At 46.7% G+C, this 143557-nt stretch overlaps 3 protein-coding genes across 8 annotated transcripts; 1 reads left to right on the top strand and 2 right to left on the bottom strand.

The window, feature by feature from the left end:
- Nucleotides 1-28005: 28005 nt before the first annotated feature.
- ACKR5 (atypical chemokine receptor 5) lies at nucleotides 28006-36751 on the top strand. Of its 2 annotated transcripts, none has more exons than XM_077328879.1 (2): nucleotides 28006-28299; nucleotides 35344-36751. In XM_077328879.1, exon 2 carries the CDS (start codon nucleotides 35363-35365, stop codon nucleotides 36437-36439), a length of 1077 nt encoding a protein of 358 aa, XP_077184994.1. In that variant the 5' UTR covers nucleotides 28006-28299; nucleotides 35344-35362; the 3' UTR covers nucleotides 36440-36751. The 2 variants fall into 2 exon arrangements, with proteins under 2 accessions (XP_077184994.1, XP_077184992.1); XM_077328877.1 differs by having other exon boundaries at nucleotides 28010-28299; nucleotides 35256-36751.
- A 3815-nt stretch (nucleotides 36752-40566) lies between these two features.
- ZBTB39 (zinc finger and BTB domain containing 39) lies at nucleotides 40567-51489 on the bottom strand. Of its 3 annotated transcripts, none has more exons than XR_013229578.1 (3): nucleotides 51401-51489; nucleotides 41776-49784; nucleotides 40567-41658 (listed from the first exon to the last, which is right to left on the bottom strand). XR_013229578.1 is itself a non-coding variant. In XM_077328876.1 (2 exons), the coding sequence occupies exon 2, from the start codon at nucleotides 49672-49674 to the stop codon at nucleotides 47593-47595; it is 2082 nt and encodes a 693-aa protein (XP_077184991.1). In that variant the 5' UTR covers nucleotides 49675-49784; nucleotides 51401-51489; the 3' UTR covers nucleotides 40567-47592. The 3 variants fall into 3 exon arrangements, 1 of the variants encoding a protein (XP_077184991.1); XR_013229577.1 differs by having other exon boundaries at nucleotides 41793-49784; XM_077328876.1 differs by having other exon boundaries at nucleotides 40567-49784.
- Nucleotides 51490-62424: 10935 nt separating this feature from the next.
- TAC3 (tachykinin precursor 3) lies at nucleotides 62425-98967 on the bottom strand. Of its 3 annotated transcripts, none has more exons than XM_077328873.1 (7): nucleotides 98766-98967; nucleotides 87088-87279; nucleotides 74000-74111; nucleotides 71533-71562; nucleotides 70508-70561; nucleotides 66163-66237; nucleotides 62425-62924 (listed from the first exon to the last, which is right to left on the bottom strand). In XM_077328873.1, exons 2-6 carry the CDS (start codon nucleotides 87235-87237, stop codon nucleotides 66164-66166), a joined length of 420 nt encoding a protein of 139 aa, XP_077184988.1. In that variant the 5' UTR covers nucleotides 87238-87279; nucleotides 98766-98967; the 3' UTR covers nucleotides 62425-62924; nucleotide 66163. The 3 variants fall into 3 exon arrangements, with proteins under 3 accessions (XP_077184988.1, XP_077184989.1, XP_077184990.1); XM_077328874.1 differs by having other exon boundaries at nucleotides 87124-87279; nucleotides 98766-98964; XM_077328875.1 differs by having other exon boundaries at nucleotides 74000-74108; nucleotides 87124-87279; nucleotides 98766-98964.
- Nucleotides 98968-143557: the final 44590 nt, after the last annotated feature.

Genomic DNA, 143557 nt, shown 5'->3' with positions numbered 1-143557 from the left:
CAGAGATTTACTACTGGGCGTGGGCCCAGCAGCTGCCAAGTGAGCATCTCCTCACATCAGGTGAGTGGGAACCAGAGAGCTGGGTTCACACCACACCCAGACGCTTCCCCTGCTCCCACAACAGGCCTGGCGGCTTGGCCACTGTCCCTACCAATCACCTGGCTCTCCCCACAGTGTCTTCCTTATTTGGGTGTGATCTAGAGGAAAGCTCCCTTGGCTCTGAATGACGGGATATTGGAAGGTCTTTTCTGCAGAAGGAAAAGTAAGGGGCTATTCCCTGTGGTGTAAGTCTGGGGACAAACAGTGCTCTCTGGGTAAGAATGTCTCCCAGCATGTCCCAGTGGGATATAAAGTCAGCCTTGCAAAATCCCAAGATTTGTCATCCCCACACCACCATGGAAACGCAAATAAACAACCCCAGAGGTCAAAGACCTACCCAACTGTATTTTGTGCTGTGAATATGCAGTCTTTAGCAACATGGTGTCCCGAACTGGGTAGCTCAGGTTAGCCTGATCTCATCAGATCTTGGAAGCCAAACAGAGTTGGCATTGGTCAGTATTTGGATGGACCCCCACCAAGAAACACCAGGGTCATGACACTGAAGAAGGCAATGGCAAACCACCTCTGATGCCTTTTGCCTTGAAAACCTCACAGGGCTGTTGTAAGTCAGCTGGGACTTGAAGGTGACAGGAGACCCTCAACATTCCTTGATTTATGATCCATGATGTCCCTTATTCATGGGTATGGCCCAGTCACTTGATGCAATCTCCAGTCTGTTTTGAGTTCCCCTGCACCGTCACCACTACTATCGCCTGGTTAAATCAGGAGAATAATTTGATTGTTTAGCTATCAGGAGGCAGCAGAACCCTGACTCTGTGGATTTCATCATTTGCTGTGATCCTAAGTAGACACCCTGTGAGGTGGGTGAGGCTGAGAGACCCTGATATCACTGCGTGGTCAGAACAGCTTTATCAGTGCTATGGCGAGCCCAAGTTCACCTAACTGTCTGCATGCAGGGGAATGCAGACTCGAACCCGGCTCACCAGATTAGAAGTCCACACTCCTAACCACTACACCAAGGTGGGCTCTCTACACCAAACTGGAAAAGATCCTCCAGTGACTGCTGAGGGTCTATTGTACTTTCCCTTAGCTAGTGAGACCAGACCTATTCCACTTTCCTTAAATAAGGCACTTTCAATGCACTTTAGAAGTAGATCTTCCTGTTCCACGCAGGAAAAGTCAGCTGCAAAAGCACACCAAAAGTGCATTATCCAATATGTGTGGAATGGGTCCAGGTGCACCTTGTGCACAAACTAATAGCTATGCTCTGGGGTTACTTATTTGTGTTTCCATGGTGATGTGGGGAAAAATGTCATCACCTTGCAATGACAACTCCTGCTGTCATATTACATTTGGGACAGCCAGATGTTGACACCAGGATGGTGTCTCTGGTGTAACTGCAACAGACCCAGCCTTCATACCAGCATCACTTTGTGACCAGACTTCATTTTCTTGCATTTCTGTATTTTTGAAGGTTGTGTTTAATCTCTGATTAATAATAATTATTAGTAATTAATAATAAGGGTCAAGAGCAAGCTATCAGTGGTACTGTGTAAGGCTAAATACAACTCTTAGTGGTCTTTCCATCTGCTTGTGGCCTGCTGTGATGTGGATTGTGCAGGCTGATCTCCAGGTACCCTTGTCTTGAGATGGTGTGGTTGGGTTCCGTTGCCCATCCAACTACCTATTGTGGAAGTCCACAATACAAACTGTCCTATGGATCAGCTACTCCATGACATCACTTGGGAACAGTCAGCTACCCTTACTCAGCAGGTGCTTTTCACAGTGATTAAAGAGCTGAATAGTCATGGGTCAGATATGTGACTCCACGGACTTACTGCACCACAGCAGGGTGATTTAGACATTAAAAAGTATTCAGGTTGGGTCTATTGCATTCCCACCTTGTGTAACAGTCGGATGTGCATTGAGAGTTCTCAGCATCTGCTCCTGCAGCTAGCTCATTCTCATCAGGACTGTGATATGCATGGAAAGGGGCTTTCAGCCTCCCAACAACACCATTTTCCTTACTAGAAAAAATTCAGGGGGTCCTGAGTGCACCCCAGAGAACTTGCAGGCTTCCCCAACCTTCTCCTGGACCATTTCAAGTTGGGAATAAGGTACAGGAGGGAGACAGAGGCTCCTTTTCCATGCAAGTCATGGTCCCAATCTGAATTAGGTTGTGTGCATGCAGGAAGTGAGGAGAACTCACAAGTCATCTCTGTTCTACAGGCTGGAGTTCCCAGGCCCAGCCTATTTACTCCATGATGTTTAACTATGAGAAGACTAGCTCAAATGTACTAGCCACAGCACAGAAAAATAGCAGCTATCAATCAAAACTAATGGTTTCTCTTTTTCCCCTTGGATCAGCTCCTTTTTGGTCAAGAGGTCTTCTTGTTTGTGTTTTAGGGTTTGGGGACCTAGCTGGAGCAGAGGACATTTGGCAGTGCCTTACACACCTGGAAGCAGGTATGGCAGAGACCAGACTGCATTCCATGAATTCAGTGAGTGGGACATTTCAGGCGGTGGTTTATGAATGGGTTTAAAATGCCGAAAGAAGACCTTGAATTAGGACAGTGGCACTCAACTGTAACAACAGCTCACAGTCCCCGGCCTGAGAAACTTCTCCGAACCAGAAACGACTTGGCACAAGCGGATTGGTTCATTCAGCCGCAGCCTCACAAATGAACGATCTAGGCCACTGCCTCTGGGATTAGCACCCAGCCTTGCTCGGTCGGGTTCTAAAGCAACCATCTGCCCTGCCCTGGACAGCATTGTACGGAATCTCACTGTGACTCAGAGGACCTGGAGGCAAGCCATCACCCCTCCCCTTCTCCCTGCCCACCCAAGCGCTTCTCAACCAGGACAAGCTGAGTCAGGAGCTTTGCTCTGACTCAGGGGCCCCCGCCCTGCTTGTACAGCCAGAACAAACCAGCTCTGTTGCCCGCTGTCAGCAAGATAGGGAAAGCAAGGATTAAAACCCTGCCGTGGGCCAACAGATGCAGAAGGCGGCCTAGCAAAGAGGGCCAAAAGTAGCAGGCGGCGTCCAGGTATTTGCTCCTTAGAATGGGGGACTTCTTCATGCAGATATTTTAGCATTGCTTTCAAAGGAAATGGTATACTTCCCCCTCTTCCCCTTCAAAAAGTTCACAAATCAAAGCTGCAAAAGCATGTCCAAAACGAAAAATGAAATTATACCCCGGTGGTAGAGTAAGTATGTGGCTTATTTAGCTTCTCAAAGTAGCTAATATCATTCACCCTTTTTCTATTTTATCCTAATAACAATTCTGTGAGGTAAGTTAAGCGGATAGGACATCTCTGGCCCATGGTCACCAAGGAAATCTTCCATGACAAGAGTGAGCATTCAAACCTTCCCTCGCTCAGGAAACGTTTACCTGATTTTTCTGGAGATGGGCCTATTTTGCATCATCATCCTGGTCAAGTGGGCCATGGCCTTGCTCCAAGCCACTTTAGAATGACCCAACTCCCCTCTGTAAGATTAGCAAAAGCAAGGAGGGATCCTGCAAAAAATCTGCACCGTTATTAATTTCATCTTGTTGACAAAATATCCGGGCTAGAAACCTACAGACGGACTGGTTCCTCTATCTCTGGCATCCCTTCTATCAAGTCTTCCTCCAACAGAAAAAGACTTTTCTTCATCGGAGGAAACCTTTCTCCATCTTAACAAAAAAAGTCATTCTCCACTGGGATGTGTTTCTCCACTGAAGAAAGACTTAGGGTCAGACTAGATGATACATGAGTTAGGCCCAAGATCCCGCAACCCAACTTGTAGATACATCTAACATTGGAGAACTGATCACTTAGGGTTCCTGTTTGGTTTGGGAGGGGAGTGCAGGGCAAGGACCAGCCTCCTGCTATCCTTCCCATGCCCTTTTTTCAAGCTGCAGTGGCTATGGGGATAAGGAAGGGACAAACAGGGGCAAAGAGGGCCCACCATGGCCATTTTGGCTTGGGAAATCAATACAGGGAGGGCCATCTTCCCCTGCAACATGTTCTCAAGCTGAATCAGACCACCAAATGCTTGGGAGCTTTAATTCCCCAGTTACGTGTAACAGCAAGTTGCCAATGAGTGGAGCTGTGATAGGATTCAACTTAATGGAGTCAAAAGATCCAGTCCACAGTTTGAAAATTACCCGCATGGGTAATTGGAGTGTTACTACTGGATGACAATTCTGTGTTAATCCAAAAATATATCTCCTGTCACACCATCTAATGTAAATTTTGCATGCTATTAAGGCCAACAGGAATTGTCCCCCATGTAACTATTTTAGATCTCTCAAGACACTGTGGCTGCAACTGTCTGTAAAATGAACTGCTATAAGAGTTACAGATTGAATTCTGGCTGGTATGTAAGACGGATCACATTTGCAGGGGTGGAAAAAATACTGAGATCATGTGGTCTAAGGAAGAATCCTTTAAAGCAGGGGTGGCCAAACTGTGGCTCTCAAAGATGTCCATGGATTACAATTACCATGAGCCTCTGCAAGTACATACATACATACATACATACATACATACCGTATATACTCGCATATAAGCCGAGTTTTCCTGCACACTTTTTAGCACTAAAAAGACCTCCACGGCAGCCTGCTCCTAGCCAGCCAATTGTAGCATTGCACTTGCAAGCTGAGCTCTTTGCAAGTGAGCTAGTTGCTCCCAGTTAACCTTTGCCTTCTGCAAAGATCTTAAAAACTAAGCTTTTTGCAAGTGAGCTAATTGCTCCCAGGCAACCATTGCCTTCTGCAAAGATTTTGAAAGCTCCCCTCTTCCCCTCTGGCAGTTTGTAGGACATCAATGGTTTAACTGAGGGATTCTGATATTTTTGCCCCTTCTTTAACTAATCACTTCTTCCAAACTATTCTTTTGGTTTCTGTAGGAGTGGTGGGTTTTTTGGGGTGCTTTGGGATCTACTGTTTCTTCTACTGTTTCTTTCTTTTATCTGAGGGGCAGTATTGTTTGCCTTTTCTTCTTGGGGTTGTGTTTCTTTTAAAAGTTGATTTTCACAGTTCTTTCTTTCAGTTTTCAGTTTTACAGTTCTTTAATTCAGGCCCATTCCGCACACGGACCAATGTTGCCAATTGGTTCCTGAAAGCGGAAACGCTATTTTTAATGCTGGCAGGGGCTCATGGGAATTGTAGTCCATGGACATCTGGAGGGCCGCAGTTTGACTACCCCTGATTGCGGGGGAGGCTAGATGGGAAAGCCTGTGATGGCTGAGCTTGGATTAAGTTCTTAGGCCACCTTGTAAATTTACCAGTAGCCTGCTGCATTTGCCACCCTCAGTTTATATGCGAGTCAATAAATTTGCCCAGATTTCGTGGTAAAATTAGGTGCCTCAGTTTATATGCGGGTCGGCTTATATGCGAGTATATATGATACATACTTTCTGGATCCTTACATAGCAATCAGGCATGGTTTACCCATTAACTGATTTGCCAAGCCATTTGGACATTTGTATTGTTCTGCAACCATACTCCTTGTATGTAAGCAGGCTGGGCCCATGTTTACACCTGGGAGCTTGGTAGTAGCTTAGGCCTGAAAACCCTAGTTTGGGAAAGTGAGGGCAGTTTGTCATAGTGGTATAGTGGTTGGACTAGGGATGCCGGCCTCTAGGTGGGAATTACAGTTCATCTCCAGACTAGAGATCAGTTCCTCTGAAGAAAATGGAGTATTGCACCCCCGTTGTCCTTCCCAAACCCAGCCCCAAATATCCAGGAGTTTCCAAACCAGGATCTGACAGCCCTATCCTCCCATCCGCCACCGATAGCCAAGGGAGGCCTGGCAAATCCGACTAGGCCTCACTTCATACAGCTTTTGGCTCAGCTGTTCTTTCCCAGCCTTTTGCTGGGACAGGAGGGAAAGAGAAGAGAAATACCAGTGACCAAGGGAAGCCTGGCAAATCCGACTAGGCCTCGCTTCATGCAGCTTTTGGCTCAGCTGTTCTTTCCCTGCCTGTTGTAGGGACAGGAGGGAAAGAGAAGAGAAATACCAGTTGTTTCTTGAAAGAGAAGGCTACAAAAGCCTCATTAATGAATACACCTGTCATGAGGACTGAAAAACAACACCTCCCTTTGGAGTAGCATTGAGCCCCTAGGCATCACAATTCCTATAGATCCTAGCTGTTGTCACTTCAGCCATGGTCGCCATTAGGGCTGCCAGCTCTGGGTTCGGAAATACCTGGAGACTTTGGGGACAGAGCCAGGCCTGGGCGGGATTTAGAGCGGGACCTCAATAGAATATAATGCTATGGAGTCCACCCTCCAAAGCTGCCATTTTCTCCAGGGGAACTCATCTCTGTTGCCTGGAATGAGCTGCAAAACCAGGGGATCCCCGGTTCCCACCTGGAGACTGGCATCCCTGGAACCAGCTGTCTCTTGATATCCCCTCCCTCGCAGCTGAAGCAGCCACCACCCAGTTCTGACAACAAAGCCTTATTCTTATTTCAAAAACTAATAATCACCCGCTGGATTCCCTGCTCTCTCTCTCTCTCTGTTCAGGCCTGTTTAGGCAAAGCTGCCTCGCCCCATGGCTCAGATGCCTGGAAGCCAGCCAAATATGCGGCATTACACTGCAAAGGCAGCACGTTTTTAGAAAGCTCAGCAAGAAAGGCCCGTCTCCCTGGGGTTTCCTGGGCTCAGCTGGGAGCCCACAGGCCGCCTCCCTTTGCACCTCTAAAGTTTTAACCCCTGTGTGTTTGTTGACTAATCCGTTCCTTCCTGAATTCCATGAATTCAGGGCTTAGTTGGAGTTAGGGAATCTCATGCAACGGAGTGGCCACCCAACACCTGCAGGACTGGCATTAATAGGTCACAGGAGAGACAGACTCTGGCTTTGCTGATAGCCAGCGAGGGACAGGGGACTCCTTGTTGACTCTCACGTGGCTGAGCACGTCTACCCTACTGATAGAAACTGGGTTAACAGCCATCCTTGCCGACCACTGTGAGAATTCACAACCAAACTCCAATTCCCAGGATCCTCTGCAGGCAGCCATGACTGAAAACCTCGTATAAAAATGATATGTTAGTAGTGTTGCTTGGACCTTTATCTGCCTGGCTTCTGCTTCATTTTGCTGCTGCCCAATGAAGAAGGTGGCTGTATCTGGCCTGAAGAATACTGTCCTGCCCCTTTCAGAGAAGATGAATGTGTGAAAATGTGGCATGGAGGTAAAGAACATCACCTGGTAAATAACATTCCAGGATGTTTTCTCCCCTCCGGCCTGCTGGCAACTCTACCAATGAATCCCACACATAAATTTGTACTTCAAACCAAAGAAAGGGCGGTGAGGTCTTCATCTCTGGCTCGTTGATTCTCTAACATTCTTCAATGTCATAACTGGCAATAAAGACAAGCAAGATATGCCCCGGAATATAATTTATGGCTTCTTTGGCATGCACCACACAGCACTGATTTACACATGCAGGGGAGAATGAGGGGAAGGGGTGGCATGGACTGCACCAATGCAGAACAATGTGGGGGATTCCTGTTTTTAATGTTCTTTTGCGTCAAGGGGAAAAATTCAGGAAAAGTAGCACAGCGAAGAAAAGGGTTGTGCTCGCTCTCTCTCTCTCTCTCTCTCTCTCTCTCTCGGCTTCCTTTGCTTGCTTGTTTTGGTATTTATAGAGATTTAATTTGGTATTTCACCTAAGGAGCATGCTAAACAGTAACTTTTTGTTTGCATTCTGATAGGGCACAACCCTACCTCAGTCCCACTGCAAACTGGGGACCTCCCATTCTCCCCGCAGGCCCACAGAAGGCTAGTGGGAGGGGAAATTTTGAATGGATTCACTATACAGTTTTGCTCAAATCCTAGAGTGTCACACCAGCAATGTGATGTGATGTCACTTCCAATATTTGTCAGAAGTGATGCTGAGGCGCCAGTGCTGTGCCATTACCCCCTTTTCCTGCCTCTCATTTGTCTTGTTGGTTCCCAACTCCATCTTGTGTAACCCGCCATGAGACAGCTTTGCAGATAGTGGCGGGCAGCAGATCTAATAACAACAACAACAACAATAATAAAGTTAGGACATTTCTGGAAATCTGTGGGATGGGTTGCAGGGATATTATGCCATTGAGCCCACCCTCCAAAGCAGTCATTTTCTCCAGGGCAACTGATCTCTGTTGCCTGGAGGTTAGTTGTAATTCCAGGAGACCTTCAGGTCTCACCTGGAGGGTGACATCCCTAGTGGCCAGCCTTTGGCTGCCAGCCCTATTCCCAGCACATTCTTCCATCTGAGTCAATCAAGCCACGTCCCTAAGTGAATTCAGACTGGATTAGGTTTCATATGCTTCAAAATCTTTTGCCTCACCGTCAGTATGGCTTAAAGTGTCTTGAGTTACCCCTGCTCTTCAAGAAGGACGCACTGGTCCATTGTGAGACCAAACATTCTATTCATCATTTGAAGCACTTAAAAAGAGAGAGAGAACTGTGCTTCACAGAGCCAGCCTTTGCAAAGTTGAGGAGTGCAATACACATCCAACTGCAGAAGTCACTTGAATAACGTATCCTAATCTATGATTGGTTCGAGGCTATGGCCATGTGCTCCTTTCTTAGCTCTGGAGCTAGACAGGCTCCAAGGTCTTTGCCCTCAGTTTTTCAGGTCCTGAATGGGGATCCCCAGCAGTCGTGCCTTCCAAACCTCCATCCTGGCATGGGCAAATTTACATGCCAATCAGTTGGCATCGCAAATGATTACTTTCTGGCTTTCTCCCTCCGCTGGCAAAATAAAGCCATGGGGCACATCTGCAAGGGCATCGGGGATGCCCAATTCCTTGGCACCTTTCCACACACAGGCCTGGGGCAGGCGCCTGAACAAAAGTCCCAGGCAGAGGATAGATGGGCAGGGCGACCTTTGGGGCAAGCGTCAGGAAACAGCGGCCTGACCTCAGTGACAATCGTGTGCATACCTTCAGCCTTGCCTCCGCCCAGACGTCCCATTTAATTGGAGGCTGCTGGAATACTTTATCACTCCTTTAATTAAATGAAATTACAAGCTCTGGCAAAGCTCGGAGCCTTTTAGATCCTAGAGGCAGGGACAGAACATTCAGCTCTGGTTTGCAACATGTGTGTGTGTGAGAGAGAGAGAGAGAGAGAGGGAGAAGTGGGGTAGTCAGTCTACCTGTGCTAACAAGAAATGTGCTGCTTAGTTTCCTGATAGAAATGGGAGAAAGACACACATTTAGAGCCTATGCACATTCTAATCTATTATACTATTGAACTATTTTAATCGTCACCCCCTGGACATTCTTGCCTAGATCAGGGGTCCTACTCCCCAACATGCTGCCTGAAGGAGCCACAATGCCCAGCAACACCTTTTCTGCCACCCGATAAGTGTTTTCAGAAAGTGGGCAGGGACTCAGCAAAGCTTCTGGCTGGCTAGCAGATATCTGACTGGCCGTGGAGATTTTTTTTTTTAACGTTGCTTTGGCAGTAGCTCCTGCCGTAGCCTAAGGATCTTCACTATGGGGCTGAAGGGAAGCTGTGGCGGCCATTTTGTGGTTGCGGCCTCCACTCGGTTTCAGAATTCCACAGGTGCCCAGAGGCTCAGAAAGCTCGCAGGCCTCCGGACTAGATTGATGGATTTCAGATTTTGACATCACCGGAGGGGACGGGGAGGGGTGAACCGCATTGCAGCAAAAGAGTTCCAGTGCGCTACCCACTGAAGTAATCACTCGACACTGACAAATCCGCAGAAGCGGTGGCATTCTTTGCAACAGAAACCGCGCATAAAAGCTTTCTTGACAGCCAGGAGCTGAAAAGCTCTGCGGTTGCTGGCTCTCTACAGGGTGACAAGGTGACTTGTAGAATCCCAATCGGATGAGATTTTTGCAATTAAATCAAGGCCCCCGCCCCATCCTTGCCCTGCTAGTCACGTCTCAGTCTGTGGGACTTCTGAAGAACAGCCCAACCAATTTCGCTGTTGGTTTGCTTTTTGACCCCTCTTTGTAGCCTGTGTCCTCAGAGACCAGGGACTCTGCAGCCTTTTCCCAAACCAAAACCGCCAAAGTTATTTACCCCACTTTGGAGCTTTAGTGCATAAACCGGTTGTTATAAAAGACTCATGGTGTCTGCCCCTAAGGAAACATCTCTGGGGGCCACAGGGGAGCACGCTCGTGCCCTCTTGCAATGTAGGGCTTTGGATCCATCAGAGCAACCTGAATAGCCTGAGCTCATCAGGACTAGGGTCAGTATTTGGATGGGAAACCACCAAGGAAAACACAAAGGAAGGCAATGGCAAACCACCTCTACTGGCCTCTTTCCTGAGAAGTCCCAAGGACAAGGTTGGCCGTGATTCAACAATGAGTTGTGGCTCTGGGCAGAAGGATTCCAGACGCTCTCGCTTCCTCTCTCCCACGGCAGCCAGAAATGCCACCGGAAACGCTTCCGAGGGATTGGGCCCAAGCTGCCCACCTCAAAAAAAAAAAAAAAAGGAGAGGGATCAAATGTATGGAAATCAATTTACTCCTAGTGATGTAATTGGGCATGAGGGCGGCAAAGAAAAAAACAGTTGTAGGGTTGAGCGGTTCGGCTCAGCTCAGTTCGGCCGACTCGGCGATCACCGAAGACCAAGGTGGCATGTAGGAAGCCAGCTCCATGGCACAGAAAGGAGGGGCAGAGGAAGAGGAGGAGGCACACCAGCCAGCAGCCACATGCAGGCGCAGAACCCTGCGCCTGCGTGCGGCTGCCGGCTGGTGCATCACCACCCCTCCTCTCCACGCTGTGGCACTGGGCACCTCGGGCTTCGGAGATCACTGAGGTGGCCAAACCGAACCACTCATTTTCCCACTCATTGTTATTTTCCCAAAAGGGGGAAAGTTCAGGACCACAGCTATCAGTCCTGCAGGAAACACAATGAACCCTCATAAATGCTTGTTTCCTTTCCCATGTGTACCATGTGCAGCCCAGCGATGTACCATCCAGCGTTTCAGAGGCAGGAAAGCGCAATATTGTTCGCCACCTGGGCTGCAAGACAGCATCTGGTGCAAGTAGGTCACTCCGCAGGCTGGCTCCAGTGCGAGATGTGCAATAGATTGGCGGTGGCGGTTGATCCTGGCAGCGAGGTGCCGCGTGCATAATGCGCCGTCAGCCTTCCGCCCCATGGCCTACTTTCCCTCCCGACGAGGGGCGCTATCTCAGGGCGATGCCTACGTCTACTGCAGCCGCTTCCCTTTCCCACTTTAACACCCGTGCTGGCTCTCCGCGTTAGCAGCTGTCTCCCCACCTCCACCCCCAGCCGTCCAAAACCCTCTGCAGGGCTGGGACAACGCACCTGGTGTGCCAGAACAGGTTGTGGCAGGCCCCTGGCAGCGGTGCCCGTAAGAACCCGTCATTTCCCTTCAGGTACTAACTGTGAATCCCATGAAGACCAGGAAGGGAGGGGACTCCAGCCCAGTAGGCTGGCCAGCGATTCGATGCTAGCATAAGCGGGACCCATGCTCAGCTCATCTTCCTTTATCCCCTTTCCCATCTGCTCAGTTCCCCATCATGGCTGGGACCAGATGCTGCTCCCCTTTGTATGTGAAGAACCATCATAAGCCACAAGGACACGGCTGGAAGGTCACTTCAGCTGTTGATACTGTCTCCAGGCCCTGTCCTTTGTCCCCCTGGGGGAGAGCAAAGACCAGCAAGGAAGCACACACCAGCCACTTAAGAAGAAGAAGAAGGGGCAGCTGCATTCCTAGCAAACCGACTATGCTTGCATGTGCAATCAGCCAGCTCGATTTCTGGCTCCATACGCCCAATCCACTGACAGGCCAAGTATGGCAGCCTGCCAGGGACTCGGAAAAGCTTCTCCTTTTCACGTTTACCTGAAAGTTCTCTCTAACAAAAGCTTTCACTGTCTAGTCTTGGTAGGCTTGGACGGCTTCACAAGAGAGCAAACCAAGATTAAAGGAATGTGTGGAGTAGCCTTTAGGGCAGGGGTAGTCAAACTGCGGCTCTCCAGATGTCCATGGACTACAATTCCCATGAGCCCCTGCCACCGAATGCTGGTAGGGGCTCATGGGACGTAGTCCATGGACATCTGGAGGGCCACAGTTTGACTACCCCTGGTTTAGGGTATCAGCCACAGTCTCTCCAGCTTGGGGTAATGGTTAAGAGTGGAAGAAGAAGAAGAGTTGGTTCTTATATGCCGCTTTTCTCTACCCGAAGGCGTCTCAAAGCGGCTTACAGTCGCCTTCCCTTTCCTCTCCCCACAACAGTCACCATGTGAGGGAGGGGAGGCTGAGAGAGCCCTGATATTACTTCCTTCCTTTTCCTCTCCACACAACAGACATCCTGTGAGGTGGGTGAGGCTGAGAGAGCCCTGAGATTACTGCCTTTCCTTTCCTCTCCCCACAACAGACACCCTGTGGGGTGGGTGAGGCTGAAAGAGCCCTGATATTACTGTTTGGTCAGAACAGCTTGATCAGTGTTGTGGCAAGCCCAAGGTCACCCAGCTGGCTGCATGTGCGGAAGCACAGAATAAAACCCGTCTCTCCAGATTAGAAGTCTGCACTCCTAACCATTACACCAAGGTGGCAGCCTCTAATCTGATTCCCGGCTCCTCCATGTGCAGCCAGCTGGGTGACCTTAGGCCAGTCACAGTTCTCTCAGAGTTCTCTCGGTCTCACCTGTCTCACAGGGTGCCTGTTGTAGGGAGAGGAAGAGAAAGCAATTGTATGCTGCTTTGAAAATCCTTCAGGCAGTGAAAAACGGGGTACTGCCTCCCTCAGAGGCTTGCTGTGGTGAGAATACACTGGAGCAAGAATAACATACTGTGCCCAAAGCAGGAACCCTGAGATCCCAGAGAGATCATCTCCCTCTTCCAATGCTTGGACTCTGTGTGTAGGCCGGCTGTAGGCACGATGACTCTGAAAGGTCAAAATGGCTCCCAGTACACAGACGGGGGGACTCAGGCAGAAATATAGGGGGCAGGTTCTCTAACACCCACCTCTGAGCCACTGAACTATACTGGCTCCCTCAACCTCTAGAACAGGGGTGGGCAAACTGTGGCCCTCCAGATGTCCATGGACTACAATTCCCATGAGCCCCTGCCAGCATTTGCTGGCAGGGGCTCATGGGAATTGTAGTCCATGAATATCTGGAGGGCCACAGTTTGCCCACCCCTGCTCTAGAACAAAAGAACCATGATGCTTGGGCAGAGTGGAGACTGCATTTCAAAACATGGTGGCCTCCGGTGTTCTTTTACGTTCTATGTTCAGTCAGAAGGTGAAATTCTTGCGTCACTGAAGATGTGTTTTTTAATAGGAGGCTTCGGATTAGAATGTCTGTTTGTAATAAAGTGACTGCTGAGAAATCCCTGAAACATTCTTCAGGCTTCAAGGAACCCCAGAAGTTGCACGATCATCATGCAGAACATGTTTGGGAGGCAGAGCTGTGGACACGCCCACCCGGGGCCCCTCCCCTTCCCACCCCCTCCAGGCCCATCACTGGGCCATCACTTTGCCATTGGGGGGGGGAGGGTTGGTCAGTATGACCATGTATGGGGATATCACCCAATAAAAAGCTTAAATATTTTTTTAAAAGCCTTGGTGAAGCAAAGGTGATTTGCTGTTGCTTGCAGCTGCAAAGTTTTCCTCGGCCGTCTCCCTTGAAGTCCGGACCCAGCTTCGCTTCTGAGATCTTATGAGACTGAGCTGTATATTCTGCCATTGGATCCATGTAATAAAGTGGAAATTAGTGTCGTTCAAAGCAAGGCAGAGCTGAAGTTGATAGACTTGAGAATGTAACTCAAAGCGGTTTCTCAGTGGAACAGGCTTCCTCGGGAGGTGGTGGGTTCTCCATCTTTGGAAATTTTTAAACAGAGGCTGGATAGGCATCTGACAGAAAGGCTTATTCTGTGAAAGCTTAAGGGGGTGGCAGGTTAGAGTGGATGAGCGATAGGGTTGTGAGTGTCCTGCATAGTGCAGGGGGTTGGACTAGATGACCCATGAGGTCCCTTCCAACTCTATTATTCAATGATTCTAATTCTGTCTAGAATCATGTTGTTGGAGTATGGGGGGGAGGGGGAACCAATGTGACAGGAACTGCAGAACCCTGGTGACTGGTAGCCAGCATGGTGTCATGGGTAAGAGCAGTGACATCTAATCTGGAGAACTGGGTTTGATTCCCCACTCCTCCCCATGCAGCCATCTGGGTGACCTTGGTCCAGTTCTCTCAGAGTTGTTCTTGTACAGCAGTTCTTATAGATCTCTTTCCACCCCACTTACCTCACAGGGTGTCTGTTGTAGGGAGAGGGAAGGAAAAGTGTTTGTAAACCTCTTTGGGACTCCTTCGGGTTGTGAAAAGTGGGGTATAAAAAGCCCAGCTCTGCTTGTTCTTTTGGCTGCTAAATATAAAACCTTCATCAATGTTGATAAACTATGTGGGGATTCTAAAGAGCTTTATTCCCGATGCATTAAAACGTTTTTAGCAAGCTCAGCAAATTAAAGATGCCATTTCATCACCTTGCCACTAGGGGGCAGTGGTAAGCAGCTCACTGCACACCTTGTCCTCTAGTAAAGACTCTCTCTGTCATTTAGCAGCTGGATTCTGGAGGGGGATCCAGGGCTGCCATTGTGTTTTCCCAGTGACACAGGTACTTTGGTCTGATGGCTGACCATTCCTGGAAGTAGGCACTGTCTCTGCTGGGACACAGGAAAATACTCTGTTTCTCCACCCCCACCCCTCCCCCTCTTTCCCAGGGCACCTGCCTACTGCAAAGATTCCATTATCTATTTTAGAACAAAAAGGTGCCTTGATTGGCATCAAGAGACTTAACACACCTGTTGTGGCAGCAGCTTTCACTGCTATAACTCTATTAGCTTTTAATGGTGCCATTAGCTTTTAAAGGCGCCGCAAACTTAATCTAGCCGATTTAACATGGACTCTCTGGGAATTATAACTGGTTGGATTTCTGTTCCTCTGCTGCCCTCCAGTGCCCAGTTGGACTCTTGCAAGCTTTCATTCACAGCAAACTTCGACTCTAGGAGATAAAAGGCTTGCCAACTGACCTAGAGAAAAACATCCCATTTGGAAGTAATGTTCCATTATGTCCTATAGTGAGAATTCAAGATCAGAACAAAGGGTTCATTTTTTTTTCTTATCATAGGATATAATGGCGGTAGGATGGGGGCACCCTCTTTGGGAGCCCCAAGAATTGGACCCCTTGGTCCAATCTATTTGAAACTTGGGAGGAGTCAGAGAAGAAGTTCCTGAAGCAACCCTGAAAATCTGGAGCCTCTAATTCAACCCCCCGCCCCAGGCCACAGAGATGGCAGAAACTGGAAAATTCCCGTTAAAGTCATTGATATTAATGGCCAAATCATTTCAGAGACTTCTGAAGCAATTTGGCCGAAGGTGGATCCAAATCAGCTGATTCAGACACCCCATCAACAGTTCAAATTGGGTTCTTCCAAACCTGAAATTGTCTTAATTTTTTTGGGGGGTGCACATGCCTATCCTTTTAATATAGGTATAATGTGGCTGAGTCCAGGGCAGAATTGTTTGGTTTGTTAACATTCAGATTACACAAACGTCGTTTTTGCTCCTGCAGTTCAGGCAAGCCCACCATGTAAGTATCTTACTGTGATTAAAAGTCAAAAAAGGGCCTGGTTTTCAGGGGGGAGGAGATTTTTTCATTTGATCTGTCATCTAAATTACGGTTGTTCCATTAATGATAGAAAGCAAGACAACAAAGAGAAAATAAGCAAGCTCGCCTCCAGGGGTAAGACACGGTGGTAGGCTAGCGCCACCTACTGGCTTGTCCACTGCATTTGTAGGTCGGCTCTAGTCTGTCAAAGTTTAATTGCCAGAATAAAATGTTTTTAGTTTCGGAGGTTCCGCTGAACCCGTTGTATCCAAAGAAAATCCCTGTCATTCTGAAATGTTTCAAGAGGAGTTGTGTTCTCTTTAGGACTATTGCAGCATAAAAATAGGTAATCTATTGAAATACTGCCTTTTAATTCTAGATAGATAGATAGATAGATAGATAGATAGATAGATAGATAGATAGATAGATAGATAGATAGATAGATAGATAGATAGATAGATAGATAGATAGATAGATAGATAGATAGATAGATAGATAGATAGATAGATAGATAGATAGATAGATAGATAGATGGTAGGCAGGCAGGCAGGCAGGCAGGCAGGCAGGCAGGTAGGTAGGTAGGTAGGACGGACAATATTTATTTACTTACACGGTGCAGGAAATAATTTAAAATGGTTTCAACTTTTTCAACCTCCCCCCCCCCCTTTCATTTTTTTTTTTTAAGACACACTGCATTGAAACCTTGGCTGCCTACATCCTGGCCTTCGCAGGAAGTTCAACCATCTGGCAGTTTTCCAGTCACCCTGCTGAAATGCAAGAGCCCTGGCATGCTGGGAAGACAATAGTAGGAAGACCAGCAGGCCGTGGCAGGCCAGGGGTTTTTATCGGCGGAGGGAAGGTGCAGGAAGCCCACCGCGATCCAGAGGAAACCGACCCACAGGAGGCTGAGGCATTTTAGTGGCACCAGGGGTATTGGCAGGAATCACACAAAGCGAGGACCACAAAGGTTAGGGATAAAACCCAATATAGAGAAATAGAAACAATGTATTATTAGAGCTCCACAATGTTTAAAAACCATAGAAGAATATCACAGCTATTGGGCACACATAAAGCATCTCAGGATGTACACCACCAATGCCAGCAAACATCTCAGTGCATACTGGGAAATTCCTGCTGTGTGTTTCTTATTTTCTGACCTTTTTGCAGAGAAGCATACAGCAGGACTTTCCAGGACCTGGGGGAGGAATAGGAAATATTTGCTGGCTGAGGATTCTGCCAATGCGAGGACTTTGCAGGACCCAAACCAGTCATATCAGATGAGAGAAGACATTTCCCCCCTGTTGTAAATTGGGGGGAAATGTTATATACAACTGTGTGTACCTATATATTGATCTCTGATGAAGATCAGTAGGATTGAAACGCGTTAGGTCTGAACTTGTTGGCATTTGTGGTACACACACTGAGATGTTTTATGTGTTCCCAGTAGATATATTTTTATGGCTTTTAAACATTTTGGGGCTCTAATAAGAAATTATTTCTATTTTTCTATAATTGGTTTTATCCCTAACCTTTGTGGGTCTCGCCGATTCTCCAGGTTGGGTTTTTATTTCCCTTTATAGGTCATTTATTATCACATAGAGAGAGCCTTTCCTGAAAAGACTCCCCATAAGTGAAGAGAGCAAGAGGGCACACGGACTGGAAAGACACAGCGTTCTTCCCATGGGAGTTATGGAGTATTGCAGAGGAACTGAGAGCATTTCCATACATCACAAAAAATAGCGTTACGCCAGATGAGTGGCATAGCACTAAATATTATTGCACATCCAGCCATTCCGCACCTTCTTATCATCTCACTGTAGTCTAACACCTTTTTGTGCATTTTACACTCCACAAGCGCTGTTGGAAATGGTGGAAGAGAGCAATATGGTTTATACGCGACTCTTCCGCTTGTCAATCAAGCCAGACAGCCAATCCCCTTTCTCCTTTTTTAAAGGTCCCACAATGCCCACCATTGAAACGCCTATGCATCTAATTATAGATGCATATAATTATAAGATTCATAGTGCTTTTTATAACGCCACCCCTTATGGAATCACAAGTCCTGAATCATTTAAAAAGTAATCTCGTTCCTGATTTGGGGGGAGGGAGGCTGTAGAAAGTCATGCTTTGTGTGACAACTTTGGGAAAAAATTATTTTTGGTTTTGCCTGCACACTTGTACGCCTATTCATTGCTCCAGGCTGTTCACTTTATTTAAAAAAGTCCTGTCACAGGGGCTCGTGGGAATTGTAGTTTGTACATCTGGAGACCCACAGTTTGGCCACTCCTGCACTATAACAACGTTCAGCCGCTGACAGCTTTGCCATTAACTACAAACAAGAAGAGCCGAAACAACAAACTGTTTTGTGCAAATGTTTTTGAAAGTGCTGAAAAAGACCTCTTTTTTGACAGTGTTTTGGCAGTCCTTAAAGACCAACCAGATTTTCTGGGTATAATCTTTCCAGAGTCAAAGCTGCCTTTGTCAGATAGCTTTCTGAATGAAGGTCTCTTTTCTTTGTATCTCGAGCAAGAGGTGGGAGGGGTGTCGCCAAGAAGGCACTCGGGAAGCCGAGGCATAACGTGCACAGCAATTACCTTGATTAGAAGAAAGGGGAAATGCCGGGGAGAGGAAATCAGTATCTCCTGGAGTGAGATAAGAATCCTAAGTCCCTATTCAGCCCAGGGGGTCCAAGGGTCTGAACTTGCGAATGAATTCAAGTACAGCCATTATGTGTTGTAATCTCCCTTTAAAGCTAAACTATAAGGGTCACTTTAAAAGCTGGCATCCTTAATTCCCATATTTTACACCCACATTGTAGAAAAAGAAAAAAAGAAAAAAGGAGAGTAAAATTCAAATGTGCTTTGGGTGTCCACGTGTGAAAATGTTCATTGAAGATAGCGCCAAAGCATGATTGGTTGAGTGAAATGATTTCATGCATGCTGTTCACAAGGTGGCTTACCAAGTAACAGCAAAGCCAAGACCCCCCCCACACACACACACACACATACGCACACACAGAAACACACACACACACACACACACACACACACACACATGGGGCGGGAGGAGAGGCTGAAAAGCCAAAAGAGGATGCGCATAAAATGAAACTGAAGCCAACATTCCCATCCAGGACTCGAAGTCAATCTCCTGGTGGCCCAAAGGAGCTGGATGCCATTCGGTTGCAGAAACCAAGCAAGCCCAAACCCAGCTAGGGTCTGGATGTCTGGTTGCCAACCTCCAGGTGGGGGATGGAGTTTCCCCAGAATTATAACTGATCTCCAAATTACAGAGATCAGTTCACCAGGAGAAAATGGCATTCTCAGACAGTGGGATCTATAATCTAGCAGCCCTGCCTGGATTTATTACTGAATTTATTCACTTGATTTATACCCCACTTTCCTCCCCAATGAAGACCTAAAGCAGTTTACATCATTCCCCTGTCTCCCATTTTATCCTCACAACACCCCTGTATGGTAGGCAAAGTGGAAAGGATGTGCCTGGCCCAAGGACATGCAGTAAGCTCCCAAGGCAGAGCAGGGGATCTGAACCTGGGTCTCTCAGACACTCCAAGCAGCACCCTCCCATTCCACCCCTCCCAGGCAGCCCCCACAAGCCTCCGGCTGAAGGGGACAACATCATCCGATGGGAAGACTGCCTGGACATCCCAGATGTAGCAAGCTGATAATCGGGTTTGTACATCATTCTGCTTGTGTTGCATTCAGACCATGTGAATCAGTTATCATGCGGGGGCCAGCTTTTTATGGATGTTTCCTTTTTGTTGTTTTTTGTTCTAAAAATAAGTACCTGGCGAAGAAGAAGAAGAAGAAGAAGAAGAAGAAGAAGAAGAAGCTGTTTTTGTACCCTGCTTTTTACTATCCGGAGGCATTTCAAAGCATCTTACAATCACCTTCCCTTCCTCTCCCCACACCCTGAGAGAGCTCTAAGAGAACTGTGACTGTTTGAATGTCATCCAGCTGGCTTCAAGTGAAAGAGTGGGTCATCAAATCCAGTTCTGCCACTCTTAACCGCCACACCAAGCTGGCTCTCGCGGACAGCTGCCTAAAATTACCCAACAATAACGGTTGGGTTTTTTTTAGGAGGGGGGACAAATCTAGCCTGTTAATGTAATCTGCACCCTTTGTTTAAAAAACCCAAACACCTTTCAAGTAACGAGATCAGCAAAAGAAACCGCCAGCCAAAAGTGACCAAAGAAAACCTTTCTTCATTGGAGGAGATTGAGAGGAAAAAAAAGAATAAACCTTCCATTCCTTTGCAGGATTTCACATGGCGTAAAAAACGCTGAATTGTTTCTGGAAGGCATGGGTGCTCCCTCTCCTTAACCTTTTTTATCTGCACGTCTTTATCTTTTCCTGAAGGGAGCGTCTATAACCTGCTATCTGTCAAGGCCTTACAAAAGGACAGTCCTCGAAGTAGGCTTTTCATAACGGAAAAAGCTTTTCATGAATCTGCTCCAGACAAAGAGAAAAATGATCCCTCTACACACACACACACACACACACACACACACACACACACACAGACTGCCTGAGGAGGAAGCTCTGAATACCGATGGCAGAGTTAATGTAAATGGGCCAGAAATATCCCGTTTGAATCATAGAATCATAGAGTTGGAAGGGGCCATACAGGCCATCTAGTCCAACCCCCTGCTCAACGTAGGATCAGCCCTAAGCATCCTAAAGCAACTAAAGACTCAGACCTCAATTACCAAACTCCATGGGGATTCTGGTGTCTTCCTGCCATGATCCCTCCAGGCTGAAAAGATCCATTTCCCTGGGCAAAATGGCAGCCTCTTGGGATGGAATCGGTGGGATCATATCCCCACTGAGCTCCCTCCCTCCCCCAAAACTTTACCCTTGGCTGCCAGCACTGCCCCCAAATTTCCAGGAATTGACCAAGCCAAAATTTGGCCACTGGATGTATTACCTCTCCAGGAACACCTGTTCACCCCACCTAAAATTTTTATTTGTAGAAGCATTTGGGACATAATTGCTTCCAGTTCTCAAAGAACAAGAAGCGGTGTGTTTTTAAAAGGATCCTGGTTGAAAATAATCAGTGAAAGTTGGTATCCTTAGGGGCGGCCAAATTGTGGCTCTCCAGATGTCCATGGACTACAATGGCAAGGTCTCATGGGAACTGTAGTCCATAGATATCTGGAGGGGGCACAGTTTGGCCATCCCTGCCCTATTACTTTTGACATATGCCCCACCCTAGAAGGTCTCACTTGGTACAGGGTCAATTTGGAGTTGCCACTATAGACCTCCCATTTAACTGTTAGCTCCCCTTTTCCATTTCCTATTCCATGAATTTCCTCCCATGAGAGAGGAAAAAATAACCTCTATATAATGATTCTCTAGAAATGTCTCCTAGTCTCTGTGATAAATGTTGGAATATACAAGATCTGTAGGGTGCATGATTTGACAGCACACAAATCATGCAAATAATTCCTGCAGGGGGGCATCAAAGGAGATATATAGTTAGCATATTTAGATTAGTAACTGCCTGATATGTTCAAATATTCTCATTCTGTGTCTTGATTGACTCAGTTTGGAGACTTCCTGCTCCTTTGAGTACACTTCCTCTCTGCGTTCATTCCAGAACGTTAGTCAGTTAAACAGTTAGGACAATTTCTCTACTCTTTTACTCACAAAATTTATTTATTTTTATTTAGAGTCTAGTTTATATGGCACCCTTCCCCGAGGACCCAGGGAGGCTTACAACAGTGCATAAAACAGAGTCAAACCAGTTTGACATTAAAACATTAAACTATATATTTTTAAAACCTAGGAGCACATATTTTCCTTCCTATATTCAATACCGGTCTGCGTAGATCCAGTTTTCTCCGGAGACTGTCCCTTCAAAAAAAAAAACTATTTTACTCTTTTAAGTAGCTGGTGCTCAGCTCTCTTGTGTATTTAAGCTCGGCCAACAGTAAAGGCTACAGGAAGCAGTAAAAACGTGTCCCTTGGAAGTGGCATCACATTTTCCTCCAAACTCTGCCTCCCCCTCAGAACCACATCTGGGATCTCCTGGCATTTGCCAAAACAGGACTGGGGACCCTAGATCAGGGGTAGTCAAACTGTAGTCCTCCAGATGTTCATAGACTACAATTCCCATGAGCCCCTGCCAACAAATGCTGGCAGGGGCTCATGGGAATTGTAGTCCATGGACATCTGGACGAACACAGGTTGACTACCCCTGCCCTAGATCACAACCAACCTCAATGAGTATGTAAAAATAGATTCAAGTGGGTTGAATCCGTGTTGGTCTGAAGCAGCACAACAAAACAAAATCAGAGTCCAGAGTCCAGTCCTTTAAGACCAACAAAGATTTAATCAAGGTGTGAGCTTTTGAGTGCAAGAGTGCTTGCACTCGAAAGCTCACTCCTTGAATAAATCTTTGTTGGTCTTAAAGGTGCCACTGGACTCTGATTTTGTTTTGAGTGTGTAAAAAATAATCAGGGTGCAGGCTCTGCACTGCCTGACAGCTGTGATTCGGCTCATGTGCTTCGGATAAAGTCTAGAAACCCTGGCCCACAGGTTTACAGAAGATTGTGAGGATACTGCAGAAGTCTAGACATGGAAATACGGCCACCCCAATGGGCACAAAAGGCTGGCTACTGCTCTGGACCTGTCTTAATCCTGTTGTTTAAAAGGCATGACTTATCTACACTATTGCATTTCCCTGTTCCAGCCAGGCCTTCCTTCCGATCCGATTGTTTACCGGGCCTGAAATGGAGATTTCCAGCAATTGTTTCCACATAAAGGCCTTTTGCCCCCCAACTGGAGCGATGCCAAGTTCCCTCCCCCCCCCTTCCCTTTCAGAAAGTGCAAAGCCATCATCTTTGACTGGCAAGCTGCGACAAAATCCAAGAGGACTTCGTCTTCTGCCTCCCATTGACGTTTGTCTTTTGCTGCCCTACATATTTTCCACACATGCCCTCCAATGACCACAATCACTGTAGACGCCCACAAAAAGACTATTCACTTCAGTCATAACTACCCTGCACGATATTACATTGTGAGAAACTAACAGATGAACAGTTCGATTTGAGCCCTGTGGCACCTAAGAGAGCAGCATGTTTTAGGAGACATAAACGTAAGTGAGGTGAGAGATCTCAGCAAGGGGACCTGGACCTAGTCTGCACACAATAGATAATGCACTTTCAATGCACTTTTGAAGTAGATTTTTCTGTTCCGCACAGGAAAATCCAGCTGCCAAAGCACATTGAAAGTGCATTATCCTGTGTGTGCAGACTAGGCCCTTGACTCTCAAAAGCTCACATCCTGAAACTCCTGTTTGTTTCCACGGTGCTACTGGACTTTAATCGAGCAGGCATTCCGCACACGTTGGACAATGCACTTTCAATGCACTTTAGAAGCAGATTTTCCGGTTTCACGAGAAAATCAAACTGCAAAAGTACATAGAAAGTGAATTATCCAATGTGTGCAGCTGTTCTACTGCAGGCCACCACTTTCTGAAACTAGCTTAATGAATGAACTAATCAGAGCCTCCCAGCAACCCAAGTACTTACTTGCTGTGATGGATCCCTGGCCAGCCTTCATTCCAAATCATCTCTAGTAGGGGACGGGTGTTTTCTGTCATGTCTCCATATCAGGTGTAACTGCAGCACACACACACACTACAGCTCTACTAACTGCCAGAGGCAATTGGCTGGTGCCTCTCTGCATGCTGCTATTTTTCCAATCGGGATCTGTATTCAAATTGTGCAGCAGTACCAGGGGGGGAGAAGAGCCTCTTGTGGCGCAGAGTGGTAAGGGAGCAGACATGCAGTATGAAAGCTCCGCCCATGAGGCTGGAGTTCAATCCCGGCAGCCGGCTCAAGGTTGACTCAGCCTTCCATCCTTCCGAGGTGGGTAAAATGAGTACCCAGCTTGCTGCTGGGGAAGGCACTGGCAAACCACCCCGTATTGAGTCTGCCATGAAAACGCTAGCGGGTGTCACCCCAAGGGTCAGGCATGACTCGGTGCTTGCACAGGGGATACCTTTACCTTTACCTTTTTACCAGGGGGGGTTCCTCGGAGAACAAGCAATTATTTCATTTAACATGATAAATAGAAAGAGTAAGAGAACAGTGTGCCTCCCCTCCCGTTTTAATTCAGAAAAAGGTGTGCTTCGGCTATCAAGAAAACATGGACTGGAATCTCTGAGACTGCCAGATACTGTCAGGCCATTGCTCCACCTAGGCCTGTGTGGTCGAGCATCAGCTGTCAGTCCCAGCCAGTGACCTTGTCCAGCCCTTCCATCGGAAAAGTGTAAGAAGGGACTCTAGGGGCTGAATCTGGAACGTCCATTGGCAAAGAATATGTTGCATGACTCCGCTCTTCTCATACTCCATCCTTTACAGAAGGGCTTTAGCTCAGGTAGAGTATCTGCTTTGTATGCAAAAAGTTCCAAGTTCAGTCCTCAACCTTCCCCATCAAAATAGAAGAACTGTCTATTTATACCGCACTTCGCTACCCAAAGGAATCCCAAAGCAGCATGCAAACACCTTTCCCTTCCTCTCCCTACAACAGACATCTTATGAGGTAGATGGGACTGAGAGAGCTCTGACAGACATTGCTCTGTGAGAACAGCCCTAACAGGACTGTGATTAGCCCAAGGTCACCCAGCTGACTGCATGTGGAGGAGTGGGGAATCAAAGCAGTTCTCCGGATTAGAGGCTGTCAGTCTTAACCGCTACACTGTACTGACTTCTTAGTGTGATGTGGCGGTGATGTGAAAGACCATGACTTGAAAATCTGCTGCTAGTCAGAGGGGGCAATCCTGACCTCCATAGACCAATGGTATTCCATAAGGCAGTTTAATGCGTTCATGTGGTTACCATGAAGGCATGACACCATACAGTCCAATCATTTAATGAGCAGGTGCTCCAATACATACATGCCACCCTTGGTGGTGTGTCTGGAGGACGAGGGAGCATCCTGGCACTCTTTTTCTAGCTTCCAAGGTTTGATGCCTTCCATCTCAACCCTCCAGACCAGAGCTCCGGAGCTGCCAGACTGGGAGCACATAAGAACACAGGCTAAGCTCTGCTGTAGTGGACTGAAGGGTCGTCTATTCTAATAGCCTGTTCTTTATCGTGGTCAACCAGATTCCCCCCAGCACCTGGCTGGCAGGGCTTGAATGTAGCAGCTGTTCAAGGCAATTGGCCCCCACTGCCTCTGAGCATGGAGGTTCCTTAAACCAGTGGTCCCCAACCTTTTAATCACCGGGGACCGGTCAACGCTTGACAATTTTAGTGAGGCCCGGGGGGGTGGTAGTCTTTTGCTGAGGGATGTCACTGCCGCCATCTGAGCCCCTGCTCCGCTTGCTTTCCTGCTGGCGCTCTTGACTTCCTGCCGCCTGCTGGGGGGCGCTGCCAGCAGCAACTGTGCAGTGCCACGGCATGGCAGCCGCCAGAGAGCACCAAAGGTGAGCCGGCAGCAGAGTGGCACGGCAGCCCCCGAGGCAGCAGCTGGGGCGGAGGCCGAGGAGGAGCCGCAGCCCAGTACCGACTGATCCACGGACCGGTACCAGTCCCCGGACCAGGGGTTGAGGACCACTGCCTTAAACCATCATAGTAGGAGGAAGAGGAAGACAGCTGGTTTTTATACCCTGCTTTTCACTACCTGAAGGAATCTCCACTGTACAATCACCTTCCCTTCTTCTCCCCTCCACCCAGTGAGGCAAGTGGGGCTGGGAGAGCTTCAAGAAAACTGTGACTGGCCCAAGGTCATTCAGATGGCTGCATGTGGAGGAAGAGTGGGGAATCCAACTCACTTCTCCAGATTAGAGGCCGCTGCCCTTAACCACTTCCCCACGCTGGCTCTCAGTCGAACAATCCTTCAAGGGATGATAACGATAACCGATAGAATCACAGAATCATAGAATCACAGAATCATAGAATCATAGAGTTGGAAGGGGCCATACAGGCCATCTAGTCCAACCCCCTGCTCAACGCAGGATCAGCCCAGAGCATCCTAAAGCATCCAAGAAAAGTGTGTATCCAACCTTTGCTTGAAGACTGCCAGTGAGGGGGAGCTCACCACCTCCTTAGGCAACCTATTCCACTGCTGAACTACTCTGACTGTGAAAAAAAAAATTATGTTAATGCACCTCAAGTCTTACACAGCATTAAAGGTAAAGGTAAAGGTATCCCCTGTGCAAGCACTGAGTCATGTCTGACCCTTGGGGTGACGCCCTCCAGCGTTTTCATGGCAGACTCAATACGGGGTGGTTTGCCAGTGCCTTCCCCAGTCATTACCGTTTACCCCCCAGCAAGCTGGGTACTCATTTTACCGACCTCGGAAGGATGGAAGGCTGAGTCAACCTTGAGCCGGCTGCTGGGATTGAACTCCCAGCCTCATGGGCAAAGCTTTCAGACAACATTTCTGCTGCCTTACCACTCTGCGCCACAAGAGGCTCTACACAGCATTACATTTTTTTTAAACTCTTCTGAATGAATCTGCTCCAGACAAAGAGAAAAATGAAGCAAACTTGAAACAAACTGCAGAATTTCAACCTGAGAATCTTTAAATTTCTTTTTTTTAAGACTGTGTTTGATAAGGTTTGAGAAGGAGGAGGAGGAGGAAGAGAAAGAGGAAAAGGAAGAGGGTTTTCAAGGGAGTGGCAGGTTACAGTGGATGAGCGATAGGGTTGTGAGTGCCCTGCATAGTGCAGGGGGTTGGACTAGATAACCCAGGAGGTCCCTTCCAAGTCTATGATTCTAAGAGGAAGAGGAGGAAGAGTTGATTTTTATACTCTGCTTTTCACAGACAGGACTGCCTGGTCAGAACCGCACTACCAGTGCTATGACGAACCCAAGGTCACCCAGCTGGCTGCATGTGGAGGAGCGGGGAATCAAAGCAGATTAGAAGTCAGTCCTCCTAACCACTACACCACTCAGGTAGATTGTGTTTCTTAGATTAACACAGGTGTGTCTAGTCCTGGCCCTGTCAAGCTTTCATAGCAGTCTACTGTTACAAATTTAGCACAACTCTTCCTCGGCTTCTACCTATAGGCCTCTCTTCTCTCTGCGATGCACCAGTGGCCTCATTTGGATCCATGGGTAGAACAATCCTGAGAAATCACAACTGACACAGGATTTGCAACCATAGTGCTGAATCTGTCCCCATACCTACGGTCCTGTGACAATATCAACCATGCCATTAACATCTGGTCCATTTGCACATCTTCTAAAGCGATGGTTCTTAACCTTTCATTTCATACCACTCACCAAGAAAACGAGAATGGCAATGCTTCCCCTGGTTGATACCGCGTGTACTTCCCAACCTCAGGACTGTTGTGTCCTTGTTCTACCACAGGGAAGTTATCACAGCTTCCCCATGGATCCACCTCACACAAATGCAGACACTTCAAAGGAAGGGCCAGGTCCAATGGAAAGACCTCAAGAACTGGTGCTGCTAGGGATTCTCCCCATCACGGGTGTGTGCCTGGGTTCAGCCACAAACCACAAACTGAACTGAACCACCAAAATGTGGCTCATGTTCATCCCCAGGTTCCATACCAGACTCAGACCCATCAGTTTCGCTATAAAGTGGAATGCAGACACGTCAAAGGAAGGGCCAGGTCCAATGGAAAGATCTCAAGGAATGGAACTAGGGATGGGCACGAACCACATTTTGGTGGTTCAGTTCAGGTTGTGGTGTGTGGCTGAACCACAAAACGATAGACCGGTGTGCAAGCCAAACTGGTTTGTATCAGCTCGTGAGCCATTTAAAGCTTAAACCACTGCTTTCTGCTCACCGTGAAAAGCGTCGGGGAGCAGAAAGCAGGGGGCTAAATGGCTCCAAGACATTCCACCCATAGCTTGCCGCTTGCCACAGCTTTTGGCAGTGAACAAAAAGCAGGGAGTGAAATGCTCCCCGGCTGTTTCTCTCCCTGCTTTCTACTTGTGGTCAAAATCCATGAGGGACAGAAAGCTGGGGGTGAAATGAATGCGACTGAGGAATGACATTTAATTGCTCTATCAATGTAGCCTGGACATGATCCATGGTGAGAGACCAAAGACTACATAAAATGTACAATGATTCTTTATTTACGCCTATTTTACAGAGAAAAAATGATCACAAGAGATGATGTTTAAAATAGATCCTGGAGTCCCAGGAAATGCCTTTGGATGCATCAAAATTTAAAGTTCCTAGAAAACTCCCCCCCTCCCCCTCCCGGCAACTCTTTGGGTACCTTGTCGGTACACTCTATCACTGTGGGCTGCCTTTCTAAGTTGCTGGTTGCTCGACCAAGAGAGGAAATGGGTCTCAGAAAAGCTGTATCCTCTTTTGTTCTTGGAGAGTTTTTGCTGGCCTGGCTTCCTTCCCTGGTGACCGGCCATCTGAGCTAAACTGGGACGCCCCCTACCAAAGAGACAGAACTGGGTTAAACAGATCCCGTTACACCCAGGCTGTGTTTTCAGGGTAATAAGCTATGATGCTCATTTCCTGTATGGAGGGAGGCAGGGAGAAGAAAAGGCATCAGGCAAGCTAGCCCGTGGTGAACACACGTTCCTGAAAGGACGGCACCATAGGCCCCGCAGAGCTACTGAACTGGAGGGGCTGAGGACAAGAAGCGCTTCTGTGCCGCTCACCTGGGATCGCCTTTGGTTTCTCGCCAGGTAAGCCCAGACTTCACTTGTTTCCTCTAAACCCGACAGTCTCACTTTCAGTTCAACTGGTTCCTGAAGAGGTGCTGGTATGAAGGATGCCTGGTTTCCTTCTACTTAAGAAGCGGGACTTTCTCTTCCTTCCTCCAGATGCCCTGGAGAAACGATACGGTTTCTCTCTCATCAGATGACACATGCTTTTTGTTGCAACAGCCTGCCACATCAGTGATGTGCTTCCATGCAGGTCTGCCCAAAGGCGATTTTTCTGAAGCTAAAGTCAGTCGGATCACAGCTCCGGGCAAATTTTCCTCCGGTAACCAGGTACAGAACGTTTGGATATGGCTTTGAAAACTTGGCAAGCCAGCTCGACCACGGATGGCAGGGAGACTGGTTTTTAAAAATGCACACCGTAGGTTTGCAGTGTTTCCCAACCTTGGGTCGGGATCTTCGGCCAGCCTTTTGGCCTGCTGTTTTTTTTGTACATTGGCAACCAGGATCTAACCCTGGAAAGCAGCATCCGAGCCAACCGGGAGGAGAGAGCAGTCAAAGACAGGAGAGGAACCCCCATGTTGAAAGGTTGCATATGTCGGAATGCCACTTGCTTGGGGCTCGTCCTGGGGGCAGCTGTGCCCTTCGTATGATATTTATTGGTTTCTTAAAACATCTGGATAGCCACTGTAGAAAATGGAATGATGAACTAGTGGAAGGCGATTGTAAGCCACTTTGAGACTCCTTTGGGTAGTGAAAAGTGGGGTATAAAGACCAATTCTTCTTCTTCTTCTTCTTCTTCTTCTTCTTCTTCTTCTTCTTCTTCTTCTTCTTCTTCTTCTTCTTCTTCTTCTTCTTCTTCTTCTTCTTCTTCTTCTTCTTCTTCTTCTTGATGGGTGCCAAGGTCATAGTTTGCCTAGGGTGCCAAAGGTCACCATGCCAAGTATATTTGGACTTGTGGGTCACCATACCAAAAATATTGCTCTAGTGGGAAGCAAATTTTCATCTACCGTTCACTTGCAGCCTGCATTGACAATACCTTCTCTTTGATAGGGCAGGATTCCGCTTTTGTTGTGTAGAATCCTAGCCACAACTCCAGGGGAGGTTTTTGATTCCTGCTTGGAGGAAGAGATCCAAGCTACTCAAAAGCCTCCACATTTCAAGGGACAGGACAACATCTCTATATATGCATTCTCCGGCAAGTCACAACCGACTTACTGCAACCTCATAAGAGCTTTCAAGGCAATTAAGAAGCAGAGGTGATTTGCTATGGCCTTGCCCTGCAGGTGGTCTCCCACACAAGTAGCGACCCTGCTTAGATTTCAGGTTGGGCTACAACACACTACTAACACTAATACTAATATTAATACTGTTACCTTGTCAATTCATACCAGTTGGGAGCTTTTCAAACAACAACAACAGCAATAATAATAATTTTTATGTATTTAATTTATCTCCCACTGCTCCCTGTAACCTGTCTCACAGCAGGTTACGGATAAAAAACCCCATAAAACATATAATTGATTGCCCCGTTAAATTAAAAAACAACAACATGGCAGCGACAATTCCAACCAGCTGTTATCCAGAGCTGAGGGGACTCAGAGTGCCAGGTAATCACACACAGCGATGGCTGGCTGGTGGAGACTCTATTGGTCTCTAGTTCTGTCTACTCATCTGCCCAGCTGCCCAACTACCAGGTCCAGCCTCAACCATAGAGTCTCAGCTTGGAGGAAATGTCACAGGGAACAATAGCTCAATAGGAAAGCATGGACTTTGCAACTCAAAAATCTCTACTTCATAACGAAGTGGCATCCCTCGTTAAAGGATCTTGGCAGGAGGGGAGGACAGTGGGAGATAAATTTACATGTAGTACAAACGCTACCTTTGGTCTTCATTTGAGGCATTTGAATGAATGCTGTTAATGCACAGTAGAAAGCTAAAGCTCAACAAATTGAGCTTTTTGTATACAGGATGTCCTTGGCAGGACAGGAAATGCCCTTGCCACCAGTCAGAGTATAAATGCCTGGGTTTGTAAAACTAACACATAAACCTGACATCAGTACTGTTTAAATCTGCAAACTTGCTCAGCATTTCACACAGTTCAAGGCCTGAAGGTCCAAACAGAGGCATCTCCCTTCCCTTTAAAAAAGAATCCAGCCGGGTGAAAAGCTCTGCAGAACTCAAAAGCTTGCATCCTGTTCAGGTCATTTTGGCTGGCCCTAATAAAATTCAGCATGTCAGTGTGTCTTAGGCTCACTTCTCTGCCCTAATTATTGCATTCCAGGGGGGTCCCTATTTGTGATCCACAGAAGATTATTTGTTCTTTGCGATCCACAGAATGCTTAAGCACTAACCATTTAGTCTAGGCTAGACCACATTCACACACTCCGTGCTTACGGGGAATCCAGATGACATTATGGCCTGCCCAGCACATCCAGCAGCAGCACCCCCCTGTTGTTCTCCTCTCTTTTCTCAAATTTTCCCCTCTCATTTCTCAAATGTTATTGGTAGTGACTTTTAATAAAATACTCTTGAGGCAATTTCAGCCCCAGCCTCTCCCATCCGAATGGGCAAGGTACTGTAGAGATTTCTCAGAGTTGAGGCTGCTGTTGCATTCCAAGTGCTCTTTATCCCTTTTTAAATTATTATTAATAAGCTAATAAGCTAATTTGATTAAAGGTTATAGCATCACACATTAACAGTGTGGCCCTAAGAACATCTTCCTGGGAAAGTTGTTGGCAGGTGCCCCCAAATCCCAGCCACGATTTATGTTCTCAGCCTCTCAGCAGCTATTATCATCAATCATTAAACTAAGACAGGCCCTAAGAACACGCCAGAGACGTAAAAACACCATGGGATGGCGTTCAGTAGTCGAAAATAACATGTGTTCAAAAAATAAATTTGAAAAATGCCCCATCCAGTCAGAGGCTGAAATAGACAAAGAGGTCAGGTTACATTAGATGGACGGTTTAAGCTTGATACGTCTGCCCAGAAGACTTTAGTATTTAAATAGTTCTAAAGCAACTATTCTTGTAATCCCTTGAAGGCTTTTTTAAATGGTCCAGGATGCTATCAATACCTAATAAAGTATTCTGTGAAGGAACCCTTACAGCAGGGCAGCACTGCTGGGGTTTTTAAAAAATGTGTCATAGTGGCAAAAGTACATGTTTTAATATTTATGTATTTTACTAAACTGTTCGCTATATGTTGTTTATTTTTAAATAATCTTTGATTAGGGTTTGCACTTTGATTAAGGGCTGCACTAAGATCCTTGGGTGGGGATAAACACATAATATTTCTCTCGCCTAAGGACCTTAGCACAGTCTATTTGTTCCTAACAACAACCTTGTAAGGCAGGCGAGGCTAAAAGATAAACAGGGAAGTGACTGAGGCCAGTCACTAACCATGCAATCCTTAAGACGCTACCCGGGGATGGTGTGCCCAAGGCCACCAAGAGATGTTCTGCTACTTGTACCTGTGAGTTCTCACAGGGGAAATCCTCTAAACAGCACTACAGAAGTTCAACTCTGGTCAGGACCACTGTGCCATGGGCTTTGCCTCCCATTGTGTCATTTTTCCAACCCCAGATGGCACCTGGTGGCCAGAGAAACAGTGCAGGGGGGAGGCAGGAACCCCTCCCCGCATCACAGGAGTCCGGACCAGAATCACTGTTAAAAGTAGTTGCCCAGGAGGAACTCAGCGAATCCCAGAAAATAGGACCTCGCCTAGAATCAGAATCATAGAATAACAGAGTTGGGATCTCATGGGTCATCTAGTCCAACCCCCTGCACTATGCAGGACACTCCCATGGCCTTATGAGAGGTCTCAGCCAACTGGTCTGTTCTGGATTTACCTAAACGTGTCCAACACCACAAGGCCACGCGCATACATGTCCACACACCTGCTCATTGAAGGCGACAGGGCTAAACACAATGGCTAACAAAAAGTTAACACTGATCTCGGAGCTAACATTGGGGGCTTAACAGCTTCCGAATCACGTTCTGGTTTGTTGCTTTATTGACTGAACTCCGCCAGGAGGAGCCCCGTGCAGGTAAATGGCAAAATCAGAAGCAGCAGCTGCAGTAGCCCAACAGAGACAGCAGGGGGGGCTCAGACACCGGAGACTGGTTTCTTTGTGGTACGTCCCTTCAAAGAGATTTTTTGGTTCCTGACCCAGTTTCATGCACAACTTCTACCGTACAGGTGGGTGCTGGGAAATGAAACTTACCTGAGAAGAGAGCTATCCGTTTTTCTTTTTTACCAGCAGGATTTCTGCAACTCCAGTTTAATTGTCTAGTACATCTTTACCCTACTCTCCTTCCAAGGAGATCAGGGCAGTGTATGTATTGGTTTCTCTTTTTATCTTCACAACAGCCCTGTGATGCAGGAAAGGCTCAGAGGCTGACTCTACAATACATGGGCCTTGTGTCCTTCCAGTGTCTTCCAGGGGTCCTGTCAATGAGACGATCTCCAGGAGATCCGTGCCCAGAGCTTAATTCCCAGGTGATGTGGGGACCTGATTCATCCTGGGCCACAACAAGAGGGGGCTTAAGACTTCCTCACTGTGCTTTCCCCCCAACCTGTTTCCCAGCTGGAGAAATGTTTGCATTCCCGGCCCATCAGTATGCGTGTAGATGGTAGGTTTCCCCGGTGGAACAAATCAACAGCAGCTTCCTGAGTCATTCAAGGTCAGGAAAGTGGTGCAGGGGGATAGTTTAAGCCCCCTTTCTCCACTCACTCTGATCCAAACCAGGATCCACGTCCTTGGTAATTCATTTCAAAGCAAGTAACGCCTACCGCACAACTGCGTGATGGGACCCAGGCATGCGAAGATAGCACACTGCATGGTTAGTCCCCGAGAAACAGCACTTTGAGCAATGTCACCCCATTAGCTTCTTAGCAGAACAGGAGTGAGAAGCTTGGTCTCCACAGATCCTAGTCCCACTAGGCACACATCTGTGTACATTGCATATGTCGGATAATGTTTTCAGAGCTGGATTTTCATGTGCAAAACCAGAAAAGCTACCTTTCATAGAATCATAGAATCATAGAGTTGGAAGGGACCTCATGGGTCATCTAGTCGAACCCTCTGCACTATGCAGGACACTCACATCCCAATCGCTCATCCACGGTAACCTGCCAAGCGCATTATCCAATGTGTGCGGAAGAAGCCACTCTATCTGCAACTCTATAATGGCTCATGTAAGAGATGCGTTGCGGGATAAGCTTTTGGGATGCAATGGAGCAAACGAAGGGGTCCAGGAAAGCAGATCCCATCATAAATAGGCTCCTCTATAAATTGGCACTGGATTCTTTATCATTTGTGCTGCAACAAGGCTAATATAACTCTGCCGCTGTGATTTTTCTTGGTTTCAGGGAGATATTTAGCAGGCGTGGGCACCAGTAGGGAGACACAGTGCATTTCTGTCTATCGTGCAAATGTAAAACTGAAAAAAGGATGGTAACCTTATTTGACCCCTTATTTGCTAAAGAGCCACCCTTAGCTTTATAGGGAACCACCAAACAGACAGGGGGCAGGGAGCACAGGGACCATGGCAGAAAGGTGGCTCAAGGAGCCATTCCACTACCTTCCTACTGGTACCCACAATGCAACCGTCCAGCCTTGCCCCCAAAGCACCTCATGCCCCATGCCTTGTGGGGGCAGGGGCAAATATGCCCTCTGCTCTGACAGGGTAGGGAGCAAACTTCACCTTTAATAGACATCCGTGGCTGTGGGGGCCAGGTTAACGACACGCTAAGGAAGGCCTTAAGCTATGTCAAGGTTAAGAAGCCCCATAATGTTACCTTAAAAGGATAGTTTGGTACGGGGGTTGGGAGCAAACTGCAGCTCTCCAGATGTCCATGAACTACAATTCCAAGCGTGTGCTGGCAGGGGCTCATGGGAATTGTAGTCCATGGACCTCTGCGGGGGCGCAGTTTTGACTACCCCTGCTCTAGAGGGAGGAGGGAGGAGAGACATAATCAAAATTGCAGCTTGACACCAGGGGGGCCCCATCGATCTTCCCCCACTGCCCCAGCCTCAACCGTAGACCTGGTGGAAGAGCTCCATTTTGCAGGCCCTGCGGAATGCTGAAAGCTCTCGCAGGGCCCGCAGATCACCTGGATGCTCATTCCACCAGATTGGGGCCAGGACCGAAAAGGCTCTGGCCCTGGTTGAGGCTAGGCATGCTTCTTTGGGGCCGGGAACTTAAACTGACTATTCCCAATCTGACATTCACAAATGAAAAGACATTCACAAATGTTGTCATTCTTCTTGTCATTTTGCAGGAAAGTTGAAACCTTTCGCTGCATTTTTGGGAACCTTTCCGGCATTGTGAGATTTGAGTCCAGGAACAACTTAGAGGGAGCTTTCATTCTCAGAAGCTCAAACCTCCAGAGTCCCGTGGGTGTCTAAAGTCCTACTGGACTCAGATCTAGCCGTTCTACTGCAAACCAACGCGGCTACCGTCTGAAACATGCTCCGCACCCTTGTTTCAGTTTGGGCTTACTTGTTATTTATATACTTTGGTTATTTATATACTTTGGTTGCTTTAAACCAGGCTTTCTCAACCTGGGGTTTCTTGACAGCCCTGGAAGGGTTTCCTGAATCAGTGGGAGTTAATTAATTTTTAATATTTTTTCCAATTTGTTAAGCACTAATAGATTGATAAAAACCATATATGGTCATGTCAACCTGCGCTTCCCCTCCCCAAATGGCCAGTGATGAGTCTGGAGAGGTGGGAAGGGGAGAGGCCCCAGGTGGGCGTGTCCACAGCTCTGCTTCCCAACTATATTCTACATGAGTGTGCCACTTCTGGGGTTTCTTGAAGCCTGAAGAATGTTTCAAGTGTTTCTCGATTGTTAAAAGGCTGAGAAAGGCTGCTTTAGACACTGTTTGGAAAATCACATTGAAATCTATCAAAAAATTTTCCCATAATATCTGCTGTGCTAACAAGTTATGCAACTCACGTTTTTTCCAGGGCTGAACATTTATCCTTCTTCCGGAACAAAGGGAAAACTCCGCCCTTGGTCCACTAGCATTCAACTCTGCTTCCCTTCTTCTCGCAGCTGAACTACCCGGCCCAAAATGAGCACTCCAGATTTCCCCTCGCTTCTCAGCACGCAGGGCGAGCTCCACAACATGACCGAGCTGACCCACCTCCTCAACGAAACGTTCTTCTATTGCGACTTGGGGTTGGATTTCAACGTGAAGCGGGTCTTCCTCTTTGTCCTGTACCTCGCCATCTTTGTGGTTGGGCTGGTGGAGAATCTCTTGGTCATCTGGGTCAACTGGCAGACCCGAGGTCACAGGAACCTGGTCAACGTCTACATCTTGAACATGGCCATCGCTGACCTCGGAGTCATCCTCTCCTTACCTGTCTGGATGCTCGAAGTTATGCTTGATTACACCTGGCTCTGGGGAGGTTTCCTTTGCCGCTTCACCTACTACTTTTACTTCGCCAACATGTACAGCAGCATCTTCTTCCTCACTTGCCTCAGCGTCGACCGCTACGTGTCCTTGACGACTTCTTCTCACTTCTGGCACCAAAACCAGCACTGGGTGAGACGGGTGGCCTGTTGCTGCATATGGGCCTTGGCCGCCATCATCCCTTTGCCTGAGGTGGCACACATGGAGGTCTTGGACTCTATCGAACCACTTTGCATCTTCATGGCCCCCTTTGAGATTTATGATAACTGGGCCATAGCAATCACCCTCGTGACCATCATTCTGGGTTTCGTCATCCCCTTTGCCATCATCGCCGTGTTCAACGTCCTGACCGCCAGACACATCAAGCGTAGCAACAAGCCGGAGAGCAGAAAGCACTGCACCCTCATCTACACCTACATCCTTGTCTTCTTGATCTGCTGGTTGCCTTTCCACTTGGTTTTGATCCTGACCTCTTTGGATGGCATCTTGCTCGAATGCTACTTGGCCGATTTCATCTACTTCTTCTACGATGTCATAGACTGCTTCACCCTGCTCCATTGTGTGGTCAACCCCATCTTGTACAATTTCCTGAGCAAGAACTTCCGAAGAAAGCTGATCTCTGCTGTGGTCAAGTACATCCCCAAAGACCAAGCGGGTCAGAAGGGGGGAGATGGATCTTCCTCAGACACCCAACACTCCATTGTCATTGCGAAAGAAAATATCTCACCGAGTTAAGCTACACTTCTGGCAGCTCTCCTTCCACTTTGTTCCTCTTGTTTGATAACAAGACTCTGCATATCTGGAATTGTCCCTTTCCAATAATGGGCAGACAATATATTTTGCTTCCTGCAGATGCTGATCTCCTTATTATCACCAAATGCTTCCTGGAGAGAGCAGGTTCACGCCGGGTGACATGTGGAGGAGAATATATGCTTGAAGGAGAACATATGCTGCTTAGTCAAGCCTATTTAACTTAGCAAACAGAGGGAAAGGTTTTTATTAACCCCAGAAATAATGGTGATAATAAACTGTTTTCTGCTGCTCTGACATTTTATGGTTGTTATTCAGAGGAGGCACATTTCTGCAAATTGTTCGCTTAGCCGTACAACATTTTGAATGGAGACTGCACTTTGAAAGCAGGGAGCTGATCCACTCATTAAACAAACACTTCATGCGCATGCATGCCCACGCACATTTTAGCCGTGCAACAATCGTCCACATAGGTAGGGCAGGCCGAGAGGGACTGGCCCAAGGTCACGCAGCAAGCTTCACGATCGAGTCAGCATTTGACTCTGAGTCTCCCAGCACCCTAACTGCTGCACTACACCGGTTCTTTTGGTTAATTCAGGCCAAGACTAGATAAGGCCGGGGGTAGCCATCCTCTTGTGGCGCAGAGTGCTAAGGCAGCAGACATGCAGGACATGAGCTATAATTCCAGGGGAACCCCAGATCCCACCTGGGGACCGCCCTCCCTACACCTGTCTCATCTCCCACTCCCTCTGGAAGGTCTGTTCATAGAATCATAGAGTTGGAATCATAAAATCATAGAATCATAGAGTTGGAAGGGGCCATACAGGCCATCTAGTCCAACCCCCTGCTCAATGCAGGATCAGACCAAAGCATCCTAAAGCATCCAAGAAAAGTGTGTATCCACCACTGGCTGGTTGGGAAAACTCACAAGCAAAGCATGAAGGCTCCCAACCTTCACTGTAGTTCATCCCTGGCAGCTGGCATTCCTACAACGACATTATACACTACTAGATTGAGCGAAATCTTTTGGGCCTACTGTAAATGGAATGATGAACTACTGCTCACCTGGGATCGTCTTTGGTTTCTCGCCAGGTAAGCCCAGACCCTACTACCAAAACTCAACCAAAGGTCTAATCTTCCCTCGGATCTTCCTTTTGCACTCCTGTTAAACTAATTCGTCTCCCTCCGCCTTAAAAACATAACTTCTGACTCTCAACCTCTGATCTGAGGGCTGGTCTTGACTTTTTCCAGGCCACAGCTCCTACTGGCTAACCAGAGTGCTGTTCAGCTTGATTCCGTTCCTGGGGTATGTTTGTCAGACTAAAGGCATCTTTCCTAAGCCCCCTTTCAACCACCACCTCAAAATAAATGAATAAATGGAGCTGACCGATGGCTGGCAGCAAGTTTCCCTTTATTGCTGCAATCCCTTAGGCGTTCGCTGGCAGGGGCTCGTGGGAATTGTAGTCCATGGACATCTGGAGGGCCGCAGTTTGGCTACCCTTGCCTTAGGCAACTGACCTTCGCAACAGGGAGAAAGGAAGAAAGCTCTCCTGCCACTGTCCCTTCTTCAGCTGATGCCTGGAGCTGCAGCTATCTTATTATTAAACTGTCATGCGTATACAGCTTCCTTGAACATCTCTAGTGGTTTCTGCTCTCCTCCCTGATAGTACAGGACTCCGTTTCCAATCTGAATAGGGTTAATATCGCAGTTCCTCTTCTTGAATCAAGCAGAAGGCTTTGTTAAACTTCCCCCTCTCGAGATGTTCTCTCTGCACTTCACTAAGCCCTGCAAGTTCAGCTCAACATGTGTAGCAAGCCCCTTCGGCAAGGATACCGATTACAAGAAGGAACCTGCATGCCTGGTGTACAGATAGCTGCTTGCTGCAGATGCTACAAAGGAAAGGCAGACATTGTGGGGACAGGGCCAGCTGGCCTCGATGCGCATTCTCTTCTATGGAGGGCTAAGGTTGATCAGGTTCAATCCTGGGGCTGCCTAATGAAACTAACCCTGAGAAGATAGAAGTCTGGAAATCTTGAGGCTCTGTTCAAGGAACCCAGGATTCCCTCCAAAGCTTAGAACGCTTTTTTCATCGGGATGCTGAAAAGTGTTTTCTTGTACCCAGCTTGCTGTGAGTGACCATACGGAGACTCTTTCATGGTGCCTACATGTCCAAATTGTCTTGTGAAGCAGTCTCAAGGCCTATAAATCCTTCCATGGAAATGTGGAATCATTTGGAACAAGATCTTCTGGCATGAGTTCCAACATGGCGTGGGGAGAGGAGAGAACCCTGTGTATAGAGCATGTTCCTAGAGGTCAAAGTTCCTAGAGGTTACAGCAGGAAGTGCTGAGCTGTCACCAGCACTTCCCCTGCTGCCCCATTTTTATTTCTAGGAACTGCAAGAACCGGGATAGGCCATAGATCCGGGCCAAGTTTCACCTCAGAATAATATAAACAGGAGGCTAAAGGAGAGAAGGTTAGTACAACCGATGTGGAATTAATAAATCATTGTAGGAAACTAACAGCACACATCCTGGCACCGAATGAAGATACATAGAAATAAGCCTAAAATAACAACTACTATTGGATCATATCTGAGGAAGGAAATGTCAAACCCAGAAGGCAGATTTCCTGATTCATGGAATTAACTTCAGCATTCATTCCCATTCACCCCCGCCCCCGAATCTACATCTTGTTTATAGAGAGGTGGGTCAGAGGTTTTTCCAAAAGTTGTCATATGTATCTAACGTTTGCCAAAATAGGACAAATTCCTTGCAAAAATAAAAAACAAAAGTTGGCTCCTGAGACAGAAAACCCAAATCGCACATTCACCTCCACAATTTAAGGTGCTTTAATAGTTAACCATTATTCAGACCAGGCTTTCTGGGTTCGAGTTAATAAATTTTAAAATATTTTTAATTAAAACATTTATCACTGATATGACCATATATGGTCATGTTGACCCACCTATCCCCACCCCTCCCAAAATGGCCCATGATGGGCCTGGAGGGGGTGAGGAGGGGCCCCGGATGGGCATGTCCACACCTCTGCTTCTCAACCATATCCTGGACGATCGCGCCACTTCTGGGGTTTCTCGAAGCCTGAAGGTTTCAGGGGTTACTCAACAGTAAAAAAGTGGAGAAAGGCTGATTTAGATTCTTCCACTTTCCTGGGTCTTGCGGCAACCAGAACTGAAGGTCAAGGTCAGTGGTGAACTGTGTGTTTCTTATGTCTTCCCCAAATCTCTGTATAAAGTAAGAAAAGAACGCACCTTTACCTCAAGCCTCCGTCATATGCATAGGACAAAATTGCATTTTCTTATCACTTCAAACTCTGAAGGCAGCAGGGAGCATCTCACAGCTTCTTCAGTGGGACTTGCATGACAACAATCTCTGGACAGAGTCAAAAGTAGTAACTTTCGACTTTCATAGGCCAATGATCATCTCACTCAATATAAATCAGCATTGTGAGATCTGGCGTCCTACAGAAATGCACGTAGAAGGATCCTGACATGTAGAAGGATCCAGAGGCAAGTTAAAACCTTCTGCTTCCAGAACTGGAAGAGCATAATTCAGTGGCAGGCCTCATCCTTTGCATGCAGAATCTTCAAGTTCAGCCCATTCTCTTCACTTAGCACAGACTTCTGCTGCAGACCCTAGAGAGCTGCTGCTAGTCAACACTGCATATATTGTTGGTATCAGGCAGCTTCAGGTGCTCAGATCTTTTCAACCACAATCTCAGAGCTTCAATAAAGCTGTTTTTAATTGGTTGGTATTTAACTCTGAAGCTTAAATGCGGTCGGCAGCTTAAATAGATACAATATTGATCTCTATGGTTCTACAAGTAAAAAGTTTTCACCTTATCCATATGGGAAAGTAGGATCAAAAGTGTCATGTGCTGTCTCGAAAAGAATTGCTCATATTCTATAGCAGGGGTAGTCAAACTGCAGCCCTCCAGATGTCCATGGACTACAATTCCCATGAGCCCCTGCCAGCGCTGGCAGGGGCTCATGGGAATTTTAGTCCATGGACATCTGGAGGGCCGCAGTTTGACTACCCCTGTTCTACAGGATCACCTTAACCTGTGAATAAGGAATCAAGGACACATCACACGTTCATGTTTTTCATTTTATTATTCTAAATAAAAAACACACTTTTGTGCCAAATGATGGGAGTATAAAAGAATCCGATGTACAACGATTTTAGACATCTACTTTCTTTTTCTTTGAGGAAGGAGGAGAGTTTTACAAAATATACAAACTTTACAGCAAATAGATAGTCAACACTTAAATAACCAGGAGGTCAGTACCTAACAATTAATTTAACCAAAGGATTAAACAGCAATCACAATTCTCTGCTTGTGTTGTTTGTTTCGGTTGACGTCATCTGCATCTTTGGAGGAAAAGGACGGGGAGGGCGTGGTTCTGACTTTACGAAAAATAATGCTGAAGCATTGGTCTTCAGAACTTTTTCTTTTAACATCCAAAATGTTCGGTTGTAGAGGGCAATACCTGTTCCATGCCTTGAAAGCCTCCCCTGTTGCGGTGGTACAGGTAGGGAGAGATTCTTCTGAAATGGCAGCATGTCAAACAGAGTGTAGCTACTCAATTACAATACTGTGTTTTTCTACAAGTCTAAGGGTTCCAAAGCACTTTACATTTAGTAAAAGGTAAAGGTATCCCCTGTGCAAGCACCGAGTCATGTCTGACCCTTGGGGTGACGCCCTCTAGGGTTTTCATTTCGTACACCTCACCATTTTCCCGTGAGGTAGGTATTTTTAAATATCACACACACACATACACCCTGCCCCATTCTCAAGAGGTTTGGGGTGAGTGGGTGGGCGTGTTTGAGGCAGAAAGGTGTTATTTGGCCAAGGTTACACTCAGCAGCAGGAACAGAAATGGGATCCTGACTTCTTGGCTCCCAACTCTCTTATTGTAACTACTCAGGCCAACATTTTACAACTGTGTAGCTGCAGAATGCTTTTAGAAGCTTAATACGCTGGCTGTGTTTGCCTTGGATATCAGCAGGACAGGTTTGATATGGCACTGGAGAACTAGAAGGAAAACAGCTCTTAAGAGCTCTGCTTTGCAGAGGAGGAAAACAGCTCCTGTAGAAATCCAACCTAGCTGGTCTTCCATTGTTCCCAATGAAAACTTCAACTTGTTAAAAGAAATGAGGGTTGTGTACAGCAGGGGTAGTCAACCTGTGGTCCTCTGGATGTCCATGGACTATAATTCCCATGAGCCCCTGCCAGCAAACGCTGGCAGGGGCTCATGGGAATTGTAGTCCATGAACATCTGGAGGACCACAGGTTAACTACCCCTGGTATACAGCAACCGGAAAGGGAAAAAAACAAAAGAAAACCCTGAACCAGACGCCTCAAAGGCTGAGGCAGAAACCTAGCTAGTATGGATTGTGTGATATCCAGCCATCAGAGCCCATTTAGGGCACAGAGTTGAGTAAGATCAGCTCTTGGAATGGCGGGTTTGCTGAGTTAGAAGCCTAGACTTCCGTCAGCAAAGTGCGCTGCCCCCACAGACTCTTAAACACCCTGTTCGTGCCTCCAGATAGACACTCTTGACCCCCAGGCTGGACTCCAGACGTTAACTGCAGGAGTAGAAATGGCTAAGCCCCAAGGCACACACTTAGACACAAATACAGAACTCTGCCAGCAGGAGTCACAGCGCTGGGGCAGTCTTGCCTACAGTATGCTCGAGTCTGGCCCTCGTTGTATCTCATTTGCTGCTTGCCGCCCTCTCGCCATCACGAGGAACAGAACACAGAGATAAGCAAGACAACAAGTACTGTATTAGCCTGGGGGTGTGAAAACAAGAAGATACGTAAAAGAGCTTTGACAAATAAACAGCTTATCTTCACAACACTCCTTAGAGGTAGGTACTATAAGAAGAGAGGCAAAGCGACCTGCCTGAAACTGCCCTTCTGGAACTGGTATCGAAGCGGATCGTAGAAGCCAGGGATCGGGGGGACGGGGGAGCTGTTCAGCTTTTCCGTCTCCCTGTTCCTAAGACAGGACTAGATGGCGTTCAGTCGATTACTGCTTTCCCTTTAAGGTTAGTGTTTTGACACATGGAAACCCAGGAGCCTCTGTGTACGCAGCGATGGCTTTGAGGACTCCAGGGCTTTCTCTTTGTGAGGTAGTTTGCGTTACGCCCAAGGGGCAGTTCACAAGCCAGCGGCTACATAGATCTCTACATAGATCGGCATTCCCCTCTCTCATCCCTCCTTCCCTTCCCCTAGCTGGCTTCATCACACACAGCTGCACTCTGAGAGAACTTAGTTTGCACCACGGTGCCACGGTCTTGCGGCATCCCTCCAGCAAGCACCAATTTTTTAAAAGAAGCCTCAAGAGGGTCGTGCTATGAATAAAGACCGAAAAGCTCCAACCTGGCCCCGAGGGCACAGCAGAGCCCCCACAGAAAACAGACCACCTGGGTCTTGATCAAAAGCCTTTTGTGCTTCCTGCTTCCTGGGACAATTCCCAGCACTTGTCACGTGCTCCTGCTGGACAGGGGAAAGCCTTGCTAGAGTAGTGGTTCTCAACCTGGGGGTCGGGACGTCTTTGTGGGTCGAATGACCCTTTCACAGGGGTTGCGGCAGGGCAAGCAGTTTGGCACAACAGCCTTGCGGGGTAGATCGAGATAGAGCGTTCAACTGTCTGAAGCAGAGGAAAAAAGCTTGGTGGGATAAGAGGCAGAACTGAACTGAGAAACCCCGGGGGAAAAAACCAAATTATATACAATCATGAACAATGGATCTTCACACCATTGGTCAGTTTCTGTTTAATTTCTGTGAAAGAACACTTTCATAATTTTATGGTTGGGGGTCACCACAACATGAGGAACTGTATTAAAGGGTTGCGGCATTAGGAAGGTTGAGAACCACTGTGCTAGCGAAACATCTATACTCATTTCCTTTAAGAAGGCGGGAAGGGGGGCAAGGCAGAGCCCTGTATTAGACTGAAGCAGGTAGCCATGTTGGTCTGAAGCAACAGAACCAATTTGGAGTTCAGTGGCACCTTTAAGACCAACAAAGTTTTATTCAAGGTATATTATACCGTGCATCTGCAGAAATGTGCATACCCACGAAAGCTCATACCTTGAATGAAAGTTTGCTGGTCTTAAAGGTGCTACAGGAGTCCAAATTGGTTCTGCTGCATTAGACTAGACTTTGGCAGCAAGTCACAGCTGACTTATGGCATCCCCAGAGTTTTCAAGGCAAGGGGCATTCAGAGGTTGGCTGCCTGCACATCACAACCCTGGTATTCCTCAAAGGTCTCCCTTCCAAATATTAGCCAGAGTCGACCCTTATTAACTTCTGAGCTATGATGGGATCGGGCTAGCCTGGCCTATCCGGGTCAGGGCTGAATGAACTAGCAGGAAGAAAGTGGCAGACAAAATGACAAGCACGGCTGCTTAAGCAGGGTTAGGAGGGGGGAATCGGTTTTGCTGGTGATTTCCAATTCTTTCTGCCTGCTAAATGAGCACGACAGCAGAGGAGCGCTCAGCCTCCAAAAATACTTAACTAAAATGTATAATAAAACATTTCAATTCACAAAATTGCTCTGAGATGGAGAGAGGTACGTTGCTCAACAGCTGTGACACTCTGTCAAGTATTCTTCAAGGCAGATATAAACTACAGAACTAAATTTGAATCCAGTCACACCGTAAAGACCAATATTATTACCAGAGTGTAAGCTTTCAAGAGTCAAAACTTCCTTTGTCAGATACTGAATGGATATCTGACACCTGGCAAAGGGTGCTTTGACTCTTGAAAGCTTATGCTCCAGAAATTTTGTTGGTCATTAAGCGTCCTACTGGAGGTGAACCTCACCTGTATACAGTAAACCAACACCTGAAATACATAAAGCTGTCAGAGAGGGTCCTCCATCTGGCTGTAATGACCGAGGCTCATCTCTGCTTCTCAAGGATCAAATCTAACACTGGATTGACCATTGCCTTTCCTTTTCTTCTTAAGCTTGTATCAAGCTATTTGCCACCCCATCCACCAATTTCAACAGCATAAGCATATATCATTTGCTTTTAGGGGGGCATGTTAAAAGTCACAGCTTAAAAATTTGGGGAATTGGGAGGGCATGTCTTGGCAGCATCCCACATGCTAGCCAGTTGTCATTCGCGGCCATTCGCTGCTAAAAAGTTAGGGTTTTATTAGATCATCTTTAATTCCCTTTAAAAGAAGGCACAATGGCCCTTGATTTAAACTGATGCTATGGTCCAGGTTTTCCCATTTCCTGTTATGCTTTCTCCTAGTTAACAATCCAGTCACTTTGCACAGACATTATTTTATTTGGAACATTGTTATGTTGCTTTCCACCCAAATAGGGACTTCAGGGAAGAAGCTCAATATAGCTCGTCTTCCACCGTTATCTGGTATATTAGCCCTGGGCCCAATCTGCACACATGGGATAATGCACTTTCAATGTGCTTTGGCAGCTGGATTTTCCTGTGCGGAACAGGAAAATCTACTTCTAAAGTGCATTGAAAGTGCATTATCTATTGTGTGCAGAATAGGCCCTGGTATGGAAAAAGCTGCCTGCTGTTTTATCCTCCTACAGGGACAGGGAGGGGCATTTAGTTTGGCTCCAAATGGCTCCCCACTCTGCTTTTAAATTAAATTAAAGAGACAGGGAGATCTGGTTACGGATCTCTGATATCTTGTCTAGCGAGGATCTTACAAAACATCTCAGAGCTTTCTACTGAATTTGTGAGGGTACATTCAAAGCAGTCCCAAAAGTTATGTCTGCCTTCAGCACAACGTGTACTTCCGACACATTCCATGCTACAAGATCGGGGGGGTACAAGCTGGAGGGGACGAACCCATTTTCCCTGGGATAAAATTCTACTCCCGGACACTGGGAATGCAGCACCTCACACAAAAGTGCTATTTTGAGAAAAGGCAACTGAATGTGCCTCTATACAACAAATGAGTACGATGTGTGTATTTATTGCATGGGGGTGGGGGATAATACCTGGAAAGACTGTAAACTTTCCATTCCGCCTTCCAGCGATATGTTCCTTAAGGCAACCAATTCTGTCCAATGATCCTTCAAGGAAAGTTGCTGGCACTCTCTGCAAAGCCATATCCAACTCCCTCAAGAATATGAGGGTATAGCTTAGGAGGTCCCAAAGTGGGTGGTATGCCTCCCCTCTCAGAATGGTGGAAGGATCCAGGGGGGTGGGGAGGAAATTTGGGGCAGTGAGAAATTATGAGAAGTGGAGGGGCAGTAGTCTGACTCTTCCTGCTGTGGGAGACGTTCCAAGGTCGCTTGCCATTGCCCACCTCTGGGTGGTAGCAACCCTGGACATCCCTGGTGGTCTCCCACTCCAGTGCTGACCAGGACCAATTCTGCTTAGCTTCCTAAGGAAAAGGACAGCTTCAGAAGGTGGGGTAGATGGGACCATTCTCCTGCTGAGCTCCTTCCCCTCCTCTGACTCTGTCCTTCCCAGGCTCCCCCTCAGATCTCCAGGAATATCTTAACCAAGGGTTGGCAACCCTTCCCCAAAAGTCTCCATCTTTGAGAGGGTGGAAAAGCCTTCTCCTGCTTGCTCCTGGCCACGGGATCTTCCATTGCTTGCTTCTCTCTCTTTCCCAATCTGTCTTTCCAGCCAATGAGGACCCAAAGGGGCTTTTATGAATGACTTCTACTAAGAACTGAGATATTTCCAGACTAAAATATGACTGCTGCACAACAACCCAAAAAGAAGTGTAGGTAATATAGGGTGTTTTGAATTTGCAGAAGACCTAACACCATGAAAGAGGTGTGTGGGGGGAACACTAGGGATGTGGCCTGGGAGCCAAGGGGGCGGCAGCCCAAAAACGTTTGGGAACCACTGGTTTAGACACTCACTTTATCCAGAAGACACACTGGTTTAGAGGCTCACCTCCCCAGCAGACACCCATAAGCAGACACCCATAAGGTGGCATGAGGTACCACTGAAGGAGGGGAAGTACTCATGGATTTAGTACCCTAAGAACATTTCTTTCTGGAAACAGTCTACTGCAGTGGAGTGTAAACACCATGGACAAAAACAAGGACATTATTCTCCTCTCCCCATGTCTGACCAATTGTTCCTCTTCCACGCCCCTCCCTTCTCTCTCTCTCTCTCTCTCTCTCTCTCTCTCTCTCTCACTCACACACACACGAGTCCCCTTTCTTGTTTTGTTTCCCTTGCTCTAAACTGAGACCTTGCAAATGCACTTACACCATGGGAATGGGCAAAAGGCAAATTGAGGGTGGCCACTGTCAAACAAACCAAAACCCCCGAATCAAGCCCAAGCCTACTATTGTACCTTTAAGGGCAACTTGGTCAACAGAAACCAGCGAACGAAGCTTTTCATACGCTCATGTCTGCAGACCACATGTCCATTAAACGCATACCAATAAGCACTGGCTTTCAAAAGATGGCAGCAAGAGTGCAAGGGAAACGCAAAATTCTCTAGCAAAAAACTAAGGCTAAGCGGTGCTCTCTTACGCATGTTCACTCTGAAGTCCCCTTTCCTTCAATAGTGCTTACTCCCGGGTAAAAATACTTAGCACTGCCGCCTAAGTACCCTCAACACGCCTACTGGATTAAGAGTAAATGCCACTTGATTTACTTCCGAGTTAATTCGCTTAGGGCTACCTGGTACGTTTTTGTACTGTCTTATCCTCCTGCAAGCAGCAATCACGCACCTCCCTTCTCATCCCATTTCCTCCCCAGCGATCCCTGTCTATTGATGTGTAGCATCAATATTCCTTAGCAGCATCAATCTTTTAGTGATCTCAAATGAGAGACGGGAGGAGAGGGGCAGGAGGGGCGGGGAACCAACCAATGAAAAAAAATAGGCTATTTCCTAGATTACAGACGACAAGCACCGGAGTCAGCGGGAGGTAAACGCGACGGGTTTCTCGAGAGCCGTTAAGACGTCTAGCGTGCTGCTGTTTTCACAGGACAGCGATTTAAGACTCCCCCGCCCCCCCAGCAAGGGAAGGGAAATAAAAGTACGGTGCTAATGATGCCTGACCATTAAAAGGAATGAACTGAAGCAGGCTACAGCTTCACCGCAAGCAGAGCTTGCTCCCTGCGCACTCCCTCCCCCCCCTCCCGATTCTGCTGCATCAGCTGTCCGTGTTTTTCTCCGTATCTTTGGAATGGATGATATACATGAAAGTTTGTTCAATGGTGAAGTCAGGGGGGAGGCTGCCTTTGTGGACACCTATGTGTTTGCTCATGAGGTTAAGGGTAGAGCTGTAGTGGCCGCAGACCGTGCACCGGTACATGAGGGCCCCGGAATGCGTCTTCAGGTGGCACTTAATGGTGGAACGCCCTCGGAAGTACTTGTGGCACACTTTGCACTGGTAGGGCTTCTCCCCTGTATGGATCCGCCGGTGGTAGTTGAATTCGCTCGTGTGGGCGAACCTTTTCCCGCATACCTTGCAGCTGTATTTACTGTTCCCAGGCTGGCTCTGGAGAGCCACGTCCTCGCTTAGGAACTCCTCGGGCAGCTTCCTCTTCTGCAGGGCCTGCTGGTGGAGACGGTCTCCAAAACTGGGCCGGACGAGGTCCAAGCTGCTGCTGCACTTGTGCTGGCTCACATGGTAGCGGTAAGCGGCTTCCAACTTGAAAGCCTGTCCGCAGAAGTGACACCGGAACAGGGCTTCCTCCATGCTTTGGTGTACCGCCATGTGCTTCTCCAGGAGGTGCCTGTCCACAAAACTGTTGGCACAGATAGAGCAAGAAAAAACAGAGATGCCCAGGTGAGAGAGCGTATGCCACATCAGGCTGCAAAGGTTTAGATGCCGCTGGTCGCACAAGTCGCAGACGTGGCCTTTCAAGTTCACGTGGTCCAAGAGGTGGCCGCGGACCATGTGGAAATCTTTGGCCAACCCCTTGCCACAGGCAGCACAGGCCAAGTCCCCGCTAAACAAGTTGGCCTTTCCTAGCAAGGGGTCACTGGGGTGGACAATGATGTTGTTATCAAACACTCCCTCTCGGCGGTGGAGGTTAAGCTGCCACTGAGTGAAAAACTTTGTCTCACACATGTCGCAAGAGAAGAGGAAGATCCCGATGTGTGAGAGGACGTGGGTGACTCTTGAGTTCCTGTCCTGGAAATGGGTCTCGCAGACTTTACAGTTGCCAGTCAGGAGGTCCACGTGGTCCCTAGCATGCTGGCGGATCAGCTGTATGTTCGGCTCTAAAACCTTCTTGCACACCTGACAGGGCATGGCTTTACTTTCCCGGGTATCGTTTTCAAAAGATAACTCCTCCTCACTGTCATCGCTCAGCTCAATGACTTCTTCTGTGGCCCCTAGGTCCTCCGTGGGATCTTCAAAAGCTAGATCATCTTCCCCCAGGTCTTCCAGCTGCAGCTCATCCATGTGCCCAAAGCCCTGGTCCTTGGAGTGGTCACTATTGCTGGGGCAGGAGTTACTGCCTGTGGATATATCCAGCGAGGCATCAGAGGCAAAGAAACTGCCTTTGCTGTAATCCCCATTGCTGTGGATCTTGTAGGGCTGGCAAGAGCTCACAGTGTTTTGTACCGCCATGCTGAGACCAGCCTGGGTCACCACGCTCATGGCGCCAGCGAACTGTGCTGGTGATTCCTGTTCTTCGGTTTTGGGAGTCTGCGGACACATTAAATGATGACTGGTTTCATTCACAGGATCGTCTTTGTAGCCACCGGCTGCTTCGCCGTGCGTGTTAGAATTCCGTTCTGGTCCAAGGTGCTCCCCACTGCTCCGGATTTCGTGGTTTGTCTCGGCCAAAGCACCACTCGGCCGGCTTTCACCTGAGATGGAGGGCTGCTTGGTCACAGCTGAGTTTTCCAGGTCTGGGAAGGTCGAATGGCAGGCCTTGAGCAAATCCTCCATGCCCAATTTTTCCGCAACCTCATAAATGACCCCCACATTGATCAGGTCTGTGAACAGCTCTGAGGTATAGACAAAGCTCAGAATCTTCTCGAAGTTGGCCGGAGTGATGAAATCCACCACGTAGGTACGGGCAGCATCCAGGCCGGAATTGAGGAAGAGGTTCTGGAAATAGTCAGCGGCACACGCCAGCACTGCCTTGTGAGCAGGGAAGGAACGGCTCCCCACCACGATGGTAACATCGCACATGGTTTCCGTCAACCGGCATTTGTTCAGTTCCTTGAGCAGGTTGTTGGGGTGATCCGTGCTGTGCAGTTTAATCCTCATGCCCATCTTGGCAGCTGCTGATAAGCTCCTTCCCCTGACCCCTTCCGGTCACAGGTCCTTCAGTTGCAAGAGGTATTGGGGAGCACGAGGGCCTGAGTCAGGCTGGGCGACGGACTCTAGAGAGAAGGGTAAAATATGCAAGGCCAGGGTGAGTCCTTAGGGTTTTTTAAAATTTGAAAGTATAACTTTTATTACTTAGATTCAAGTGGGTAGCTGTGTTGGTCTGAAGTAGCACAACAAAAAGTCCAGTGACACCTTTAAGACCAACAAAGATTGATTCAAGGTGGGAGCTGTCTGAGGAAGAGTGCTTGCACTTGAAAGCTCACGCCTTGAATAAATTTTTGTTGGTTTTAAAAGTGCTACTGGACTCTGATTTTGTTGTTTTATTACTTAGATAACAAGAACACAGCGACTTTACAATAAATGCTCTTTCCAGGAAAAGGGGAATAGCACACACTACAACCACAAATTAGAATATCATCATGAAGCACAAACTCGTGGGTTTAATTGATGCACTTAGCCCAATCTTCCAGACCATTTCTTCCCTCCTCATGCGCACTCAGTGGGACTGGCTCTTTATCTTTAACCAATACATGCAGGCAATTCCCCCAAGTGAGAGAACATGTAAGGGAATAACAGCCACACAATTCCTTGCAGCTATTCCTTCCTTACATGTCTGCTTTACCTTTCAGCTTCTTACTATACTATCCGAAAACTTTTTTGAAGCCTGTATTTCATCAAAGCAATGTTACTAATCCCGCTTAACATTGTGCGCTAAGGACTCAGAAAGTTTTAAAACTCCAGGGGTAGCATGCCAAGGATTCTCAGGTCCCCTACTGCTCCTTTCCCTCAAACACAACCTGTTGCATTTGGCTTCATGAAACTCTGGGAAGCTGCAATGTTTTCACCTGGCTGACCAAGAGCTCCAGAAACATGAGAAGCACAGCGCTCTGTCCTATGAAAGCTCAATCGCCTGTTTTCCTAACAGAACAAGAGGCCAGCAAGGTCACTGTTCAGGAACCCTGGCAGTCCCACACCCGCCCTGAAAAGAGCATTAAGGAAGAACAAATTCAGCCATCGGAGTAGGATGGAAGGACATCAAAGAGGGGTACGCTGGCATTCTTGATGCAAGGAAACCAAGGCGATGGAGGTCTCCTCATAACCCAAGGAAACAATAAAGCCATGCTTTACATGTCGGGGAAATAGGAGAGCATGCACTAATGGTGTGGCGGAACCTAGGATAGGGCCACCCGACCCTCCAGGCCCCTTCGTCCAGAGAGACAGGTCGCAGAGCATCATTTTATTGGCAGGACGGACGAGCAAAGGTGGAAAGGTGGTCAACCAGGCGAGAAGAACGGGAGATGCTGCGAAAGAGTTTCCCACGTGCTCTGTGGGGCGGGACGGGACGGGACGGGCCGTGATCTCGAAGGGGTGGGATGGGGGGCTGTTCCAGGGAGGAGGAAAGTGGACCAAAAGGGAGGGGGGAAAGTTTGGGTGTTGGAGAAGACCCGCTGGCGGCCGGAGGCTAAAGGCCGGGGGGCAGAGGACGGCGGAGAGGGCGCTGCGGGGACGGGACACAAAGGAACGCGGGCGGTGCGGGGCGGTGGGGCAGGGTGGAGACGGGAAGCGCCCACGGCGGCGGTGGGGCAAGAGCAAGGGGCGCTCCCCGTCTCTGCGGCCACGGCGGCCGGGCTGCTTCCCCCGGGGGGCGGCGGGTCGGGCTGCCGCTTACCCGGGCGGCTGCGGGCACCATCCCCGCGCTGGCACGCACACAAAGGGCTCCGGCTCCCCCGGCCCGGCCTCCCTCTCCCTGCCCGCCCGCCCGCCCGCCAAGCCCCGCCGAGGAGGCGCCGCTCCGGCCCCGGCCAAGAGGCTCCATCCGGCCCCGAGACGGCCGGGCCCAGCGCCGCCCCCAGCCCCGGAGGGGGCACTGCAGCCGCCCTGGCTTCAGGGGATGGCTGGGCGCCGGAGCCGGAGGGAGCCGGGGCTGGCTGGCTGGCTGGATGGCGCGGAGGCGGGAGGGCTCGGCTGCTCCGGCGGGGGGCGGGGGGGGGAGGAGCCTGGGTGTTTGGGGTCGCCGCTGAGCCGTGGGGGGAGTGGGGGGAAACCCAGGGCGCCGAGGCAAGGCAGCGCCGGACCCTCGGTGGAGGAGAGGAGTGGTGCGCGCCGCGCCGCCCTCCAAACCGGGAGCTTCCCGCGCTTCTGTGCTCCGTGGGGAGGAGGCGCTCTGCACCCGCTCAGGAACGCTCTTGGGCAGGGGTAGTCAACCTGTGGTCCTCCAGATGTGCATGGACTACAATTCCCATGAGCCCCTGCCAACAAATGCTCGTGGGAATTGTAGTCCATGCACATCTGGAGGACCGCAGGTTGACTACCCCTGCTCTTGGGGATCCCTGCGGCTGAAAACGCGTGCCGAGGACTGGGGAACGCCGGCAGAAACTGAACGCGCGAAGGTGCGGGGAAAACCTCGCTCGGGACAGGACGGGACTGCCTCGTTCGCATCGCCCGCCACGACCTGATCCGTTTAGCCAGCGGTGCCCGGGGTTGAATTTGGGCGTGTTTGCAACATGGATGCTCGGTGGCTGCATCGCAGCTCCTTTCCCGGCGTAGGGGGGTGTAGGGAGGACGGACCCCAGACCCTGCCTGGAATGACAGCTGCTCTCCAGGCAACAGAGATTCGTTCCCATGGAGCAGGGGTGGTCAAACTGCGGCCCTCCAGATGCCCATGGACTACAATTCCCATGAGCCCCTGCCAGCATTCGCTGGCAGGGGCTCATGGGAATTGTCGTCCATGGACATCTGGCGGGCCGCAGTTTGACTACCCCTGCCATGGAGGAAAGGGCTGCTATGGAAGGGGGTCTCCATAGCATTAGACTCCATTGAAGTCTCTCCCTGCCCCAAATCTCCACCCCAAAGTCTCCAGGTATTTCCCAACCCAGAGCTGGCAACCCTCGTTACTAGACCTCGTTTAAACCTGAGGCTGTGGCCAAGAGGCTCTCTTGGCACTGGGCAAAGTGGCAATGTGCGTGTGTTTACTGTCGCAAAGCAGCAATGTGTGTTTAATGTTGCAAGCCGGAGACCAGAAGCCATTGCAGGTCCCCTGGCATACTGACTGAGCATGTCTAAGCTCCTTTATTATTATTATTACTAGTATCAAAGCCCATTTTCAAAAGAGGCAGCGGGCACTAGGGCGTGAGAGGGTGGCTGTGGCTCCCTGTGGCCCACAAAGCGGGCTAAAGGGAGTGGAAAGCCCCCCCCCCCCCCCGGTGGCGACAGGGCTTTGTGGCCCACAGGGAGGCTGCAAACTCCACCCCCGGGTCCCTCCCAGCAGGAGCGTACTTGCGGGTAACAAAGCCCTGTTGCTGCCTCTCTCTGCATGGGCGACAATGGCAGCAGCCACGAGGCTTCTAAGGTGACCAGACTTTAACATTGGTGAAACGGGATACCATTGACGGGGGGGGGGGGTCTTGATTAAAAATTTGGTCTATATGGAGCAACAAAAAGTTTCATAGAACGCATAGAACGCAAAAATATTGTAATATATATTTTTAAATTTCAATATAAGTACAATTTGCCAGATACCCTCAGATGTCCCTCCAAAAGTGAGACAATCTAGTCACCTTATTCTGGCAGGCAAGGAGGGAGGGTGGGAGCTGGAGGGGGGGGGGGCCAATCAGGGCCCTGGACATTCTCCTCCCAGAAGGCTGTTTCCCAAATATATAAGGGAGCGAAAGAGTGTTAAAGATTGTTGTTGTTGTTTTTGTTGTTGTTGTTATTATTATTATTATTATTAAGATTTATTACTTGCCTTCCCCCAAAGGCTCGAGGCGAGTCTCAACATTTAAAACCCCAATAAGAACCCAATACAAAAATAGAACAACAGCAAAAAATATACTCTACCCCGTATTAAAAAGAAGATGTGGCGGCAAAACACAACCCCTACCTACAGCCAACCCTGTAATAATAAGGTTTAAAGGTGACACTAAGGTCATGCAGTGTTACACCAGGCAGCTCTGCCTCACCAGCCTCATGTTTCACACATGCCTGGTGCGCATAGACAGAAAAATGAGGTGGCAGGATGGGGTGTCTCACTTCTGCACTTACTTTGTTTATTCCATTGGGGATCCTGCTGAATTCAAATTGATTTGAACTCGGGTCTTCCTCTACCCCCCTCCCCATTGAAACAGAAAAGTGTTCTGCAGGTGATTAGGGAAGCTCAGAAAGTGTGTGTGTGTGTGGGGGGGGGGCAAGCACAGCAGGAGCCTCTTTCTTTTCTTGAAGGGGGGGGGAGGATTGCACACAGCAGAGGAGGGGAAATAAATCTGCCAGAGAAGTGAGGCTTCTGGCACTTCTGCCAAGAGAAGTTCTCTCATTTTTAAGGTTAATTCCGCAAGGAGATCTAGCTGGCTACAAGGCAGCGAGGGCCTTCTAGGCTGTGGCACAAAAACTCAAATTTGCCCATCAGGGAGATTCGCCTTTTCCTTTCTGGCGCTGTCTTCTGCCTGTGGGTGACAGTTTTTTGGGTTGGTTTGGCATCTGGCACTCCTTCAGTGAACCCTCCTTCCTGACCAGTGTTTTAATTGTTGTTTTCATGTCTTTGTCTGTGTTTTTAACTGTGCTTTTAATTGTTTTAATGATGAGGGGTGAATTTGGTTTGAAATGGTTTTCAAATGTGGTTTTATTATGTATGTTTTCATTTGTTATCTACCTTGGTGCCCTTGTAGGGGCAGAAAAGTGAGATACAAATTTTGTGTATAAATAATGTTTACCTTGAGACCTTTCTTACTGTTTCATTCTCATTTCAACTGGAAGCTGGTGGGGGGGGGGGGCGCTTGCAGTTGAACGGGCTCTAGACACAACAGAATGTTGCCCCAGTAATTCCGCTTCCCGCTGTAAATTCTCCCCCATGTCAAAACTCCCTCAAAATGAAATTAGCCCATCAGGGAAAAGGATTTTTAGTCTAGCTCTTTGCCTGCAGTATTAGTTTTCTCCTTGCAAGGAATTACAGTTATAGGGTAACTTTAAAAAATGCAGTACCTCAGTCTGCAGTGGTAATGTCCATTCTACCACCACAGGCCTCTACTATATCATTGCTTCCTTGTTAATGGCCATAAAGAGGGGCTTGTGATAGGAAGTAAACACTCTCCTTCTTCAGAGACCAAAGTTCAGAAGTCTGGCCACCCTATTGGGAATTCAAAACCCACAATTGGTAGAATTCAAATTCCGTCCACCCCCCCCCCCAAAAAAAAAAGTTAGTGGGATTTGTCATTCCATAAATGTGCACATTCTTGCATCCATGCAGTACACATTTCACTTAAAATTCTAAGAATTTCCAGACTGAGACTTTTAAAGAGGTGCACATTAAATATGCAAGCTCAAGGCAGGAAATCAAAATGGCAGTCAATGAACAGCATAGCTGACAATTTGCTTCCCCTTGATTATACTTTGAAAACTGTTGCTTGAGGTCTAACCTGAGCTAATGGAGCAGCTGGCCTGGGACATGAAAAAGTGCCAGGTAAATGTAGGTGTGGGCAAAGAAGGTGTTGGAGTGAGGCTGGACTTAAAGGAATATGGTTCCTTTTTAGTGGCTACTTCTGTAAGGTTTTAGGAATTGAGATTTGCAGTTAGATACCAGAGAGCAGAAACTGGCTCTAGTCCCTACCAAATGTACATATGAAGGCGAAAATGTGGTTCCTGTTGCTCATGGACTGGGGCTCAATTTTGTAGTATATATAAAGTCTAATCTTTAATTTAGGGCTGGGTGCATTTATAAACAAGGCCCACAAGATGGCAGAATTTTCATTCGATATCTGACTAAAGTCTTATCTGCCCTCTGAACAAAGTTTGAGGCCAGTGGCACCTTTAAGACTAACAAAGTTTTATTCAAGGCACTAGGGGCCAAGCCTATTGCATTCAGGAATACAACAGGCACTAGATGGAGGGGGGTATAAGAACTATGTGGATGGCCTCTCCCTCCCCCCAGGACCTGGAAAGGCTGCAGGCTGGAGGCCCCCATGAAGGGAACTCACTGGCAGGGACAGCTCTCACATCGCACGGATCTGCAGCCTCCGAGCCTCAGAGGAAAGTGGAAGGAGGAGGGGGTGGTCAGGGGTGGGGGATGGAAGGTGATTGGCTGGCTGCTGGACAGACAAGCAAACCGGTTGGAGGAGGAGGCTCTCAGGTGGGACAGCCGCCCTTAGTGGGTGTTAAGTGTTGAGTGGCACATAAGTCATGAGACATGCTCCTCCTCCAAGGCCTTACCAAAAATATGTGGAACAGATAAGCTTTCGTGTGTTTGCGTACTTCATCACTTTGCAAAAATTCTCATTTCATATGAAGTTTTGTGTAAGTACTGCAGAAACTCTTGACTTCCAGGTAGGTCTCATGGATTTTAAGATGTAATGTACCTTGGAAAGAGCAGAGACCTCAGACAGGTATGGCCTAGAGGCATTTTCCCCTGTTAAATTACCCTTATCCACACTGAGATTATTCATTCTTTCTGAAGGTAACCACATTTGTGCTCCAGCAGAGTATCTGTAAACAAACGCAGAGTTTCCCGTGGGGACTGATGCTTCTGATTCATACTGATCCGGTGTTGCTTCTGTGAAGCTCATAATTATTTTATCATTTGAGCTCCTTTTATTATTCCAAAGCTACAAACTCATTTACTTTACTTGCCAGTTTTATTTCAGAGATCCTGCATGAGCATTGTTGAGAAGGAGAGAATGGATTTATTTTTTGGGGGGGAGGGGGAGGATTATGGCCCCCTGCCCTCCACAACTTGGAGGAAAATATATCTTCACAATAGGGTTGCCAGCTTTGGGTTGGGAAATACTCCAAGACTGGGATGGAGCCTGGGTTTGGGACTGATGAGGGGTATGATGCCATAGAGTCCATTCATTTTCTGTAGGGGAATTGGTCTTTGTAGTCTGTGATTTAGGTCAGATTTGAAATGAACAGAATTAGAAGCAATAGACTGTAAAACTCTCAAGATAATGGCAAGGCATTTTCTAGAAGTCATGTTGATTGTCTTTACTTACCAGAAAATTAGGTGGGAGAGGTCTCCTGATTGTTAAGTAAGCAGTTAAAGATGAAAAGTGAGCACTGAATGACCACACTAAGAAAAGCAAAGAAGTTTCTTGTCAAAGTATACAAGGCAAATTTATTTTACAGAAACCAATGAAAATTACAAGGAAAAAAAAGTGATAAAATTTCACTTTGACAACTGGAAGGGAAAGCACTTACATGGACAATATTTGAAAGACCGGGAGATTGATTCCGCACAAGGAATTCGGCCCAGAGCAGTGCTCATCTGGTCATGGGGCTAATGCCAGTTTCCAGATGATGTCAGTGCTGGGCCGGGGCTGTTCTGGGCCCGGCCTGACTCGGGGCTTCATTTGCCACCCAGCAAGGGAATGTCCCTCAAGTTGGGAAGAAGCGTACCTCTCTAGGGGTCGTGAGCACATTCGCCTCTCAAAGTCCCTACATTTTGTTTCCTCTTGACAATGGGGCCATTTTGAATCTACCTTACTTTAAAGCCGTTTCAGATGGCCGCAAAATGGTTTATGTGAGAAAACCTCAGCAAATGCGCTGAGCAGAGTGTATCAATAGATATGCTGAAGACTGAAAGCCATTATTCTGTGTTAGGCTGTGCTGAAGGCCATAGCAAACATGCTGAGAATAAAGGAAGACAAGAGAACAAAGGACTTGTGAGAGGCCCCAAATGGGAATAGAGAAAGGAAAGTCGGTGCGTGAGGTGTGATGTTCTTATTAGATAAGAAAAAATAGTCCCATAAACCAATGTATTGTGTATGCCTATAGACAAGCCGAGTAAGGTATGCAGAAACACGTTTAGACGTTGTATAACCAAAAAGGTACTTTGCACCTGGCTGAATTTTTTTTTTTTTTATGATGTACTCTGAAAGCTGATGCCATGGTGCCTTGGGTGGTTCCCCTGCCTGGAAACACCTTTATTGCAATAAAGTCTTATCTGCTTCTGGGAATTTCGTTGATTGTGTCTTGAATTGGAATGAGGCAAACCAAATAACAGGCCATTTGGCTAACATCTTCCCCTCCAGGCCCCACAGCCTTTCCCCCCTTCACCTCCACTTGGGGTCCATACACTGCCAGACAGCATTCTGGGGTGCATCAGCAAGGATTTGGGAATGGAGATTTTTCTGCAAGCCTTTGGGGATTCCTGGGTTTTCAGAAAACTCTACCATAGTTTCCAGTGGCTCCTATTGTAGAATTTTTGATCTTCACAGCAGAGCTACCAATACCACTATATATACCGTATTTGCCGGCGTATAAGACGACTGGGCGTATAAGACGACCCCCCAACATTTCCACTCAAAATACAGTACTATGGGCCACTATGGGCAGCTATGTCTATCCCAACTGAAGTGCACCCGGCGTATAGGACGACCCCCCCCCACTTGGAGGCATGTTTTTCAGGGGGGGAAAGTAGTCTTATACGCCAGCAAATACTGTAAAATGTTGTCAGTGTGCTGTGAAAATAGTCCACGGTTTAAAAAAAGGAGCCATGACTTTGGCTACAAAGGAGATATAAAGTATTTAAGCCCGCAGATAATCCCCAAAGAACCAAAGATGATCATTTATTAGTGCTGGCGAGCCCAAACATAACTGGAAGTAATTAATTAGCCAGAACATGGAAGGTGACAGCAAAATTACAGAGGAAAGTGGAACTTTTGCTGAAGGGGACTTATTTTTGTGTTGACATTCCCTAGGATTTTAATTAGGACATTGTGCTGAATTAATTGCCATGTGGATCAGCAGCTTCCAATGAGCTTCCAGCAAATCGTGAGATAGTAATAATTCAGCAATTAAGAACAACCCTTGCGGGGGTAGTCCCCCAGTGCTGGCAGCAGGAGCCGAAAGCCTCACACTATCTGCTTGTGCCAAGCAACAAAATCGCCATTTTCCAAACTGTTGTGTAGGCTGCTAGCAAAACATTGTTTCTTTCATGGCCAGTACCACATAGTAGTCTTTACCTCAAAGGAAAACTATACCTGAAGCCACTTCTAGCTGCAGAATGATTAAATCATTTAGAAATATAATGGATCTTTTTTTCGAAAAACAAAAACAGAGGGCTTTACGATTCTTACTCCCTGACCCGTGAAGAAAATAAGCTCTTGCAGTGATATCTGCTTGGGCTAATCAGTACACGAATTTTGATTGATTTTGGGATATGAAACGTTGACACTGAAGCAGAACTTATGTTGCTCTGTGCAAACTGTTTGCTCTTAAGAGTGTGATCCTAAGAATCATAGAGTTGGAAGGGGCCTCCAGGGTCATCTAGTCCGATCCCCTGCACAATGCAGGAAATTCACTACCTGTCCACCCACAGTGACCCCAATTCCATGTCCAGATGATCCCCCCCACCTGAATTCCTGGCCAATCTGATCTGGAAGAAATTTGCCTTCTACCCCCAAAGTGGTGGTCAGCATTTATCTGGGCATGCTAGAAAGGGCCACAAGAGCCAAGCTCAGACACAACCCCTTCTGCCCACCCACTTATAATCTGCCAAAGTTCACAGAATCAGCATTTCTTTCAGGCAGCTCTTTAGCTTCTGCTTAAAAACCTCCAAAGATGTACACTTCCCTAAGAACACTTCCCTAGGAGTAAGCTATTGAATAGACCTGAGTAAATTACAAACAAACCTATTTAGGGTTCCACTTTTAAGTGGCTTTGCTGTTGGGAATTACATAGAGAAGTATCTTAGTCATGTTGACCTCAAGTAGAAGGCAGACTACGTTCTATGGGTAAACTATTGGTATGCCATGTTTCCAGAAGAATACCTAGTGCTTACTGACTGCTTGGAATCTTATAAAAATGCTGGATCAGGTGGAATATGGGCTCAAGTAAGGTATTTCTTAGGCAAGCATTTGTGGGAGAGAAAAGTGCCATCAGGTTGTAGTCAACTTATGGAGCTCCTGGTAGGGTTTTCGAGGCAAGAGATAGCAACCTGGAACGTTCCTGGTGGTCTCACATCTAAGTGCCTATCAAGGCCAACTCTGCTGAGGTTCTGAGATCTGGAAGGATTAAACCATCCAGGTCAAGGCAAGAATCCATAATCAGCATTATGTAACACATATCAGTTATGTCTTAACCATGTGGAGATCCTTGAGAGCCAATAGTCTGTACTAGTTAGAATTTTAAACAGGTCCTGGATTCATGTCTGTATTCCACCTTGAAAGCTCACCAGGTGACCTTGGGGTATCATAGTCTATCCCACAAGGTTGTTGGCGGTGAGGATAAAGTGGAGAAGCGGAGAAAAATGTGATGTTACATTAAATGTAAGGCAGTGTCACACTGCAATGACATGAGGACATCAGCAACTCAAGGACTTTGAAAAGGAGAGAGAAAATAGAAGGAATTGAGAGTATGTCATATGGAGAATGAATCCTTGGAAAGAACTCAGAGGGCCCCAGCCAGTTTAACTGGAGATACCCACAAATGGTTTGTTTCCTTCTTTCTCTCAGAGAGCTAGATTCGTTACTTGGAGATTCTCCAGTCTGAAGTTCCAGTGGTAGGGAGCGCCGGGAATGCTGTACACTATCTCCTAGTGTTTATTGCAAACCCCAAAGTTGCCCTAATAGTGATTCATTAAGTGTTTAATTTGCCCTGCTAGAAATCGTACATGTATCAGCAGCTTCCCAGAGCTATTTCAAGGTCGGGAATGGCGTGACAAAGCTGAAGCTTCTTCAGAAATACACACTTCAGAAATACAAGACTCCCAGCATATGTGCAACCCTTGTAGCAGACTTAGTGGCATGAGAATTAGCCTATATAAAGCCATAGCCTATTAACTCCTACCAGCAGTTCCCAGGTTTCCAGCTTGGCATAGCAAGGCAAGTGTTTTCTACCAAAAGAATCGATGCATGCACAATAAACAATTTAATGAGGGAACCTACTGACAGGAGTGTGCCAATTTCCAACACAATAACAATAGTCCCTGCAAAGTACCCTTGTTCAGTATACTTCATCAGTATATAATGTAACAATCAATGGACAAAATGAGATACAATGAGCAATTGCTGCTGCACATTCCTGGAGATGGAGAGAACACAGAGCATTAGCCATTTGGTGTTTACTGGCTATATTCCATGGACTCCTTCTGTTGGCTACATCAGTGGAAAGTGTCATCAAGTTGCACCCAACTTAAGGCAAGAGTGGAACTGAGGTGGTTTTCCATTTCATGCCTGCCTCTGTGTAGTGACTCTCTTTGCTGGCCTCCCATCCGAGTACTAACTGGGACTGCTGGCAAGATCTGAGTAGCCTAAGCCAGGGTACAGTCTATTAGGTAGTAGGTTTAATGCAAGCTATAGAGCCTCTTGTGGCGCAGAGTGGAAAGGCAGCCGTCTGAAAGCTTTGCCCATGAGGCTGGGAGTCCGATCCCAGCAGCCGGCTCAAGGTTGACTCAGCCTTCCATCCTTCCGAGGTCGGTAAAATGAGTACCCAGCTTGCTGGGGGGTAAACGGTAATGACTGGGGAAGGCACTGGCAAACCACCCCGTATTGAGTCTGCCATGAAAACGCTGGAGGGCGTCACCCCAAGGGTCAGACATGACTCGGTGCTTGCACAGGGGATACCTTTACCTTTTATACAGCCCTGAACTAGAAGATATAACTCTTCAATGAATGGGAATGGAAACTAAAGGACAACCTACATTCTTTGACCTCAAACACATAACACCAAACCAATTAAAACTATGTTTAATTCATTTGTTCTCTTGGAGAAATATGTGGGGTCTACTTTTACCCCACACGATGAAGATGACAGTTGGCCCGCTCTCCCCTCCAGGCCCCAGCCAAGGCCCCAGGGACCCCCCAACCCACAGGCCCCCCAGCCCTCCCACCCAGGTCACTCACCAGCTGGTGCAGCTGTGAGTGGGCAGGGACTCCCTCCAGGTGGAAGAACTTGGAGAGGGTCAGGGGCGGAACATGCAACTTGATTAGTCGCCCATTGAACAGACAGGCAATCAGGTTGGAGGAGGAGGCAGCCAGGAGTGGTACAGCCAACCTGATTGGCCAGTGAACGATGATGCCCAGCTCCTCCTAGGACCCCTTACCAGCTTTATTATAATCATAGAATCATAGAAACATAGAATCATAGAGTTGGAAGGGGCCATACAGGCCATCTAGTCTAACCCCCTGCTCAACACAGGATCAGCCCAACGCATCCTAAAGCATCCAAGAAAAGTGTGTATCCAACCTTTGCTTGAAGACTGCCAGTGAGGGGGAGCTCGCCACCTCCTTAGTCAGCCTATTCCACTGCTGAACTACTCTGACTGTGAAATTTTCCCCCTTATATCTAGCCTATATTGTTGTAGTTTAAACCCATTACTGTGTGTCCTTTCCTCTGCAGCCAATGGGAACAGCATCCTGCCCTCCTCCAAATGACAACCTTTCAAATACTTAAAGAGGGCTATCATGTCCCCTCTCAACCTCCTTTTCTCCAGGCTGAACATTCCCAAGTCCCTCAACCTATCTTCATAGGGCTTGGTCCCTATGGTTCCACATAATTCTAATAATGGTTCCAGATAATTCTATCTAGCACAGGATGGCCTGTTCTAACTAGCTCTTCAGTGCCTTCCCAAGCCGTTTCATGAGATCCTTCTAAGTGGAGATGCCAGGGACTGAATTGGGACTTGATATCAGTAAACTGTGAGCTTTAACCTAGCATAAACAAAGGAAGATACTGAGGTTTAACATTGCGAGCCGCAAAGTTATACCATTTTACATTATTTTGTTCTGTTTTATTCTGTTCCTTCCACAATCCGCATGAAACTGCAAACAAAGAATGAGAGACACACCATGGCAGGTCCTAAGTAAAAACCCTGTTATTATTGAAGATTTTGAGGTGTCCTTAATTTGTGCCACAGAAGGGAAGGTGGAGAAGGTGGTTTTGCGCATGGCATGAGAGAGTTATCTGCAAATCTGTTAAGTATTTACACGGAGGGACAAAGCACCATGGGGTGGGAGGGAGGTTACTTTTCATAATTTCCAAACAGTAGAACACTAGAGAGTTACAATGAGGAACAGGCAGAAAATACCAGGTGGAATTAAGGGAACAGAACATGGCAAGAAATGGCTGGGGACAAGGAGGCCCCCAGGGATACATCAGAGGGCTCTGGTTTGGTTGAGTGTGCTGGGCTTTGGTGGATGAAATCGGCTTTGTGTGATTTGCTTGAGGTCCTGCAGACACTGTGCTTGTCCTCAGTTCCATAGGGGCACCTGTATGAAAGAAGAAGGGGAACACAACAATGAGTTGGCCTCACATCTGCCTAGCTTGGAACCAGGCCTGGACAGGGGAGAGAATGACATGAACTGACACCCAAAGAGCAGTGTAGCTCTCACCAGGGGTGGACTGGGAAGAATGGTACCTAGTTGTGGCACCTGGTGCCAACTCTGGGTTGGGAAATACCTGGATGTTTAGGGGTGGAGTCTGGAGAGGGAAAGGAGGTGGAGCCTAAGCACCTACTCCTGCCTCAAACCACCTCCATTCTCTCTCCCCCTCAGTCCTCTTCGTACATGGCAGGGAGGCATGGCCAGGTGACATGACATCACTTCTGGTCTGGTTCCAGAACTCCTCAAAGCTTGAACCTTTTTCAAGGGCTCCCCCATAATCAAAAGGTTGAAAAGGGCTGATATAATGCTACAAAGTACTCCTTCCAAAGCAGCCAGTTTGCCTGGATCTCTGGAGATTCAGCTATTCCAGCAGATCCCCAGGCCACACCCATAGAATGGCACCCTTATTACAATCCCCTCAAAACAGAAGGAAAAATAGACTCCTTTCCTGCCCAACCAGACCTGCACCACCATCGCCATGTATGACTCAGCTGAGTACTGCCCTCTTCTCTATTGGGCTGTCATCCCACGTAGGCTGGGCTTACTCACTGGTCTACCAGGAGAAGTCCTGATTATGCCACTGGATTATTATTATTTATTGTATTTGTTTCCTGTGCTTTCTCTTCGGACTCAGGACAGGGTACATTATAATAAAAACATACAGAATACTAATATATATATAAATGCATACCATAAATAATTAAAAGTCTAAAACATTTAAAACAGTCTGATTCATAATTGCCTGTTCTAGTGGGCATATACAGGAGCACCCAAACTGTGGCTCTCCAGATGTCCATGGACAACAATGACCATGAGCCCCTGCCAACATGCATGGTAACTGTAGCCCAAGGGCCACAGTTTGGCCACTCCTGCTCTATGAGATTTATGTGCACTGGAAATGACACTCAATGCTTCATCAAAGGGAGACAGATTGAAAACAGTGGGTCTGTCATTTTGCTCCAATCAGAACAGTGATCCGGTGCCCTTTTCTTTTTCCATCTGTCAGTCAAGCTGGAAATGCCCTTTCCCTTTCTGTGTTCCCTGTTTAAACATGCATTGGGAGTTCTGCACTGAAGTCTGGTTTGCAGAGGTGTCGTGGCCTGATTCAGAACCTGAGAGTGACATGTGGGAAGGTGGGCCTTAAATCACTCATCCCCTTCATTGTAGGACAACCTGAAATACCCAAAGGGGTCCACTACTGGGGAAATGTATATGTACTAGTGAGCTATCCATGTACTGAGGAGCGACAGAAATGTTTTTTTTCCCAATAAGGATAGAGTTGCCAAATCCAGATTGGGAAATTCCCAAATATTTTGGAGTGGAGCCTGCGGAGGGTGGGGTTTGAAGAAGGGAGGGACCTTGGCGGGGTATACTGCCATTCAGTCCATCCTCCAAAGCTGCTGTTTTCTCCAGGCAAACTGATCTCTGTAGTCTAGGGCTGAATCTCCACTTACTTTATTTATTCTGTTGTGGATCCTGCTGAATCCAGATTGATTTGAAGTTGGGTCTTCCTCTTTTCCCTCCCCATTGAAACAGAAAAGTGTTCTGCATGTGCTTTGGGAGGCTCAGAAGGGGAGGGGGGAGCCAAGCGCAGAAGGAGCCTCTTTCTTTCCTTGAACGAAGAGGGGGGGGAGAGGATTGGAGACAGCAGAGGGGGGGGGACCACGAGGCAAATCTCCTTTAAGAAAAGCTTAGAGCCTTGACCAATCAGGGCTTCTCTACCACAGCCCTGGTCAATCAGGGCTTCTCTACCATGGACCTCTTCAGCAAATTCGAAGCAGCTGCAATTCCTCATCCTTTCTCAATCCAATTCTTCAAATATTGAGAGCTAAAAGCACTCTAAGATATTGTAGGATAAAGGTAGGGTCACTCCGGATCAATCATACTTGTTGCAAAGGGAAAATTTAAATTGGACAAAATCAAAATGGAAATCGCATTCAGTGGAGATGGCAGGGACTGAATCGACTTGGGATTGGAATAAAAGTTCTGTGCTGACTCCACCTAGATCTCTAGGCCCCAACTGGAGGTTGGCAAGCACAGGAGCAAAGAAGGGTTCTGCAGGAACTGCTTCCTGTTGGAAAAATGGACTTAAGCATTATGGAATTGTGTTGACATGGAAATCCTAGCATACATTGACATTCCCAAGGCCCTCAGCCTTTCCTCCTAGGGCTTGGTTCCCAGGCCCCAGATCATTCTCATCACTCTTCTCTACACTCTGTGAATTTTGTCCATGTCCTATTTGAAGTGAGGCCTCCAGAACTGCACACAGTACACCAGGTGGGGTCTGACCTACATGGTTTACAGTGGGCCTATGAGATCTTGTGATTTTGATGTGATGCCCAAGACTGCATTTGCCTTCTTTACTGCCGCATCACACTGTCTGCTCATATTTAGATTACAGTCCACAAGTACCCCAAAATCATGTTCATACACACTTGTACCCAGAAGCATATCTCCCATCCAGTATGCATGCTTCTCATTTTTGTGACCCAGATGTATTCCCAGATATAAACAACTGTTAAATCAAGGTTAATCTATTCTCCACTCCCAGCCAGGGAAAAAGGGGGGGGGGGTTATTGATCCACACATCCCATGAGAAGTTATTGTGCTAACCAGTTGTGGAATAACTCTGCAATTTAAATGTGCACACAAAATTGTTTCCACTTCCTGCCAGTGTCAAGGGACACATTGAAACCAGAGGCTGCCACTGTCTCTAGATCTAAGCGGAGCCAGCAATCTCCCTAAATAGCTTGGTTCACTGTACAAATCCTTGTTATTTAAAGACCCGCTGCTTTTCCTCCTGCTCTGGAAAACAGATTACAACTGCCCGTGCTCCTTTCTTGTGCATGTGCTGCCTGCACCAACACTGAAAGCGCCAAGAGAGCCATGCGACCAAATTGACAGCTGAGGCTCATAGGATAAAATACTACTTTATCTTAACCAAGAAAAAGAAAACAGATATATGCAATGCCCTGTTAGGGAAGGGGTGTACTTGGATTTGTGCACCCCTGCAAGAAGTTCTGTATGAGTTGGCGCGTGAATGGGAAATGTGCGGGGAAAGTTATATAGAGTCCATCTCCCCCTCCTTTTATACAGAGTCAAGTGCTGCTCCCTTCACCTTTACCTTATTCTGCGTTTGATGAGTACTTCAGGTCACCAAAGCCAGGGAGCGTTCCCTTGTTCCCTTCTGTGGGATTATCTAAAATCAGAGAAGAAGCACAGTTGTCTTTGAACAGTAGCATTTCTTTTGTATCCCTTCAGTGGATGCAGCTGCCTTATAGTGAATCAGACGAGCTTTATATTGTCTGCTTTGACAGGCTGCAGCATTCCGGGTCACAAAGCAGAGAATAGACTTCCTCATCAGCTGCCACCTAAGAGTCTTTAATTTGAAGAACCGCCACTCCCAATACGTCCCCTGCTCAGCAAACCCCAGCTTGGTGGTAATCCCTCGCCCCGGAGAGATCCAGCTGGCTTCAACCACTCTTCCACCAGGCCTACAGTTGAAGCCCCCCTCCCTTCCCCTGCCCATTTCACCCCCATTGTAGGCTCTTCCCCTGCCAAATACCACTGCAATAGCTGAAAAGTGTCAGTAAACTGAAGGTGATCCAAATCAAATGACAGAAGGGTAGAGCATTTTAGAATTAATAAAACTTTTAACATTTCATTGTATTTTGTCATACATCCTTGACAGTTGGGTTTAATTGATAAGGATTGTTGTAAAATGGCCCGAGCCAGCTCACAAGGAGGGCGCAGTCAAGAAATCCAATTATAAAATGAAATAAACAGAGATGCCAGGGATTGGTCCTGGTATCTTCTGGGTGTGCTGTAACCACAGTTCCTACAGTAGCAACGTAGACATATGACGCTGCTTCAGATCCAGTCAAGCTCTGTATTGTCTACTATGACTGGCAGGAGCTCTTCAGAGCCTCAGGCAGAGAAAGATCTCCCAGGTGTTTCGGCTGGAGATGCCACCAACTGAAGGAAGGACTTCAACTGTGAGCTTTGCTGCTGAGTCACTGTCCCCATCTTCTTGGCGTAGTGGTTAGGAGTGCAGACTTCTAATCTGGCGAGATGGGTTTGATTCTGCACTCCCCCACATGCAGCCAGCTGGGTGACCTTGGTTTCACCACAGCACTGATAAAGCTGTTCTGACCAAGCAGTAATATCAGAGCTGCCTCAGCCTCACCCACTTCACAGGGTGTCTGTTGTGGGGAGAGGAAAGGGAAGGCAGTAATATCAGGGCTCTCTCAGCCTCACCTCCCTCACAGGGTGTCTGTTGTGGGGAGAGGAAAGGGAAGGCAGTAATATCAGGGCTCTCTCAGCCTCACCCACCTCACAGGGTATCTGTTGATGGGAGAGGAAAGGGAAGGCAGGAATATCAGGGCTCTCTCAGCCTCACCCACCTCACAGGGTGTCTGTTGTGGGGACAGGAAAGGGAAGGCAGTAATATCAGGGCTCTCTCAGCCTCCCCTCCCTCACAGGGTGTCTGTTGTGGGGAGAGGAAAGGGAAGGCAGTAATATCAGGGCTCTCTCAGCCTCACCCACCTCACAGGGTGTCTGTTGTGGGGACAGGAAAGGGAAGGCGGTAATATCAGGGCTCTCTCAGCCTCACCTCCCTCACAGGGTGTCTGTTGTGGGGAGAGGAAAGGGAAGGCAGTAATATCAGGGCTCTCTCAGCCTCACCCACCTCACAGGGTGTCTGTTGTGGGGACAGGAAAGGGAAGGCAGTAATATCAGGGCTCTCTCAGCCTCACCTCCCTCACAGGCTGTCTGTTGTGGGGAGAGGAAAGGGAAGGCAGTAATATCAGGGCTCTCTCAGCCTCACCTCCCTCACAGGGTGTCTGTTGTGGGGAGAGGAAAGGGAAGGCAGTAATATCAGGGCTCTCTCAGCCTCACCCACCTCACAGGGTGTCTGTTGTGGGGAGAGGAAAGGGAAGGCAGTAATATCAAGGCTCTCTCAGCCTCACCTCCCTCACAGGGTGTCTGTTGTGGGGAGAGGAAAGGGAAGGCAGGAATATCAGGGCTCTCTCAGCCTCACCCACCTCACAGGGTGTCTGATGTAGGGAGAGGAAAGGGAAGGCAGGAATATCAGGGCTCTCTCAGCCTCCCCTTCCTCACAGGGTGTCTGTTGTGGGGAGAGGAAAGGGAAGGCAGGAATATCAGGGCTCTCTCAGCCTCACCCACCTCACAGGGTGTCTGTTGTGGGGAGAGGAAAGGGAAGGCAGGAATATCAGGGCTCTCTCAGCCTCCCCTCCCTCACAGGGTGTCTGTTGTGGGGAGAGGAAAGGGAAGGCAGGAATATCAGGGCTCTCTCAGCCTCCCCTTCCTCACAGGGTGTCTGCTGTGGGGAGAGGAAAGGGAAGGCAGTAATATCAGGGCTCTCTCAGCCTCACCTCTGACACCGGGTGACTATTGTGGGGAGAGGAAGGGAAGGCAGTAATATCAGGGCTCTCTCAGCCTCCCCTCCCTCACAGGGTGTCTGTTGTGGGGAGAGGAAGGGAAGGCAGTAATATCAGGGCTCTCTCAGCCTCACCTCCCGCACAGGGTGTTTGTTGTGGGGAGAGGAAAGGGAAGGCAGTAATATCAGGGCTCTCTCAGCCTCACCTCCCGCACAGGGTGTCTGTTGTGGGGAGAGGAAAGGGAAGGCAGTAATATCAGGGCTCTCTCAGCCTCACCTCCCTCACAGGGTGTCTGTTGTGGGGAGAAGAAAGAGAAGGCGATTTAAGCCGCTTTGAGAATTCTTCTGGTAGAGAATACCAACTCTTCTTCTTCATCCACAGCTCAAAATGATGATCCCAAAGAGGTCCCCCTGCCCTGTTTCCCAGCCTCTGCAAGCATGGAAAACGGCATGCATTGAATCGCCCTTAAACATTATAAAACGGCTTGGAAGGATGCATCTTGATACAGGAATGCCCTTATAAGAGAACTTTTCAGCCATTCACTTCTCGTGGCAACTTGCTATACTCTTTGCTATCCTGCCCAAGCAAGTTGATGGACCAACAGGAACAGGAAGTAAGGATCTGCAGAATCTGCAAAAATGGCTTCCTCCCCACTCTGAGAGCAGGAAACGTCTGTGTCAACAACATCTCTGTTTCAGGCAATGCAAATAACCCCTACGGGCCAACAGGGCTTCTTCTAGGTGTCTTGGATTTCTTTTTAGGAAACAGAAGTTCTATGAGATGAATGAGCTTTGGCACCATCTTCCGTTCTGCCATGACACCACTGCAAGGGGACATCGACAAGATGGAAGTCCCATGAGGACCGGCTGAACTAGCAAGTTTAGCCTAGAGGAGAAATGCTGAAGAGGGAGCAGAGGGAGAAGAAGTAAGCTAAAGTCAGGTTTTATTTACTGCATTCTCATCTGCCTGACAGCAAAACGAGATACCACGGGGTCTCTAGCAGGTTACAGATATGGGACTTTGGAGACCCCTCTTTGGCATCAATAAGAGCTTCTCTCATGATCTGCCAGCGTGCACCAAAACATCATACATGAACAGGGGAAAAGAAACAATGGTTAAAATGTAATTATTTTCCTGCCCTATTTTCTAAATCACGTCCAGGGTTTTCCCCTGAGCTGTGGCTGTTTGCCCCATTTTACTGTCCTCTGTTGTAGGGTTTACTTTTATACCCGCAGTCAGATTAAGCCAAGGACGTGAGCCTTCAGCCACCTGGAAATTACTCACAGTGCAATCCTGAATTGTTGCACTGTTCTACTGGAGACATGATTGTGCTGCAAATTATTTATTAGGGTAACTTGCCCAAAACCAGGACCTTGTGCTTTTTGAAAAGACAGAAAATAATTTATAGTCTACATCCAAAGCCCAAACTGTTTAATCTGCACACATTATACAAATGACACATATTTTCATAACTGCTCTTATTTGGCATAGGTCTGCACATTTTATTTTACTCTTTTGCACCATTCATTCTGCTAGTTATGGAGAGGGGCAAAGGAGCTACAGTGACACTAACACATTGCTCTCAGTCGCTGGAAATCTTGTTCTGCAGGCCCTTGGGCTTCTGGGTTTCACAGCCATAAGGACTATTTATTGATTTTTATTTATTTATTAGATTTGTAGGATGCTCTCTCTGATGGCAGTCATGAGGTGGCTATCAAAATTTTAAAACCTGCTGTTTGAGGCCAATCACACTTCTTTGACCACCAACAAATCAGAATTTGCAGAGCAGAGTGCTCTTCAGAGAACATATTCAGAGAGGGAGGCTCTCAGATACACAGAGCTCAGACCGCGTAAGGCCTTGACTGAATACCAGGCTGTCGGGTTTTTTAGAAACTGAATGTTAAGGTTCTCAGGAAAGTGCATTCGGCACCTAACACTGCACTTCAGATATGGAAAAGACCAGAGAAGCCAAACTATAATGCCTAGTTACGACCTTATTAGAATGTCATTCTAGGTTTCTCAAAGGCAACCTTCTTGGATCACAATCTCCCGGTTTAGCCACGGACCTACCAAGCTCTGTGGTCCTTTTGCCCATGAGCCCAACGAAGAAGTCATGCATGTCCCCTGCAGAGGCAAGAGAAGTTAGACAAATACAATCAGCCGTATCAAAAATGGGTGCAAGTTTGAGGATTCCAGATGAGAAACAACCCTGTTCTTGTGATCATTGTCTGAATCTACCAGGCCAGTGGTTTGCAAGCTTCAGGCTGGGACCCAAGAGTGACTCTCACAGGGCGAGGACATGGGAGGGCACTGTCAGAGTGACAGGCTGATGTAACTCCCAGGTTTTCCCCAGAAGTGATATAACACCATTATGCCAATGGCTATCTTTCTCCCACTAGCTGACAGAGCGACCGTACCTTAAGAGATGCTTACAAGAACTTGTGTCAACCAACTCTGGTGTAATATTTCTGGTTTACAGGCTGGAAGGTTGTGGAGCTTAATAAAGCCAACTGAATTGTAAATTCAGTCTCTGAATACTCTTTATAACCATAAACATTACCTGGTGCCAGGAGTAAAAGAGTAAACAATAGAAGTCATTGCACACAGGGAGGGTTGCCAGTCCTGGGCCTGCAAATTCTGGGGGCTTGGTGGAAGGTGGAGCTTGGGGAAGGAAGAAATGGTAGTTGTGCTGTGACATCAGTTCCAGGAAGCCATAGCCCATGCAACACTCTAAGAATTCCCCCAATCTCTATCATAAAGAACACAGAGATTAGGGGAAATTCCTAGAACATCATGGAAGTTGTGAAGTCGTGTCTCCCCACCATTTTTTCTCCTGCTGCTCAATTAATTATTAATTATTGTTTTAGGAACTACCCCAATGTCTATGGTAAAGATCACAGAGATTAGAAGAAAATTGTAGACTGAGGGTCAAGTATGTGACGTTGCCCCCATACACACACACACACACACACACACACGCACACACACTGTTCAGTTGATCAAGCACAGACAATTAAGGAAAGGAATAGGAGATTGCCTGCTCCATATATGCAAATGGTAAACATGAGGGTAGATGAAAGGGAGAACCAACTTACGTTTTTGGGAAGAGCCAAGTGCCTGGGGACCTGGAAAAAGAGAGAACAGAATCAGGAAGATATTGGGGAAAACTATTTCTGACCTTTCTGGCCACTGCTACTATATTTTGGAAAGAGATATAAGTACTGTACTCAAATAGCATCCTTCATTAAATCACATATGGCTTGAGACCTCATTACTCTGAGATTACTTCTCTCTTGCCTCCTCCCTGGAAGTCAGGAAAAGGTGGAGTGGACGTACAGTCAGAAGTCTTACAATAAAACCAGAGTCCAGTAGCACCTTTAAGACCAGCAAAGATTGATTCAAGGTGTGAGCTTTTGAGTGCAAGCACTCGAAAGCTCGCACCTTGAATAAATCTTTGTTGGTCTCAAAGGTGCCACTGGACTCTGATTTTGTTGTGTTACTTCAGAACAACACGCCTACCCATTTGAATCAATCAGAAGGTTTATTAGATTACTTGTTAGCTATGGAAATTGTATGAAGGTGCTAGGATATTTCTCTCTCTTCTCAGATTGCATTTTTATCTGAATGGGCTTCATTTGGGCTTCACTCCAGTCTGGCTTAACTGCTAATCAGATCCATCTGATTATAAAAAGGATCTTCCAAAGTTTGTGATTTCACTGAGGCTTTTGTAGAGCACACTGTCTTCTGTATGCTCAGCAGCATTCCTGTTGGTCACTACAAAATCCTTCCTTGCTAATAGACACAGCCGTAATAAATACGACCTGAGAGATCCATGACTAGGGCAACACTCCTAATGGATACTTACTTGAGAGTAAATCCCATTCATCTCAGTGTTGTTGTTAGGTGCGAAGTCATGTCTGACCCATCGCGACCCCATGGACAATGATCCTCCAGGCCTTCCTGTCCTCTACCATTCCCCGGAGTCCATTTAATTCATCTCAATAGTACTTGCTATCAAGCAGGTATGGCTATCAAGCAGGCTGGAGCAACTTGCATTGTTTTGCCAAATGTTATTAATAGGGGGCCACCAATTTGGATCGGGGGCTGGCAGAGGGTTTAACTCTCAGTCATTTTCCCCAGTTTCATCCTCCATCTCTACCCCAGAGTTGATTTATGCCCCACGGGGGACAATTTGCATTTAGAAACGACCCTGACTTATTGCCACACTCCTTTAGCACTGATCTGAATGGAGACCCTCCTGGATTACCTTGATAGCTTCATCTTTATTACATCCTGGTGCTTAGTTGCCCTGAGTTTGGTGGGAGGTGAGTGTTCAGCCATTCCCAAGAGAACTTTATTCTCTCTCATGTATGTTAGCAGCCCTTATCTTCAAAACCTGAGTTGGCAAGATGGCATAGCTCACCCTAGTATTTGGAATAGCTTAATTAAAGATTTTTAAAAACCTGGTAGCCAGCATTTAAGGTATAAGATACCCATGGTCTTGGGTTCTGGCAAGCTTTGCTGTGCATGTGTGCATTTAAGGTCACGTGGATAGGAGCTTAGCCTGCACTTTTGTAAGTTTCATGCTTTATTAAAAATCTCCTTGTAAGCAAACCTGGATCTGGCATACTGTTCCCTTGGGATTTCTGCAAACCTAGAGCTCCTGCTGCAGCTCCATTACACCTCCACAGCAGTGATGAACAATTTAAAACAACAACAACATAAAAACCAGGTAACCCTAATCACAACATCAATCTCCGTTTTAAAAAAATAACAGACAAGCAAGTTTGGCCCTAAATCTAAGATTATTGACACGTGCCAAATGCGAAAATGCATAGCCTGTGTATTTTGCTGTTTTAAGACATGTTTATTGAAATCACTGTCAATTCCCCCCATCCATCTGTGGCTGATTTCCCAGTTTTTTCCTACCTCTCACCTGTCTTGGCTTGCTCTGTGTTGCCATGAGGGCAGCTCTTATAAGGCAGACATGGCATCCCCCCTTTAGAGCGAGAGGCACAGAAATTACTTCTTTTCAAACACCCGTCAGAAAAAGGGCATCCTGAATTGCTTGTGTGTTACATTTCAGCTCTCTGAGATCTGGCTTGGTATAGTGGTTCAGAGTGATAGCCTCTTTTATTGTGTGAGCCCAATCGGGAACGGTGGTATATACATTTAAATAAATAAATAATCAATCTGGGGAACTGGGTTTCATCCCCAATTCTCTTCCACATGCAGCCATTTGGATGACCTTGGGCCTGTCACAGTTCTCCCAGAGCTCTCTCAACTTCACCTGCCTCACAGGTGGGGAGAGGAAGGAAAGGCAGTTGTAAGCTGCTTTGAAACACATGAGACCCACTGGGTGACTTTGGGCCAGTTACAGTTCTCTCAGAGCTCTCAGCCTCACCTACTTCACAAGATGTCTGTTGTGGGGAGAAGAAGGGCATGTGATCATGGGCTGCTTTGAGACTCCTTCGGGTAGTAAAAAGGAGGTTGCAAAAAAGACAGCTCTTCTTTATCTTCTCTTTGTTATATAAGCCCTTTAATACTTTAGGGGAAACTTACTGATTTCTTCCTTGCCCGTCAGTCTGAGGAGGGCCTCATAAGAAATCCCTTGACCATCATACAACCGCCGGAGCAAGGATGGGGATAGCTTATAGGGCTCTAAGCTCTTCTGCTGGAAAGAGAGGAGAGGACTTATTAGCAGTACAATAAGACTCAAGCCAATCAGCCAAGAGACAGCAGAATAGCCCAATATTCCCCAAACGAAAAATTCACATTTTCCCTTTCATTAATCCAAACACAGACATATTCAGCTCCAATAAAAAGGAAATATTAAAAATGTCACTTTCTTAAATTTGTACAGCATACGCAACAAAAATAATGTTCCTCAGGAATGGCCACAAGCACCATTATACCCATCATGGGTGGACAGGGTAGAAGTAAGGAATTACTCTAAGAAGAGTACAGGGTCCCAAGCACTGCATGGCTTCAACAGATTGAACGATGGACAAAAGTATATATGCAGAATGTGGCACCTGAACTTTCACAACTACGTACACCAAGACAAAGAATAAGAGGCCTCTGGAAATCATGTTTGACTCTCCCAGCCTTCTCGCCCTCTGAAGCTTCTGTCCATCTCTGTCTTTCTCTGTGCTGCATTTTCAATTATTCCTGACTTTTCTTTCTATTGCCTACAAAAAAGCCAGTGTTCAAAATGCATGAAGCTGCTTTCTAATGAGTCTATCTAGATCAGTATTCTCCACTCTGACAGGCAGTGGCTCTCCCAGGCCTCAGGCACGGGTCCCCCGCATCACCTATTACTTGATCCTTTTAACTAGAGGTGGCAGCAACTGAGCTCGAGACCGTCTGCAGGCAAAGATAATGTTCTACCACTCAGCCGCTGTTCCAAAATATTTTGCATAGCACATAAGTGTATTCGCTTGTGTGGTGCAGTAGTTAAGAGCAGCAGGCTGTAATCTGGGGAACCGGGCTTGATTCCCTACTCCTCCACATACAGCCAGCTGGGTGACCTTTGGCTAGTCACAGTCCTGTTAGAGTTGTTCCCATAGTATAGAATCATAGAGTTGGAAGGTATCTCCAGGGTCATCTAGTCCAACCCCCTGCACAATGCAGGAATTCACAACTGCCTACCCACTCACACTGACCCCATTTCATGCCTGAGTGATCCCCCCCACCCCCACCAAAAATCTCTAGAATCCAGCCTGGCCTAAAGGAAATTCACCCACCATCTCATAGCAACGAACAGAAATTTCCTAGGTATGCAAGGAAGGGCCACAAAAGACAAACATTGAAACATCCCTTCCTGCCCACCCATTCACAATCAGCCTAAGTTCATAGGTTTTCACAAAGCAGTTATCTTAAAGCTCTTTCAGCCCCACCTACCTCACAGGGGAAGAGAGGAAGGGGAAATTGCTTTTTGGTAAGCCACTTTGGAACCCTTTCAGGTAGTGAAAAGTGGGGGATAAAAAGAAATAGCTCTTCTTCTTCTTCTTCTTCTGTGATTCTTCTCTCAGACACATAGTTAATTGGCACAATTTATGTTAAATGACACCTAAGGAACAAGCAAGCTTGGGCAGAGGACAGACAGAGCTCTGATGAGCCCCAAAGTCATGATATTGCATTTATTAGGAGGAGGAGGAGGAGAAGAGTTGGTTCTTATATGCCGCTTTTCTCTACCCAAAGGAGTCTCAAAGTACATTCACCTTCCCTTTCCTCTCCCAATAACAGACACCCTGTGGGGTGGGTGAGGCTGAGAGAGCCCCAATATTACTGCTCGGTCAAAACAGCTCTATCAGTTCTGTGGCGAGCCCAAGGTCACCCAGCTGGCTGCATGTGGGGGAGCGCAGAATCAAACCAGGCTTGCCAGATTAGACGTCCGCACTCCTAACCATGACACCAAACTGGGATTAGCTCACTTTATCTTTGGGAACTCAAGATTGCCAACAGGAGGCTGGTCCTGCATCACTAATGTGACAGATGCAAGTGGCATTGTAACTTCCCCCACCCAGCACATCAAGTGCTTCAACATGTCCAATCCTGCTGTTCCTTCTGGTCCCACTCGGTCCAGAGCAGTCTTCCTGACTACAAAGTCCCCAGAAGGAGAGAAGGCCATCAAAATCAGATTCAAAAGCCAAGGGGACAAGGACGTGCATCTATTTAAATACATGTGTGAAAATGGTGAACAACCCCCATCCATTCCTTCAATAGAAACAGGTGGTGGAAAACATTTAATTCACTGAGTTTGTCCAGCAATGCAAATCCTGGCATGGTGCAAACCTCTTTTCTGCGTTCTCCTCTGAGCACATAACTCAGCTCTAAAACTCAATAAAGGCTGATGGAAAACGCCAGACTTTCGGGCAGAAGGTGGGCTGGGTCTCCCACTGAAATAAGGGGGGGGGACGAAGAAACGAGCAATGAATGGAAAACGACTGATTAAGAATAAAAGAAGATGAAATGCATCATTGTTTTTTTTTTTAATGGAAAGGAGCAGAAGAAAGGAAACAGAAACAAAAAACATCCAGGCACACCCACAGGGAAATCATGATGGAATTCATCAACAGACCCAGCAGGAGGAGGAAAAACCCTACTGGTTTCCCCCAACCAGTGATCACTGGAAAATACACTGTCTTGCTGACTCCATAAATGAACAAGATACGTGTTGCCAATATCACAGCTCCTTATCAGTGGCGTAACTAGGCGTTTGGGGGCACTGGGACAAGGCACATCATGCCCCCCCCCCTTCTCTTTCATCCTTTGTGCATGCGGAAAGCAAATGCGGTTTTGAAATTGCATCCACTCTTAACAGCATCCCTTATTTTTCCCTCCTTGCTCTGGCAGGTTTGCAGTAAATTGAGACATTATTTCAAAACTGTGTCCAGAATAAACTTAATTCGCATAAATATGCATAGCATTCCTATTTCATATTTACCCAACATCTAGGCCCAGGTCAGCAAATGGGTCTGTTATTCTACGATTTATTTGCCTTGCATGTTCTTTTTTTAGTTGCAAAGTCGTGTCCGATGCATCGCGACCCCATGGACAATGATCCTCCAGGCCTTCCTGCCCTCTACCATTCCCCGGAGTCCATTTAAGTTTGCACCTACTGCTTCAGTGACTCCAGCCGGCCACCTCATTCTCTGTCGTCCCCTTCTTCTTTTGCCCTCGATTGCTCCCAGCATTAGGCTCTTCTCCAGGGAGTCCTTCCTTCTCATGAGGTGGCCAAAGGATTTGAGTTTCAGAGTCGACATACAGAATACCTTCTATTTAGGTGTGTCCTTTCCCAGAGTGAAAAGACAAAAGTCAGGGCCTCAAGCTTTCAGAAAGATGGAAGGGACTTCTAAAAAGAAACCCCTCAAATTATTTTCTTTCTTCTTTCGTTCAGACTGAGAAAAGAGCAGAAGGTTGGAACAGATATGCTTCCCTTTGCGGCCTTTCCCTCCCCACAACGTGCCCCCTGGTTTGGGCATGAAGAAGGGAAAGGCAAGATGCTTCTCTTCATGGACTGCTTTGTCAAGGGGAGTGGTCTTTGGCTTTGGAAGAAATGGGCAGGCATGTGAGAGACCTCTCACTGTACCTACGTCCAAAGAGGAGCACACTGCAATAAACTGATTGTGGATCCCACTTCTCTATAGATCAGGGGTAGTCAAACTGCGGCCCTCCAGATGTCCATGGACTACATTTCCCATGAGCCCCTGCCAGCAAATGCTGGCAGGGGCTCATGGGAATTGTAGTCCATAGACATCTGGAGGGCCGCAGTTTGACTACCCCTGCTATAGATTAAGCTTTCTCAGCCAGGGTTTTCTGAAACCCTGGGATTTCTTGACGGCCATGGAAGGGTTTCCTGAATGGGTGGGAGTTATTTTGGGTCTATTTTTAAAATGTGTTAAACATTTATCAAGTGACATGCCCAGGTATGGTCATGTCAACTCCCCTCTCCCAAAATGGCCAATAATGGGCTTGGAGGGGGTGGGAAGGGGCGGGTCCCCAGGGGGCATATATACAGTCATGCTTCCCAACCATATTCTGCACAACTGCACCACTTCTGGGAGGTTTCAGAGCCCAAAGAATGTTTCAGGGATTTCTCCACAGTAAAAAAGTTGACAAAGGCTGCTATGGATAGAGCATGCACATGATGGAATGAAGGCACTGTTCATTACTCTCATGTTTGGCTATGTAAATGGAGTCTCTGAGAACCACGATCCAGGTTGCTTCTATTTAGTTAGAATAGATCAACATTTAATTAGATTTGAAGGCTAGCCCATGCATGGCTTTAAAATTGCCTTTATCCCAGAGCGCCACATAGAGGAGTGCCAATGCGTCTTTTAGATCCTCTCCCCGAGTAAAATTTGCACACAGAGCCAAAGTTCAACAAGGTACCTCCCATCTCAAAGCCTTACTTTCAGGTGCAATATCTGAAATGTAATATTTTGCACTCACGGAGCTGAATGTTGCCAAATAAACACATTTTGATATGGAAAATTCAATTCTGCAGGGATCGGGACGTTGTTTCGGAAGCCTGAGAAATCACATCAGAGGCATCCAAGAGCAGGTGGATCATGTCAAATAGCAACGATTCGTTTCCTCGGCTGTTTTGCAAAATCAGCACTTGCTACGGCAAACCGGGGCTCACTCGGTTCTCAAAGATGCCCTCCGTTGGCTGCGAGGGCTTCATTCATTCACGGGTGACTAATATTTGCGTCAGTAAGGCAGGTGGGAGCAGTGCGTAATGTCATAAGGGAAGGGTCGAGTACAGAGGCACTGAGAATTTCAATAGCAAGTTTATTAGATGGCCTCCTCGTTCTGGAAAGAATAGCTGGAGAGGCAGAACCAGGGAACAAAAGATCAGAAATTAGAACGGGGCTCAGCTGGGCTTCCAATGTACTTGTCCCGTCGTCTGCCCCTCATGCCCTTTGCCAAGCTAGAAAACACATCCAAAGTTTTTGAAAAGCAAATCAAGGCAACGCTATCCAATATCTTTGGTGGCGAGAGCAGTTCTGACTCTTTCCACCTAGATGTTGTCATTTCCTGGGCCAAGATGTCATTGGCAACAGGGAGGAAAATTCCACTGAGCCCTCTCTTGGGGGGGGGGGGATCCTAACTATTTATGTACTTGCTATTTTTTTATTTCATTCATGCGCATCCTGCCTTTCCCTCCAGTGAGGGCCCAAGGCAGCTGCTATCCTTCTCCCTGCCATTTTATCTTCACAACAACACTGTGAGGTAGGTCAGGCTGGAAGAGTGTGCCTGGCACACGTTTGCCCAGTGAGCTTTCATGGTGCAAGTCGGGATTTGAAACCGAGTTTCCCAGATCTGATCCAAAGTTCCCCATCCCTGTCCTGCATGCTATAATCTGATCTGCTTCCAGGTGGATTTGAGATCATGTGCTTCCTGCTGAGTGGACAAAAGCATAATGCAGAAGGTGGCCAGCTCTGGGTGGGCTGGGAAATACCTTGAGATTTTTGGGTGGAGTCCAAATAGGACAGGGAGGGACAGGACTTCAATAGGGTATAATACCATAGGGCCAGCATGGTGTAGTGGTTAGGAATAGCAGCTTCTAATCTGGAGTCCCAGGTTTGATTCTCCACAGGCAGCCAGCTGGATGACCTTGAGCCTGTCACAGTTCTCTTAGGGCTGTCCTCACAGAGCAATTAACTTATACCTTCCTCAGCCCCACCTACCTAACTGGGAGAGGAAGGGAAAGGTGTTTAAAAGATGCTTTGGACACCTTTAGGTAGTGAAAAAACAGGGTATACAAAAACAGCTCTCCTCTTGCCTCTCTTTGTATCAGCTGGAGATCTCCAGTCGCCACCTGGAGGGTGACAATCCTAAAATCTGTTCCACTTAATGTTTCTGGTAAGGGATTGGAGGAGGAGCTGGTCTCATGGCTTAAGTGCCACTCAGCGCTTAACACAGCTGTCCCGCCCCTGAGTACCTCCTCCTCCAACTGGCTTGCCTGTCTGTCCAGTGGCCAGCCAATCACATCCGCCTTCCAGTGACTCCTGAGGGAGGGCACCACCCTTCTCCTTTTGCATACTCTAGGGTAGCGATCCCCAACCTGTGGTCCATCGACTAATTGGAGGTGGGCCCCAAAGGATGCCTTCTCCTTCCCCCCCCCCCCGGCCCTTTACAACACACTTTGGGTGTCATTGTCTCCCATCACTCCCAGATGGGACTATCTCGTTGCAGAGAAACAAGCTCAGGGTCCCCATTGATCTGTCATTGTCATGAGTTAAAATTTCCATGAAAATAAAATGTTCCTTATGTTCATTGTTGTGGCATGTCTGTATCTTATTTCGGATGTTTAAACAGAGAGTGTTAGGGCAGTGGTTGAGAGTAGAGGAGTAAACTACCCCCCCCCGGGCCTCAGTAAAAGGCGTTGAGTGGTCCCCGGTGATAAAAAGTTTGGGGACCACTGCTCTAGGGCAGGGGTAGTCAACCTGTGGTCCTCCAAATGCTGGCAGGGGCTCATGGGAATTGTAGTCCATGAACATCTGGAGGACCACAGGTTGACTACCCCTGCTCTAGGGTCAGAAAGCAGGAGCCAGAGTGGTGCAGTGCTTAAGAATGGCAACTTATCTGGCAAGATAGGTATGATTTCCCACTCCCCCATATGCAGCCAGCTGGGTGACCACGGGCTAATCACAGTCTTGTCAGAGCTGTTCTGACTTAGCAGTGGTGTCAGAAGTTTTCTCAGCCTCACCTACCTCCCAGGGTGTCTGTTGTGGGGAGAGGAGGGAAAGGTAAGCTGCTTTGAGATTCCTTCAGGCAGTGAAAAGTGGGGTATAAAAACCAACTCCTCTTTTTCTTTTATGGCCCCAGAGATATGTGCAATGCTCCCAAGGAATCCACCTGTCTACTTTTGGAACTAGCAGAGTTGATTCTATTTCACCGAGCTTTAGGCAGCTCCGATGGCACCCGCGGTGGAATTAGGCGCTTCTAAACTCCACTGAAATCAACACGCTGAGAAAAGATGACCCTGGTTAAGACGGCACGCCTAAGCTGCTAAATCAGGGGTTGTTTAATTTTTGTTGTTGTTTCTTTGAGAATGTTTTAATTGTTTTGTAAGCTGATTGGAGGAATATTTGTGTGGGAAAGTGGAATATAAATATCATAACTAGATGAAATCTGTAAATGATAAAAGGATTTCCCTGGCTGTTCTTCTCTACCTCTTGTCTGCTTTTCGTGACAGTGAGCTGGCAGTAAGCAGCAGATAACTACCAAGACGGTGTTCTAACGCCCGCAAATTCTGAACGAGTCTCTGTAATTCCCTGTAATCACAGCAGATTTCCAGTTGAAAAAAACATTGCCAATTACACCTCCTTGTAGAATATGCATTGGAAAAGAACAAGAAGAGGTGGGTGTCTGTGTGGGGGACGGTGGGAGGGAGCTCTCATCTAACCTGGTTAAGACTGCTGCTGAAAGTGAAATAATTTCATGAGTTTTTTTAAAGTTAAAAAGAAGCATCAAAAACTAAAGGATGACATTGTACAAGCCTTAAAACTGAGATAATTTCAGGCATTTGGGGCCAATGGGAGCGTGACAAGATCCGCGGGAGATGGTGGAATTGGATTTCTCAGCGCTTTTTATCCTCCACGGATCTCATTCAGAGGGGATTTAACAAAAGCAGCCACTTAAGTCTCCAGCCAGGACTTGTCCACAGAAGCAATTTGCACCACAGAAAACGCCTTTTTAGCAAATATGTGAGGGGAAGAAAAATTCTACCTCCTTCTCTATTAAACCTCCCCTTTTTATGCCTATGAAAGGATACTCTTTTGCCTCAGATAAACCTCCCACATTGTCTTCGGCTGGGCTTGGAATATGAAATTATAGTTTGAGTGAACAAAAAATCCGGCTTCTGGAATTGAAAAGAACATTCCAGGATCAAAACGAACAGCTTGTTTTTGAGAAAGGAGGGGGTTGCAGCCTCACATGGTTCAATGAATGGGGACATTATTTATTATTTGTTTATTTGTTTGCAGATGTGAAATTTAGGATGATGACATGCTGTAGCCACTGGGTCTCTTCCCTTCGCCCTTATCCTGCCTTAGGCTGGAGGAAGCTCCTCCAGGGTTCTTCTACCAAGAAGAGAAGAGGAACTGGGTTTTTTTATACCCCACTTTTCACTACATGAAGGAGTCCCAAAGCGGCTGACAAGTACCTTCCCCTTCCTATTCCAACAGACAGCCTATGAGGTAGGTGGGCCTGAAAGAGCTCTGAGAACTGCTCTGTGAGAATAGCTTTAAGAGAACTGTGACTAACCCAAAGTCATCCAGCTGCATATGGAGAAGTGGGCCAATTCCACACAGGCAGTAAAGACAGGGGTGGCACCTGGGGCTAATCTCCGTGGTTATATGATGCTGCTTCCAAGCTGCCGCCCTCCCAGGCCAGGCACAGATCGGGCCCCAGAAGCTCCTTGCTAAGGGAACACAGATGCTTCCATGTTCCCTTTCAGTGCTGTGGGGGCCAATGGGCCTGTCTTGTGGCAGGCCCATCAGGACAGGAAGAGCTGGGGGGGTCCCCATCCTACGGAGGTCTGCAAATGATAAACAATGACCTGGACAGCTTCATGGCACTCCATGGCACCGCAGGGCAGACCAGGGCATTGTTTGTTTAGCTTGCAGGACGGTAGGATTGCATGAAACACATTCCCAGTGTCCAGAAAACTACAACACACACACACCCCACCGCATGGTGGAATTTACCTTCTGCCACTGCGTTTCCCGGGGGGGACTTTTCAGGGTGGTCAAACCATTCCAGGGTGTCCCGCTGAAATGTGTCCCCCATGGGATACATTTCAGTGCCAGAAATGCTCCGCAGCACTGCACTGGTGGCATCCCAGAATGGCAAAGCTGGTGCGGAATCACCCCTGGGGAGTCAAACCCAATTCTCCAGGTAAGACTCCACTGCTCTTAGCCACTACACCATGCTGGCTCTACAACCAGTGTGTCTTCCATGGGAGGAACAGTCACCAAAGTAGGAGGAAGGCTCTCAGGCTGGAGGAAAATCTTCTCTGTGACCTTACTCAGAGGACTGCTAGGAAACACTGGCCGCAAGGCACTGTGTGGAGTAAATGAAGCGGCAATCCATATTCCTAGTACTACGAGTATGACGAAAGCAATGGTGGTCTACAAAACTCTGCACCGGAATGAACCCATTTGCTGCAGACTGTCATGCCGGAGATCAACGTGGCTCGTCCAGTGGAATTGCTTTCCTTGTGACTTTTCGTGGATTTTTCCCTGAACTCAAGACAGACAAGCTAGCCCAGTTGCAAAGTTTGTGCAAAGTTGCCCTGATCTACTTATGAAAAAGAAACAACTCTCCGTGGGTTGCCAGATCCGGGATGGTCAGACTCCTGGAGATTTGGGGGTAGAGCTTTTGGATGACAGGAACCGCTGTGGGGTACAATGCCACAGAATCCACCCTCCAAAACATCCATTTTCTCCAGGGAAACTGATCGCTGTAATTCCCTGGGTCTTAGCTGGAGGCTGGCACTGCATCTTTGAACAGAATAGCTGGAAAACCAATGAAATCTCTCCTGTGGCACTCTTCAGTCAGTGTGACCATGCAACAAGGGGACCGCATGTATCAAGATAATTGCATGGGCACACAGTTGTGTGTAAGGTGGGAACTGCATATAGTGTAATTGTCTCGATACATTTCTATGTTGTGTGAACATGACTTCGCAATCTGTGTATGTTATTACAAACCCCACATTTTGGAGGATGCCTGTTTGCACGTACCAAGGGTGGAAAATAGACACAATTGCCCTGCTCATACAAAATGGGGAGCATGCACATCGACAGCATTACACGCTCTGTGATCAGTCCTTACAGTGCAGAAATTGAAAAGGACCTCCAGGTAATGACATTAATAAGACACATAATTTTGTGGTGTCTGGTCCACACAGACTGCTCGAAGCCACAATTCAGAAGCCGACCCTTGCCTACGGGGATGGATGCATCGAACGGTTTCTCCACGTGCTCGTCCTCTGGGTCACTGGAGCTCTGGTTTCAGTAATAAGAGAGGTGCTCTCTAACAGCAAGCCATCGTTGCAGAGAAACATTTTCTTCTCTGCAAGATACGCAGGTTTCAGGACTTGGAAATTATTCTGTGCAAGGGCTGAGAATTACTGCCCCGGGCAAAATCTCCCATCACAAAGCAGTGAAAGAGAAGCACAGGGATGCCAGCCTCCAGGTGGGACCTGGGGATCCACTGGAAGCACAGCTCCTCTCCAGACTACAGAGATCAGTTCTCCAGGAGGAAATGGGTATTTTGGAAGGTGGATTCTATGGCATTGTACTTCACTGAGGTCCCTCCCTGTCCTCCCCAGGCTCCATCCCCCAAATTTATAGGGGTTTCCCAACCAGGATGTAAACTGCAGAGAGCTTTTATTCCAACCCCAGATCGATTCATTCCCTGCCCTCTACACAGAATGTGATTTCCGTATGGATTTGGGGCAATTTAAATTTTCCTTCTGCAGCAAGAAGGATTGATCCGGAGTGACCTTACCTTTATTGTGCGATATCTTCGAGTGCTTTTAATGCTCAATATCCAGATTGGGAAACAAGCTCCGTGATAGAGAACCTCTGATAGGCTACACCTGGTCATGCTACACACTTGCCTTAAAGGAGAAGCCCCTAATTTCTCTCAACTTCTGTCGGTCCTGGATTTTTTCTCCCTTCTCTGCCTTTTTCGATCTTCTCCCCCTCCCCTCCAAGAAAAGAAAGAGGCTCCCTGCCTGGCTCCTCTCCCCCCCCCCCTTCAAGAAAAGAAAGAAAGAGGCTTGGCTCCCTCCCCCTCTTCTAACTACCCTAACCACGTGCAGAAGACTTTCCTGTTTCAATGGGGAGGGGGAGGAAGAGGAAGATCAGAGTTCAAAGTGATTGACAATGGAATAAACAAAGAAAGTGCAGACTCTGCCCAGGATCTAGAAGCCCTACTCTCTCATCCCCTGGTGGTGGCTAGGAGGAATGGGGGTAACCCTGGGGAACTGGCTTAATGTTGGCAGAGTACAAATACATGTGGCATCAAGGGCTCAGAAACAGGAAGTGATGTAAAAACTGGTATCTGTCTTCTATTTCTGATTTCTATTTCCTCCTCCATCTTTCTTGTATTTACAGTTCACATATTTCAAAAAATGCAAAGGCAGAGAGGTATTGATATTCAATTAGGGCCCAGGGCAGGGCCTGAGAAAGGCAGGGCTAGGGGAGGGACAGGAAGGCCTGGAGGATCATTGTCCATGGGGTCGCGATGGGTCGGACACGACTTCGCACCTAACAACAACAACAACAGGGGAGGGGAGAGACCTCAGGATGTTATAATGCCATAGAGTCCACCTTCCAAAGAAACCATTGTTTCCAGGGGAAATGATCTCTGCAGTGAGGATATCAGTTCTAATTCTGGGAGATCTGTAAGCAATTTGACCTAGCAGGCAGTCCCCAACAGTGGCCAAACAGATGCTTCTCAAACTGTAAGCCAAGGGAAACGACATCAGCTCCAAAAGCCATTCTGTTAGAATATAGAATAGTTTCTTTATCATTATACTAAGTTTTGCTCCATCGTAATGGGCGATTCATGCAGCAAGGGTCCAGTGCAGAGCCTTCTTTGTTGTGGCACCATGGTTATGGAATGTCCAAGGACGCTCATCTATGCCTATCTCACTCCATTTTTAAGGGGCAGATGAAGAAATTTCATTTTCAGCAGGACATTTTTGTGAATGCTGACTATTCTTTAGAAAATAGTTTTAAAATTCTAAGTAATTGGTTTAATTGCATTTTAGATATCTGGCTCTAAATTACACACTGACGGTAAGCAAAACTGTGGAAAGGAAGTTTCTATGTTTTAGATTTGAATCTAGACTGGGAAGACTATAGGGTGACAAGGCCTACGCCGGCATGGGAAATTCCTGGAGATTTTGGTGTAATGCATGGCCAGTGTCAGCGTACTCCAAGGCAGGATAGCTGCTGAGGTCCAGGTATTCCAGTGGGAGCTGCTGCCCCTCACCTGCCCGCTGCCCACCTGGGCTGAATCTGCACAGAGCTTTTATTCCAATCCCAGGTCAATTCAGTCCCTGCCATCTACACTGAATGAGATTTCCATTTTGATTCTGGCCTTGAGCCTGCAATGCTGTAGAAAAGCCCTGATTGGCCAGGGCGTCAGTTCAAAGGCTTCAAGATTTCCCTTAAAGGGTAAGCCCTAACTTCTCTTAGCAGAGGCTCTAGAAGCCCTAACTTCTCTTGGCAGAATTTTCCTCTTGGATTTATTCCCCCTCCTCTGCTGTCTCCAATCCTCTCCCCACAGGAGAAATTAGCAGCTTCATAGGGTGGGCTCCATAGCATTTCAGCCCACTGAGGTCTCTCCCCTGTACAAACCCCTAGACTTCACCTCAAAAATCTCAAGGAATTTCTCAACCAAGCTAGAGTTGGTAACCCTAGCTTCAAGGCTTGTTTTCCAGGGCTTTTTGTGGGGATTGAACAGCACAGCACGGATCTTTTATGGGGGAGGGAGGGATTTGAGATTTTTATCTGGTTTTAATCTGTAATGGGTTAATAAATCACCGTGAACAAAGATAAAAGAAAAGGTATAGATACTTCAATAAATACTAAATATATATAAGATTTTCCAATTTTACAAGTCTTTAGACTACTGACAAGCTGTGGCCACATTTTCTAGTATTCTAAAGCAGTTTCACAACATTCAGTAAGATTTTCACAAGTCTAGACTCATAATATGCCACAGAAAGCCAGGGGCAAATAATGCAATTTTGCACAATATTCAAGAGACCACAGTTGCAGAAAAGTGGAAAGAAAGTAGCATTCAAAAGGAACCGCTGAACACGGAGAAGCATTAGAATAAAGAACTTTTTTTCTTTCCTTTTGGTTTCCATTGAAAATTTAAAACAAAGAAGTGGTTCAAAAACCATTGTGGTTTCTTAACTGGCTTTTGCTCACTCAAAGCACAGCTCTTTGTCAGTCTCGGTTGGGGGGAATAGAGTTCTTCTGGCTAAGTCATGTTCACTGAAGTGGAGAAGACGCCTGATCCATCTCCTACTACCTAAAATCCCTACCTGAACAGCAAAATGTGCAAAAGCAAAGCAGACTCTCACCCAACACGGGAGTCCATCTACTCACCCACAGTCTGCTCCCCGCTCGCCTTGTCACCCTCACCTTTGTTTGGAGTCCACTGGGCATCTGTTGCTCCTGAGACCCAAGGCAGTAAGCATGGCATAGCTTTGCCACTATTAAGGAAAGCAGCACTAGGAGAGCAAGGGAACTCTTCATGTCCTTTTCCTGAGGAAGGGGCAGCTTGTGAAGAGAAACAATCTAATAGAGAGATGGTGGTAGGAGAGGGTTCAGAAAGAGAAAAAGGGAGAGAGAGATCAGTACGGAGAAGGAAAATCGCCAGGCATGGAGAGGCCCAGAATTGTCAAGCACAAAAATTGGCATGTTATCTAAAAGCTTTAGTTTCCAGGCATGCGGGATCTGATACAGAAAGTTAGCTGTGCTGAGTGGAAACTGCTGAAAGTAATAAAGAAGGAAGAGGCATGGGAAGAGGCTACCTGGAATAAAGAAAACTCAGCCGGTTATCAGTTCCTTAGATTCTAGTCCAGCAGCTCCCATCACCGGCCAAGGGAAGGGAGTTTTGACTCTTAAAATGTGACACCCAGAAACTCCTGTTGATGACTGAGATGCTACCCTCTGAAATCTACATTAACTGTCTTTAAAATAGATTTGTTCTCCTGTCCCTGTGAAATCCGCAAGAGAGGATCATTTTGGCAAGCGGTGTAAAATCTGAGAATTTCGTTCCCAAAGGGGGGAGGGGGGGCCATGATTCATAATACACCTGCAGAGGTGGTGGGTGAGTCTTTGGAAATTTTTAAACAGAGGCTGGATAGCCATCTGACAAAGAGGCTGATTCTGTGAAGGCTCAAGGGGGTGGCAGGTTAGAGTGGATGAGTGATAGGGTTGTGAGTGTCCTACATAGTGCAGTGGGTTGGACTAGATGACCCATGAGGTCCCTTCCAACTCTATTATTCTATGATTCTATTATTCTAACTTGTAATATTAGAAGAATCCAAATCAAAGGGCTTTAAAAAAATCAAAATAGCTCCAATTTGTATTTTTTTCCTTGCACCCTTAGTGTAACACTTGTATTCCCTACCAAAAAACAACAACAACCTTGCAAAGTGTTGTCAACACAATGATGCACATATATCTTTACATACCGTATGAACACATCTGGGGAACCCAACTGGCCCACACATGTGTACAAAACAGCAATAGGGTTGCAGAAGTTACACAGGTGAACGGGGGCAAAGATAAATGCTGTCGGTGCTGCGGGAACATAAAAATGTATTGATGTCATATTTAAAAGCCCCTACGCACCTCGCTGTTGCTTTGTCAGGGGATCTCCAAATGTGACAAAATGAATATAGGCTTTTTAGTACCCTGTCAATATATTTGCACACTCCCTCCCCACTACTGGCATTCGTCTTTGCCTGCTTTTGTCCTCTAGACATGCTGTGTACACCGTTCCTGAAAGATGTATGTACTCATAAGAATATTGTTCTCACGGCACTTTTGGTGCCAGAAGCATAGCTGTAAACAGTACGTTATTTCCTATGGTGTACCTGTTCAGGGCTCCGTACACTTGGTCGTTTTCATTCATTACAAAATCTAGGCAGAAATGGCAGTGAAAAAAAGGGGCATACTACAAACCACGATGGCTCTGCCGTAAAGATGGGACAGAATCTCTCGTTGTCTCCAGGCCCTGACTTTCAGGTGATCCTGAGAACTTCAGGACTGAGTTTTCTCTCAAACACTAATTAAAGCTTCTGTCTTACATAAATCTTTGATAAAAGACCAGATGATTGTCCTAATGAGAAATGTTCACAAGAACATTTGTTACTCCTCAAACTCATTCCCGGGGAGGAGAGCCTCCTAGCCTTCTCCTCCTAAAGCATCCAGGTGCTATGAATCATAACTGGCATTCTGAATCTGTATTCTATGGATGTCACTGCTGATGAGATTCAGGATTAATTAATATTCCCCAAATGCACTTAGAAAGCTAATATTGCTCTGAATATATTTTTTAAAAATTAACTCTTTCATTTCCAATAGAAATGCATGAGTGTTGGGGAAGCTTCCCCCCTTTTGCAATTTGGGGAACTGAATTTTAGCTCTCTTTCCAGGCTGTTAGTGGTATATGGTGGCCAAAAGGAGCTATAATCTAAATGATCATTAGTTCAAATCTCATCTCTGCCATCATCTAACCAGGTGGCTTTGAATAAGTCGTCCTTTCTTAGTCCCCTGCCCCTATCAGCTAAGGCAGTGGTCCCCAACCTTTTTATCTCCGGGGACCAGTCAATGCTTGACAATTTTACTGAGGCCCGGGGGGGGGGGTAGTCTTTTGCCGAGGGGCGCCGCCGCCTGAGCCCCTGCTCCACTTGCTTTCCCACCGGCACCCCTGACTTCCCACTGTCCACTGGGGGGCGCTTCCAGCAGCAGCTGCGCAGTGACAGGCCGAGGGGGAGCCCCAGCCATGGTGGCCACTGAAGAGCACCAATGGTGAGCTGGCGGCAGAGTAGCAGGGCAGCCCCCGAGGCAGCAGCTGGGGAGAAGGACGAGGAGGAGCCACGACCCAGTACCAACTGATCAACGGACCGGCCCTGGTCCCCGGACCGGGGGTTGGGGACCACTGAGCTATGGGATACTACAATACGATTTCATAATATTGCCCTACTGTACAAGTGTGTGGAAAAGCTTGTAAACAAGGTAATACCCACACAATGTTTTGAATGCTGAAAGTGCTATTTTCATTTATGATCAAATTGTTGTTGGGAATACAGAGGAAACTACTGGGACAGTTTCAAACACTTAAAAAAGGCCTAAACTATCTGGCAATAAGAATTATTGCAGAATCTCTTTGTCAAGACAGAACTATACATTCACAGTTGAACTTTGCAGTTCAGAAAGATCTTGAACTCGTTGAGCTGAGTCAAGCGTCTCCTGTTGCATAATGCTAATTACAACAGAAGAAATTCGTGACCTGGCAGGACCATTATCAATGTTCAGCGTTATTTCTTGCAGGGAGGGGGGGATGAGAAATGCATTTTTCTTGGGGCTGACATGGCTGTGTATTTAGCCATCTTTCTTACATGTGCATATTCAACCATTTGATGGGAAAATCAATACATACTGGAGCAGAGGAAGTAAAACACTCATTGAGTGAATTGCAGCCTAAAGTTTTATGCAGATCTTGAGTACGACCCTAAGCAGTCACTCCCTTCTAAATGCTCGGAAGTCAGAGACTTAGAAGGGGTATCACTCTGTTTAGAATTGTACTATTTAGTTGTTAGTTCAAAATGGGGCTGTCTTAGCCCACCGTCTTGCCAGGACTGGGATTCGTGGGACAGCCCTTCAGCGGCTGGTCTCCTTCCTTCAGAACCGGACACAGAAGGTTGCAGTGGGAGAAGAATTATCACCCCCCTTTCAACTCCCATGTAGAGTTCCACGGGGGGGGGGTGGTTCTCTTCAAGATCTTCATGCACCCTCTGGCCCAGCTGGTCCAGGGTTTTGGGCTGTGCTATCATCAGTATGCAGATGACACCCAGCTCTATCTCCTAAAGCAGGGGTAGTCAACCTGTGGTCCTCCAGATGTCCATGGACTACAATTCCCATGAGCCCCTGCCAGCATTTCTGGCAGGGGCTCATGGGAATTGTAGTCCATGAACATCTGGAGGACCACAGGTTGACTACCCCTGTCCTAAAGGACGGCTGCCCAGAAACATTTGCCAGATGTTTGGAAGCCATAGCTGGATGGCTCAAGCAGAATCACCGGAGACTCAACCCCTCCAAGACAGAGGTTCTGTGGCTGGGAAGGAAGCGGACTGATCAGGTCACAGAAGTAGCCCACCTAGCATTTTTCCACCTTTGCTAGGTGAGGCTACTAGCGCCCTACCTGTCCTCGGATCACCAAGCCGCAGTGATCCATGTGACAGTCACCTCCAGGATTGACTTCTGTCATTTACTCTATGCGGGCCTTCCCTTGTCCTTGACCGAGAAATTGCAGCTGGTACAAAATGCAGCTGCTAGGATCCTCACTGGAAAACCCATATTCATCCAGTGCTGAAGTACTTGCATTGGTTGCCAGTGGTGGCCTGGATCAAGTTCAAGGTTTTGGTTTTAGCCTTCAAGGCCCTTCGTGGTCTGGGACCCACAGATCTCAGGGACTGCCTATCACAGGGGTAGTCAAACTGCGGCCCTCCAGATGTCCATGGACCACAATTCCCATCCCCAAATGCTGGCAGGGGCTCCTGGGAATTGTAGTCCATGGACATCTGGAGGGCCGCAGTTTGACTACCCCTGGCCTTTCACCTTATGCCCCTCGCTGGGCCTTGCACTCTGGAGGTACTAATCTGTTGGTGGGAGGTTCACTTGGCCTCAATAAGGGCCTTTTTGGTCCTGGCCCCGACCTTGACCTGATGGAAGAAACTCCTGGAAGAGCTGAGGGCCCTGCAGGAACGTTCTAGGGCCTGCATGACAGAGTTCTTCCACCAGCTCTTTGGTCGAGGCCAGAGAAAGGAAGATGTAGGGCCCCCTTCATATTTAGCTACATCTGCACAGCAGGCATGCAGACACCTGAGGTGCTGGGTCAGAGGTTGGGGATTTTAGCTTGCTGTTGGTTATTGATTTTATATTGTTTTACTTTTCTGTAGGGTTTTTATGACTGTAGCCCGCCACAAGACGGCATCCAATAGTGGCGGGAAACAAATCCAAATAATAATTAAATACATAATGGTGCTTGAGAAGGTTTTTGCTCCATGGGGAAATACATAAAGGCACCACTCTATCTACAGATATTTTTTTTTCTGTACAAGGTAAATAGCACCTGGAAGGGTAATATTTATATCACAAAAACGGTATTGGGAAGAGATCGAATCTCTCATGTCTCAGTCCTCTGTGAAGGCTGGTAGCGCCAGTTTGGGAAATTCCTGGAGATTGAGGGGCAGGACCTGGGGAGGGGCAGGATTTGGGCCACGGTTTGGCCACCCCATAGAATCCATCATCCAAAGCATCATTTCCTACAGGGCAACCGATCCCTGTTGGGTAGAGTTCAAATTCCAGAACTCCAGGGCCCACCTGAAGGTTGACATCCTTAAGGATGTGATCTGAATACACTAACACTATGTCTCATTCTAGCACCTCATTTGAACTAAAGGGAAAGGGAGGAGATTTACTAATCACAAATTTTCCAGCTCGCACCTCTAGCTTGGTTTTTATCCTTTGGGTTTTATGATTCAAGGTGAGCAAGCATGGTTCATGCAAACGTGGAAACTTGAAATAGAGGGTTACTAGCTGCACGGGGTAAGAATCTAAAAGAATATTTCACTCATTTATAATTTCCCAAGACCAAGTTCCCCATGAATCTTCTTCCTGACTGGCCTTTCAGCGACAACGAAGAAGTTATTTTTTTAAAAGACATCATCTGAGAGCTCTTCGGCTTTGCTTTTAAATTCCTGCATAGAGCAGATAGTTTGAAAAATCCGCTGGAGGTTGCTGTCAGATTGTTCTGTTTATTCAGCAGTTAAATATTGTTGCAGTTTTTAATATTTTAATTGTAAGCTACTTGGTATGCTGTAGGCAGAGAATGCAGCTAGAAATGTTTTAAATAAATAAAAACAGGAGTTGTTTTCGAACATGGTTTCCGCCATCTCTTATTTCCTCTGTCACATTTCCATTTTCCAAACTTTTAAGTGTACACTAGTCAGATCTGCAGTGTTTATCTGGGATTACACAGTGGCTAGAAAATCAGCCTAAAGCAGTGATACTCACTTGACGGCTGAGAAATCACATGCGGTTTTTTGACATGCCACCTCCAGCTCTTCTGAGCACTACAGGTGACCCATATTTTAGGAAAGTGGATAAGGCCTTTCACTGAAGAGGTCTGTGGTTGGCAGGTGACCCCCACCTTGAAACAGCCACTGTCAAGGAACAGGTAAACCTCCCTGAGGTGCAGGCATTACGCCAGGGATGGACATCAATGTTGAAAGCTCACGCCTTGAATAAATCTTTGTTGGTCTTAAAGGTGCTATTGGACTCTGATTTTGTTGTGCTACTTCAGACCAACACGGCTACCCACTTGAATCTATCAATGTTGGTGGTTCTTTTAGTTGACAGTTATTGTTGAATGTGGCTCTCAGTGAACTACATAGTGAACATCACTGGTCTAGAGGTTCCCGGATCCTTCAATTTCCTACTCCATCCTCAAATTCAAATGTTCCAGCTTCCAAGTTTGCACTTTCTCAACCCTGAACTTTGTGGATTCATAGATACTTATTTAAAACAAATGTCCGCAATAAAAGAAGAGCAAAAGTTGAATCCAATGGCAGCTTTAAGACCAACTAAGCTTTATTCAAGGTGTGAGCTTTCATATGCATGCACACTGAACGTGTCCGAACATTGACAATCACAAGTGAATTTTGTAAATCTTCAGAAACTCTGAGATCCACCCTTCTAGGCTGACACTCACCAAATCAAACTGTCATTTACTGCTTCAAGTCTGGTACCTGCTGACAATTCCCAGTTCATCAGAATTTGCCAAAATGCACGTACAAATTCTATGATTCACAAGATTTTGGATATCACTGTAAAATAACCATGCATGCATACATTTATTTTAAAAGGAACAATGGCTCATTTTGCTTATTGGGTTTATATTTTAATGTTACTTCTTGAGAAAAATACATCGGCATTGTTATGGATACAGATCCTGGATCATTAAATGTGGAGGAAATAAATGTGATGGGAAACAGAGAATGTTGCAGAGAAGTAATACAAAAAGTTACACGTTACATAGAAACTGATACACAGCGAACAAAATCCTGGTCGTGTCATCTCATAGTGAGACAGGGGGGAAAAACATTCGAAAAAGCAACAAATACGGTTGCAGAAACTGGGCATTTTCCAAACTGAGACAGATGCAAAATATTATGGTTTCTTCAGCTTTGGGAGAAATGACAGTTGATAAATACATATGCATTAATAATCAGTGTAGAAAATCCATCAAGGAATATTTGCCATTTTTCCCATCATTGAAGGCACTTAATGAACACAAGACACTCAGAGTAATTTAAAAGGAACAAAAGTTTCCCTCGAATGCACAGGCCGAGCAAACAACTAGTTTTGGACCACTGTTTGCAAGAAAACATAAGGTAAAGGTAAAGGTATCTCCTGTGCAAGCACCGGGTCATGTCTGACCCTTGGGGTGACGCCCTCTAGCGTTTTCATGGCAGACTCAATACGGGGTGGTTTGCCAGTGCCTTCCCCAGTCATTACCATTTACCCCCCCAGCAAGCTGGGTACTCATTTTACTGACCTCGGAAGGGTGGAAGGCTAAGTCAACCTTGTGCTGGCTGCTGGGATTGAACTCCCGGCCTCATGGGCAGAGCTTTCAGACTGCATGTCTGAAAACATAGCAGTCACTAATTACGTAACAAGGTCCACACAAGGATCAGAATGGAATATCCATAATAAAGCAGATTAAGATATGAATCCTGTTTCCATGGGGTGACCCTCCCCCCAAATACACACTGCTTAGATGGCATGACAGGAACTGAGGTATTTATTAGGACTGTGCACATTCTTGTGCTGAGGATTTGATATTTTAGGACATTTTGCAAGGCTGCCTTGGGTTTGTTTGTGTCAGGAGGGATGACATACAGGCATCTCTGATTTTTTGTTTCTGGTAGGGAAGAGCCCCTTAAGCAATACTGGCCTACAGTTTCTAACAGCTTGACACCATGGGACAGATCCAGTGGAGATTTCTATTAATTGAAGAAATCTCTATACACAGACTGGGAGTTTCTCTCTTCCCCATCCCACTGCAGCCATAAACGCTCCCCGAAATGCTGCCATGGGGCAGAGGGGAGCCTTAAGAACCGCATGAGAAGGCAAGTCAGAGGCCTGCATTGGAAGGGGAGGATTGGCTAAAATGGCTTCCCCTTTTCCATCAGTGGAAATCTGGCTCTGGATCCAACCCCATAGAAGTCAGCTACAAACAGCCGCATCTCTACAGCATTCAGAACAGGCCAGAGGTAAATACAGATAATGAATGAGATGTACTGCCAAATAAACTTTTGTTGTCGTTGTTGTTATATACTTAATGAGTAATTCAGTTGTCAGGTTCTCTGAGATGACTAAAGACAGATTCTGGGAGGAAAGGTGCAGCAATGCTTACTAGCTATGATGACTACAGAAAACCTCCATATTCAGAGGCAGTACACCTCTGAATACCAGTGCAAAGAGGCAACATGAGGGGGCAGCTTGGGCTTCTCTGCCATTTCCTGGCTCTCTGGGGCCACTGTTAAAACAAGATACTTAGAATCATAGAATTATAGAATCATCGAGTTGGAAGGGGCCACACAGGCCATCTAGTCCAACCCCCTGCTCAACGTAGGATTAGCCCTAAGCATCCTAAAGCATCCAAGAAAAGTGTGTATCCAACCTTTGCTTGAAGACTGCCAATGAGGGGGAGCTCACCACCTCCTTAGGCAGCCTATTCCACTGCTGAACTACTCTGACTGTGAAATTTTGGTCCTGATATCTTGCCTATATCGTTGTACTTGTAGTTTAAACCCATTACTGCGTGTCCTTTCCTCTGCAGCCAATGGGAACAGCATCCTGCCCTCCTCCAAATGACAACCTTTCAAATACTTAAAGATCAGGATTAGTCTAGATCAGGATTACACAAGAGCTTCCCAAGGGCCATGGGACCTTTCCCAGAAGCTCAGATGGCCACTGACATCAGTAGACATCACTGAAGCCCACTTCCCCAGTTCCTTTACAGGCCTAGTTTCTTTTTCCACAATAGAAATGGTAAATGATCGATTGATTGGTCGGCTGCCTCTCATGTCTTACTTCCACGCCCACTTCTCTAAAGGGCATGTTACCACTTCTGGGGTTTCTTGAAACCTGAAAAATTCTTCCGGGGTTCCTCCATGGCCAAAAGGTTGAAAAAAGCTGGTCTAGATGGACCATTGATGTGACGTGACATAAGATTGGCCGCCAGAGCAAGAGACTTTGCCATTGGCTGCCTCCATGCCACGACCCTTCCAAGTCCTAGCCAGGGCCAACCTTGCTTAGCTTCCAGGATCTGATGGGATCGGGCTTGCCTGAGATATCCAGGTTGGGGCTTTCAAGAGTCAACCTTCCTTTCATCAGGTACCAGGCGAAGGGAGCTTTGCCTCTCAAACCCCCCCAAATCTTATTAGTCTCTAACTTGCTCCTGGATTCAAATCTAGCTCTTCTACTACAGTACAGCTCCTGAAACTGTACAGTTTGAAACTCTGTCAGGGGTAGTCAAACTGCAGCCCTCCAGATGTCCATGGACTACAATTCCCAAGAGCCCCTGCCAGCGAATGCTGGCAGGGGCTCATGGGAATTATAGTCCATGGACATCTGGAGGGCTGCAGTTTGACTACCCCTGCATGAATAAAAGCTTGATGAGGTTTTGAAGTTGGTCTAACCGTGCACAGAAGATATTTACTGATCAATAAGTGGTTGATATATTACTATATGAGCCAGCCAATTTATTTGCATGTAGCCATCGGCCATTATAACAAGATTAAGATTTTTTAAAACCATTCAGATCAAACTAGTAAAACAAACAGAACAAATTCCATTTATCAATCAAATAAAAACAGATGGTGTCTCTCCACCTACAATTATTCTAGGGATTTGCTCTCTTATCTCTTTATCCTTTATTTTCTTGGCTGCAAGGGCAAGCAGTGACATTCGGTTGGTAACAAAATAATTTGTATCAGATAAGAAAAAAAGATTCATTTTTCACGATCAGATGGACCATTGAGTAAATTAGCAAGAAATCTGGCCCTCGGTTCTATATACAACGGACAAATTCAAATGTAGAATATCCTCCGCAACTCAGGCTCAATTACTTGTTGCTTGGGATATAAATGTTTTTAATTTATTTCAAAGCAAATAAACTTTTTAAAAAGACAACCCAACAATGCACCAAGTTGAAGATTTCGTGCAATATCCACGGGCTTGGTTTGTGGTCAAGGGCTTTCCAGTTGAAGGATAAACACCTTTGTACCAAATTCACCCCCTCCCCCACCACCAAGACTGTGCAGCAGTGGAAAGTGCTCTCAAATCACACCCGATTTTTGGAAACCCCTCCTCAAATCATCAAGGCAAAAAACTTAAGGAGGTAGTTTGCTACTGCTTGCCTTTACATAGCAACCCTGGGTTCCCTCAATAACCTCCCATCTAAGTACCACTCAGGGACAACCTGATTTAATGTCTGAGATCTGGTGAGATCAGGCTAGCCTGGACCACCCAGGGCCAAGGTAACCCCCGATAAATGACCATCACACATTTTAAGAGGAAACACTTTCTACCCCAAAACAAGCCACCTTTCCTTACCCTATCCCTCTAAAACAGGATAGCTGTGCTTACAAAGCCTTGTGCAGGATTATAGTTGGTCTGCTGTCCCAAGATGCAAAGCAGATGCAACTACTCCAGGTGTTACTCTCCCACTTGATCCTGGATAATAAGATAGGTTCTTCTTTCAAAGAGGGGCTTGGAATCAGTGGGGCTAGATCAACAATGAAGCAAGCTGGGGCAACTAGCAATGCAGCCCTCCCTGACCTACCCCATACATACAATCTGACATGAAGGGAAATGTTCCCCAAGTTTGGTCCCAGTATTTAAAACAAAAAAACCCTCTAATTCTCTAGTTCTAGAAAACACAGAAACATGTGATCTATGCCCGCTGAAAATCTTAAAAAAAAAAATTCCAAGCAATTCCTTGCCATGCCCTGTACCACACAAGATTCCATAACACCTCCACCTGTCAGGTCATGCAAGATAAACGCCAAAGAGATTTCCAGCATACAAGGAAAAATCTACATGTGTGAATACAACCAACACATCTGCAAACACTTGTGTCAGACAAGAATGCTAGTCAGGGGGCAGGCTCAGCTGTGCCCTCTTCACAGCCATGTACCTGGAAGAAAACCAAAGCCTGTCTCATTGTATTGCACTAAATGGGTCTATCTCTGCAGATCAGTCTTTCCCTGTAGACTCTGCACTCCTGCCTTTTCCAAGGTTGGTTCCACTGGGCTTCCTGTAACACCGTTGGGATGAAGTGGGCACTGCTTGCTGCTGACCTGAGCTGTATGTGAATCTTACTCAGTGGAGGGTTTCTGTTATCTTTCCATCATTAGCTATTCTCAACCCAGCCCGGAGTCTCTGCTCCAGGCTGTATGCTTATTAACAATTTCTGAGCATGCATCTGTATGTACCAATGTGCATGGGCATGCCCCCTCCACTTTGCACATGTACCATATGAATTTGTACTTCTGGGCAACCCAGCAAGACTGCAACCACAACAACCAACCCTCCCTTCGGTTCGGTGCTCCCTGCCACAGATGCAAACCCCCTTCACTTCTGAGCGGTTTCCTCTCACAGCCCGAAAAGGCAGCAACCTGCTTCCCAAATCACTCATCCACTCGCCTTCACGCCTTAGAAGAGAAAACCACCTTTGAATAAATGCCCTGTTGGGTGAGACAGCACGATGGGCTAAATATTATTCCCCCGCTGAACCCCCCAAAAGAAATCTTCCTCCCTGTCCCCTATGGACTTGTTGACCCTTTGCCCTGGAGAGCTCCCTTACAGGCCGGAATTCCACAGGTGGAGCTTCGCCTGTTGAACTTCGGACTTATCCGCTTGGGAACTTTCAGTTCTCTCTTTCATACAGTCAACCCTCCCCTCCCTCGAGCCCGACCCACCTGCGGGAGAAGGGAGCCCCGTCAAGACGCCTGGCGGGTAGCCAGAAAGCCCCGGCGCTGGAGAGGAGGCAGGCGCGCCTCGAGCGAGAACTCCGGCGGAAGGGAAATTCGCTCGTCGCCCGCGCTCGCCACTTTAATAGGAGGCGGCGGCGGCGGCAGAGGCTCCAGCAGCGCTCGCGGGGAGGCGGCGGGGAAGAGAGCGGGGGCGGGCGGGCCGGTAGCCCCACCCCATCCCAGCCCAGGCCAGCCCGCTCACGCCCTCCCGGCCACCCAGCAAGCGCCAACAGACGCACACGCGGGGAAGGCGGGCGAAGGACACGGGGAACGCGCGCAGCGCAAGCCTTCGGCCGCAGCCCGGGCTTTCTCCACACGCGCACTCCCTCCAGTCTTACACGGAGGAGTCCTTGTTGCAGAGGAGCGCACAGTCCCGGCGCGTCAGGCGCTGCCAGCAGTTTGCCAGAAGCGACTCGGGCGCCGGGCCAGGCCCTGCCGCGATGAGAAGGCTGCGGGCGGCTCCGGATGGAGCCGGGACTCCCGCGTCTCGGCCGGCTGCGGCGCGCTCCTTGGAAGCGCTTTCGAGCCTCTCTCCCGCAACGCGGCGGCCGGACGGAGAAGCCCTTTCAAACCTGGCTGTCTTGGGGCGCTGGTTTGTTAAGCGAGGGACGGCCGGGGAGGAGGAGGGGTTTGCAGTCACTTTTGTGGCAGTTTGGAAAGAAGAAGAGTTGGTTCTTATATGCCGCTTTTCCCTACCTGAAGGAGGCTCAAAGCGGCTTACAGTCGCCTTCCCTTTCCTCTCCCCACAACAAACACCCTGTGAGGTGGGTGAGGCTGAGAGAGCCCTGATATCAATGCTTGGTCAGAACAGCTTTATCAGTGCTGTGGGGAGCCCAAGGTCACCCAGCTGGTTGCATGTGGGGGAGTGCAGAATCGAACCCGGCATGTCAGATTAGAAGTCCGCACTCCTAGCCACTACATCAAACTGGCTCTCACCAAACTGGAAAGGAGGAAGCCTTGGTGCCTGATTTTGCCCACCCATTTTATGTCCCTACACACATGGGGAGGGGGGTGTTAACCTTCCAACACTATCCTGTGTAGGTGTCTCCAACCTCACAATAGCTCAGTCTGGTTCGTTTACACCAGTCCTTCTCAACTTTTTGTTACCATTGAGAAACCCCTGAAACATTCTTCAGGCTCTGAGAAATCCCAGAAGTGGAACGATCCTGCAGAATATGGTCGGGAAGCAGAGCTGGGGGCCGGCTCCTCCCACCCCCCAGACCCATCATTGACAGTTTTGGGAGCGGGCGGGTGGGTTAACATGCTCATTTATGGCCAGATCACCACATAGGTGTATAGCAAACTTTTAAAATGTATTACAAATTAATTAACTTCCATCCATTAAGGAAACGCTTCCAGGGCCATCAAGAAACCCCAGGGTTTCACAAAACCCTGGTTGAGAAAATCTACATGTGGATGTTTTCTCCAGCACTGTTGGAAGGTTTGCATGGGGCTACCGAAAGCGACAGAGAGACCAGGGGTACAAAACCTGGGGAGTAAAGCATGATGTGGCTTGAGCATAACAGCCTGGCTGTTCTAATCAAGCATTTTGTTGATGTACCTCAAGTGAGAAGTTTTATGGGTGCCTGTGGGGATTTGTGGCACTCCTGGGATGTGGGTCCACTTAAAGTGACCGGAGGCAATGCACAGGGAAGGGGCCAGGGGAAAGTAGAGCATCTGATTGGCATGCAGGAGGCCCCTGGCACAAGGGATCAGGCCCAAGGGTGAAAAAAACATACCTGCTGAGGCCCTGGAGAGCCACTGCCTGTTAGTATAGACCAGGGGTAGCCAAACTGCAGCCCTCCAGATGTCCATGGACTACAATTCCCATGAGTCCCTGCCAGCAAATGATGGCAGGGGCTCATGGGAATTGTGGTCCTTGGACATCTGGAGGGCCGCAGTTTGACTACCCCTGGTAGACCCTGATAAGACTCAAGGCTGTCTGACTAAGGCTAATCATGCATTAACAACAGCAGACAAAGTTTCCCCAGCAATTATTAAAGTGCTGGAAAATGCACGTGTGATTTCGGCCATGGAGTCTCTATTGATCTCACCTACCCCACATTTTACACATAAATGTCTCACGCCCTACGCCTCATGCCTTCCTTCTTTCTCTCAGCATGTCACTCGCATATATACACACACATTATAATTTTTGGATATTGCGCAGCAACCCACTCACGCTTCCATTGCCATGTGTGTGTCAGTCACACACAAATAATGTTGTCACGCTTGTCAACAGTCAATCCATTTTAATTAATTCTTTCTTTATTCAGCCTATACACTCCAATTGCACCTATTTACTGGGGAGAATCTCTGCTTTGTGTTATGTGCCTCTGGTAAAACACAGTTTCTGTGGAGGGAGGGTTCCTTCTGCAGAGAAGGGAGGGAGGAGGGAGGGAGGAAGGAAGGCTGCTATGCACATGTGGACAGCAAAGCTCTTCAGTTTACAGCCCCCTCCCTGGAAACGAAATAATCTGAGTGAAAGCCAGATACATCTCGACTCCAAATGTGATCTGTGAGCTTTCGACAAAATGTGATCTGGATCACAAAAAAATGAAACAAATAAACCTGAAGCTGCAACAATAAGTACATTTGAGTTTAAGCTGCCATAAGACATTGTGAGTGCATTTATAGTCTTTCTTTCATTATAACAGTTGTTCTTCTTTCTTGAGAGCCAGTGTGGTGTAGTGATTAAGACTGGTGACCCCTAATCTGAAGAACCGGATTTGATTCCCCTTTCCTGCACATGCAGCCACCTGGGTAACCTTGGGCCAGTCACAGTTCTCTTAGAGTTCCCTCAGCCCCACATACCATGTAGGGCAGGGGTAGTCTAACTGCGGCCCTCCAGATGTCCATGGACTACAATTCCCAGGAGCCCCTGCCAGCAAATGCTGGCAGGGGCTCCTGGGAATTGTAGTCCATGGACATCTGGAGGGCCGCAGTTTGACTACCCCTGATGTAGGGTGTCTGTTGTGGAGAGAGGAAGGGTAGGGAATCATAAGCCATTCTGAGACTTCTTTGCGTAGTAAAAATGGGGTACAAAACCCCCTCTTTTTCCAAGGAACCTGAAGTAGTGTCTGTCATTCACTCCTCTTCCATGTTTCTCTCATGACAACCCAAGGGTGGGGTGAAATTGAGAGGCAGTGGCTTGTCTGTGGTCACTCACTGAAGAATAATGGTCAAGTGGACACTTGAACCTGAGCCTTCCCACCCTCAGTCCAAGACCTGAACCACTGTGCTCCACATATGAATTGGAAACCCTAGCTTCCCTTCTATGCTCCTGCCCATAACCATCTTGTACTTCTGTCTTAAACTGTCTGGATTGTTTTCTGTATTTTCTAATCTGCCTTACATCTCCTTGAGAAAGGCAGACTATAATTGAAGCTGATAAGTAAATAAATAACTGCTTCTCCTAATAGATTCAAGTGCTCCACTTCTACTTGTAGGAATGTTTCACACTGATGGGACAGCAGCAAATGGTGGGATGGAAGCTGTTGATCACTGACAAGACAGTTTTATTTCTCCTATGTTTTTGTGAACTACAACTGAATTCAAGGGGTCTGATTGGCTGTTTTAGCAAAGAAGTATCATATGACTGTATTTGGATGTTGTGACACAGTTTACTAATTTAACAGAATTAACTTTTGCTTATATATTCCCACTGTCATGATGGTCAGTTCATAGTCTGAGGAAGAGTGCTTGCACTCAGAAGCTCACGCCTTGAATAAATCTTTGTTGGTCTTAAAGGTGCCACTGGACTCTGATTTTGTTTTGTTGTGCTGCTTCTCCTAGTAGTAATACATCCAGGTTGCAGTGGTTTTTACAACAACTGGCAGCAGTTCCAGCATTCGTTCAGAATGATATTGTTATGGAGAGTGGAATTCCCCCCCCCCCAGAAATTTGCTTTTTCAAGATACAGCCATGGATTCCTCTTATTCTCTTTCAAAAGAAGAATTTCTCCTTGTTGTCTTCTTTTACACCTCCAGGCACCTTTCATCCTGTGCAGGGTTTCTTTTTGGTAATGCTACACAATGTGTGTGTGTGTGTGTGGGGGGGGGTCCTAGCAGGAAGTTATCGAAGGTTTGGAAAGGCTTCTGAGCATCTGCAGTGTGACATTCGAAAATTTCGTAGGACCTCCCTCCCTCCCAGTCCCTGTCCTCTTTGGATTTCTCTTTTGAACAAAATGGATTTGATTCAAAACAGACTCCAAATTGTAGGGAGAAACTTGGGTGAAGGCAAATAAATAATACAAGCCTAAGAGCACTTTCCTGAGAGTCACTCCCCATGAACAAACCTGAGAAGGAAGCTGAGGATTGCTGTCCACAGAAAAACAAGGAACCCATCCAAGGCAATATTTTTGTTCTAACAATATCTATATTCAATTTTAATACAATTTTAAATATACATGACGAATCAACCATAACAGTTTCTAGATCACTTCTTTGACTAACATTCCCCGATAACTTTGAGCCAATGGCCTATTGATGTTATTAAAACACTAATGTAAGGAAATACCGTAGGATTTTTCCACACTGACTAACTTTCACTATTGTTACCACAATCTTATATTGCAGGACTCAACCCCTGATGAAGATATTGAAAACGGAAATTATCTAGAAACCGTTATGGTTGATTTTTCATGTAAATAAAAAATTGTATTAAACTTGAATATAGTATATATTGATAGAACAAGTATATTGCCTTGGATAGTTTCCTTGTTTTTCTGTTGGTATTCTATTGTGAACCTTCCTTTTTTCATGTTGAAATCTTATTAGGATTGCTGTCAGACAATTCCTGTTAGCAGCACCATTTCAGAATCCTGTTAGCCTGGCTGTAGCAGAGAAAAGATCTTTCACAATGCATGATGGTGGTGGAGGGGCAAGGAGAAGGCTGTGGCATGAGATATATAATTATACAATATATATAAACCTTCCCTAATGGCATAGCCTGGAATGGCAGATTTCTCCATAAGTTTGCATAGTACATGAGTGTCCCTACTTTCATCCAGGGACTATTGCAGGGCAGATTCTCTCTCCCACTTGAACAAACTAATAACTTTTAAAATATATAAAAACTCCACTGAGCATTTTTATAAGCTCTCCTCCCACCTGATTGCATTTTCAACTCAAATCTCATGGGGAAATGCATGCTTTCTTTAAAAAAAAAAAAAAAAAACAGCAGCACACATCATCTCAAAAGGCTCCAGCCTCAAGGTTATTCGTTTATATTTCCAATTATCCTAAGTTTCCTTGTGATAAATACGTCATTCAATTACATTTCATTACTTGTGTCATTCTATTTCGAGGTTTCGCATTCCACTCACCATCCGTACTTCCACCGATGTTCCGTACACTGGCAAGAATTTCTTATAACTTATTCATGCCCATATATTTGGGAGCTTCTGTTCAATCTTCAGCGGTTGGCAAAAAAAGAATTTAGGATGCTGGTTTCCCATACTGAAAATCCTCACAGTTTGATTCAGAACCCTGGAAGGACTTGGCACTAGAAACATTTCAATGCTGTAGGCCCAGTTTCCTTGTTGCATTAGCTATATGCTGAAGTTGTGCTAGACACATAATGCTTTGAATGCTGCCAGCATTTGTCACCGAAGCTTTCCCACCACAGGTCGTATGAAGCTGGATCCGGCAGTCTGTCTTCAGAAGGTCCTGAGGGATGTAGTGCTCTGTTGGAAGAAGTTGGAAAAGGCATTTTGTTTCTGTCCCCTTTCCTCCGGGCAGCCCCCTAGCCCACTTGCTCATGTGGGTCCTGAAGTTTTCTTTTTATTTGTTTTCCCTGGAATCAGGACTGGGAGGGGAGGGGAGGGGAAGAAAGCAAAAATCTGCAATTCTTGCACCCACAGAAATCTTTCGGTCTCCTCATGAGCAACTGGTCTAGAACTTAGAATGGGAAAGGCAACAGCTCTGGCAAGTGTGTTGTAATGACACAGGAATGCAGTGTAACTGCTGTGTAGGTGTAAATCTAGAGCCCAGGGGCACCTTGAAGACCACCAAAGATGTTTTTATTTGTCGGTCTTAAAGATGCTACTGGACACTACATTTGTTCTGCTGCAGCTTCCCACTTGAATCTTGCTTGTGTAGATGTGTTTCCGTAAAACTGTCACTGTGGCAATTTAAAACCTGATAGATTTCTTGGCCATCGGCTTTCAGGATCTAGAGCCCACTTTGCTCAATCTTCATTTAATTTATTGTCCTTAAGGATGGGCACGGACCGGCTCACAAATAAAAGCTCGTGACGAATTCCGGCGTGAGTTTGGAGACATTCTTGTGCCATTTCAACAGGCTCAGGTTCAGGAGAGTCTAGGGTGGGTGCTGTGCAAGCCAGAAATACCAAACTCACAGGGGACATCTGGCTGACTCTCCTCTACCTGCCCGCGGAGTTTGGTGAGGATTAGATGTACAGGATCCAAATCATGGACCTCCCTCCAAAGAACTTGCAGCTATTCAAGGGACTGAAACTCTGACCTTGTAAATCCAGTCCTCATCAAACTTGGCAAGCAGGTAAAAACAGAGTCAGATGGAGATCCCCAGACGGAGTTTTGTGTCTCTTGCACCGGATCCTCTCTACCAGATTTTGAAGGTCACAAACAGAACCTTTATTTGAATCCAATGGCGCCTTTAAGACCAACCAAGATTTATTCAAGGCGTGAGCTTTCAAGTGCATGCACTCTTCCTCAGACAATGGAACAAAGATCAGAAGGGTACTGATATAAGGGAAATGAACCTGTTTGTTTGTCTGCTAAAAGTTTCTGAGGCTTCATAGTTCACGAACCAGGCTTGCCAAGAGCCATGAACTGAACTGAACCGAACTGCACTTTCATGCCTGCCCCTAGTTGGGCTTTTTTAGTCCTCAAAGTTACTTATTTCCAGAAGCTCTTCCTACTCTCTCTTGTTCAGAAGTGAGTTGGGTATATCGTATTATGTCAGTAGCGTAAGCCACTGATTAAAAGGTTTCACTGAACCACGTATTGCATTGCAGTTTGCTTTGCTGCATGTGGATAGTAACATCCTGTTTTCTGAGTGGTTGCTATATTAAATTATCTCTGTCCTATCAAGTATGTTAACTCCTAAATAATCCCTTACCTACTACTTAATAAGATTGGGCACTATTTCAGTGATAATTACTCTGCCAAAAATAACAACCCTGTAACGTAGGTTAGTCTGAGATAGTCCCAGGCCGCCCAGCAAGTTTTCATGGCATGGGTGGGGATTCAGACCTGAATCTCCTAAATACTGGAGATCCAGCTTGGCATCATAAAGAGCTGCAGCCTCTAATCTGGATAACTAGGTATGATTCCCCACGCTTCCACAGGCAGCCAGATGGGTGACCTCTCAGAGCCCTCTTAGCCTCACCTCCTTTACAGGGTGGATGGAGGAAGGGTAGGCAATTGGAAGCCGCTTTGAGACTTCTTTGGGTAGTAAAAAGTGGGGCACAACCCCCCCCCCACTCTTTTTCTATCTCACACCCATAATCACCATACCACACTGGGTCTAGTCAAGTCTTAGTAAGGTACACCATCTGGAAAAGAAGGAGGAGGAAGAGGAGGAGGAGGAGGAGGAGAGTTGGTTCTTATATGCTGGTTTTCTCTACCCAAAGAAGTCTCAAAGCTTGTTACATTTGCCTTCCCTTTTCTCTCCCCACAACAGACACCCTGTGAGGTGGGTGAGGCTGAGAGAGCCCTGATATTACTGCCTTCCCTTTTCTCTCCCCACAACAGACACCCTGTGAGGTGGGTGAGGCTGAGAGAGCCCTGATATTACTGCCTTCCCTTTTCTCTCCCCACAACAGACACCCTGTGAGGGAGGGGAGGCTGAGAGAGCCCTGATATTACTGCCTTCCCTTTCCTCTCCCCACAACAGACACCCTGTGAGGGAGGGGAGGCTGAGAGAGCTCTGATATTACTGCCTTCCCTTTTCTCTCCCCACAACAGACACCCTGTGAGGTGGGTGATGCTGAGAGAGCCCTGATATTACTGCCTTCCCTTTCCTCTCCCCACAACAGACACCCTGTGAGGTGGGTGAGGCTGAGAGAGCACTGATATTACTGCCTTCCCTTTTCTCTCCCCACAACAGACACCCTGTGAGGGGGGTGAGGCTGAGAGAGCCCTGATATTCCTGCCTTCCGTTTCCTCTCCCCACAACAGACACCCTGTGAGGGAGGGGAGGCTGAGAGAGCCCTGATATTACTGCCTTCCCTTTCCTCTCCCCACAACAGACACCCTGTGAGGTGGGTGAGGCTGAGAGAGCCCTGATATTACTGCCTTCCCTTTTCTCTCCCCACAACAGACACCCTGTGAGGGAGGGGAGGCTGAGAGTGCCCTGATATTACTGCCTTCCCTTTCCTCTCCCCACAACAGACACCCTGTGAGGGAGGGGAGGCTGAGAGAGCCCTGATATTACTGCCTTCCCTTTTCTCTCCCCACAACAGACACCCTGTGAGGGAGGGGAGGCTGAGAGAGCCCTGATATTACTGCCTTCCCTTTTCTCTCCCCACAACAGACACCCTGTGAGGGAGGGGAGGCTGAGAGAGCCCTGATATTACTGCCTTCCCTTTTCTCTCCCCACAACAGACACCCTGTGAGGGAGGGGAGGCTGAGAGAGCCCTGATATTACTGCCTTCCCTTTTCTCTCCCCACAACAGACACCCTGTGAGGGAGGGGAGGCTGAGAGATCCCTGATATTACTGCCTTCCCTTTTCTCTCCCCCACAACAGACACCCTGTGAGGGAGGGGAGGCTGAGAGAGCCCTGATATTACTGCCTTCCCTTTTCTCTCCCCACAACAGACACCCTGTGAGGTGGGTGAGGCTGAGAGAGCCCTAATATTACTGCTCGGTCAGAACAGCTTTATCAGTGCCGTGGCGAGCCCAAGGTCACCCAGCTGGCTGCATGTGGGGGAGTGCAGAATCGAACCCGGCTCACCAGATTAGAAGTCCACATTCCTAACCACTGCACCAAACTGGCTCTAACCAACTGTGTCTTGTTTTTAGATACCAGAAATCGCCTCTCAAAAAGTTCCTCCCCAAGGCACACAGTGACCCTGAATGCCTTGGCAAGCACAACCATGTACCTTTCTAACTCAGCCGTAGCTCCTAACCCTCTTGCAGTTCCCCCGTGTGTTCCTTTCTAAAACCTACCCCTGTGAATGAGAAAAGCCAAGAATCCGACAGCTGTTAAGCACCTCCCTCAGTGCCGCTTGCGAAGCTCTCGTACTTTGCTTCTGATTTATTTCGCCACTCTGGGCTTCACACATCTGGCCCATCATTTTGCTGACAGCCAAACCCTTCAGCTTTTGGACACACATGCGGCAACAGCTGGAGCCACGTGAGTCACGAACCCGCCCAGCCCCGAGCAAAGGGAAGCATCTGCAGTGGCAGCAGTGTTAATTAAATGAACGTGGGGAAGAAATGGCCTAATGAATAAAACCCACTTGCCCCCGCCGAACGGAGTGGCGTAACAGCTTTGGAGTGGCTCTCTCTTGGAAAAAAGAAACAAAGCCCTGCAAGTGATACACAGCCACTTTTGTCCATCGTTTCCTGCCAGGCCGAAGTATGTCCCGTTCCTTTTGTGTGAGGATCCCGGCGCAGGGGCCAGGGCTTCCGGACGCAACTTGATCTCATGAAGGTGTTGATTTGGCTGGCTGATCCAGGCGCAAAGTAGAGAGGTGTGTCGAAAGAGGAAAGGGAAATCCAGTCAAGTCTTTATTATTACAGTACTAGACCAGTAGTCAAATTACAAGATACATAAAAACATCTGGCATTAACAAGATAAAAGAATCATTGATAACTAAAATATTATAAAAGATAAGCACTTTTTCCAATGCTTCCACTTAATAATTTGAGGCCATTACCTTATTTATCTGATCTTGTTTTCCCAGAACATAGGAGATCATTTACTCTCTTGCGATATAACATGCTCCCATCCGCTTTTAGGGAAGGCTTATTAAAAAAAATACCCGTCTGTGATTATTTATGCATCTGCCAGGATGGGAGCATTGAGACATCTGAACATGTATTACTCCAATGTAGGCTATACGATCGATTCAGGGGAAATCCAGTCTGTAAATGCAAAAGCAACAGAAGACCAACTCTAGCCATTAACAAGTCGGTCTCCAATCAAATAGGAAGCATCTAGTGTTGCCAAGCTCCAGTTCCTGGACACCCCTGGAATTTTCTCCAAACAACAGTGATCAGTTCCTGGGGGGAGGGGGGAGGGGTGCTTTTAGAGGGTAGACTCTAGGTTCCCTCTCCTCCCCAGACTCTGCCAACTAAGCACGCCAGTCACCTGGTGGACCTGGGAATCCCCTGGAATTACAGCTCATCTCCAGGTGACAGAGATCAGTTCTCCTGGAGAAAACGGCTGATTTGGAGGGTGGACTCCCAGCATTAGACTCCACTGAGCTTTCTCCCTGCCCCGATCCTGCCCACTCCTGACTCCACTCCCAAAGCTCCAGAAATTTCCCATCTCAGAGCTGGCAGCCCTGCATCTAACAGTACAATCCTAACCAGAGTGACACCCTTCTAAGCCCATTGAGTCAATGGGAGCAACTCGCCTTAGGATAGTGCTGCAAATGTATCAGAAACGGCTGGTGCTCCTCCTCCGCTCACATGGCTACACCAGGCTGTCAACAAGCTCAACTCTGGATCAGCACTGCATTCTCTGATTGTGACAAAGGCTTACTTATTCTCAAAGAACACACTGCATAGGTAATAGGAAGGAAGGAAGGAAGGAAGGAAGGAAGGAAGGAAGGAAGGAAGGAAGGAAGGAAAGAAGGAAGGAAGGAAGGAAGGAAGGAAGGAAGGAAGGAAGGAAGGAAGGACGGACGGACGGACGGACGGACGGACGGACGGATATTCTTCCTGGACCTTCAATTTATGTCATGTATCTGACCTTATGCTTGTTATTAGAAGAGAGATTAGCTGTCAGATAAAAACATGGTGGGAGATTCATGGGCATTTATCACGTGCCTTCCCGCTCACCCCTAAAGTGGGGAGAAGAGGTGAAGGATATTTTAGCTTCTTAGACAAGTATGTGGAGGAGGAGAGTTCAGTCCTGCCTCCTTCACCCACCTTCCCTTACTTTGTCCCCTCATTTTCTTCCAGCTTGGCCCCTATATGTGCTTTGAGATAGGGTAGAAAGAAAGCTGTTAAGACAACTGAGCAGAGAAATGAGGCATGAGAGAGGGAAGGCTTTAGCTCTGTTATGTTACTTATGCACACACACACGCACACACTCACTCCGTTTTGTATTGTGACACGCTGCCAGAATTTACTTTAGGGTGCCCATTGCTGTGGGTTGCACAAGGCAAGGCAAAACTGTGGGGCTGTCATTGAGGAGGCAAGCTCGTCAGCACTGGGCATTGTGCTTTGGCAACTGTGGAAGGTGAACAGACGTGATGCTGCCTTGCACTAAATCAGACCTTTGGTCCGTCAAAGTCTGGCCGTAGCTCTCCAGGGGTCTCAAGCAGACGTCGTGCACATCATTTATTGTTGTTGTTGTTATGTGCGAAGTCGTGTCCGACCCATCGCGACCCCATGGACAATGATCCTCCAGGCCTTCCTGTCCTGTACCATTCCCCGGAGTCCATTTAAGTTTGCACCTACTGCTTCAGTGACTCCATCCAGCCACCGCATTCTCTGTCGTCCCCTTCTTCTTTTGCCCTCGATCGCTCCCAGCATTAGGATCTTCTCCAGGGAGTCCTTCCTTCTCATGAGGTGGCCAAAATATTTGAGTTTCATCTTCAGGATCTGGCCTTCTAAAGAGCAGTCAGGGCTGATCTCCTCTAGGACTGACTGGTTTGTTCGCCTTGCAGTCCAAGGGACTCGCAAGAGTCTTCTCCAGCACCAGAGTTCAAAAGCCTCAATTCTTTGACGCTCGGCCTTCCTTATGGTCCAACTTTCGCAGCCATACATTGCAACTGGGAAGACCATAGCCTTGACTAAACGCACTTTTGTTGGCAGGGTGATGTCTCTGCTTTTTAGGATGCTGTCTAGATTTGCCATAGCTTTCCTCCCCAGGAGCAAGCGTCTTTTAATTTCTTTGCTGCAGTCCCCATCTGCAGTGATCTTGGAGCCCAGGAAAATAAAATCTGTCACTATCTCCATTTCTTCCCCTTCTATTTGCCAGGAATTGAGAGGGCCGGATGCCATGATCTTTGTTTTCTTGATGTTGAGTTTCAAGCCAACTTTTGCACTCTCCTCCTTCACCCGCATCAACAGGCTCTTTAGTTCCTCTTCACTTTCTGCCATTAGAGTGGTATCATCTGCATATCTGAGGTTGTTGATATTTCTCCCTGCAATCTTGATCCCAATTTGTGACTCCTCTAATCCCGCATTTCTCATGATGTGCTCTGCATAAAAGTTAAATAGGCAAGGCGACAGTATACAGCCTTGCCGAACTCCTTTCTCAATTTTGAACCAGTCAGTGATTCCATGTTCAGTTCTCACTGTTGCTTCTTGACCTGCATATAAATTTCTCAAGAGACAAATAAGATGCTCTGGTATTCCCATCTCTTTAAGAACTTGCCACAATTTGTTGTGCTCCACACAATCAAAGGCTTTAGCATAGTCAATGAAGCAGAAGTAGACGTTCTTCTGGTACTCCCTAGCTTTCTCCATGATCCAGCGTATGTTGGCAATTTGATCTCTAGTTCCTCTGCCTCCTCGAAATCCTGCCTGTACTTCTGGAAGTTCTCGGTCCACATATTGCTGGAGCCTAGCTTGTAGGATTTTGAGCATAACTTTGCTAGCATGAGAAATTAGTGCAATGGTGCGGTAGTTTGAACATTCTTTGGCATTGCCCTTCTTTGGGATTGGAATGTAAACTGACCTTTTCCAATCCTGTGGCCATTGTTTAGTTTTCCAAATTTGCTGGCATATTGAGTGTAGCACTTTTACTGCATCGTCCTTTAAGATTTTGAATAGTTCAACTGGAATGCTGTCACTACCACTAGCTTTATTGTTGCTCAGACTTCCTAAGGCCCATTTGACTTCACATTCCAGGATGTCTGGCTCCAGGTCAGTAACTATCTCATTGTGGTCATCAGGGATGTTAAGCTCGCTCTTGTATAGTTCTTCTGTATAATTTTGCCACCTTTGTTTAATCTCTTCTGCTTCTGTGAGGTCCCTACCATTTTGGTCCCTTATCATACCCATCTTTGCATGAAACGTTCTCTTCATATCTCCAATTTTCTTGAAAAGATCTCTGGTCCTCCCGATTCTATTGTTTTCTTCTATTTGTTTGCACTGTTCATTTAAGAAGGCATTCTTATCTCTTCTAGCTTTTCTCTGGAATTCTGCATTCAATTGGGTGTATCTTTCTCTTTCTCCCTTGCCTTTCACTTCCCTTCTCTCCTTAGCTATTTGTAAAGCTTCCTCAGACAGCCATTTTGATTTCTTGCATTTCTTTTTCTTTGGGATGGTTTTAGTTGCTACCTCTTGTACAATGTTGCGAACCTCCGTCCATAGTTCTTCAGGCACTCTGTCTATCAGATCTAATTCCTTAAATCTATTTGTCACCTCCACTGTGTATTCGTCGGGGATATGATTTAGTTCATACCTGAGTGGCCTAGTGCTTTTCCCGACTTTCTTCAATTTAAGCCTAAATTTTGCAACAAGAAGCTCATGATCTGAACCACAATCAGCTCCTGGTCTTGTTTTTATTGACTGGATAGAACTTTTCCATCTTTGGCTGCAGAGCACATAGTCAATCTGATTTCTGTGTTGACCGTCTGGTGATGTCCATGTGTAGAGTTGTCTCTTGGGTTGCTGGAAAAGAGTGTTTGCTATGACCATTGTATTCTCTTGACAAAATTCTACCAGCCTGTGTCCTGCTTCATTTTGTACTCCAAGGCCAAACTTGCCTGTTATCCCGGTTATCTTTTGGCTTCCTACTTTAGCATTCCAATCCCCCATGATGATAAGCACATCATTTTTGGGCGTTGCTTCTAGAAGGTGTTGTAGGGCTTCATAGAACTGATCAACTTCATCCTCTTCAGCAGCAGTGGTTGGGGCGTAGACCTGGATCACTGTGATGTTGAATGGTTTGCCTTGGATTCGAACTGAGATCATTCTGTCATTTTGGGGATTGTATCCCAAGACTGCTTTTCCTACTCTCTTATTGATTATGAAGGCTACTCCATTTCTTCTGCGAGATTCTTGTCCACAGTAGTATACCTGATGGTCATCTGAATTAAATTCACCCATTCCTGTCCATTTTAGTTCACTGATTCCTAAAATGTCGATGTTCAGTCTTCTCATTTCTTGTTTAACCACATCCAGCTTGCCTTGATTCATGGATCTGACGTTCCAGGTTCCTATGGAATAAAAATCTTTACAGCATCGGACTGTCTTTTCGCCACCAGTTACTTCCACAACTGAGCGTCCTTTCGGCTTTGGCCCAGCCGCTTCATTCATTCTGGCGCTACTCGTACTAGCCGTCTGCTCATCCCCAGTAGCATATTGGACACCTTCCGACCTGAGGGGCTCATCTTCCAGCGTCATATCGTTATGCCTATTGGAACTGTCCATAGAGTTTTCATGGCAAAGATACTGGAGTGGTTTGCCATTTCCTTCTCCAGTGGATCACCTTTTGTCAGAGCTCTCAGCTATGACCTGTCCGTCTTGGGTGGCCCTGCACGGCATAGCTCATAGCTTCACTGAACTGCGCAAGCCCCCTTGCCACAACAAGGCAGCGATCCTTGAAGGGGGAATCATTTATTACTTGAGCTTTAACACGAGATGCTGGGGATTGAACCCGGGGCCCTGTGCATGCCAAGCAGATGCTCTGTCACTAAGCTATCACCCAAGATGGTGGTGGAAAGTGTCAGCGAGAAGCAGCCAACTTATGGCAACTGCAAAGGCTTTTCAAGGCTAGCAACATTCCAAGGTGGTTGATGTTATGTCTGTGGCTATTTGGCCACTGATGCAAATGAGGACTTCTGCCAGCCAAGGAACTAACCAATCAAAGGAGTCTGATTGCTTTGCTTAGAGCCAATCCGATTGCTCTGCTTAGGGCCAATAGGATTGCTCTGCCAATTGGATTGCTCTGTTTAGGGCCAATTTGGTTGCTCCGCTAGGACCAATCAGATTGCTCTGCTTAGAGCCAATCAGAGGCAGCAGCTGACTGCCTGAAAGGTATAAAAGTGCATGAGTTTGCCTGTATTTCTCTGTTCAGTAGTTGTAGTCTGTTGCTGGAGTTGCTAAATAAAAAGAACTGTTCTGAAGACTTGGAGTCTGTGATCACTGAACCCGCAGACTTAATAGTTGGCTTTTGTTTTGTTCTGTAGAGCAACCCTGGACTTCCTTTGCAATCTCCCAACCGGGGCCGACCCTGCTTAGCTTCGGAGATCAGAGGAGATTGGGCCATGCAAGTCATGAAAGGACTGTGGGGAGCCCCTGTTTGTCTTGATACCAGATGCTATTCCGACACTCTTAACCACTACACCACATTGGGACCTCTGTGCTTGTAAGAAGCCCAGTTTGCCAGCACCCAGGGCAGGTCAGAAATAATGTAACATACTGCAAGGTCCTCTGAGACCAGATGTTAAGAAATATCTTTCCTAAGACTCTTGAGAGTACCCTTGTACATCCCTCCCGCATGGCCTAATCCTGCATAAAATCACAGGAGAAGACATTTCTAAAGGATTGCTTATTCATTGTGGCTTGGGAGCAGGTGGTATTTTTAGCAAAAACGCAAATCCAGCATCTCTCTAGCCCCTTGTAAGGAGGCTGACAGGTCAGTGTTTCCACTGATGGGCAGACTCATTAGACTCCCACTGGTAACAGGAAGGGGGATCATTTTAAAACCTCACCTCCTGGGGCTCTCATGAATTATGGACCTTGATGAGGTTGTTTTCCCAAGGCAGGTGGGACCTCCCTGATGCGCTGGGGGTTAGGGAGCCAAAGGGGCTCTCCTGCTAAGTGGAATGAAAGGGATATGCTCTCAGGGCTAGGACTCACAGCAGGGCTCTTAAAAGGACACAGACAGGAGGTACGTGTGAGAGAGAAAGCGTGTGACTCTGCATGGATGTGAAAAGCAGAGGACAAGCGAGGCTGGGTTGTAGTTCTATTATTGCGATTGCAACAGGGACAAATCACAGAGCAGGATACTGTTTGCACATTTGTAGCATAGACAGAACTGGTGAGGCACAGGGTTGCCAGTCCTGGATTAGGAATCTCTGGAGATTTGGGGGCGGAGCCTGGGGAGGGCAGTGGGAAGGGCCTCAGCAGAGTATAATGCTGTAGATTCCACCCTCCAAAGCAGCCATGTTGTCATGGAGAGATGATATTGGTTTTGGTATTGACCTTCAAGGCCATCCACGGTCTAGGCCCCACATACCTGAGGGACCGCCTATAGCTTTATGCCCCTCACCCCCGCAGAGCCTTTTGGTCGGTGGATGCAAATTTGTTGTTGTTTCCCAATCGAAGGAAAGTGGGCCTGGCCTTGAGGAATGAGCTCCTGCAGGAGCTTTTGCAGTTCCACAGGGCCTGAAAGACACAACTCTCCCACCAGATACTTGGTTGAGGCAGGGTCAGTTAAGATCTATGGGCACCCCACAGCTGAGACAACATGCTGACCCTATATTTATGTGTGTGTGTGTATTTCCCCTGAGGCATGGGATGGATAGAAGGAATACTTGTGCTATGGGAAGTGTGGCTGGGCTTGAATTAATTACTGCTGGGATTTTTTAAGGGAATGGCATTTTAAAAATGTGTTTTATTGTGGAGTTTTAAGTGCTGCAACCCGCCTTGAGCCAGTGAATAACTGGGAGAGGCAGGCAATGAATGAATGAATGAATGAATGAATGAATGAATGAATGAATGAATGAATGAATGAATATCTCTAGTTTGGAGATCAGCTGTAATTCCAGGAGATCTTCAGGTCCTATCTTGCAATTGGCAACCCACTAAGAATAGTATTCAATTCACTTTGAGGGCCTACTTGCATTAACGAAGAAAGAAAATACTATTGTCACATTTTTATCAAAGTCGCCCTGTTCAAATCCACACTTGGGGATCTGCCCAAAACCGTAAAGCTCACTGGCAGATTTTGAGAAATGACCATCTCCCAGGCTAAAAAGTGGGATTGCCAAATTCCAGGAGATCTAGAGATCTCCTGGGATTACAACTGTTCTCCAGGCCAGGGGTAGTCAACCTGTGGTCCTCCAGATGTCCATGGACTACAATTCCTATGAGCCCCTGCCAGCATTTGCTGGCAGGGGCTCATGGGAATTGTAGTGCATGGACATCTGGAGGACCACAGGTTGACTTCCCCTGCTCCAGGCAACAGAAATCAGTTCATGTAGAAGGTGGACTCTAGCATTATACCCCATTGAAGTCCCTCCCCTTCCCCCACCCCACCCTCCTCTGGTTCCACCCCCCCCCCCAAGTTCTCCATGAATTTCCCAACCCAGAGCTGGCAACCCTACCCGTTGGCCATTCTAAATTGCAGGGGGGTATCTATTCATTTCTTATTATTTTTTAATAAAACTGTATTATGACTGCATAATTTACACTCTCAGGATGAAAGCATATGTTTTCCCTTAGCGAACATGACATTAAATTTAGCGTATGAAGAACACATTGAGAGAAATCAGAAGCATCCTTAATTTCTTCATCAGGCTTCAAATTCAACCAATCCTTTTTGTTCTCTTTTTGCACATTATTCTGTGCCACACTGCATCGGATGGTCTCCTTTGCATTTATTTCATTTTCTGTATGACATCTTTCATGGATGTATACCATGGTCTGCTGCTTGAGAGGTGGTAAATCAATCTGGGCATCCATATTCATTACGAGACTACATCACCACATGTTCCTGTGGCACCGGGGAAATAGAAGAAGAAGAAGAAGAAGAAGAAGAAGAAGAAGAAGAAGAAGAAGAAGAAGAAGAAGAAGAAGAAGAAGTAGTAGTAGTAGTAGTGTTGGTTCTTATATGCCACTTTTCTCTTCCCGAAGGAGTCTCAAAGTGGCTTACAGTCGCCTTCCCTTTCCTCTCCCCACAACAGACACTCTGTGAGGGAAGGGAGGCTGAGAGAGCCCTTATATTACTGCCTTCCCTTCTCCACAACAGACACCCTGCAAGGTGGGTGAGGCTGAGACAGCCCTGATATCACTGCTCAGTCAGAACAGCTTTATCAGTGCTGTGGCGAGCCTAAGGTTACCCAGCTGGCTGCATGTGGGTGAGCGCAGAATCGAACCCAGCATGCCAGATTAGAAGTCCACACTCCCAACCACTACACCAAACTGGCTCTGTGGTAAAATGGGATGTTAAAGAGACAAATCTTATTTATCATATACTCTCTCAACCTCACATCCCTCACAGGGTGTCTGTTGTGGGGAGAGGAAAGGGAAGGTGACTGTAAACCACTTTGAGACTCCTGGAAGAGAAAAGTGGCATATAAGAACCAACTCTTCTTCTTCTAGCTATTCTCACAGAGTAGTTTCTCTCAGAACTCTCTCAGCCTCTGGAGAAAACCTCATTGTTATGTGACAAAACTTACCATGTTTTGTTCAGTTTCCCACTGTGGTATTTTCAATTCTGCATAGTACTTACTCCTTCTGGCAGTGCGTGTTTTATTTCCAAGTCATTTCCTCGTGGTATTTTAAACTTGCTTTTCAATGCCTTTTCCTTTACATTTGCACTACGGGCTCCTTATTTTGGCTGCATAAACATTCAGGATGTCTGTTGTGAGAGGAGGAAGGGAAGGCGATTGTAAGCCATTTTGAGACTCCTTCGGGCATTGAAAAGAAGAAGAGTTGGTTCTTATATGCTGTTTTTTTCTACCCGAAGGAGTCTCAAAGCGGCTTACATTCACCTTCCCTTTCTTCTCCCCACAACAGTCAACCTGTGAAGAAGGTGAGGCTGAGAGAGCCCTGATATTACTGCTCGGTCTGAACAGCTTTATCAGTGCCGTGGCAAGCCCAAAGCCACCCAGTTGGCTGCATGTGGGGGAGCGCAGAATCAAACCCAGCTCGCCAGATTAGACGTCCGCACTCCTAACCACTATATCAAGCTGGGGTATAAACCCAACTCTTCTTTTTCAAGAATGGTCATGGCCCACAATTATGGCCCAAAGCGTTATGCAAGTCATTTTCAAGATAGCAAGTATTCTTTCAAAATAGCAAGATTTTCAAGATAGCAACTTCAGACTGGGATAGAAAGACTCAGATCTCCATTCCTACTCATGTCTGACTAAGAGAGCTTTGACTCATGATTGCTCATACCCTGAAAAACCGATTGGTCACTGTGATGCTACTGATCTTGAATCTCCCACTTCTGCTTCAGACCAATGTGGCTCCACTCTGGAAGGGCTTCTGAAAGGTTTTCTCAGGATACAACAAACAAATGATTTAAACAACACCATTTACCTGACAGGATTTACAAACCTCAGTTTTCTTTTCATAAATGACTGTTTCCTCCTTATCAGTATATAAAACTAATAGTTTTGTTCCAAAAGCAACATCCGTGCTTATTTTGTAAAAAGGAAAGGTACACAGATAATAGGAGTTGAACTGATTTCCATCATTTCCCCCTTCAGGACTTAGAAAGCTTCCCTAAAAATGTGCCGATATTCTGTTCTGATGAGTATTGTCACTGAAAAGTCATAGGTGGTTTCGCTAAGGGTCTAACTCAAGCTTTCTCAACCAGGGGGTTGTGAAACCCTGGGGTTTCTTGAGGGACCTGGAAGGGTTTCCTGAATGGATGGGAGTTAATTCATTTTTAATATGTTTTGAAAATGTATTAAACATTTATCGGGTGACATGACCATACATGGTCATGTTGACCTGTTCCCCCCTCCCAAAATGGCCAATGATGGGCCTGGGTGAGGTGGGAAAGGAGGGGCCCTGGGTGGGCGTGTCCACAGCTATGCTTCCCAACCAGATTCTCCACGATCATGCCATTTGTGGGGTTTCTTGAAGCCTGAAGTGTGTTTTCAACAGTAAAAAAAGTAGAGAAAGGCTACACTATACACTTTCCCCAGGTTTGCCCCTGGGTCAAGTTGACATATGCAGCCTGAGAGTTCTGTGTTTCCTAGAGATGCACAGGCCTGATTTGGATCAGGGCCTTGGTGTGCCCTGTGCAGGAAGAGTGGGGTTGCAAACTGACATGGAGGAAAATGCCCTGTCTGTTTTATGTGTGCAAAGCCATTAAAGGCTTTCAAGCCATGGAAGCAAATAACATCATCTAACAGTTGCTGCAGATGGGTAATAAGGGGATGGCTTGAGGGAGTTCGCTTCGCAACCCTAAAGGAGAGAAGTCTTAAGCTTCGCACCTCCCATGCTATTTCTTGACTTCAAATTGCCCCAGGGAGCTCTTTGCCCATGGTGGACGCATGCATGTATTGACATTAACTTTCCTCTGCAGAGCAAGCAGCGGCTCTACAAGGCCATTCTGGGTTGGGAAAACAGGGCAAGGGGAGCAGGGCCCATTCTGCAAACACAGGATAATGCACTGTCAGTGTGCTTTGGCAGCTGGAATTCCCTGTGCAGAACAGGAAAATCTACTTTGAAAGTGCATTGAAAGTACCTTATCTAGCATTTGCACGATAGGATCGTCTCAGTCAGGGTGGGGGATCTACTGCCCCAAGCTCCCATTGCCCATCACCACTCCATGCGGAAGGGTGTGTGGGAAGAGGTTTTAAAACTCACTAACATGGGAAGTGCGATATCACTTTGGGGGTGGGGGGAGACTGGAAGTGACAGCAGGAGCTATAGGAGCAGCCAGAAACCCTAGTTTTGTGTGATTCCTAAAGGTACCACCATAATTTCCAGGTTTTCCTTGGAAAACCAGCAACGCCAGCCTCCCCACTATGTCCCTGCCTCCAGTCCTTCCACTAGTTGTCAGGCTTGGGCTGGCATTCATCGGGGAGAGGTTTCAGCCCCGTCTCCCCATACCCAACCGTCTCAATGCAGATCTAGCACACACACATCTGTTAATCCAACCCAGGGCTGTTGAGCCCAGGAACAGTGTCACGTGGTGCTAGATCTCCAGCCTGTCTACATTTCTAGAATATGGGGTCACTTTGACCCGGCATACCTTTGGCGTATAGGATGCTTATTAATCCTGTAGCCATTATGAAGCCCAGCTTCTTCCCCTCTTCCACATGCAATAACAAAAATAGTATATTTAATTAAAAGGTAAGTTCGGTCAAGTTCGTATCGTTGGATATTTTTAAATCCAGAGTTGACTGGACTCTGTATGACCTCAATGCCTTCTCAGTAAAATGCTTGTTTTTTCCCCCAAGTTTAAGACTTAAAAAAAAAAAAAAAATTATTGGGCTACGCCAGTCTTCTTTGTCCTCCCGATTACTTCTGCTTGGTCTATTCAGATGGTTGTCCTATTGAAATGTTCCCGATAAAGAATGCCATGTTCAGTGGAACGCTCGTATTAAGGAGAAAGAGGCAAAATTAATTTAATTTTTTTTTTAAGTCATCTAGCAACCCCCTTCACAAGCTATTTGTCTTTCAGATCCAGTCCCTCTCCTGGATCTATCATTTCACTGAAGATAGGTTACTAATCCCCCCCGCAACCTTGACAGCACTTCTGTGGCATCACAAGACCCCTTTTGTCTTCTCCTTTGTCAAAGAAAGGGAGAGACAGCGTGTGGGAGGTGATGTGTGCTTTGAGCCGTGTGGTGGTAAACGGCAGCAGCTTAAAATGGATCCGGAAGATTGGTGCTAATAGAGACCGAGGAATATGAGGAGTCACTTCCAGCAGAGCAGAATGCTAGTGAAAGAGGAAGCAAGGACAGACGTGAGAAGGGAGGAGAACAGCTCTCTCCAGCGCTCCTGCCAGGATCAGAAATGACTACGTATTTGGGTTGGTACCATGACATCTGCTAATTCTGTAGGGATGCCAGACACACACACCTGCGTCAGGCCCCACCTCCACCACTGATCAGCTGTCTGGTGGGGGGACTTACCCCCCCAAAAACGGAGGAACACCAGACATCTCTGTGCTAATTCTACCATAGAGTTTTTGTTGAAAAACCAGAGTGTCACTCGGTGCCCCCGATATGCTTATGTCACTTCCGGGTCACATTGTGGTCACATGGGCATGCCACTGAAACGTGGGATAAACTCTCAGCAAGCTCAACCCCCATCCCCTGCCAAATTCCCAGAGGGACTTTGCAACCCTATAGTTCAATCCTGGTTGTTTTATGATGACATTTCTCAATCTCCTCCTGGGCCCGCCAACCAGAGGCCGCAACTGCCTCCCCTGAGCATGGACATCCTGGAACAAGCAGAGCAAGCCATGACACCCAAGACCACCACTCCAACCCCGGCAACCCTGACTCCTTCAGAACCACACTATTCCCAACGGATCCAGACATGGCCCTGCAGGACTTAATCTGCCACTTGGTAGAAATGTACGTACTTAAGGGGGGAGGGGTGTGGCATATGTAGTGCTGCAGAGATTGGGAGCTTGAATCGTAGCACTAGCATCTGTGTTGCGTAATTACCATTGGCTAGCTCACTGGATCCTGCCAGCGATTGGTTGTTGCAATTACCCAATCAGAGGGCTCCACTTAGGGCCAATCACAGGATTCGATGGGAACCTCTGAACTGTATATGAGTTTGGTTTGTATGCTGTTGTTTTAGTTCTTTTACCTGTGATCGATAAAGAGCTGGGGCTTTGGCACATGAGCAACTTTGTGTCTTATTGAACCCACCATACAATAATATCCATTTCATTTTCCTAGCCTGGACCCGGGGCACTATTTGGCCCACTGGAGAAACCCATGTGACTCACAATGGGTCAAATAGCATCCCCAGATAATTTCAAGATGGGAAATGGCATGGAGAGGAGTGGAATGGGAGGCTCAGGCTCTTTGTCAGTGCATGGCATGGTCCAAGTCTAAATTTGGCACCCCATGTGCTAAAAGAACCCATAATTTATGCCTGTTAGACCATGTAGTGACTCTGCAATTCAGCCTTGACATACTCCATCAAATATGAACTGGATAGAGAAAGAAGCACGACTCCTCTCCATTAATGCTACAGATTCCAGACTGATTGATTTTAAATCCCAACTTTCTATGCTTCTAGGTGGCATATGAGATTAAAATCTTCAGGTAACTACTATCCAAAGAAGGGTCTGTCGGAACAAAATGTTCAAGTATAGTTAGGTTAAATGAGGCAAGAATTTATCTTCACAGTAAGCGCCCTCCTTGGAAACCTTGGTTGCTATTGAATTTGAAGCCGTTAAGAAACTAATCAGAGATAGAATCAACTTTAGAGACGCTTGGAAGTATACTGGGGTCCACCAGAATGCCTGTTTTCCATCATGGTATCGTTTAATTTAATTAAACCGATGGGTTTTTTTGCTGGTGTTACTTTTATTCTGCCGAGAAGGGCCTTTACAAAATGGTGTTTCCAAATTATGCCATTAACATAGCTGGCAGATTTTTTTGGACTTCTTGTAAATCATTGATGATGCGTGTGAGGACAAAATTCTGTGGGAAATAGAATATATTGAGATATGAATAGATGTAAAGGGCAATATTGGAGCATTTTCATCACAATCCCTGGGTTGAGTCCAGAATAAACTATGGCAGACTGGAATTTTGCAGTCTCTTCCCTCCCACACACACTCCTGCCCACTGAGCCCCACAAAATGAGGGATGGGGGGGTCCTAGGGAATGACATGGAGCAGGGGTAGTCAACCTGTGGTCCTCCAGATGTTCCTGGACTACAATTCCCATGAGCCCCTGCCAATGTTTGTTGGCAGGGGCTCATGGGAATTGTAGTCCAGGAACATCTGGAGGACCACAGGTTGGCTACCCCTGACATGGAGTGTATCTGCGGCTGGAAGCAGAAAACACTGGGAAATGCCAGTGTAGTCCAGATCCAGCCCCCTACTCACATGCCCTCTTGTGTTTGGCTAGTTATGTTGAGATGCCTTTTAGCCAACCATAGCTTTGGCAGTCAACGTCCATTAAACCTTGTAACAATCCTGTATGAAACAAACAGCCTTTCATTTGGCACATCCTGGAGCCATATTACACTTCGGTTGTTAAGCCAGCGTTGCATACCCAGTTAGTGTGTGATTGAAAATTAGTCATACAGGCAATATTCAGATGGAGTTTTATTTGCTTGCAAAGATGTCTGGGGACAGGTAAGGAACAGCAGCCAAAGGGCTTTTGGCCAGAAGCTAGAGTTTTGGGGGCAAATGTGTTTAGTTCAAACCTTCTGCACAAAGTGCTGGTACCTTGCTTCTTTGGTTGCACCAGTAAAGACCAAAAAAAACCTTGGCACATGGAGAAAGCCTCAGGAGTTCCAAGGAAGGAGAAACTCACAGTAGACTCACACAGAAGCCTATTGTCCACCACTAGCGAGCAGTTCACCCCAACCCAGCACCGTGCAGTCTTCTTGTTCATTTCAGAGGCACAATTCTTCCATGGAAACTCAGCAAGCAGGATATTTTTTGGAGCACCAGTTGTCCATTCACCTTTGGCTTGTTGAGTCTATACTCCTGTGCTAGATTAAAAATTGCCCCACTGGGACACCTTCCTACCAGTTCCCATTCCATTCTGTGGACCCAGCCAAGTCACCTTTCATTTTAATAGAGACACTACGTTTCTAAATCTTGGGAGTACTGAAAAAGCTTTGGGACTGTACCCTAAGAAATGGGTCCAGTTTTCAGTCCCTTCTCCCTCCCACTAGAGGCTGCCAGTTTTTAGGACCCCACTTGACAAGAATTTGGGAAGGGGAATCCACAAGGCCTCTTAGAATCATAGAGTTGGAATGGACCTCATGGGTCATCTAGTCCAACCCCCTGCACTATGCAGGACACTCACATCCCAATTGCTCATCTACTGTAACCTGCCACCCCTTTGCCTTCACAGAATCAGCCACTCCGTCAGATGGCTACCCAGTCTCTGTTTAAAAATTTCCAAAGATGGAGAACCCATCACCGTTCTAACTGTCAGGAACTTTTTCTGGATGTATAAATGCAATTTTTTGAATTAATTTCATCCCATTGCTTCGCTCTGGGACAAGAGAGAACAACTCTGCTCCATCCTCTATATGGCATCCTTTTAAATACTTGAAGATGGTTATCAGATCCCCTCTTCCAAGCCTTTTGTATTGTTAAATGTCAGATGAGGAAGGTTCAGTTTCGTGTGAAGCTGCAAATGGACTTTCAGGAGGGGTCCAGAAGCAGAAACCCTGGACCCTGGCAGCTACCTAGGCTTGGGGTAAGAGACCAGCCCATACTGGAACTTTGAATATTCCTTCCAAAAGGATTATTAGCAACTGGTGGTGGTGGTGGGACTTCAGGTTGGGAAAATTAGAGAAGGGCTCAATCCCTCCCTCCCCATGCTATTGTTCGGGTACCAACCAGGATCCCCTGCAACTACCATTTATTAGTAGCTACCATTACCATTTAGTAATAAAGTGGGTTTGGAGAATCTCCCCCCATTGTTTCTCTTTTGACCCTTAAACTGGCCTCTGTTTGAACTGTCTAAACAGTCATTTGATCTGTACCAATTAGCAAGCAGTAATGTTCCCCCCACCCCCATGCTGTGAAAAATCTTACCTGCCAATTCCTGCACATCGTGCTTCTATTAAAAGTACAAGAACAGCACAGGGTGTTTCCATTCTTTTATGGCTGGCTGGCATTTCTCCTGCCTGCTGTTATGGTTTCCTGTCCTCCGCCACCTACCCTCGTCTAGGCCCTGCCCGTTTCTAGGCTCAGCGTGGTTGTCTTTTCCTCGTCAGCTCCGTTTCAAACGTTTAACATTTTTCTTTAACTGCAAAGAATAATAAAAGGACGCCTCGTGCATGCATGTAAAAGCACCACAAATTCTCCTGGGGATCTCCAGGAAAGCCCAGCCTCTTCCTGCAGAACTGACCGTATGATATGCAGTGTATCCAATACAGTCCAATACAGTGTATCCAATATAATTTCTATTGTGCACATATAAAATGGGAGGAGGGGGGACAACACTAACTGTGAGCAATCTGTTCCTTTTAATGGGCTAGCTCTAAACCTGGTGGAGATTAATTTCACCTACCACATAGATGGGAAAGGAAGACCACAGATATAAAGAAATGCATCTTCTCCACTGGCTCTACAGCATCCTTGCCTGATCCAGTGCTTCAGGGCAGAGCAATTGCATTGGCAGCTACTGAATTAGTCCTTCTAGCTGTTCATTTAATATCGGTTCGATCTGCAGCAATTAGCGGGTGACGTTGTTGACGTCCATACCACAGAAATTGTCACCCTCCCACTGACACTCATTAAACCTCCATTAAAAGGACTGGACTTTTTCCACCCCTTAGGCACAAGTCAGGTGGCAATGGTAGGACTGCCAACTTCATGGTGGGAAATTCCTGGAGAGGTGGGAGAGGAGGATTTTAGGAAGAGGGAGACCTCAAGATGGCCTAATGCTATAGCGTTCACCCTCCAAAGCTGCCATTTTTTTCCAGAGGCCTGAGAAAATCCCATGAGGGGAAAACAAAAGGAAAGAACATAGATTATAACATAGTTTATTGTAATCCAAGAGATTTTACAGAAATACTTCAGTTGTGTTCAGACTAGTAAATCCTTCCAAAATAAGCTTTGAATAGCTACTGATTAAAATTGTTTTGGTATTCCTTTATTCTCTAGAACAGGGGTAGTCAACCTGTGGTCCTCCAGATGTCCATGGACAACAATTCCCATGAGTCCATGGACTTCTGGAGGACCACAGGTTGACTACCCCTGCTCTAGACAGAAGAGAAGCATGGTCTCTAGTTCAACTCTTCTGGTGTGATGAAATGTTTTCTGAAGAAAGGCCCACCCCCTCCAGGCCCATCATCGGTCATATGGGGGGGGGGAATGGGTCATGGAACACGATACATCACACAACACATGTTTAATAAATTTAAAAACTATATACAATTAATTAACTCCTAGCCATTTGGGAAGCCCTTCCAGGGCCATCAAGAAACCCCAGGGTCTCAGGAAACCCTGGTTGAGGAAGCCTGTGTTAGACACTGAGTGCCTCAACAAATGGAGATTATCTAGTTGTGTTTCTAATGTTAATTTTAAATTGGGTTTCAATTAGAGTTTTATTGTATTAATGGGGTTTTCCTCTGTAACCCACCACAAGTGCTGAGAGTGGTGGGGAACAAATTTTAATAATAATAATAATAATAATAATAATAATAATAATAATAATAATAATAATTGTGTTCTGCATTTCTGTGGCTATGCTGGAAAGTATGGACAATGTGAAGATTTGCCTCAGTTTCTAAGGGCATCCTTGTTCTTCACAGAGCAGATTTTTTTTTTACCAGACATTTCTGGGAAATCAAATGCAAAGAGTCCCATTTAGAGAAAAAATCAGTATCGGATCAGGGTGAAAGCTCTGGAATAATCTATCTTTGGAATGCTCTTGAAGATATGACTCCTCAAAGTCACTGAGGAGGAAAAACAAAGTCTCTGTAACCTAAGAAGTGTGTGTGGGGAGGGATTGCGTACAGCTTCCTAAACATGATGGCTCATCATCCCACTGACAGAGACAAAAAGCAACACACAAATGTCAGGTCTAGGCCAGACAGCTTTGTTAACGTCTCCAGCTCTTAATCTGCTGCAATTTCTGTGACGTCCTACCAGCCGACAGGCATCTTCTGTTGTTCTTTCTGCCACACGTTATCTCATACGTCCTCCAAGGAACTCAGGGTAGCTTTTATGATTCTCACCTTCCCATTTCACCCTGACATCAACCCTGCAATGTAGGGCAGGCCGACAGAAGGCTGAAGGTCACACAGACAGCTTCATGGTTGGGTTGTTGATTGAACTCCCGTCTCCCTGATCCTAGTCACAAGCCAGGTATGTCCTACAAGGGTGCAAGAAAGAAGTAACTGGAAGCAATTCTCAGGTCAGTTCCGCACATCTGTAAAAATAGCGTTACAGCAGCCAGATGGCGTAACGCTAAATATAATTGTGCCTCCCGACCCCTTCTCACCTTCTCCTGTCTCGCTCTTATCTACCACCTTTTCATGCTTCTCACCCTCCATATCACCTGCTTGAAATGGCAGAAGAGAGCAATGTGGTTTATAGGCGACTGTCTTCAGCCTGTCAATCAAGCCAGGCAGTCAATCCCCTTTCTTCATTCTTTAAAAGTCCCACGATGCTCACTAATTTTTTTTTAAGCCTACTTCTCCGTTGCTATGCCTATGCATCTAATCATAGATGCATAGAGCTTTTTGAATGCTACCGCCTTCTTGAAACACGAGTCTTGTTAATTTTAAAAATTAATCTCATTCCCAATTTTAGGGATGGAGCTTTAGAGAGGAATGCTTTGTCCTGTAACATTTGGAAAGAATTCTTACTGGCATCACCAGCACGCTTGCCCGCCTATTTGCTGCTCCAGGATTTCAGACATTTTAAAAAAGATGTTCCTGTCCCCCACGAAAGGAGGGTGGGATCTTTCGTGCATTTTAGCCTCCATAACTTCCCTCCATGGGTTGCCTGCTGGTTGCTCTCCATTAGGTAGCACTACATAGGTTGGTGAATCCACTTTTTGGCATTCACCAACTAGCCCTTTAAAATTGAGGATATAGCTGGCCATTTACTGCCCAGACACTGCATGTTGGCTACGTCATATGGAGGGGCCGGAAAATAATGACAATGAAAGGTAAGCATTTCACTATTTTAATGGGTGTGGAAATCCTCTCACTCACCCCAGCTGAGTGGCTGTTCACAGGCTCACTCTAAAACGACTCAGGAGAGAGAAAAACGGAGAAAAAATAGAGCCACAGGCAGGTGATGGTCCCATTCCATCCTTCGAAGCACACAGTAAATATTCCTAGATGGTACCTCAATGATTGGCTCAGCGTGGTTTACACTGGAAACTTTCACAAAACAATACAGTACAATAAACAAGATGTTTAACAATGAGAACTTCTATCGAAATAAAGCAGTTTATAATTTAACATTCAACAATCAGCCATTCAGCTTTTACTGCACCAGGAGTACAGGGAGAGAAGGGAAGAGAGTGGAAAAGTGTTGGGGACGGGTAATAATATCCCATCATGTTGTCAGTCTTTACATCCCCTGATGCTTCTCCGAAGCTTTGTGAAATATGTATATGGGGACAAGTTTGAAGCCCTCAGCCTAATCTGTTGGCTGGTGCTCTTTAAATAGTTTACAGGGCTGGAATTGAATGTGGTAAAGCGCGTCTGGAAGAGATGGTTTGCAACTGATTATATGAGTCACCAGACAAGCACTCCAATCAAAGGGATGCAAACAAACAACCAGTGCATCTCTCTTCTTGGTAAGCTGCCCTTGGGCACATAGCAACTCCCATGCCTTTTTGACAAAACTCCAGGGGTGGCTCAGGGGACAGATGGGTGCCCAAAGGAGGATGGTGGTCTCAAGAGTGGATCAAGACTCAGAGACATAGAAGAAGAAGAAGAGTTGGTTCTTATATGCCGCTTTTCCCTACCCGAAGGAGGCTCAAAGCAGCTTACAGTCGCCTTCCCATTCCTCTCCCCACAACAGACACCTGTGAGGTGGGTGAGGCTGAGAGATCCCTGATATCACTGCCCGGTCAGAACAGTTTTATCAGTGCTGTGGGAAGCCCAAGGTCACCCAGCTGGTTGCATGTGGGGGAGCGCAGAATCGAACCTGGCAAGCCAGATTAGAAGTCCGCGCTCCTAACCACTACACCAAACATAGCCAGACTTGAGCTAGTGACCTGGGAGGAAAGATTTGCATCACTTTGTCTATACATTTAAAGGTTTTCAGAGGAAGAAGCATGGTATAGCCAGCTCTCACCAGATCTCAGATGATAATCAGAGACAGTTGTGACAGATTGCACTCTTTAAAAGTTTAGAAGTGCTGTGCAAACAGCTGAAGTACTGTGAAGGGTTAGGGTTAGGCTTACCTCACAGAAACAGAGCGCCTTGAGTGTCATTCTGTTCCTAGCAATTTGATTAGTTGGCATAGCCTGAGTAGAGAAAGACTTGAAAACAGCATGCTGAGGGGACAGCCTTGATTGAACTGAATCAACCTAGCTGAGAGCAGTTTAACACAGATGTAGAAATAGGGGAAAGTTGGCAAGGAAGTTTGGAAAGTAGGCAGAGACTCCCATTTGGGGCAAAAAAAGGGGCTAGATCTTCTAGAACATCAGTTATTTAATTAATTAATAGTGCAAAGATCCCTGGTCACGTGTCCTTAGAAACTGCCTTTAGAGACCTTGAGAAGATGAATGCTGGTGTTTCAAGAGAAGGGGTTTAAATACTGTAAAGGGTATACCAGACTTCTAGAAACCAAAATAGTTAGAGAATATTCAAAGTGTACTGAAGTGTTTTGCAGAAACACTGGAACAAAATCCTCTCCACCAAAAGATTTAAGTTCCTGTGAAAAGCTTATAAAACTCAGTGTGAAACACAAGAATGAAAGTCTGTGCATGTATTGGTTTGGCCCTAGAAATTTCAACCCCTGGTTTTGCCCGACCTTTCCCTCTATGTTAAATGAAATATTTTGTTATCTTTCAAAACCCCTACAGTGCCCCTTAAGTTGTTTAATTTAAAGCTGGCTCCTGATCCTTCCCTCAGGTTCCTGGGCTGAGCCAACTTCCAAAATACCATACTGTGACAGGTGGGACAGCAAGAGCTTTTCATCAAAGAAAAAAACATATTACTAGGAAGGCTCAGTCAGTGAAGGGAAAGAAAAACAGAGGGGAAATCTTGCCTCTGAGGGAAGGAAATGGACAGGGCTGTCATAACTAGGGATGTGAACTTCGGCTCAGCTCGGTCTCCTAAGCCGGGGGTAGTCAACCTATGTTCCTCCAGATGTCCATGGACTACAATTCCCATTTGTAGGTGGCCTCAACCACGGTTGCTGTCAGGGGCTCATGGGAAATGTAGTCCATGAACATCTGGAGGACCACAGGTTGACTACCCCTGTGCTAAGCGATCGTTGAAGCCAAAGGCAGCATGTAGAATGCCTGCGCTACGGTGCAGAGAGGAGGGGTGGTGGCAGCGCACAAGCTGCTGGCTGCATACAGGTGCTGCGCCTGCCTGTGGCCACCAGCTGATGTGCCACCATCCCTCCTCTCTCCGCTGTAGGGCTGGCCTCCTCATTTTCTATACCGCTCCTTCCCTAGATGGACTTGGGGCAGTTTATGATATGAAATAGTCAACAAAACGAGTAAAACAAATTATAAGAACAATAAGTAACCCTCCTCCCCACCTGCCTCCATTCAGCAGTCAGAGTTGTTTATTTGTTGGTGGAGATTATTTAATTGGAGAAAGAGCACAAGATGGAAGAACAAAAGGAGGAGGAGGAGAGACCTATATGATCATGGACACCATGGCCTCAACCGTAAGCTTGGCAGAAGAGTGCTGTTTTGCAGGTTACAAAATGACACTGAGGTGAAGCCAGAATTTAAGAAATCATACCAAGAGTTTGGGTGTCAGAAGGAAATTTCTTATCATTGTACCACCACGATGAACGTATGAAGTTCCTTGTTGCCTTCCCAGCACCGTACCTGGTGGAATGTGGTTTCAGTGGGGTCATCTCTCCAAGCAAAGAAGCCAACTCTGGTTTAATAAACGTGAAGACTCTTCAGCCTCCTGCTAAGGGCCTCTAAACCAGACATTGAGAAACTGGCATCACATCAGAGAACTCATCCATTGCATTAAGGATTTACTGAGTAGTGAAGTTGCTACAAAATGCAGCATCTAAGATTCTTGCTAACTGACTGAGAGCAGCTGGCATCACTGGAGCAAGTTCATCAATTTTGTGGAATAAATTAAACGAAAAGGTTTTAATTAGATTTTGAATTAAATGTGCAATTAATTTTTTGTGCGAATCTTATTATTACCTATCTTAGTGGGTCAGGCAAACCTTTATTCTAAATAATGTCTTTTATAGGGTAGGGTAGGGGGCACTGGGGATGAGTTTATGGAGCCAAGGGGGCAGAGGCCTGAAAAAGTTTGAGAACCAATGTGTTACGTGTCAGAGTACAATTAGTGTTATTGAACTGTCCACTGGCCACCACAATCCTGCCAAATATACCAAAGACATAGAACACAATAAAAAGCCTAAATTCTAAAATCGATGAAAGTTAAGATTGCCTAATTATAGATACAAAATCAGGGTTAACATTATTAAGACAACACCATTTTGTTTACACAATTCAGCCTAATTTTCTTAGCAACAAGAGCAAATAGACCAGGGGTAGTCAACCTGCGGCCCTCCAGATGTCCATGGACTACAATTCCCAGGAGCCCCCTGCCAGCGTTCGCTGGCAGGGGCTCCTGGGAATTGTAGTCCATGGACATCTGGAGGGCCACAGGTTGACTACCCCTGAAATAGAGCAACTCTGTTAGAAACGTATCTGATTGGTATCTGATAACAATAAAATCAGATTCTCAGATTTCACCGTGCCCCAAGCATTGAGCGACAATGTGTTACATGGATTTTGTTTATACTTTGACAGACCCCCCCCCACACACACAGCAACTGGCCAAAGTGGGGGACTGTAGGTAGGTTGCCACGAGTCCTTTATTTGGAAATGGCACACACAGGATCCCACAGTCAGTAATAAAGATGCACCCAGTGTGATTGTTTTAGTACTATGGCATCAATCTGCGCATGATTCACACTTGGACTACTGGCAATTGTTCACTTCTATTATTTCCATTTCTGTAGAACATCTCTAAGAAGCCCTTGAGTCCCATCAAGATCTTTGACTATCATTCTTTCATATACTGGTTATTCTTTCGTATACTGGTTATTCTAGCAACCCACCACCTCTTGACGCAGGTCCAGAAAATGTCTAGATTAGCGATCCCCAACCTGTGGGCCGCGGACCACATGTGGTCCTTCGACTAATTGGACGTGGGCCCCGAAGGACACCTTCTCCCGCCCCCCGGCCCTTTACTTCATCCCCCCCAGCCCTTTACAACACACTTGATTGTTGTGGCATGTCTGTATCTTATTTTGAAGGGATGTTTAAACATTACCATAGGGATCAGAGAGCGCTAGTGCAGTGGTTGAGAGTAGAGGAGTAAACTACCCCCCCCCGCCACCGGGCCTCAGTAAAAGGCGTTGAGTGGTCCCCGGTGCGTGGTCCCCGGGCGTTAAGTGGTCCCTGGTGATAAAAAGGTGGGGGACCACTGGTCTAGATGCCTTTATTTATTTATTTTTTGCAAGCCACACTTGGCTCTAGTGCCACAGGCTGCAGATTCATGCTATAGTGCAACAATAGCACAAAACTGACTGATGTGTAGATGCTGTTATGAGGCGCCTGTCCAAGGCTAGTGATAAAGCATAAGTGTTGTGGTTGAAAAAACATGATCATGGTAAGGGGCAGAGAGCAGCGCTGCTTTTTTGTCTAACAATGGCTCCCACTGAATTACACACGTGTTTTGAATCCAGTCAGACATCTATTTTCTCCCTTTGTCATGAAACAGAATTGTGTTTGGTGGTCCCACAGAGCCCATCATGAACTCCTAGTAATAGGAAAAAGGTAGGAAAAAGTAATAGGAAAACAGGAAAAACGCATGAGCTAACAACAAAAAAACACAAGAAGGATTTTGCTTTCTAAGAAACTACACATACTGTATGCATAAAAAACTACACATATTGTGTGTGTTGTGTGTTGGCCAGGGGTCATGATTAAGTCAAGGGGTCTGCTTTAGATTTCAAGGAGATACATTGCAGTCTGGATACAGCCAAGGTTATGTGGAGGAGGGGAGTATATTTTAAGAGCATCTGGTATGATTTTTCTTTTAACAGGTAACACAGGAATGACATCAATGTTATGAACCAAGACCCATCCACCCATACGTGTTTCCACAAGCAAGAGGATGTGTACCTTTTGGGGTTCCGCAGGGCCTGAAAGACGGAGCTCTTCTGCCAGGTTTATGGTTGAGGGCAGCTCACCAGAAAGATCTGGACCCCCCCCTCCCAGATCATTCTACTGGTGGCTGAGATCTATTCTCATGTCCACCCCAAAGGTTGCAGGGGGGAGTTTCACGTCACCACATATGTCTTGGATACTGGACTGGACATTATATATTTGGGGGGTATTTTAATGGGCAATTTTTATCTGATGTAACCCGCCACGAGCCTTTTGGGAGTGGCGGACTAGAAATCAAATAAATAAATAAATAAATAAACAAACAAACAAACAAACAAACAAATAAATAAATAATACTTTTGACATGCGTACCTAGTTCACGGGCCAGTTTACCATTTTACAGCCGAAGTCCGGAGAATCACTGATCCAGCCGGAGATACTAGTACTCCAGGGGAATAACTACGGGAAATACAAAAGAGATGGATGAGGACTCTCCCACCCTCTAAAATGGATCCATTCTTCTTTGATTCTCCTGCACTTTCATTTTCCCAGAATGCTCCTGCTCATTTCCCCTCCAGCCATTTGATTTGCTACAATTTGGCAAAACAAAAGAGCGGCTTGCGAAATGTCGCATCTTGCCCTTATTGCAACACCACTTTATTTTCTCCCCCCCCGCTGTTTGCTCTACATTTGACATAATGTAAGACAAGTGGATGCCTTTGAGACTATAAACAAAAGTCTATTTTGTAAAGATTTCCATTCTCTCTAATGTGTACTTGAGAAAGATAGAAAAGAAACAAGAAAGGGGAAATACAAAATAAAAAGAATATTACAAACATGCAACACAGATTAGAACTTGATTGCTTGAAGAGGTTGCCACCCAAAACTGCGCTGCATGCTGGCTTCTTCTAGTTTTATAACAACTGCTGGAGGTCTATTTATTGCATCCTTCAGTTTCTTAGGACCGGTTTTCTCAAAAGGGGTTTCATGAAACACGGGGGTTCCTCAGCAGCCCTTGAAGGGTTTCGCTGGTTGGGTGGGAATAATTTTTTAATTTTTAAAAATTAATTAATGAATTAATTCATTCATTGGATTTATAGCCCACCACTCTCGGAAACCGGCTTGTGGTGGGTTACACAAAACAATCCATACAACCTAAGATTATCAAGAGTCTAACAGTTTTCAGATGAACATAAATTTAATTAGAAACCTTATCAAGTCATCAGATTTGTATTGGCCTCGTAATTTATCACACCACACAAAGTTCTTCATATCTGTCTACCTTATATTACTTCTAAACATACTAGTTCTAAGCAGATTACTAAAATATAGAAAAAGCTAAACCCCATGTGAATGTCTGCCAAAATCTATCACGTGTAAAATTTCACAGCTAAAAGAGGGATAAGTCTGCTATTATCTTCTAATAAAAGAGGTGATATCTCCATATGATCTATATTTTGGAAAAAAAGAATGATTTCTAGACTCGGAAAAGGAATTATATTCAAAGGACATGTGATACAGGGTGTCTATCTACACCACAGTCACATTCTCTAACACAGTATATATCTTGAGGTATCTCCCTTGTGAAATTCAGATGGTAAGGCATTAAAGTATGCCAACATAAAGGCATGCTATAGCGAGGAACAGTCAAATATGAGCAGTAATCGGGAAGCTCTCCAGATGCAAGAGTAACAACTGAATAGAACAAACACATTATGCCCTATGATTGTACTGATATAAATATACTTAACAGACTTTTCTTAATCATTCTTATGGCTTCCTGTCTGGGTCCAGGGAATAAAGGGAATCCAAGGAAAAATTGAGAAGCCATAGTCTTTTGTTCAACAAGCTTATCTCAGTCCTCTCTGACTAAGCCAAGATAACAGCTTTCTTTGTTCCTAATGTGGAGTTGGTGCAGATAGTGTCCCAGAATGGTCACCTATGGTTTGATTGACAGGTAACTAATTGACCTCCCATGATACATTCACTTAACGGATACAAATCTTGAAACAACATTCAAAGTTTTAATGGATGACACTACGAAATTAAGGTTCCGTGGTTTTGAATATGAGTCTAGATTTCATAGAATCATAGAATCATAGAGTTGGAAGGGGCCATACAGGCCATCTAGTCCAACCCCCTGCTCAACGCAGGATCAGCCCTAAGCATCCTAAAGCATCCAAGAAAAGTGTGTATCCAACCTTTACTTGAAGACTGCCAGTGAGGGGGAGCTCACCACCTCCTTAGGCAGCCTATTCCACTGCTGAACTACTCTGACTGTGAACATTTTATCCCTGATAACTAGCCTATATCGTTGTACTTGTAGTTTAAACCCATTACTGCGTGTCCTTTCCTCTGCAGCCAACGGAAACAGCATCCTGCCCTCCTCCAAGTGACAACGTTTCAAATACTTAAAGAGGGCTATCATGTCCCCTCTCAACCTCCTTTTCTCCAGGCTGAACATTCCCAAGTCCCTCAACCTATCTTCATAGGGCTTGGTCCCTTGGATACTATAAACTTGGATCCTATAGAAAAGTGCATGGAAGGACTTCTGTGCATGGGAATGTGACTTCCTCACTCTCTCACAGCAGCCCAAAATGCCTCCTGAAAACTTTCTGCTGGAGGATGGGGACCCCCAGAACTAGCATGAGGGGGAAACTGGCCTAATTCACCTCCCTTGCACATACAGATATTTCCCACAGATCCAAGTCATTAACTTGGGCAGTAACCCCCCAAATTATTTTTTAAACAAAACATTGCTGACAATCTGACATTGCTGACAATCCTGAGTTCACAGAACTCAAATTTGTAGCTGTGATTGCCCCATTGTGTGGATTTGCCTCTCCAAATAGGGGCCTCTCCTTGGATGTTAGATAGCCATAAATGCCTCTCCCTTGCATGGTAGATGCTTCATTTTTGTCTTTTATCTGGCAGGGTTCTTCTTATGTTCTGGAGAGAGTCAGAAATGGCAAATTCTAGAGACTCATAGGAGGTCACATGCATGGGTAAACCTTGACCTGAGCTATAGTGATTGTGGACTCTTTCTCAGCAAGTGGAGTTTCAGGCCAGTAAGCCCAGCCTTGCTAGGGCCCCGGGGAAGGGGGTGAGTGGAAGCTAGATAAATGGTATCCTATTTTCTCCAGTAAGTTGACATCACCCATCTTAAGAGCGCCAGCTTGCTTGTAAACTCCACCTGCAAAAGATCCAGTGCCTATCATGCAAGGGTTAATAGGAACCGGTGGTATTTCAACAAAGTAAGCAAGCATCAGGGAGCACATATACAGTTTTATTTATAGAGTTTGCTTTCCGGATCATCACCTGCAATGAAAATAGGCTTATTTTTAAACAGACTCTTCTCTTAGTTGTCAAAACAGCAGCCCATTAACTGAACTTAAAACCCGGCTGGGTGGAGAGAGAACACTTAAAAGAGGAAAGGGGGGGGGGTCAGAACTTGGTAACCTGGTAATGGAAAACATGGCGGGGGGGGGGGGACTGTGCACAGCCTGCTGGGAAAGAAAAGCTGAACGAGGTACAACTATGGCAGACCCATTTCTCAAGACACAGGTTTGTCCCAATTGTTGTAAGAAGAAGAGAAGACGGATTGGATATTTTGGACCCTGCTTTTTACTACCCATAGGAGTCTCAAAGTGGCTTACAATCTCCTACTCTTCCGCTCCCCACAACAAACACCCTGTGAGAAAGTTGAGGCTGAGCTTCGAGAGAACTGGCCCAGGGACACCCAGCTGGCTGCATGTGGAGGGACTGGTTCTGCAGATCAGAGGCTGTTGTTCTTAACCACTACACCCAGCTGACAGTGGTTTGAGAGCCAGAAGGAATATGTAGTGAGGAGCTGCTAGTTCCTTCCCATAGGAGTCATTCTCTCCCCTGCCCTGCAGTCTCTCTCTTCTCCCCAAGGAACTTTTCTGTCACCTGAGCTCCATTCTGATATTGGAGCCAAGCTATGAGGAAGAGACTGCAGGGACGAACTGCAAGAAGGTAGACTACAGGTGGAGGGAAGGTTCAGCACCCCTTACCTGTGCGTCCCCCTTGTGTTTGCAGTCAGACCCTCACTGCCTTGTTTGAATGCCATCGGAACAGCCTTGCATCTAAACCACACCTGGTTTAGCCTGGATCTGCCAAACGATCTCTGCGTGGTTATGATCTTCCACTAAGCCCAGAGATATTGCTACAAGGATTTTAGGAAGGTCTCGTTAAAAGAGAAGATTGGGGTACTTGCTGCAGAGCTGATCATTCCTGCCAAGATTGAAACTGCATTCAAGTGGGAAAGCCCTGAAGTGGTGGTGTCAGAGCTGGATTGGATTAAAAGGAGTTGTCTCACATTGCAGGTGATAAAATTTAGGATTTCGAGAAGGAAAGGATATATACATGTCAAACCTGCTTGAGATTAAATGAATTGGGTACTGCTGGGGGAGCCTGAAGGCTGGGGCTTGGGGGGTGGGGGATTTCAGCAGGGGGTAATGCCATGAAGTCCATCTTCCAAAGCAGCCATTTTCTCCAAGGGACCTGATCTTGGGCATCTGCAGATCAATTGTAATAGTGGGAGATCGCCAGGTGACATCTGTAGGTTGGCACCCCTAGGCATTGTGTCAGTTTGAGAGCTTGGCTTGATCTGTCCATAGGTTTTTAAATGCTGCCCAGCCCAACATTAATGGATTCTCATTCGAGCCATGCAGAAAAAGTGTTCTGATATTTCCTGAACAGCATTGAACTGTCAAGAGCAATCTGGGAGAAATAGCATTTTGCGGAAAGGAGCCCTAAGTTACCTGTGACATCACAGCTGCTGACCAATACCTGTCTTCTACATGCAGTTCCATGTCATAGATTAAAATGCAAATAACCTGCAGCACAAAAGATAAACACATCAACTGAGTTCTGGGAAAATGGCATCTCGCCCAATGAAAGATCAGATGGGAAATTGTCTGTAAAATAATGGGAGTGTCACCAAGTAAAAACTTGGGTTTTCATGGGAAAAGATATGCAGAAGCGATTTGCCATTACCTTCCTCTACAGTTGTCTGAATGCCCCCACAAAAGGATGTTTTGTATCCAAAGTGGCCAAAGGTTTTGGGTTTCCCACAGCAAATTAAAAGAATATTCTCCCAGCCTCTCCCACTTATTAAGCACTCAAGAAGCAGCCAGGATCCTTTGGTCTTATTTTGGCATAGTGGTTAAGAGCGGTGGCCTGTAAGCTGGAGAGCTGGATTTGATTCCCCACTCCTCCACTTGCAGCCAGCTGGGTGACTTTGGGCCAATCAAAGTACTGGTAGATCTGTTCTGAAAGGGCTCTCTCCACCTCACCTACTTCACAGGGTGTCTGTTGTGGGGAGAGGAAGGGAAGGCAGGAATATCAGGGCTCTCTCAGCCTCCCCTCCCTCACAGGGTGTCTGTTGTGGGGAGAGGAAAGGGAAGGCAGGAATATTAGGGCTCTCTCAGCCTCCCCTCCCTCACAGGGTGTCTGTTGTGGGGAGAGGGAAGGGAAGGCAGGAATATCAGGGCTCTCTCAGCATCTCCTCCCTCACAGGGTGTCTGTTGTGGGGAGAGGAAAGGGAAGGGAGGAATATCAGGGCTCTCTCAGCCTCCCCTCCCTCACAGGGTGTCTGTTGTGGGGAGAGGAAAGGGAAGGCAGGAATATCAGAGCTCTCTCAGCCTCCCCTCCCTCACAGGGTGTCTGTTGTGGGGAGAGGAAAGGGAAGGCAGGAATATCAGGGCTCTCTCCACCTCACCTACCTCACAGGGTGTCTGTTGATGGGAGAGGAAAGGGAAGGCAGGAATATCAGGGCTCTCTCCACCTCACCTCCCTCACAGGGTGTCTGTTGTGGGGAGAGGAAAGGGAAGGCAGGAATATCAGAGCTCTCTCAGCCTCCCCTCCCTCACAGGGTGTCTGTTGTGGGGAGAGGAAAGGGAAGGCAGGAATATCAGAGCTCTCTCAGCCTCCCCTCCCTCACAGGGTGTCTGTTGTGGGGAGAGGAAAGGGAAGGCAGGAATATCAGGGCTCTCTCCACCTCACCTACCTCACAGGGTGTCTGTTGATGGGAGAGGAAGGTAAGGTAATTGTAAGCTGCTTTGAGACTCCTTCAGCTTGTAAAATGCAGGGTTTGAAAACCAACTCTTCTTCTTCTGTTATGTTCACCTCCTCAGCCATTGTGCGGTGGGAGCCCCATTCCCCCCACTCCCCCTCCCACTGACCTCCTCATTGTTGCTGCCTCCAGGCAGCGTGTTGGGCTTTCCAGCCCCGGCTTTTTGCGTGGTGCGCGCCTGTGCTACGCCGGGGCAGCCCGCATACTCCAGGGGATTCCTACTCCGTGAGTACACAGGAAGCACCGGGGCATCACGCCCCGGCGCAATGCCTGGCAGCAACCCGGCATGGCTGCTGCCATGCATAAAGGGTCCATGAAACACTAAGAAATACAATCAGGGAGGGAAATGTATGGTGGAGCCAGGCATTCTCTTGCAGGCAACCAGGCTGATAGATTGGTTCTATTTAAGCATTCTAAAACCAGCACTCTGTTCAATAATCCAGAAAGTGATTCATCCACACCAGGTAAGCAGCCTTGATCTTTAGGCCTTAAATCCACAGAATGGTTTTTTTGGGGGGAAGTGAGGGAACAGGGAAGAGTGAACACTTGGAGCGTTTTTCTTCTGCCAATTTAGTGGCCGTGCATAACATGAGGAAAAATGCTTCTTCCCTTGGGCAAAGTGAAGACGGACTTGTCTGTAATTCAGACTTTTTGTATAATTTTGGTAGTTTAAGGTGATTCCTTAATGGACCATTAAATCTTCCTTTCGCTGCAATCCGGCATGCAAATGGAACCTCCCTACCTGGTAGGATGAGGGCTGAGAGCAGTGTTCTGCCTGTGAGGGAACAATGCGGGGGAAAAGCAGTTGTCTAGCTGGTTACTGAAAGGAACTAAAACTTTGTATCTGAGTTTATGAGGCTAGCTGAGGGGAACTGAAATCCATTTCATTATTTAATAAAATAATTAGATTCCTTTCCTGGTGGCTGTAGGAGGCAGCTTACAAATGGCAATTTCAAACATGGGGAACAGAGGATAAATATTCCTCTCACTCCTCTGATACTCCCTTCCACTCCCTGCCTTTGATACTGAAGGGAGTAGATATCTCTTATTAGTAGCCATTGATAGCTAGTATCCTTCAGGAATTTGTGCACTCCCAGAAGAAGAAGAAGAAGAAGAAGAAGAAGAAGAAGAAGAAGAAGAAGAAGAAGAAGAAGAAGAAGAAGAAGAAGAAGAAGAAGAAGAAGAAGAAGAAGAAGAAGAAGAAGAAAAGGTGGCTCAAAGCGGCTTACATTTGCCTTCCCTTTTCTCTCCCCACAACAGACACCCTGTGAGGTGGGTGAGGCTGCCCTTTTAAAAGCCTTCCAAGTTGGCAGCCATCACCACATCCCATGGCAATGAGTTCCAAAATGCTATATGAAATACTTCCTTTCCATCTGTCCTGAATCCCCTGACCTTCAGCTTCAGGGGATGACTCCAGGTCCCAGAAGCTAGGCAGGGTCTACCTGGCTAGTATTTGCCAGAGGCCACTGTTTCAGCTGTGTAAATATTTTGGGAGGGGAAGCCACGATCTGCATTTCTGAAGAAGGCATATAGAAATTGGAGCACATTGGCTTGGAGTATTCTGAGCAACAGAACAGAGAACTACATTGGCCCACCTGCAGGTGATGCCTGGAGATCTCTCAGAATAATATCTGTACAGTACAGAGATCAGTTCCCCGGAAGAAAATGGGAGCTTTGGGGAGTGGGTTCTATGGCATTATACCCTATTGAGATCCCTCTGCTCCACAATCCCCACCCACTCCAGGTTCCACACCCAAATCTCCAGAAATACACAAGCCATAGATGGCAGCCCTATGGAGAACTTTTCCATTGCCGATGATTAGCCACGACAGGCACAGCTGTAAAGGGCAGTGAGAAGTAAAGAAATGGCAGACGTTAACACATTTTAAATGTGAGTATTATGCTGACCAACCCTCGATTATTTAATGTGCTAGCCTTGCATTGTTCAACAGATGATGACTCATAAAAGGGGGCAGCAAAATGGTAATACACTTAGCTAAAAACTTTGGATTGTTCTTCAGTCCCTTTGTTTTGAACTAGAACGGCACCAGGATTAGTCACTGCCCAGACTGTTGTTTTTTTCCTCCAGAAGTAACATTTTGAACACTAGAAGAGGCAGTAACCTAGGAAAATATCAAGATTCCCCATTCTTAGACCACAGTTGGGGATTTGAAATACCAGCCCTATGTTTGTGAGCAGCCAGATTCTTTCTTCACTCTGAGGGGTAGGTTTATAGGTAGCACAAGCAAAAATGCCCTTCCATAATGTTCCAAATATTAATTTGCACTACACTCTCTGGCAGAAATAGACATTAGATTGGATGGCAAATAAATCTAAAACACAAAAGTATATCGTCTGCTGCCAAGCAGAAACAGGGCTGACGGCCAGATACCGGATCTCCAGGCATTGCCAGGTCTCTTTAGGTTTGGTTAGTGAGATGACTCACTAGTGGACTCCTCTCCCCACCCCAAACAGGCATGCATATCTTTTGGGGCCAAAGGATCTCTGGTAAAATGCTACTAATCTAATCAAGTTCCAATCTCTCCTTCCCCTTTACACCCATGAAATTCAATTAGCGATCACTGAAAGCATGTCCCACCTTAGCCAATTCCTGTCCTGTAATTTAGGGGTCATCAAGACACATTTACATCTCTGACACTACCCTGGTAGAGCAATCATGGTTTACTTCCTGGGAAACTTCTAAGGAACTGCCCTGGTCATTATCTTCACTCCAGACAGATCCATTGCATGCTTCCTAGTTTCTTTATCATACACCAGAAATCACATTAAGCACATTGTTTTAGGGGCTATCACATCAGCCCTTGCCTGAGGATACAATTTTCCTTTAAAACACCTAGTACCTACCCCTGTATGTGTGTGTTTCTTGGTACCCTGCATATACCACCGGCTTGCTGCAGGCTACTTCTTCCTTCTCAGAGACACTGGTAACTTTTTTGGGATCCAGGGATTTCTTCTCCACATTCTTTTATTTCCTTATATCTATTCCTGTTCAGCCCTGCTTTCCTTAGTATAACTTTCTGTGTGACTGTTTGTAAATTAGCTTTAAAATTCTTATTAATACAACAACTCTCCAGTTACCCCAGACTTGTTTATTTAAGAGTTTCTTGAGGGTATACATATCCATTATACATAAGTGATCTCATTGTTACCCGCTTCTCACTAATTCTGCAATTAGGTTAGTTAATTTCCCCAATTAAATATAAACACATCCCTTTTTGGTAACGTTTTTAGACATTTATATTTCACACATACACCCCCCCCAACACACACACACACACAAAGCCCAAAGGAAAAGAGAAATGACAGCAATTTTGGCTGTTCTCCATCCAAGTAACAAGATGAGATTGTGGTATCCAGAAATTAAGAAGCAAGAAATAAGAACAAGATGGTTCTAGAAGAGAGGTCATGAGTTTTGGAGTCAGACATATTAGGCCTTCTCTTCCTGCTGAGTTTGTGAGAGTGCAAGGAAGGGTGCATATAAAATCTGCCCTATTGCTGCCATAGGTTTCCAATCTCATCTTTATTACTACCAGGATACACCTGCCTCTTTCAGAATAAGCAAGATATGGATGCTTACCACCAAGTAGGTGCTATGGTTTCTGGCTAGGCTGAGGACAGACAGGGGCATCAGGCAGTTACTCCTGCTCCTCAGCACAGAGAGAATTCATAAGCAAATAAACCAGTGCACTTCCCCAGGACACAAATAGGAAGGGGAAATTAATTGTGGGTGCTTAACTCATGGAACTCACTACCACAGGTTGCAGCTATGACCTCTGCTTTAGATAGATATAAAAAGGGGATTAGACATATCCCTACAGGTTATCAGCTGTAATGATTAAATGGAACTTAGATCTTCAGAGGCAGTAGACAACTCAACACTAGATGCTGGGAGCTGCAACAGGGGAAGCCTTCTGGTTTCCTGCCCAACTTGTGGATTCTTAGCCGCATCTGGTGGGTCACTGTAAGATACTGAATGGACCCTTGGTCTGCTCCAGTAGTTGCCTTGTTGTGTTATTTTATAACTAGGAGAAAGTATTCTCATAGCGAAGGCTGATGCCTAAGCTTTCCCAGTAGAGGTAAAAGCTGTTTGGGATGGAGATTTTCAGAGGGGAAAATATCCTGATGGAAATAGTTCCACCCCAGTTATTCTACATCAGTGTCCCCCACAGATATATTCAACATAGTTAGCAAGCATTTGAAAAAGAATCACACATACTATGCAACTCTGCCCTTAGAGTCCTCACAGTGGAGATCTGGAATTGTTAATAATGAGAACTCAATCCAACCAATGGTTCTTTTGTTACTTAAAAAAAGAGTCTTAGTTATTAAAAAAAAAATTGGGGGGAGAAGCCGGTATTGGTAGCAGGGTAAAAGGGGGTGGATTGGGAAGGTGGGAGGGGATTTTTAATGGTTTTATTGGTTTTATGTCATATTGTGATCTGCCATGAGCCAGCTGTGCTGAGAATGGCAGAATATAAATGTTGTTATTAATGATAATAATAATAAATCCTAGCTTCTTGACTTTTTTGTCCTAATTTTGCACTAAAAAGAATCAAGGTATAAAAGGCCACTGTACAAAAGAAGGAAGATTTCCCCCCTCTTCCTTTTTGATTGCAGTACTGAGCATTAAGGGATTTTGAAAGGAAGAGCAGCTGGCCAGAAAAGGATAGTCCTACCAATAGTCAACACATTCTGCGTACACTGGATAATGCATTTGAAATGCACTTTAGAGGTAGTTTCCTGTTTCACACAAGATAACCCAGCTGCAAAAGCACATTGAAAGTGCATTAACTT

This window comes from Paroedura picta, chromosome 3 (assembly GCF_049243985.1).
Source record: "Paroedura picta isolate Pp20150507F chromosome 3, Ppicta_v3.0, whole genome shotgun sequence".
NCBI lineage: Eukaryota > Metazoa > Chordata > Lepidosauria > Squamata > Gekkonidae > Paroedura > Paroedura picta.
Note: the sequence above shows the minus strand (reverse complement) of the source record. Positions and strands in the feature narration are given on the sequence as shown.

Excerpts from the sequence above, each read along its gene's own strand:
- TAC3 (XM_077328873.1), bottom strand. The coding sequence starts at position 87,237 with ATGAAGAGTTCCCTTGCTCTCCTAGTGCTGCTTTCCTTAATAGTGGCA. Across the intron at positions 71,563-73,999 it reads GACGGGCAAGGAAGAAATCA|GTCCCCAGGCACTTGGCTCT; the intron begins GTAAGTTTCCCC and ends CTCTTTTTCCAG. Across the intron at positions 66,238-70,507 it reads CAAAAGGACCACAGAGCTTG|ATAATCCCACAGAAGGGAAC; the intron begins GTAGGTCCGTGG and ends CTCTGATTTTAG.
- ZBTB39 (XM_077328876.1), bottom strand. The coding sequence starts at position 49,674 with ATGGGCATGAGGATTAAACTGCACAGCACGGATCACCCCAACAACCTG.
- ACKR5 (XM_077328879.1), top strand. The coding sequence starts at position 35,363 with ATGAGCACTCCAGATTTCCCCTCGCTTCTCAGCACGCAGGGCGAGCTC.